Raw genomic sequence first — 138,392 nt, 5'->3', positions numbered from 1 at the left:
ATCACAACCGTTTGTGATTACAAGAAATATATTTTTAAATCGTCTTATATCGACCGATGGGGTAAATTTTAATGTTTAATGCTTTAATTTTTTTACATCAAAATCTTTGAAAATTAAATAATTAAATAATTTTTGGTTTTAGTGTGCAAAACAAGACCTGAGATTTGAATGCGTCTCAATGAAGCAATCGGTGATTTGGGCCTCGCTCCGAGCGCCCTTACATGAACACAGATGTTGTGTTTCCTCTATTACCACCCAGTGGGGCAGACCGCAACATATCCCGTAACGACAGTGACTCATGATATTACAGGAAACACATGTCATAGCAAATGTTTAATTATGTAATTATAGCTTTACCTTTCTGTAATTTGGCTTTAGAGGTAATTCCTCTAAAGTTTGTTTAATTCCTACGTAATATTATTATTACAATTGATGTATGTACGTGATTTTAAACACAATATGTATATAAGGTTCAAATAAACCCAAAATATATTAATGTTTTTTCTCCCCCAAAATAGTCTGAAAACACATTAATGCATGTAGGCTTGATGTTGTGACTTGAATAAATAAATATGTATAAGCCTATATATTCCTTGATGAAAAAAAAAAAATCACTTGCAAAGCACAACCACTAGAGGACAGATCACAGACACAAATTTCTCAAAAAGTATAGGCCTATCTTTGGTGTCTCCGTCAGTCATACAGTAACAAGCCTCTTACCCAGGGCCGGCTCTAGCCCTTTGGTTGCCCTAGGCAAGATTGAGTTTTTGCGCCCCCCCCCCCCCATCCCCATCCCCCCCGCTCTTTATAAGAAAATAAGAAATAAGAAAATTGATAAGTGTCAAGCCTTTATTTGTTATAATTTTGATGATTATGGCTTACAGCTTATGAAAACCCCAAATTCAAAATCACAGAAAATTAGAATTGATATGAATTTATATGTCATAAGCTGTAAGCCATAACAAAGTCTTGAAATATCTCACTTTGCATGTAATGAGTCTATATAATATATTAGTTTCACCTTATAAGTTGAATAATTGAAATAAATGAACTTTTGCAATATTCTAATTTTTCGAGTTTCACCTGTAGTCACTCCAACACTTCAACAAGCAAAATATTACTTAATGATACACTCTAATAAATTGCACATACAAAAATGCTACAAAGAATGTTCATTGATGAACAAACAAAAATGCTCTAATAGTCACTCCAACACTTCAACAAGCAAATTATGACTTGAAGAATCAACTGTAAATTGTTTATACACAAATTCTACAAAGAATGTTCAAGGATATTTACCAAATTGGATTAATTTAAGCAAATTATGACCATTAAACTGGTTTAACTATACCTTCTACAAACAAATGTGCTATTATGGATCATGTATGTACCACTACAAAATTAAAATATTTAAGTTCTTTTAGTTCTATCTCAAATAATAAAATATTAACAGTTGTTTCTGCCATTTCTATTCACCTTCAAAGTAACTATAGCTAGCAAACTATAGCTTAGTGACAGCAATGAAACGTCCAATATTAGGTGATGTAGGCTACAATACTAAGCAAATTTATTTCATTGGACACCTTAATAGCTAAGATGAGAAGACTTACTCTATACTGAGCTTTATTTTTTATATTCTTCCTTTCTCCGTTTTCGTCCCTGTGCACCAGAGGTTTAGACCGCTTCATTTTCGATCAACGCGCCAGCAGCTGAGCACTTCCCTAACGTAACGTAACGCAACCCTCCCGCCCCCCGCCAATCCAGAAATGGTCGACAAAAATCATAAATTCAATCTAATAATCAGGTTGACAAGTAATTAAACGTGTGGTTGAGGGGGCGCCCTTTGATCATGTTTAATAAAAATGTTTTATTTCGCGTTTCGTTCTAATTTTATGATTAATATGGGAAGTAGAAAGGGCGACACTAGAGTGCGTCCGCGCCCCCAACACATTTGTCGCCCTAGGCAACCGCCTAGTTCGCCTATAGCAATCGCCGGCCCTGCTCTTACCTCTCACACTAATTCACTATATACATTTATTTAGGCCTATTTATTTCTTGTTAGATTAGACAATTTTATATTTTATTTGGTCTCTTCTTGAAAAATTGCTCTGTTAAACAGAGGAAATTGTTTTCTGTTTGCTGGTTGATTGTTGAAGGATTTATATTTTGGCATTTAGTCTTTGAATGCTCATTTTATGAAGATGACCAAATTTAGAATAATAATAACTTGGGGCAGTGCATTGGCCAGTGCCAAAAAGCATACTCTGTGAATGATGTGAAAAGCAAGAATATTGTTTAGCCTGCTCTCCATACACCATGCCAGAGAAACAGTAAATCAAGACAAACGACAACAAAACAGATGGTTCCACTAAATTAAATGTCATGGAAAAATAAAAATGTTTTTCTTTATAATCTGGTGTGGCACTTTACTTGAAAAGTGAATATCAAGGGAGATATTAGCGTAAAAATGGCTGTCACACCCATTTGTAAAGAGTTGTACATTTTGTAGCAACATTTTTTTAATAAAAGTTGATGTAAATGCCTATGTCACATTGCTTCAGCTATGAATATTTAAGTAGCTATATGCTGTCAATAGATGCTTTTTATGTTTTTATTAAATGTCTCTTTTAGCTATAGTCTCTTTGCCAGAAGCTTGGATTTTTGTCCAATTTCCTAAATTGCAATAATTATCATGAAATTGCAGCTGGCGTTCACTGACTCATTAAATGTAGAATGTGTCATCATAGTTCACACAAAGTTTTGCAATCAGAGACAAGGCTGTTTAACAAGCTGTAAAAGACGAATGGTCCTTTTTGAAGAAGTCCATCATATGCACAAATCCTGCTGATGTCAAAGATATTATATTATAATGCATCATATTACGACAGATGGAAATTATCCTTTCAGAAAGCACAGTGAGTAATCTGCATTTTCCCAAGCTGAGGAATATTTGTGTGAGCTTTGGCACTGCGGTTCAGATCCTGTCACTAAGGTTTTAGTAGTTCTTTTATATTATTTTCTGACTGTATTGAATGGGGCCATCTGGCCAATCAGAGCAGAGTTTAGATCGCGGAAAGGAGGGATTAATTGAGAGACGAATTGACAAGTCGTTTGATAATCATTGAAAAATGTGGTGATGTGCAATGTACATTATGAGAAAATGAAAGAGTTTTTTGACCTTTGATGCATGCAAATCTGTTGTAGAAGGAGACCTCCAAAATAAAAGGAACCTTTAAAACAGCATAATGGGGCACTTTAAAGTCCCCCATTTTGAAAATCAAGCTGTTTTATGTCTATGTGGTGTTTTTAATATGCTTTAAGACAAACCATTAGTCAATACTATTGCTGAGTATTTTCTCTTTAAAACTGCAGTGAATCAAAGACAGTCTAAAAAACGCGAAATCGCTGGTGTTTCTGACGTCACAAATTACCTTGTAACCAATCAGGGCAATGTGTGCCGGGGCTAATTTGCATATTAATAGAACCGCGTGTATTAAATGAAGCAAGGGTGCAGTTACATTCAAGCTATTTTAAGGCATGAATACATTTTATTTCAAGGAAAAACGTTTAAATATGTAATTTTGGTGATCAAAGATGAGTTTTAAGGGATGCAATTATTGACTACAGGGGGACTTTAATATTTTACTCTTATATAATCACCTTTTTACAATTACATGTATGTAAAAAATTATAAAGCTTGAAGTCATTTTAAAAGTGAGAACAATTTGACAAGGAAGTATGGGTTTGTATCTACTCCACACTGATAAGTGATTTTGTAGTGAAGTAAATACTACAGAAAAAAACAATGTAATTTACATGAAGAAGTTAGTTCAGACAAGAATAAAGAAAACTAAGTAAATTCTATATTAGTACTCAATTCAAGCATGTAGAAATGAAAGCGTAAATATCAACATTATAAATTAAGTAAAATTACTCAACTTTTCTGATACTGGTGTTCCCATCATGCACTGGGCCTTGAATAAGTAATGAGGTTGGTTTTCCAGCTGGATGTACACTGTTTCATCATTGCTTTTGTTGTTAGGATTAGTAACTTGCCATTTTGTGACATTTGGAGTTCATTTTCCACACAAAATGACACATTCAAACACAAAAATGATCCATCAAATGTTACCTTCATTGTGTTTTATCTACCAAGTATTGAGGTCTCTGCATTCACATAAAAAGTAATTCTTTATATATATGTAGAATATCTATTGAGTTAAACACTTAGATGTTTGTAAGTAAAGCATATACTTAAAGGGGGGGTACAATGGTGTTTCATGTATTCAGAGTTGTTTACAGTGTTAAAGAGATGGATTCTCATGCTTAACATGGCCAAAGTTTTTTAAAAATATTTTGGACGAATAACGGAGAATTTCTGTGCCGAAAATCTTACTTCCGGGTTGGTACAAGTTTCGGCTGTTTTTTTTTTTTGACCGTGGATCTAATGACGTAGACCAGAGTGGAACTCCTTATATGAGCATTTCTCCCGGAAAAGCGGGACGCGCACCTCAACGCGCTTCAACAGGAAATCATCGGCAGCGCTGCATAGTGTCTCCAAAGTGTTTTTGGTGAGGAAAAGCTTACCAAAGAACCCAGCGTTAGGAACAGTGGATGCAGAAACGAGTTGTGTAGACTGTTTGTTCCCTGCATTTCGACGATGAATGTTTTATAAACAAAGCCCAGATCGACGGATTCTCTCTATGGCTCTGGCTTCGCCCACACGGCCCGCCTCCAGACGCTCGTTTTTTTCCGGAAAGACTCGGTACAGCCTATTTTCTCTCATAAATATAATAAAACTAAAAGACTTTTTGGAGATATGAAGGATGCAATACTACTCTATAGGTACTCAAGATTAACAGGAGATTGTGTGAAAATGAGCATTTCACCCCCCCTTTAAAGAGTGTGGTTTTATTCAATGTTACATTTGTGGAGTGAAATGAATTGCAAAGGAAACTTCAAGTAAATAGATATTTACAAGCCAAGTTGAAATGACTAATTTCCTTTGTTACTTTCATTTAACTTCGTTGAGTTTACTTAATTTCACATGTGAAATTTACATAAAAATATGCGTGTGAAATTTACTTAACAAATATTCTTGCAAAAACTTGCCAGAGAAAAAAATTCAGTGCAGGTAGGCATCCCTCTTACAGGTGTTTAAAATAAATGATCCCTTCAACATCACTTACCTTCCTCAGATAGTGGCAATTGCACATCCAAAAAACAGGCAGAGAGATGATATATTACAGAATTCCCGATTTGCTTGTCATGTGGTGTGTTATGGAGACTAGAGTTTTGGGAGTCTTTTCCCAGCTTGGCCTAGACCCTGTGTGCCTGACAGCGGGATTAAAATGACATTACATTCTCCACAGATGGGCAAAGACTTTCGAAACTGCAGCCTTGAGGATTTAGGAAATAAACCAGAGAAAGTGAAGCCTTTCATTGCCTCTTCTAAACGCCTATATGGAATCACATGATTTTAAGGTAAAATTTCAATCTTAATTGCTGTAACCAGCTAGCATTACTTTTAAATTTCAATACTTTTGACTACATTTACATTTATTCATTTAGCAGATGCTTATATCCAAAGAAACTTACAAATGAGGAGAGGAGAGCAATAGAAGCAATCAGACCAACAAGAGGGCAACAGTATATATAAGTGATGTAACAAGTCTCAGTCTTGCAGTACACATATGGTTACTTACTATACTATTATACTATTATACTTTACTATGCTATAAGTGACCACTATTTCAAATTTTTAAAGTTTATTTTTAGAAGACTGTACTTGCAGATAATATAGTTGGCATGAAAGCTTTTCTTCCCTATTGTGATATAGGGATACTTGAACGGTAGTGAAACGGCTTCACAAACAAGAAAAACATTTGTTGCGGTTTGCTATTGGTCAATCTGATGTGAGTGACAGATTGTCCTGTCCTTGCACCAGTATCACTTCATCAGAGAAGATATGAGGAAGGGGAAGATATTTTGAATAAAGAAAATAAAGTAAAAGCACTGATTGTCACGTGTATGCTCTGTTTTGTTTAGTGTCTGTGTTCCCGTGTTCCTATCACCCTCTGTGCATTTTAAACCCTCAGTTTCCTGTGTTTCATTCTGGTAGTTAAACGTGGTTGTTCATTATTTTCCTGCTATCTCCTGAGTTTTAGTTTGTGGATTAAATAAAGACTGTTTTGTTTTCTACTCCGTCTTGTGCATCATTACAACCACACCCTGACACTGATAAATCATTTATAATAAACACAGCAATATTACATATAAAAGTTTCAATTCATGGTGGCTTTAATGAAGTATGTACTTAAAGAGAGTACGCTATCATCACTGTGTTTAACACTTAAAGGAACACTCCACCGTTTTTTTCATATTAAACTATGTTATTCCCTTTACTAAGGCATTTAAATACAGTTACACGAGTAGTCGAAGTGCTCCCAAGTGCTATTCCGCATACATTTACCCGCTTAGAAAAGCGCCACGTTTTATTTCGTGTCACCATACTTGGTAGTGTAACTACTCGTGTAACTGTTTTTAAATAGGGAAAACGTGGAGGTGTTTGGTCGCTTCTAACTTCATCTCTGTTTGGTTCCTAATGAATGAACTGGGCTAAGCTAAGTGCTATCAAAGTGTCGCCGCGCGCCAGAGCGATTGAGTGCACGCACTGAGACGAGAGAGGTATGTATCAACTCGTCTTAGTTTAATACTGTATGAAAAAATGGTGGAGTGTTCCTTTAAGGAGACTTTTAAAAGTGATGATGTCAAATTAAAAGTTCCAATGTTTTAATAATCTTTCATCACGCTTTAAAGTACACTTATTTTGATGTTTTTATTAAACTAAAGCACATGTGAAGATTATAATTGTAACTGTATGTTATTTGATATTACGTTTAATGTTAATATATCTTAAATGTACTAAATTGCAATTTCATCATTACAAATGTGCATTTAAATGCATGACATACAAGATTGCATTCTACAAAGTACATTAAAATAAATAAATGTTTGTCAGTTGGCAGTACACTAATCATATTCAATTACATATAAAGAACTCAAATCTAAATTTAATCTATATTTAAACAATACATTTGCATTTAATGGCAACCATGCAATCAAATGTCCAAGGATATTACATTAATTTTGGATGTATAGTCTTTCAAAGTTACTTCCATAAGAACTATTTTTAAAAGTGTGGTATTTTTCACAAGCGTATGCATCTGCCTTTCAGGCAGAAGCAAACAGATTGACAGCTGAAATTGCTTCTGTATCTTAAGAAATGCTTCATGAAGAATTTTTCAGTTGCTAGCCAACAAAATGAAATGTGCCCCCAATAACTCACTCATCTTTACCCCTCTATTGCATTGATTGTAAATCCAGAATGCCAAATATAAGCAATTTAGCATGCTGCAGAAACCACTTTACAAATTCAAATGTCTCTGACACTGGACCAAGACTGCAGCATTTGCAGCGCTGTTTAACATTCATCTTTTTCTGCTTCATTGAGGAGTCTGAGTCGTTCATTTTCAGACTTGAAATATATACGATTTCATATCAGCTTCTCACTTCTGAGACGAGGCAATGAATGTTTTATTGTGCTGGTTCTTTAAATGACCTGACACATTAAGAATCCTATTTGTTCATGTCTGTTCTAAAATTAGCACGCAGAAGAAATAATTGCACTGATGAAAGAATCATTCATTTGTACTTAAAAGCATTTCAGTGGGAATAGAGCTCAGTATCTTTATGGGAATTCATTTCTTGGCTAATATACAGTAAACTTTGTGAATTTGTGAAGTATAAAATGAAGTGAAGTATTCAGGTCAAAGATAAAGCTAACTTGTAATATTCAGCAGGCAAATGCATAATAACCACTTTGAAACTGAATAAACATTGCACAAAATAATGATGCGCAATTATGTAAGTGTGCCTGATTTATACAATTAAATTCACATTTATATGCAAATCTACTCCTTTGTGTCATAAACCTCATTCTCCTGCTTCTGTGCAGCTCTTTGCAAATGATTCCAACTCAGTTATGGTTGATTAGCTCTCAGGTTAAGTTATTAAACTATGCACCTCTTATTTGACTATACTCTCAATTATCATGATTAGATACCATTTCCAATTGTGATTGTTGTAATAAAGCTATGCAATTATCCTGGAACGATCAAAAGGATAGATGATAGAATAGAGAAAATGTGACTTTGGGAAAAGTTTGTTCAGAGACAGAGCAATTTGCATTCTGTTAGTGAATACTGCTGTGGTATTGGAACAAATAAGCATTTGTTTGAAAACAAAAACCACCACGACATTTTTCGAAACACCTGTCTGTAACAATTAACTAACTAGATCCATGAAGTCACTGCATGCAAAATAAGAAGTTAAAGTTCCCATGTGGTCAATAATTGTATCCCTTAAAACTCATATTTGATCACAAACATATTTAAACGTTTTTTTCCTGTGATTTTGTTTTGATTTTTTAAAATAGCTTGAATGTAAATCTACACCCTTGCTTCATTTAGTATAAGCTGACCCATGAATATTCTAATTAGCCCCGCCTCCACTTACTCACCCAGGTCACAGATTAACTCTGCCAACTTACTGAGGTAAACGCTGCACAATAGTATCGCGCTTTACAACGTCGGACTCATAACGGTAATTAATATGATTAGCCTTTTGCTTGACTGTTATCAAACAGCTAATACTGTGTTGCTAATGTTACACAAACCATGTTCCCGTTCGCATCTCAGAGTCAGACCGCTGCCTTCTAACAATCATCAGAAGCGCTTTGAACAATTCAGAATGTCAGTGGAGAAAGACATATAGTTCATCGTAAGTTATAACATCGTAATATATATATCATAAACCCGCTATTTTGCTAAATCTACCCGATTTTTTATATCAACAGAAAATATATATGGATAACTTGGCTTCTCGCGACTCCCTTGCTAGTTCGTTGTTAAAGCCCGCCAGCACGGTGATGTGATTGGTTACAGGCTAGTTTGTGACGTCAGAAACACCAGCGATTTCAAACCGTGTTTTTGAGACTGTCTTTGGTTCACGCATTTTTGAAGACAAAATACTCAGCAACGGTGTTGACTGAATTTGCACATGGTTTGTCTTAAAGCATATTAAAAACACCACTTATTTTTCTCCATAGGGGGACTTTAACACACTGTAAAACATTTTCGTAATTTTAACAGTAAAAAACTGTAAAAAAGCAACGAAAAAAAAAAAGTTAATTCCTTAACAGTATGTACCCTTACTATATACAGTGAAAAACTGTAATAGCTCTCACGGGACATTTCATGTAATTTTACATTAATATACTGTTAAATGTACGGGTTTTGGAAGTACACTGAAAAAAAAAACTTACCGTTGCATTTACCGTACCTTACCGTAAAAAATACGGTAGCAAATGTTTACTAATTTTACACAGTTTTACATCATCGAACTAAAAATTACAGTGAAAAACTGGCAGCTGGTTGCCAGTACTTTACCGTAAAAAATACGGTATAAATATTTATGTTTTACGGCATTGAACTAAAGTTTACGGTAAAAAACTGGCAGCTGGTTGCAAGCTTTTTTTATCGTAAAAAATATGGTAGTAATATTTTAGGTTTTACGGCAGTGATCTAAATATTACGGAAAAAAACTGGCAGCTGTGGTTGCCAGTACTTTACCGTAAAAAATACGGTAGAATTTTTTTTGCTTTTACGGCATTGAACTAAAGTTTACAGTAAAAAACTAGCAGCTTGCAAGTGCTTTACCGTAAAAAATACGGTAGTAATATTTTAGGTTTTATGGCATTGAAGGAGTAACACCGCACTCACGAAAGACAAGGTGCCAGACAAACAAAACTGAAGATCTCAAAAGATAAATAAAACTGTCTGCACACTTGAATCCTTACAGCAAATTTAATAGCCAAGCTTTCGGTCAGACGACCATCCTCAGGGCATACAAACAATCAATGTAACAATCAACTTAACTGTGTTCAAACACATCAGGACAATTAACAGTGATTACCACACCTGTGGAAGCCAGGTAGGAGAGTTGTAGTCCAATGGTGGGAGTTGTAGTTTTTCTTTAACCTACCCAACATATTGAGTCATCTACATAATTTACACATTTACTCCCCATAGTGAAAATCCCCAATACAAGAAACAAACATAAGTACAAATATACAAAAATACAGAAATACAAGCACATATATACATACATGCTGTATAAGTACATGGAGACTGCAAAGACATCAGTAAAAACCTTCATAAACTGCAGTATTCAAGACTTATAAAAACAGTACAGCTGTGACTATAGCATGACACTCATGTCGAAATCCACATTTAAACCTTTGGGATATAAGGCATCCAAAGTATGAATCCAGTACAGTTCCCTTTGGCATAGCACTTTGTCAATGTTGCCACCTCTAGATAATTTAATCTGCTCAATTCCCTGAAAACGGAGAGAAGAGACTGAGTGAGCACACTCTGTAAAGTGACAGGCCACAGGGTAGTTAGGATCAGCACGTCTGATAGAGCTTTTATGCTCACTTATCCTCTGTTTTAAACTACGTGTGGTCTTTCCCACATACACCATGTCACAAGGACATCTTAAAATGTAAATAACATTCTTAGTTTTACATGTAATAATGCCCTTCACATTGTAGCTCTTACCGGATCTGGGATGTTTAAAGTTACAGGTCTTGTGTGTATTATTACATTGGGCACAATTGCCACAGGGATAGTTACCATCCCTAAGAGGTGCTAAGAGTGTTTGGGTAGGAGCTGATCTTATGCATGCTTTTATTAGCCTGTTGCGGAGGTTAGGGCCCCGTCTGGACACAAACAAAGGTGGATCCTTAAATTTATCCTGAAGAGAAGAATCATCAGATATTAGGTGCCAGTATTTCATAATGGTGTTTTTAATAATAAAGGATCTTGGAGTAAAAGTAGTTATGCAAGAGACAGAAAACTTTTTATCCTTTTTAACACTCTTTTTCAAAAGGTGTGGCCGTGGTGTGGAGAGGGCGATATTATATGCCTCTTCAATACTTTTAATGGGATACCCCCTGGCTAGAAATCTTTGCTTCATATCTATAGCATTCTCCTTGAACTCTTCAATTGAATGGCAAATCCGTCTAAGTCTATAGAATTGACTCTTAGGCAGGCCGTTTTTTAGGGCACTGGGATGCGAGCTGCTTGCCAAAAGGAACGAATTGCGATCCGTCTCTTTACGATAGAGGGTTGTGGTCAATCTACCATCTTCTAGTTTGATCCACATGTCTAGGAAATGCTTTGCTAGGTTTTATGGCATTGAACATTGAACTGAACTTTTATACATAAAAAAAAAAAAAAACCTGCCAGCTGTGATTTCCTGTAATCTAATTATTGAGAATTACCAGAGGTTCAGACGTTGATGTTTTATTGAAAATAATAAAGTTTGAAGTTACCATTATGGAGATGAGTGTTTGCTTTAGTTGGGCTCTTGACCCTTGACTTTTTAACTTTAGGTTTACTCTGACTGCCTTAACTATGTAGCCTGGCAAGCCAGACCTACATCAAGATGTTAGGTCTGGAAACTCACCATATTCACGGCTCAATCCGAGGGGCGGGATAAACGGCTGTCTTTCAAATTCCCTCTGCACGCAATAGGACAGCGCTTCAACCAACCAGAGCGTTTTCCCAACAGCGGAGCTTAGTTGATAGATTCAACTTTTGCCATATCTGGCCGGCAAAACGACGAACACATCTTCCTTTTTTTAAGAATGACTTAAGTGCCGTTCTTTGCTCTTTTCTTAAAGAAAAACTTAACTCCAAGTCCTCCAGAGTCGCGGCCAAAGCCGATTCGAAAGACCGTTGTTCTCCATCAGCAGCCACCATTCTTTGTTTTCAAGTAGCAGCAGCCAGGTAACCGTCGCAACTCTGTCGTGTATGTTAAGCCCGCCCCCGCCTACTCTATACACAACGTGATTGGCCTGACCCAATCTGGGTTTTTGCAGCGAGAAGGTTTATTGAGAGTTGCTAGACGTACCTGGCTGCGAAATACATTTTGCTGCCGCTAGGGTGCGTCTAGATTTCTAGGCTATTAACTATGTATTTATGTAACACAAATGTTATGGCATGAAAATCAGAGAGAAAATGTGACCAGGTGATGATGGCAGGTTAATGATGACATAATCGTCATATTGTGGCCTGATTCACTGATCTCATTAAGTGTCTTATCTCTCACTTTACGAGCAAAGTGATAATATTAATTATAATATTAAAAATAAATATTTCATATTTTTGAGTATAATATCTCTGTAAGCCAGCAGTGAGCAAAAGATAATCTGAATCTACACGGTGTAGAAAAAAGGTTTTGATCTACTGCTCGATTTAAACCAACACAGACATCAAGAATCAGCGTATGAATCTCAACAACGGTGACAATCAATACAATAATCAGATAAAACTCTGAACATCACAAAACAAGCTACTAAAAAGATGCAACAAAAACAACATCAAAAATAAAAGCAGATATAATAATAAAAGAAAATACTAAGGCAATTCAGCATAATGTATTCCTGCTGCAATGCATGCTGGGGGATACTGATGAGTTTTGATTGGAGGCTCCATCAAGTGCACTGCACTTTTATCATCACCATTGTTGAGATTCATGCGCTGACTCTCGATGTTTGTGTTTGTTTAACAGACACAGTAGTTCAAACCTTTATTGTACACAATGTTTTAAAAATTATTCTGATTATCACAACACTGATGGATCACATGTTGTAGAATCATAGGGCTACTACAATCAATAATGTAAAATTAATAACACATATAATCAAAGATAAGACTCTATAAGAGCTCAGAAAATCAAACAAGGTGATTGCCGTCACTGATACACAACCAACATCACATGATTCATTTTCTCTCTAATGTCCTAGCCATAATCAACATGTCTTATAAACTCTGAGTTACAGCAGGCAGAGAAAAACTAATGTCAGAAAGTCAAGGGTCAAGAGCCCAACTAAAGCAGTCACTGATCTCCATCATGGTGACTTCAAATGAAACAATAAATCATCAACATCTAAACCTCTGTTAATTCTCAAACAGAACTGTAGATGTATGACAGAAGTTAGTCTGGTTAGTAATAAGTGAAGCTGGTAATGCTGTTTGTGGAGTTGTTTAATCCACCTCTGCTGAGATCATCACAGATTTAATGTCTTCTTTTCTCTTCAGTTGATTTCATCTAAGAAGACTGTGGCTGAAGTCACTTGTAGTTCTTGTGTTTCTGCTCATCCTCTTTTTTTTCTGTTCCTGTTGTTTCTCTAAATGGACATTCCCAGAATTCCCTGTGTGACACTTCACATTTGATGCTATTTCATTTAAATAATTATGTTTCTTCTTGGTTTTTGTTATCAGTTTTATACATTTGGGGTTTATATTACATCATATATTGTTTAATGAATGTTTATGGCATTATTTGGAGTCATGTGTGTGTCACCATGATGGTGTTTTGTGTTTGTGTGTATGACACTGTGCACCTTCTTTATATTAACATGTGCCTCAGTTTGTGGAAAACTAATGGTATACTTAAAAGAGCATTCCACCCATAGAAACATTGTTTTTTATTGAAAGTGGGTCATATATGTAGTCGAAATGTAAAATAAATTTTGAATTTGGTGCCTTCGTGACCGAGGAAAGACAAAAAATAACTTCAGGACGCATTTGTATGAAAGACAAAAACTCCCACAATGCACCACATTGCACAGCTCCGCAAGCCACTCCCACTAAACCAGAACAGCGCATATCTGCCTATAAGAGAAATCACTCTTCCGTCTACAAGGCTAGCTACCACCAGAGCTTGAAATTCATTTCACACAAAATGTCTAGTTAGTTGGCGAACTCATTAGTGCATTACTCCTCGTTTGTATTTCTTTCGAAAAGGTGAATTATTGCATGGTACCGGGATGTTCAGTCAGAACATATGCGGTGCGAAACTAGGATAGTTCACAACACAAACGTCCGTATCCTCGTCTGATTCAGAGATTTCGTCCAGGAGAAATTGTCATTGTTGAAATTATTTGCCGCAGACGGACTCTATCTCTGTGTTCGTAGTTGCATCTTACAGTCTATGAGTTGCATAGTGAGATCACCGGCGCCACCAGTCCGCCCTAACTCGAGCCAGTCCGGGCCCCTCGTCCGCGGCAGGCAGGTCTTCTGCCTCGGCTGCTCTTCGCTATAATGCGGCTTGTAAAGGTAGCCACAAACACCTGATTCAAGGATCAGACTTCCGAAATCATCTTCTTCTATATCATATTGAGTACTCTCCTCCGCTATTGTCATTACTGTACATCTGTCTCCACAGCGTCTGTTAGCTTAGCTTCAAACATGATGGAGGATATTGCTTTCAGTTTCAGAGAGTAAAGTCCCACCCACTGATCTGTAATAGGTCTGTAGCGTGAGCGGGTCCCGCCCCCTGGGAAAGATGAGGAACTAGTGCTTGTAGTCTCCTGGTAGTCTCAACAGAAATCCCCCCCTCTTACACTTCCTCCGACAATGACGCAAAATGACGATTTTTGCGTCATTATGGGAGGAAGTGTAAGAGGTAAATAACGGATTTCTCCCGTCTCAGGGGAAAATGAGTGTTGCACGACCATTCAATAGTATGACTGGGTTTTTAACAATGCAAAGCTTAGTGCAAATGGGTGGAGTGTCCCTTTAAATCATCGTGTTTTTTTCTTTTTTACCACTTGTGTTATTATGATGGTTATCAGTATATTACAAAGATATAAAGCAGACTTTAATACTTTAGTGAAATTTAATGATAACATTTATCGGTTTATGTAATATAACGGTTGTCCCGTGAAAACTAAAAGGTTCCTACTGTATTTTTTTATGGTAAAGTACTGGGAACCACAGCTGATGTTTTTTACCACATATTTAAATCTTGCTGATGTTTTTTTTTTTTTTTTTTTTTCAAAGTAAGGTTGCTACCATATTTTTTACGGTAAAATACTGGCAACCAAGCTGACGTTTTTTTACCGTAAATTTCACAGGTTTTTTTTTTTACATTGTGTTTTTTTGCCCGTAAATTTAAATCCCGGCGTAAAACATAAAAGGTTGCTACCTTATTTTTTACGGTAAAATACTGGCAACCACAGCTGCCGGTTTTTTACCGTAAATTTCACAGTTTTTTTTTAACAGTGCAATTACTCATGTTTTTTGCTAAAAATCTGCTACAAATGGCAGATTTTTAGCTAATGAGAATCCCAGCAAATTCCATGGATATTTGAAGATGCAAGACTTGTTTAAGGTCATTAAATCAACAATTCATGATTCAGAAATTGTTAAATATGTGAAAGGATATTATTTAGAGTAAAAAGCCCATTGTTGTTGGGCTGTTAAAGGGCTGCTTATTTCTCTTCACAAAAATTGTTTTTGTCAGACAAATTTCAAAAAATAAAAATACATTTGATTGATTATTGACCTCGGGTATATCTTTTCCTAATGGTGTTTCCTTTAGAGTTGTTATACACTAATTAAGGATTTCTTAAATTGGGGTTCATGAGTTGAAAAAAAGGTAATAATCAATTTTATCCAACGTAAAATTAAAATACATAATTGGGGCTGCACGATAATTGCAATTTAGCTTAGTGGTATGTAATATGGACTGTGACACTATAAAAAGAGGTTTGTGTCCACTTTAAAGACCAGCTAAGTGAAAATAACACAATTTCTAATAACAGATTAATATATTTTATATATACTTTGTATCCCATGTTACTTTCAACCAGCATCAGAGAACCTTGAATATGCGAATGTGTCGTTAAAGTAATTCAAATATTAACTTAAAATTTTAGGGGATACTTTAAAGTAATTTGACATAGTTCGGCTGACAAAAAAGTTAGGGAATCCCTGCCCTACTACATATTAATAACATACCACATATTTATAAAAGTTGGCCTTCAGCTGGTCAGTAGCTATTATTCTTAAAGGTCCCATTCTATGCCCCTTTTCACAAGATGTAAAATAAGTCTCTGATGTCCCCAGAGTGTGTATGTGAAGTTTGAGCTCAAAATACCCAACAGATCATTTTTTACAGCATGTTTAAATTGACATTTTTTGGGGGCTCAGAAAAACGAGCCGTTTCAGTGTGTCCCCTTTAAATGCAAATGAGGTGCTGCTGGACGACACAGGGGGCGGAGCTTCATGAGCTCGTGCTCAGTCTGTCAGGAAAAATTCATCTCACGGAATGATGATAATATCAGAAACTCTCAGTAACGGCGTTCATTTCGAGTCGGACAATAATGCCTACAGAGTCAGATTGCTGTATAGAGATGAAACAGGTATGGTTTAGTAGTTTAATTACGGTTATTATAACGTATTTGTCATCTGCTTGTAGGCTATGTATCCATTATTTATTTATAGCCTACACGTCTGCTGTCTGAATGATGATCAAACATGTACTGATGAGTATAATAAAGTTTATTGTACATCACACAAAAGATGAAGCGTCAGTTTTACTTCAGAAAATCACCGTAAGAGCTGAGTAAACACAGTAGGCTAAGTTATAAGAAGTGCGCAAGTAGCCAGTAGAGTTGAGGGAGCATTCCTGTGGGCGGAGGTTAGTCTAAACACGGTTCTGGTGATGTCACTAATGCAGGATGTAGAGGGGTGTAGTCCAATCGAGCCGTTTTTTGTAGTCAACTTCTGTTAAATAAAATATCTCGCTTGGCATTGAACTTTGAGCTTTATAATTTTACAGATATTATTTATGCTCTAACAGAAACATTACACACTAACTAAAGTTTGAAACATGGAATCGCATGCAACGGGACCTTTAAATGACAGAAGAAATAATAAGGGTCAGTAGTTTCAAAGGACCTTTGAAAAGAACCCATTGTGTGGACTGACACATTAAATTAGACTCAGCAGCCGGTCTTAAAAGATACGAGGTAGGAAGACAATTTCTGGTTTCACAGATGGATAGCTTTAGATGTCAAGATGAGAGAGAGTGTGTGATTGCAGCAAAAGTCTGATGAGGAAGCAAACTATAATTTATTGAGTGTGCTCACAAGTGTCTCTTCCATCCTCAGAACGTGGCAGTAAAGAACAACCGCACTGAATAACAAAAAGACTCAGGATAATGCAGGACATTTCAGATCATTTAAAGACTGTAAAGAGTGTAAAGAGTAGCCTACCTGAAAACCATGCTTGAGAAAAACTACAGATACCTTACAGCGAAAATGACTCATGCCATTACGACTTCAGTAAAAATCTTAGAATATCAGAATTGAACAGTAGCCTACTTAAAGGCCCACTGAAGTGCCTTGGAATGGGCAGCATTATTCAATGTGTTTTGGCCATTTCCACTGAAACAGGAAGACAGGACAGGACATATCGAACAGCTCCTCCGCTTTTTCAAAATTGCCAATAGCGTTTAGCGTTAAGGCCACAGTACACTCCTAATCTATAACCGTTTCTCCTCCTAATATCCTCCATATTGCTTTAAAATATAGCATTCTGTGCAGAAGTCAAATGGGTCCGATACATTTTGTGGTCTGCTATCATGTCTCTGAACCGGAACAGATTGTGTGGGCATTGCAGCGGTTCGCGTCAAACCAGACTTCGTTCACCCCAATGGAAAGCATATTTACACTGTCTGAATCGTTCCCTACCCCCTATATAGTGCACTATGTGGCATTCACCATGTAGAAAACAGTAAATGTGTGAACAAGTGACCAATTTTACCTGCAGCTTCAGCGTCTAATATAGAGGGCGGTACGCTCTAGATTCTAAAGAGCATTTGATTGGACAGAAAATCTAATGAGAAGCTGAAGTGATCCAGAGTGATCCATATTGGCTAAATGAGATTTTTTTCATTGTTTTGGAGCATACTAGGTTATAGATAACAGCAAGCTATAACATACTTTACTAAAAGCCAAAAAAATCTGTTTTTGATTTCATGGGGACTTTAAGTAGCCTATTTTACTCATCCAGAATAGGCTTAAAGATGCACTAGTCCTGAACACCGAGATGCCAGTGAAAAGTCAAACAGTTGATTTGTGAGGAGAGCAATGCCATGTTTATTTTCTAAAAATAAAAAGGTCGAAACAACAGCCTTTTAAAGGTCAACAAACACTCAAGTCTCGGTTAAGTTCGAGAGCTCAAAAGGGGCAAAGCTAACCAATATCCATCAAAAACGTCTCTTCAAGAGTCTTCAATATAACGAATAATTAAAATAATGTTTAAGCTGCAGTCCGTAACCTTTTTGGGTTAAAATTATCCAAAATACATTTTTGAGAAAGTACATAACCAGCCAGTGTTCAAAACTATCTGCTTGCCTTAGCTCGATTCAAAACGGTAAGCTTGTAATAATGTTTTTAATAGAGAGCCTAAGTCCCGCCCCTCCGCTTCCGGCTCATGGGACCTTACTTCGGAAAAAATATGTATGGAAGTCAATGGCGAGAGATAACTTATCTTTTTATTCCGTCTGAACTGTGCCCTGAACTACACATATGATGTTTGTCAATTTAAAAGGTAATTATGAAAGTCAAGAAAGTCGCAGTTTGTCATAAAACAGAAGAGTAACGTTTAGTTTTATGTGAAAATCGCTCAATGAACTACATCTCTCGTCTCGCACTATGTACGTCACAAGATCCGTTGCTCGTATGTGTGTATTCTGGCTCAAAACACTCAGGCATGACGGCGTAACGTTACGATTATAATGTAAGACTATAGAAAAAAATGACAGACGTTAGCTTCAGTAAAGTTAGCTTCATTCATTGAGAGAAAAGGTATGACGTCGCATGTGCGCCTTCTGGGTTTGTAGTCTTTCTAATTACGTATTTTCACAGTCTTATACCTCAGCAGTTTTACATCAAGCTGCGACTTTCTTGACTTTAAAATGTATCTTTTAAATTGACAAACATCATATGTGTAAATCAGGGCACAATTCAAACGAGATCAAAATATTTGTTGTCTCTCGCCATTGACTACCATACAATATTTTTCCGAAATAAGGTCCCATGGTGGTCGACCGGAAGGGGAGGGACTAAGGCTCTCTATTCCAGTGGTACTGGTGGATTTCCGCGGGAAATTCGAGCATGCGTTATTACGTCACATCTGTACACATGAAGGAGTCTCGGCTAGTAGGCTATGTTGCGTGTGAGGATGTTGGAGGTGGAGATTTATAGCCTTTTCTCACAGCACTTGATATAATTAAACTTATCAATTTGATGGCGGATCCAGAAAGGTTCAAACGACAATCACCAGTGACAACTAAACTGGAGATTCACCCGTTGTAAAATGCAAAAGACTTCGGACTTCGGAGTGGCTACAGAAAAAAAGAGCCGGACCCATGTGATGTGAAAACAAGGGCATTAAATGTACTCACGCAATGCTGATGTTGTTAACATTAACAATTTGAAAACAAAGTATAATTTGAACGGTTTGAAGTGATATGATAAGCGAGTTGGTCAGAACAAAAGTGGATGTACACTTACTTGTTCAGATGACATTTTCCGGTGAAAATTCTTATGTTGGTCATACTTCCAAAAAGTAGAATTTGTGATTGCGAATGCCAGTATCCACACCGGCGCGGCGACTGACAGCCGCACATTCTCCTCAAAACATTGGATTCATCCGCGCTGTGCAGTGCCGAGGCACAACCCACGTAAAGTTGATAATTCCGCGAATAACTGCAATTGCAGATTTCGAACAGAGATGGCGACAAAGAGGAAACACTACGGACTGCAGTTTTAAAGGAACAAGCAGACTTTTCGGGACTTCAGAGTTAGATAAGTCCATACATACCCTTCTCATTTCCATGCGTGCATGCCGTAACTCTGTCTGACGCACCCACCCCTAGCCTAGCTTAGCACAAATACTGGAGGTAAACAGCTAGCATACTGCTCCCAACAAGAGATAAAATAACGCCAACATTTTCCTATTTACATGTTGTGATTTGTATAGTCACAGCGTGTACAAATAACAGTATCCACACAAGTCCCAAAAAGTCTGCATGTTCCTTTAAGTAAAATGAAATAGTCAAAGCCGACTTGCACTGGACGTGCTGGTTTCGGCTGCAGCCATGTCCTCATCTCGATATGTGAACACCTGCGATTCACAACTACCTAATGCACTTGCATTCGTATAAAGTAGACTTGTTGACAAGTTTGTGAGTTTGGGCAAAAACGCACAAGATATAGTACCTGCCTTCAATGCCCTGTAGATGGCGATATCGCTTCTTTCTTAGCAGAAATAAACTGCTGCAGAAAAAGTTAGATGCCATGCAAAATGTAATGACCAATTGCATTAGCCTACTCATCACAATTGTATTGGAGTAAAGAGTATAGTTATTCAAAAATATAGTCAAGTAAAGAGTAAAAGTGTCTAATATTTTTTATACTCAAATACTTATGTACAGTAACTAATTACATTTACTCCAATACTTTACAGCTCTGCTTCCTTGGATGTTTTATTCAAATGTGACTGCTTGCAATAATCTATAGGATAGTCTATAATTGTAGGTTTTGAAGGAAGCGGTTAATTAACCTAAACACAATTTTACAGTAACTGTGCCTGAAATGAAAAGGTCAAATTGCTACTTAACATATAGATTACTTTGAGGACAAATTGTCTTCCGGGCTTTGTTATATACGTTCATGAGGTGTGAATTATTAAGCTTCAGTAACCGACGTTCCTTTTGCTTTGAAACAGGTCTGGATTGTTGAAAGCACAAGCTCTTTGAGGTTATTAACAGAGGCACTACATCCATTATAGCACACGTTTATCTTGAATGACTGATGGGAGCCCATTTGTGCTAGACATTCAGTTTAAATCAATGTAATCATAGGACACTTTTGAGATCTTTTAGAGCAAAGTAGAGGTCTTAGTCCCTCTATTTCCATCGCCTATAAACGGTGAAAAATGTAAATAATGATAATGATTCAAGGCTATTCAGCACTCATGTAAGAGAAAAAAGCTGTAATATATTTGCAAAAACTGATCGGTTTTTTTTTCGTGCTGTGCTTCAAACAAGAAGATTTCAATTGCTTTATCAATCATGAAACAACACATTATTCAAATGCAATGTTTTTACATTTAAACAGAATTTTTCTATTTTGCAAGGCAGAGATATCAAGAGAGACTATTATATTTCTCCTATTGTTGATGTATGTGTATTTTAAGCTTAAAAGACCCAATATTATCCTGGCAACACCATCGTTTTACTGTTTAATTGGAAATTAAATGCTAAGTTTTGTCTCGAAAACAATAAAATGGGTTGAATGCAGAGCATTACAAGGTTTATTCGGGTATTTAAAACAGCATCAGCACCTAAAGTGATGCTTATGTCACATTTACAACAATCAGCACTCTGATGTATCGTGCTTGCATTCATTTAAGCAAATCATGCACAGTCAGTGTTCAGTTAATGATGCAAAACTGCCTTAATTATTATTTCTGAATATAGCAGCAGAAGATCACATCTTCATGCACAGAAAATCTGTTGCGCTTGAGGATAATCTTAAAATGCCATTGGTCCTGATTAATGCAAAATTAATTCAATTGCACTGAAAATTAAAGACATCTGTTTATCAAAATTACTGGGTTCTTATTCACTGTCTTTGCTCCATCTTAGTGGCAACAAATTATCATCTACTGTATATTAGTCACACGGAAAAGGGTAATTACCTAAATCCATTACTCTCCGACAGATTAATTTTTTCCCTAAAAATTTAGCATAATGATGGCAAACACTGGAACAACATCATTATGGTTCATTTTAGATTTCTAATTTGTCACTGATAAAGGTTCCAAAAGGGTTTTTCACAGCGATACCATAGAAGAATCATTTTTGGTTCCCCAAATAATCATTCAGTGCGCAGTTCCTATAAAAAGAATCATTTTTTATTCGATTTTAGAATATTTTAAAGAACATTTTTAACTACAACCCAGATAACAATTATTTTTTGCTGAGGTTCCCATTACGTTTGAACATTACTTTGAACGTTTTCTAAATGTTTGGGGAAAAAAATATACAAATGTTAAGGAAACATTACATTTAATCATTCTGCAAACATTATGGGAATGTTACTTTGAAATGTGATTTTTTTTTTTTGTGCTAACGTTATGAGAACATTATTAAACACCTGATAATTTTGAACGAACGTTCCAGTAATGTTACTGAAAAAAAGTGCCAAAGTTCTGAGAATGTTCTCTGTGGGACTGGAATGACGCCATGGATCTACAATAGATGCCAGTAAAGAACCTTTATTTTTAAGAGTGTTGAACTGTTCTGCCCACCAAATATAGGAGCTTCAGAAAGACTGTAAAAGTGGCGCAGTGATCAAAATGTATAACAGTAGGAATATTTATGTGATCTTTAGATTTCTGGTGGGGAGGAGCTGGTGGAATAACAGACAACCACACGTCAGGGCTAAAGCCCCTCAGCGGTACCATTAATCCTGCTTGAGCCACACATTCTGGGTTTGCAATTTTCCACTCGTATATTGACTATATTCAGAACAAATCTGGTATTCGTTTATTTAACAGAAAATAATTACAAAAGAAAACGACAAAACAGCCAAGATAGATATAGCCTATAATTCACAGTAACACTTTATAATAACTTTGATTAATAACTGTTATTAGGCTACTCATTTTTTTAGCTAGACTTTTAACTGAAATTGTAATGCTGAAAAGTATTTAAATAATGCAAATAATAAATAGTATGTTCACATATCAGACTTTTGTTCGCTATTCAGTTAGAAAAGCAAAGAAATTTAAAACATACTGAAATGTAGGCCAACATGAACTACTCTATTACGCGTCACGTGATGTTTGTTAATGATGTATCAATGAAAGTTATTATAAAGCATCACCCTTTTCACATTTCCATGATTGTTTCAAGTCTGTCTGTATTGGGCTATATAAATTCTCCTTCTCCCCCAGTTAAATACTCTCACACACAGTCGTTGCAGACACGCTTTTACTTCTGGTCAGTCTGAAAACAGTATAGCTCCTTGTCTCTGAAGAAAATCTCCCAGAAGAGCCAGAGTTGCGCTGCTGGATTTTAGAGGCAGAATTTCTTATTGAAGACCTATTGGTCAAACTCATGACAGATGAGATCTTCTCTCTGTAGCTCTCTCTGAACCTTTTGGCCGATCTGTACAAGTTTCCGATGAAGCAGTAGCAAAGAGGGTTGAGGGATGAGTTGGTGAGACCCAGCCATTGCGCAAAGGGTCTGCTCTGGAGAATCCAGTGATGTTCATCGCTGCTCATCTCGTCGTTTCGATCAGGGGAGCTGGGAATGTTGGAGTCGATCCAGATGTCCACGGCATAAAGCGGCAGCCAGGAGAAAGTGAACAGCAACACGAGCGCAAAGACCATTTTGGCGATCCTCTTGCGCGTTTTCAGGCGCGAACTCGAGGAGGTTTGCGCGAGCTGGTTGGGATCTGATATTGATGATGTGCCTCCTCTACTCAATTTCCAACCGGTCAAAAAGCAAATGACCAGGTTAAAGACCACAGGGAATCCATACAACGCGCAGAAGAGCAAAAAGTTGTAACCCTGGCGCAGTTTGATTTTAGACCAGCTCTCCACGCACACAGTCACTGTATGCAGTCCGTCTAGTAGGGAAAGCGTCTTAGTCGTGTTCATGAAAAACAACGGCAAACACAGTGCAGAAGATACGATCCACACCACAGCTATCATGCATATCATTCTGCTGGTCGTAAAGAAAGATCTGGCGTGCAGGGGACTGTGGACGCTGTAGTATCTGTTCAAACTAATCGCGGCCAGACTCAGAACACTGGCTGAGACTGATACCGCTTGAACGAACGGCACAGCTCGACACAGAAACTCTCCAAACACCCAGGCGTTGTACACCTGAAGTCCTAAGTTAACCGGCATGCAGACGCACACCACCATCATGTCGCACACCGCCAGGTTCACCAGGAGTCTCCTGGTGGCTGACGCTCCAGACAAGCGGTTCCTTCGGCGCGTCAGGACCCACAGAGCCATTATATTCCCCACCAGTCCGGTCACGAATGATAGCACATACATCACCATTAAAACTATAGTGTCCGGTTCATGTCCCGCAAAAAGAAAGTCGATGGAGAAAGGCGTCAAATCATGGGTAGTCCCGTTCTTCTGGAGATGGCCCCAAAGAGAAAAGTTGTTAGGAAATAAGCGTCCGAATGTGCTGTAAATGCTCGAGGAGTTCATGTTTCCTCTGTGTGCCATTTCATCTGACCATCCGCTTATTGAGGATCTCCATAACGCCCCCACCCCTCAGGAATATGATAAAAGAGCAATGATTCACCAGAGGAAATATCTATCTATCTATCTATCTATCTATCTATCTATCTATCTATCTATCTATCTATCTATCTATCTATCTATCTATCTATCTATCTATCTATCTATCTATCTATCTATCTATCTATCTATCTATCTATCATCTATCTATCTAACTGAATAGGCTATATACCTTATGCATACCTTAAATAGGCACATGCTATTGTCTAGATTTATATTTTAAAGTATAAATTACATATTAATATTAGAGAAGTGCAACTAACTGGGTCTGTCAGCAGTGTCATGTCTGTCTATCTAAATTCAATGAGATATGAAAATGAAAATGTTGAAAATGAAAATGTTTTTTATAATTCTAAATATGCCCAAAATATTATTTGTCGATAAGAGTTATTATATAGCAAGTATAAGTAGCATTGTATATAAAAACAATAAAAGTAAATGAAAAACCCTTATTTAGCTAATAGTAAATAAAACGTTTTTATGTGTGATGCTGTTTCACACATTTAAAGGCAAATAGCCGCCATACAGGAAGAATTATGGGAACACACACAAAAAAAATCTCTCTCGCTTTCTCTTTCTCACATCTGACAGTTACTAACCAAATGTAGAGATGTATGCAAGATCATGAAGATGTATGAACACATATCCCAGACATCATGTACCAATCCTGACTGAAATGTTTTCAGATTCACTCACTGAAACCAGTTCTATTTATATTTACTTAATGCTTTGTTAACAGACAATATCTAAATTACAGAATTGATATATAATTCTGTAATTTAGATAATATAATTCTGTAATTCTGTAATTAATTCAGTTCAATCAAATGCTTGTCACTTTTTACAGTGATTTTGCAGGCAGCACATTTATAATGTTAAAACATTATACAATTATTATTTCCGTCTATAATATCTGATTGCATTAGTCATGTTCGAAGCTGTTGCTATATACAGCCACATGTAGAGGCTAATGAGCTATTTCACTTGGCAGAAGAATCGTTCATTATGAATTAATGTAATTATCTTTTCAACATTTGTGTCTTATCTTATTGCTGTTGCCACCATTTATAAAAGCAATAAGCCACTCGAGGCCACCTTACATGTTTTCTTAAAGAAATGTGTTTCTATTGTGTTTTTATTACATTTTAGGATACTTTGAATTAACGATGAAATGAATGAACATTTGCCTTAATTGCCTTTGCTATGTTAATATTTATGAACAAAAAAGCATTATTTCTTCACACACCTCAAAACTAACACATTGTGTTCCAATCTACCAAGCAGCAGTGATGAACAGACTTACATAACAGGCCTGCTGTCAAAGTGTTTTTATTCACTTATTCACATCACTGACATGTCAGCTTCAGCCTACAACATGACTAATTTGAGAACTAATAATGATTTGTTCATTATATCAGACACTAAAAGACCATTTCTTGAGTAAGGTGGGAAGGCACATGATGTGATTTGAGCGTCACTGTCTGGCAAGCAGATTCATCTTACGATTTCCATCACATCTGATAGAGCAAATTGATTTCGCCCACATTTTTATTACTTTCCCATGCATCATAAAGCAATGCCCGCGCTAAATGCACTGTAGTGGTGTAGTTTGTCCTCCACTCAATAAACTCATTGCATTTAATGGTGACAATGATGATCTAAGTGTCATCCTTCATAAATAGTGTTTTTATCTCTCCTTTCCACTGCCTAAATGACATGTTAAATGTAAATTATTATGCAAATTTCGTATTTAACTGATGTTTTGCATTTTCCTGTCATTTATCCATTTTTGTTTTTAAAAGCAGCATTCACTACATGCAACATGAGGGAATAACATCAAATCTTATGACATTTTGTAAAGAAGCAGGTCTAGGCTCAAGAATTAAATGTATAACAATTTTTCTCAATCACTTTGGCATTGAGATATCAGACTCAAGAGAGAGAGAGAGAGAGAGAGAGAGAGAGAGAGAGATGGATGATTAACATCTCAAAGCTTTTATTGAACAGTGTCCAAAACAGGGTATAGACCACAAACAATGTGCAGTGCAGTATAATTCCAGGCTTTGTTTGCAGGAGATGAGAAAGGATGTTACTTCAATTGGTCAGTAAACCCTGGAGTTAAAAATAATTAAATGGTTTGAGTAAAGCCAACTCAAATTAAACAAATTAGTTCAATCAAATTAACTTTTTTGAGTATTTAGAACTTTCTTTTTCTTTTGCGTTCACAAAAAAAAAGAAAAAAGAAAAAAAAAGAATGACACATTTTAAGTAATCTGAATTGTTTTCAGCTTCATGAGCTTGTTTCTTTTAATTTAGACAAACTGAAATTTAACTGAAACTGGGCTGGGATTTCTATTTCCCAGCATGCTTTGCCACGACACTCTCAAAAGGGAGAGTAAATGTTAAAATAAAGTGTTATAGAATGCTTTTGGTGCAAGATTAATGATAAGTGTGAGATTTAGTGTTTAATGTTTTGTTATGTAAGTATAGAAGAGTTTCTGTAGGGTTAAAATCATGGTGACGAGTGGAGCATGAAGCATTGTGTTACCAATTAGCAAGCTAGCATTTATTGAATTAGCTAGTTAAAGCAAGCCAAGTTTCTACTACTAAAAATATTGAAATTGAGATTGCATGATCATTTTAAGTTAAATGCATGGATAAGTTTACTCAAGAACAATTAAAATATATGAGTGCAAAATAAAAAATCTGCAAGTTATGCTTACTTAAACTTTAAATTTCTTAACTTAAACATTTTGATGTAACTGATTACCTAAATTTTTTTGAGTTTTGCCAACTTATTCGGGTTTACAGTGTATCCAAATACACACATCTTTTGGTTGCCTTTAGATTGATAATGTCTTTGTCTTACAGGATAGCGGGAACGCTGGAGGGACGCTGCAGATGGAGAGCAGACAGGGGAACAAGGAATACAGGAACTTGGAGAAATCACAGAAGGTAAACATCTCGGGTGAGTACTGAGTAGACAGGTAAGTAATCCATAGTCCAAGTCACTGACCAGACCAATGGCAGAGGCTGAGGTCTCTTACTGTGGTTCAGGTGCAGAACATGCAAAACTGTCCCTCATCAAATAAGACATTTTTGTCATGCATCTTTACAATGTCAAGAACCTAATCATTTGTCAAGCAGTGTAAGAGTATCATTCATTTAATCCAATACTCTAGAGCAACACAATCGTCAGCAGTCAAAAGGGTCATGTGAAATTAAAATGCATCATTTGTTTAATAAGTCTTGAGTGCTCAGGTCTAATTTCCCAGGCTGACCTCAAACTATAAACTAACAACAGCACTTCAGTTCTTTCACCATCCACCGACAGTTTCGAGATTATTTGTGGCTTGGGAATGGCACCATCTCTATTTTTTATTCACCGCCTGCTTCTTTCACACATTAGTCTTCAAAGGATCCATTTGAAAGTGCCATAAGACATTTGGATTAGATTGGAGAGATGGCACTCTTTTTCACAAGGTAATGCCTTTAGTGGTGAGTCAGTTATTGTGTTTATCATCCTGGCAAGCTGTGCTCTGTACTGGGCTAGACATTATAGAGAACCATTGACATGAGTAATCTTCTGGCCTGAAACATCTGCATTCTTTAGATTAACACCAGAGTGCAAAATGAGAACAAATGAATAAATTAAATAAATTAAACGGTCCATCAACTTCTGTTGCACAGATGAACAGTTCAGTGATTTCCAGTAAATGTTTAATTCTGTAGAATTTGTTTGGAACTACATTATGTAACTCTAATCTACTGCTGTGTTTTCAGTTGCCAGTTAAGGAGTTATATAGACTTCATCTTATTAAAAAAAAAAAGAAAATAGCAATATATTTTATTTTTTAATAAAATATTAATTTTATTAATAAAAATGTCCTGAAAGAATGAATGAGGTGTTTAAACACCACTTCCTCTTTAAAAAAGGGGAGGAGACCGAAAGAAACTCTGGGTTTACTAAAGAAAACCTGCTCCCGACCAGGGGTGCGTTTCCCGAAAGCATCGTTGGCCAACTATGGTCGCAAGTTCCGTCGTTACCAATAGAGTTCAATGGACATTGCGATGAACTTGCGACCATAGTTGGCCATAGTTTGCGACCATAGTTGGCCAACGAGAAGGGTACGCCGAAGGGTACGCGCGCTACACACAGCCTACGACGTAGCTACGGCGTAAGTTCGACGCAGAAGTATAAATTGGGCTTTAGAATGAGAGGTTACCATGGTAACTGACTCTGAGTATTCACCTTATTTTTAACGGAAATACGGACGCAGCCAGTTGACGGTATTTTGTGCGAGACTTCCGGTCAGGCACTTCCGGTCACTGGCGCGCTGATCACTTTTCACCATATCGGTTAATTAAACAAGTGTTCCTAACAACTAACTCATCGTCATGGCTTCGGGGAAGACCGGGATTGTTTGTGCAGTTAGAGGTTGTCATAAACTGATACAAAAGAAAGGTTTACTTGGAGCAGGAGTGTTTTAATCATCGAAATCAATCATTGACATTTTAATCAGGCGCCCTACGACCAGAGACACACTGGCTGCGTGGCGTTTCTGTTGCGTGGCGTTTTACATGTCTTTGCACACCAGAAACGTGTCTGACGCGGCACTGCTAGGTGACATATGATCCTCATTCATTGGTGATTATATTCGACATAATGGGGAGAGAGTTGTGGAAGGCCTTAATGTTAAACATATATATAGCAGCAAAGACAACGTCGGCAGTATTGACGGCAAAACAGGCTACAGAATATTTCGTTCTGTACTGACAGGTGCAATATTAGAAAATCGATTTTTTTTTTTCATTGCATTTATATCTGCATTTGTCAAAACCTAAAATTTCAAACATCAAAATGTAATTTATTAATATGTATTCATGTAAAATTAAATACAAAGATCTTTTCCTATTCTATTTTGTCTGGAAACGCTTCCAAAACGCTTGCGTGTCGCGTGGAAAATAGGCGTCGATTCTATTTATAGCATGCACGCGTTTTCCGCGCCTGTGAGACGCGCATGTCACGCAGGCAGTGTGCACGTTCTAACCTGTTAACATGGGAGCCGAAATAAAAACGGACACACGCAGCCAGTGTGTCGCCGGCCTGAGGAATCCCTTCGCAGTGGCGCAAAAAGTGGGTATGCGCTATATGCGGCGCATAGGGGCGCGTAGCACCAGGGGGGCGCCAAAGCGATGGTAATTTTTTTTTTTTTTTTATCTCTATGTAGCTGCTGTTGTGCATTTCTAAATAATTTCTGCATTTCCTCAATGTTATATAACTTTTTGGAGGACTAACAGGCTAGAGTAGGATATCCATAAGATTCCATCATATAATTTTGACATAGAGAGGGGGGGATAATATCGCGAGCAGGCGGGGGCGCCGTGAGCGCTGAGCGAGCAGGTACGAGTCGAAAAAGATGGATATAGCAAAAAAGCTGTCGGGACTAAAAATAGAAAAAGAAAGAGGGAAAAGGATATAGCATGTCAACTGATGCGCCAGCAACTAAATAAGTGGATGGTCAAAGGCAACAGGTAGATTTAAAGTGTGACGTCGACACGCATGTAGGAGATTCCCGGTGGGCCGACGTGCTTTTTGAGCCGATACATCTAATAGGCTATTTTTTTTTTTTTTTTTTTTTTGTCTTTATCTTAACGGCCCATAAAACTCGTACATCGGCGGCCCATTCGTTTTGTTTTGTTTTGCTTAATTGGCGGTGCTGGGTTAGTGCCGTTGTAATGCATTGGTCAAAAAAAAAAAGTAATTTACATTTTTCATTAAAAACGTAGATCAGCGGCCCATTGGTTCTTTTCTTGATTGACACTGGGCTGGCCCAATCACATCTTTAATGTGAAGTATAGAAATTAGTACAAAACTAATTATGAAAGTTTCCTTTATTTTTCAGTGCATTTGTTTTATGGGATTAATATTATAAAGTTATTATTACGTAGTAATGTAATGTAGACAGACGCTGTTACTAAAAAAGGTTTGATTTTTTCTTTGTTTAATTTGCACACTGAATATGGGTTGGAGCTTTTAATTTTGAACTCTCAAAGTGCACCAGATCGATGAATTCAACATTAAAAAGCACAAAATTTTCTTACGGGGGAGCATGCCCCCGAACCCCCCTAGAGGGACAGAGGTCCACTCAGCAGTGGATTCATAACTGTGAAGTATAGTTACATTGTATTCATAAATGAAAATTTTGGACTTAGTTAATCCGTTACTCACTCATTAGGCTACATGGCGCAGTTATTTTTTTTTGGGGGGGGGGGGGGGGGGGGGGCGCCAAAATTGTTGCTGCATACCCCTCTGACACTGGGTAGTTGCGCCCCTGTCCCTTCGCCTGTGGTTAAAAGCTTTACATTTGAAGAAACCATCGAAACGACCGTATGTTTGTTCTTTTCATTTCGTGAGCACCTATAGAAGACCACCCGATACCAGAAAAGTGGCTGGGCTATGAAGTCTCAATAAAAAACTACATGATAAAAACTCCAAGGAGAAACAAAATCATTATAGTAACTGTATAAAATCTAGTGATCATGGCATAATGGCATGATCATGGCATTTATTTTGTATGATTTACAACTATTTATAGCCATCTACTTATCCATCCTATGCTTTGGTTGCATTCTTATGGCATTATTAATACATTTGACATGACAAAATACCTCCATATTAGTCCAGCGTTGGCTCGACTATGTTTAGGGCGGGGCTGAAGGCGCCGGTGAAGTTTTGGCACTCTGCCAGCTAGATGCATGAGTGTTTTCAACCAGGTCCGGTACCCTAACTGAGTGAGGCGGGGCTTTAGTTCTTTGTAGTATTCATCTGCTACGGCATGTGTAACATTTTTCTATCAACTCTGCATAATCCTTCGCGATCGATATGTTATTTAGCCCAGGGAAGCGAGGAAACGGAAGTGCCGCACAAAAACCGGATATTGGACCCATGTTTACTTCCGCGTTCGAAAATAAGGTGGATAAGCAGAGACAATAGGGTATATGTCGAACGCCGCATTACGAAACCGGAAAACAGAACGCATCGCTTCCGGTTCAGGTCTTTTGTATGTGCTTCATGCATTTTTTTACTGTTTTACTCAAGATAACTTAAAAGGAGCGAGCAAAGATGATCATAACCAATGTCCCTCGCATGTGAAGATCGATATTTAAAAGTAAAAAAAAAAAAAAATCTTCACACTAACGTTTAGATATTTAAATAGAATAAAAAGCCAATAACAAAGTGAGATAGGTAGGTTAGCTGATTACCTTAAAATTCCATAGATATCGGCATCAGTTCATACGGCTGTTAACACTTTCTATGACAAGCGGATGCGATGAGACCAGGTTTCCGGTTTCGTCATGCGACGTTCGACATATACCCTATTTATATGAGACATGCCACTTCCTCAATCCTCAATACAACCATAGACATAATATACATAGACGCCCTATTGGCCGCTGGATCGTACGTCAACGGCGCCGCCATACTGCGGAGGGCAACTTTCCCATACCTCTCATAACGAGAATTGAGAAAAATGCCTATTTCTTGTGCTGCTTGGGGCTTTACAAATCGCCACACAATTGAAAACAGGTCTCAGGGAATTACCTTTCTCAAGCAAAACTGAAAATTTGTTTCTGGTTGCATTTCATTTACTATTTTTATTATCAGAGGAGAAAGGCCACGAAATTTAAAAATACTACTGTTATTGTGTCACGAAATGTAGTTTTAAGAGTTTTTCAGTCGACAATGTAGTTGTTTAAAGCTCAAATCTGTGGTTTATTTATAAAGATAGCGCCTTTTTAAAAATGTTATCTGACGGTTTCGGAGTTGTGAGATCCAGCGATCCCCGCGGGCGTTCAGCGCTCATGTACCCCGCCGAGAACAGCCTTGCCTCGGCTATAGTGCATGTCGTACACCGCTTCTGAGTTCTGACGTTCGTCGCTGTCAGTCTAGTGAGAATAATTCGTCTTGTGTTTATCTAACGGGCGATCTTTGGTTTCATTAATCTATAATTTGTTCCTTGGCAGATTGTTTTGGCTGAGGGCAAAGTGAAGTTTCATAACTTAATATATTTAGGCTATTATAACAGTGTAGCCTGCTGTATGTTTGACTGGATCGTTTACTTTATTTCTTGATTTGTATAGCTTCTTATACCTTTTAAAAACTGAAATTTAACAAAAAGAGACAGGGTTGCGTCATTTTATTTTATATAGCCTATGTAATAATATTTTAAAATGTATAAATTTACATTATTTATTATTGTTATTATAATAATATACCACTTACAATTATCAATCTATTATAGTTATGCTGTCAAATTATTTTACTATTCATAGTAACTATTTAACCTATTATTTTTTATTGTCTATATTCTGTAATTGATATTTCATATTCTACTGCTATTATTATAGTATACATAAACTATATGCTATTATCAATATATTATTATTATTATTATTATATTAGTACTTATGATATTATATAATTATACTTTTCATTACTATTTTATTTACTGTATACTGTTTGTTTATTTTATTGACTAAACTATTTACTATTAGCCTACCTCTCACTTTATCTTATATTTACTATTTGCATTGCACTGTAGTTGTACCATATCATATTACCATAAATGATCCATCAGTTATCTTTGTTATTGCTAAAATCGGGTCAATGACAGAATATGCTTTTCCCACAATAAGAAAACTTTATTTAATTTAATGTGAAAATTAAATTATATCTCAGTATGGGGGTGTTCACAATTCTTATCCAAGAATGAAAAGCTAAATACATGACAAGCCAGAGCTTTCGCCATTCCTTATTAAAAAAATATATATATATATAAGTCTATCTATCGAGAGTTTAACTAACTACAGATGGAACTTTTTTTGTACACCACATACAAACCACCGAAATCGGTTGATAAATGTAATTTTTTTTGGTTTTTATACAGAAAAACCGCAGCTCAGCAGTTTACTTGCATTTGATTACAGCGCAGTCTTGCCCTCCACAAAATGGCGGACGCGTTGACGTATCGCAGCAACGTTCCAAAGCGGCCAATAGGGCGTCTATGTATATTATGTCTATGAATACAACTATAAGGAAAACCCGTAACGGCAAAGATGGCGGTTGTATGCACATGTCCCGCCCCTCCCGCTGGAAAGCCAATCATCTGCTTTTAACAGTCAGCAGCTGACCACTAAGGAGCGAATGTACAGTACGTGACATAACTGCCATATTCAACCTGTGCTTTCGTGCTGTGACTGGCGCTGAGCCAAAGACGGACGCGCTCAGCGCTTGTCATAGGATCTATCACAACTGTTCAGTGTTTTAACCACATAATGTTTATTTTAGGTTTCAGACATTTAAATACATATAATTGTTTAAGTGCTTGGCACAACACCGGCATTCTGGATAGAGACGTAAATGAAGTTTGTTGTCCTGAACGTGAACCCTTGCGCATGCGTAATAAAGGTATAACCTGTGGGGAAAAAGGCATTTTAAACCTTATTTTGGGGCAAAGTCATCAAACTTTTTAAGCGATTTTTATCATATTTTACTACTGTTTCTATACATGCAGTTTTTATGTCCCAGTGACCAGTGAAAGTGCAGTTCTGAGTCTCTGACTTTCTGCCCATTCATTTAGATAGGAGCCTGGTCTTGTTAGTCCGAAATAGCTGCCCGGAGGCGATATTTTTTTTCCCAGGATGGTAGGGGAAGACTCATGAATATTAATTAGGAAAGTCATCCCTGATTGGTCTTAACCCCAGTGACGGGTAGGTTTAGGGCGGGGCTAGGGGTAGATCGTCAGACCCCCAGTGGCGGGTAGGTTTAGGGGTGGGGTTAGGGGTAGGTCGTCGGACCAATCAGGGATGACTTTCCTAATTAATATTCATGAGTCTTCCCCTACCATCCTGGGAAAAAAAATATCGCTGCCCGGAGGCGTTGCCAAGATGGCGGCCGAGTGGCACGACTTGCCTAAAAGGACTTTGGTATAAGTTACCTCTCTTTCTGAAACGGGCTTGACTTACTCTGCTTTCTCAAGGCCCTTTCACACCGGATGCGTAACGAAAAAGCGAAACGAAAAAGCGAATAGTTCGTGTGCGAATAGTTCGCATCAAAACCATTCACATCAGCCGCGACGCGAATTTGCGACGTCTGTGACGTTCAGAGAGCTTCAACATTCCAAAACTTTCGCGCGAATCGCGCCGACAGCTGAGAAAACATGGACACTTCATCATCATCATCATCATCATCATCATCCAGTCATAGTCATAGCATCCAGTGAAGACGAGCTTTTCATTTTATTTAAAAGACAGAAAAGAAGGTTTTGGGTGCACCCAATCTTACAGAACAGAAAGTCTGAAGGGGAGTATGCTTATGTGCAGTTTTTTTTTTTTTTTGCGTCTTCAACAGTGCGTTTTGTAATGTAACTACACATTACATGTAACACACGAAGTAAGTTAAAAATCATTCGACTAGAAATATCACACAAAGAATGTATAGTATAGCCTACTAAAAGCAGCCCTAAATAGTCTCACTGCATTTTGTTACGTGTTCAAAGTAAACACGGTCTCTGTCTCTATCTTAATAGTGTTAGCTTTCTATCCCAAATGTAGTTTGGCCTGCTAGCCTACACAGCACAGGACTATCACACAACACACTCACAGTCGTGATAACCGGTTGGTTGGCAATGCTACGCCACACATTGTCTTTCAAATCGTTGTCCTTGTAGTATGTGAATTGGCTGAAGCCTATTCTGTCGCCGCAAAAGTAAAAAAAAAAAATCGACATCGAAGCGAAAAAAATAAAAGTCGTTTTTTCGCCTCAGCACATTCGCGTTCGGTGTGGAAGCGCTCATTACACAAACAGCTGATCAAAAAATAAACCCATCGCGCGAATTATTCGTGCGTCAAAATCGCGTCCAGTGTGAAAGGGCCTTCAGGTTTAACATACCTCCCATTCTGAAACAGAAAACTCAGAGTTTCCCTCATTTCAGGGTTAACATACTCAGAGTTTTCACTTAACCTCCTTTCTGAAACAGGCCCCAGGGTTTTACTCTAGCGCTCCTCCTCTCCATCTCTCGCTCATAGCAGACTAACGGTTTGAGGGGAGTGGTTAAGCGTTTCCCAAACCAGAGCCATAGAGAGAAAGAGTTGCGACACTCTTTGATGTCGCCGCTATGGCTGTCACGTGGTTCATGTAAGCCCCAATAGTTCTAAAACATACGCTGGCTGTCATGTTCTTCTATGGGACAGACAGCAGCGATTGCATTATTGAACGGTAAATATAAAATAAAACACACCCCAAGTACTTTTTCAGCTGTTATTGCATTTTGTTAATGTCAGTTTTGCATTTGGAGACAAGTTTTAGGCTATATTTTTGGAGGGAAAAGCTTAGTGTTCATGTTCGCATGTCTTTAGCGGCGCTAACTTAACTTTTCCATATCATTCATCTGATGATGGACGTCTCATGATATTTATTTTAGCACAACTGGGCTGTATTAGGCTATTGATTCCCGTGATTTTGCGTATAAATTTTGATTCAGCCATTAGCCTACCTTCGTGATCACGCAAAGAGGTCTGCCGTGGCGGTCCGTTCAGAGTTCGCTTAAGCTAGCTCACTTCTTCTGATGAAAGTGGCCACCCCAGGACCACAACGTGAAACATTATCATGTTAAGACTAAGAATATTATTTTAATATTTAATATTATTATCAAAACTATAACAGATTAAAAACGAATTTATAAGCATTGCTGATACAAATGAAGGTTTTCAAATAAACAATTTTTATTAAACAATGACAGACAACAAAAATGTGTGCTTGTGTGAACAAGAAAAGCAAAAACCAGGGGCAGGTGATCCATGAAACAGACAGGACTGGTGATGGCCATAACAATCCTAGAGGTCCAGCATTGTTCTCACAAGCCGCTTCACTCAAGACAATAAAACATAATGAAAAGTTAGTATATCCCCAAAAAAATAAATTAAATAAAAGTTGCTATAAAGGTGGCAGCGATTCATTACCGAACTCTTAACTGACGTTAGCTAAGTTAGCAGGCAGTGCTTGAAAATTGGTTGAAACAACTAACATAAAATATAAATAATTACGCTGTGCATGTACAAATGAAGACCAGTATAAGCATCGCAAAGGGCCTCTGATACAACATAGACAGTTGACAATTCAAAAGAGGTCGATATTTCAACAATTTAACTCTGGAACAACTCGACACGCAGTAATGTAAGTGAATGGGGTCCAACCATAGACAGTAAAAGAAATGGACACAGCGACCCCATTGGAACTCAATTGAGACAAGTGAAGCCCGTTTTCAGCGATTTCTTAGCACTTCCTTTCCTGACGCGCAGACTCAAACCGAGCAAAGCGTTACACGGACCACGTGAGCAACCCGTCTGTCTTCTAGTAGCTGTGCCAAGAGAAATCTGAATCATTCCCTTCCGAATCTTGCAGAGACGGAGAGTGTGATTAGGAGCTGTCCATGAGCTTGGAGCAGGAGAAACTTTTGCTAAGTATTCTGATTAATTATATTGTCATTTTGCCTCCACGTCTCCCCGATTGCCCGCGAGCTTCTCCTCCCGTCCATACGGTAATCTCTCTAGTGTGCGACAGAGAGTCGCGTGGTTATGACGCAATCGTTAGCCTACTTTTACAAAAACTGCTTCTACGGGGACATAACATAAGCTACAAGGTAATGGAGCATTTTATACATTGTCGTGTTTCTTTAGAAATAAAAAATGGACAAATGGAGTCTTCAAACGCCTCAGATGTAAAGTTATTCGCTGTCAAAGTGACGCCAAAATGAATGGAAGTCAATGGGATTGCTAACGCAAGTGAAGTTCTGCTACAAGATGGCGGCACCCGGTCGACTTCAACTTCCGGTCGACTTCCTTCCCGCTTGGGTCCAACGCCAAAATGACAGTGTTTAGAACTATTCCGCTCTTCAAATCCCGGAAGTGGGCGGTTAAAAGCCCCGCCATTGTTTACAACGGAGGTCTATGGGAGTGTCGCAACTCTTTCTCTCTATGGCTCTGTCCCAAACCAAGCCGTCAAACATACGTCATCAGGGAAGGTCCTCCAAAGCAGAGGGGAGGGGCATTTTCAGATTTTGATTAAAGATTACGAAGCCCAAAAATTTTTTTGTGTGGATTGACTTGCATGGATGAATTGTTCACCACAAAACGATCAATTTAGGCAAACAAAGTAAATATGGTCAATTTTGATTTCATGTGGACTTTAAATAATCCACAAAAGCAGCATTCCTAATAGATGCAGGTAATGAGTTCCATAATTTAGGCGGATTATATAGGCCGCTGTCAGTAGCCTAAAAGAGGCCTAGAAATAGGGTTTCGTTCCACCAAGTGGGGCACTACTTTTTCTTTTGCTCAATATGTTCAACGTTAATAAAAGGTATCCAAGCAAAAAGTTCTCCACGCATTTTCCTGCAGTTAATGAGAAAAGTGTATTTATTGGCGCACTATATTGATTGCGTATTGAGACGTCTAAAACGGTTGAGCTCGATTTTCAACCAATCAGCATCGAGAATGTAAGTAGGTCACAGCCGAAATCAAGCTAGTCACTACGCACATGTAAACAGAGGAGGACGTAAGCAGCGCATCTTCATCTGATAGCGGCGATCAAGCTCGATTAACACCCGTAAAGTGTATTCTTCATGTCGGAAAAGATGGTGGGAAAGGTCCGCAGCCCTTTACTGAAGTCCGATGGGAAAAAATCAAGCAATGTGCGTAGGAATGGCTCAAAACGTCGGACACTACGGAGCTAACGTTAGCTATTGCTAATAAACATGTTGCCCTCCTGGACAAACTGGTCTCTGATGTCCCAACAACTACGGGTTTCACCCGGCCTGATATCGGCGTTTTATAGGCTAGACAAAAAAAAACGCTTGACTTGTGTGTATGTGCGTGATGAGTAGGTTAAGGGGTCGGGCTAGTGTGTGTGTGTGTGTGTGTGTGTGTGTGTGTGAGAGTGAGAGAGAGATGGGTAGGTTTAGGGGTCAGGTTAGTGTGTGTGTGTGTGTGTGTGTGTGTGTGTGTGTGTGTGTGTGTGTGTGAGAGAGAGAGATGGGTAGGTTTAGGGGTTGGGTTAGTGTGTGTGTGTGTGTGTGTGTGTGTGTGTGTGTGTGAGAGATGGGTAGGTAAATAAATAAATCAAAATTAAATCTTGTTTACAATAATCATTCCTGTGAATATGTACATGTAGTGCAGTTACTGCTCGTGTATGCAAATTAACAATTCATCATTAAATGTGTTATTTTTAAAAGTGTTTTTCTTTGTATACTTTTGAGTTTAACTTGGAGTGAGATTTGGGGGGGGGGGTTGCAAAAAAAAAAAAACTTGCATCACAATAAGTGTATTGTGATTGTCAAAACATTTTAGTAACTAAACTGAATTTTGACAACATGTTACAATGTTTATATGGTACAATTTCTGGTAAGCTAAGTTTTTTTTTTTTTTTTTTTACAAATTTCTTAAAGAAATTTCACGATTTCAATTCAATTCTTGTGATTTGATTTAATGTTGACTCATTTGGATAAATATGAGGTACACAAGATAGGCGTTCATTTTTCTCAAGAAAAATAGGCTACACACAGACAGCCCTATCAGCTGGTAGTATTATTTAAGGTTAAAAATAACAAATTAAATATGTGTTTTTTATTATAATAACAACTTTATTTAATGATACAAGTACAAATATAATAAATATGTAATATAGTACACATATTTAGCAAAATACTCTCTATAGCTCTTTTTCTAGCCAACTAACGTGCCTATATTATGGTCATTAAATGGCTTTTCTGAGAATGGATGTGTGGTGTGAGAGCGTGTGAAGAGTCTCACGGTGAATGCGTGAGAGTTGGGAGTTCTGTTATTATATTTTGACTTAATTCTATTTGTTATTCAGATTTTACCTCAAATATTACCTTTGAATTGGAACAACATAATGAGAAGTAATAATTGGGATGTTAATGTTACAGTAGAAGTTTTCTTGATAATCTTATCATGTTTACTGTCCCTAGATAGCAACTTCAGGTATATCACACATTTCAAACTGTTTTAAAATTTCAAAATTTTGTTTTGTACTTCAAGTGGTAATTCGGCATTTTTGGGTTTATGTGATAACAGGTTTGAAAGTGCAAAATTCCCTGTTTTCCCTTTTTTTCAAAATGGGCACCTTTAGCATAATTTTTCTCAAAAACTGCAAGATTGTGTGTGGAGAACTTTTTCCTAAGGAATCACTATATATTTCTGATATTAAATATGTGGAACGAAACCCTATTTCTAGGCCTCTTTTAGGCTACTGACAGCGGCCTATCTCTCTCTCCTCACACACACTAACCTGACCCCTAAACCTATCCATCTCTCTCTCTCTCTCTCACACACACACACACTAACCCGACCCCTAAACCTACCCATCTCTCTCTCTCTCACACACACACACACACACACACACACACACACACACACACACACTAACCCGACCCCTTAACCTACTCATCACGCACATACACACAAGTCAAGCGTTTTTTTTTTTGTCTAGCCTATAAAACGCCGATATCAGGCCGGGTGAAACCCGTAGTTGTTGGGACATCAGAGACCAGTTTGTCCAGGAGGGCAACATGTTTATTAGCAATAGCTAACGTTAGCTCCGTAGTGTCCGACGTTTTGAGCCATTCCTACGCACATTGCTTGATTTTTTCCCATCGGACTTCAGTAAAGGGCTGCGGACCTTTCCCACCATCTTTTCCGACATGAAGAATACACTTTACGGGTGTTAATCGAGCTTGATCGCCGCTATCAGATGAAGATGCGCTGCTTACGTCCTCCTCTGTTTACATGTGCGTAGTGACATTGGCTTGATTTCGGCTGTGACCTACTTACATTCTCGATGCTGATTGGTTGAAAATCGAGCTCAACCGTTTTAGACGTCTCAATACGCAATCAATATAGTGCGCCAATAAATACACTTTTCGCATTAACTGCAGGAAAATGCGTGGAGAACTTTTTGCTTGGATACCTTTTATTAACGTTGAACATATTGAGCAAAAGAAAAAGTAGTGCCCCACTTGGTGGAACGAAACTGAACGATACAGCTCACGTACAGCGGCCTAATAGGAAAAGGCCACTCTCCCCATGGTTTTTAAAATATTAATAACATTTACATTTAACATATTATGTATTTTAAAATACATGCTATACTGATTGTAAAAATCTAACATTTGAAATATATACCTTTAAACAAAAACAAACAAAAAATATATTGTTTTATTTTATCAAGGCGGATAACAAGTAAAGGACCTTTATTTTGAAAAATAAAGTCTTTTGGCGGAATTTTACAAATTGACACAGCTTCCGCCTTCCTTCCTATTATTATGGTGTTGTCAGTTACGCTGCCGATTTATCAACAAATGCGTTACGCGTTGTTCAGAAGGACTAATTAGACAACTACTAGGTAAAATAACGAAGGGTATTTTTATTGGTAAACAAAACGTTTTGTTTATGAATGTATAGATTGCTAGCTGTAAATAAATACCATCAGCAAATTCGGTGATCTAGATCTAACGTTAGTGTTGTTTGGGTAACGTTAACGTTAACTGATGTATTCATTCATTGAGCTTGCTCTCTTTTCTCACGTGTGTCTTTTTCTAATTTCAGGTTCTGATTTCATCTGAAGTCATGAGTGAATTCAGAATTCATCATGATGTTAATGAACTTCTCGGACTCCTTAATGTCCGCGGAGGAGATGGTGCTGAGGTTTACATTGATTTACTGCAGAAGAACAGGACTGGATATGTGACCACTACAGTCTCTGCACACAGTGCTAAGGTGAACGTGTTTTATCTCCCGTTACACGTTTTCTGAATGCACTTCTAGACTAATTCACATTGTCTTACAGGTCAAAATGGCAGAACACTCCAAAACACCTGAAGACTTCTTGAGGAAACATGATGAACTGAAGTCAAAGAATGCACGCAACCTTGATCCACTGGTGTATCTGCTTTCCAAACTCACTGAGGATAAAGAGGTATGTTTAATGAAACTCATTATTAATTTCTAAATAAAAATATTTGAATCTTCCTAAAACTTGTCAAGAATATTCATAGCCTAGGTCACATAATTTCACCTCAAACACAAAATAAGAAATAATATTTTGCAAGATGAAGATGAAACCTATTTTAGGATCATTAAGATTCAATTACTATTTTTTTACAGTATTATATCAAAATTGGCATTACAGTAATGTTAATAAATGATGGTATGTTATTTTAATTAAGCATGATGGAATCTGTTGTACTGCCTTCAATCTATGCTTATTTAAACTAAAAATGGATTGTATTCAGTTTTACTGTAATAACCATATAATAACAGTATTACAGTAATAAAAAAACACATACTGGGCTTACAAAAATAAAACTTCAAAAGTAAAACATCCATAAACAATATGGAAATTAGAATTTGGAGGGAAAATGTACTTAAAGTCAGCATGAAACAGAAGTTACGATTGTCTTTTCTTCCCTATTGTGACGGATATCAAATTGAAACGGCTTCTCGAAGAACAAAAAATCTAGGGCGGGACCTGCTTTTGTTTATCAGGAGTTTTATCAAATCGTTGGATGGTTGTGGTTTGCTGAGATCTTGTGAGTGACAGGTTGTTCCGCCCTCATGCCAGTAAACACATCATCAGAGAAGAGATGATGCTGTAAGAGGAAGTGGAAGTTATTTTGTTCACAGATTACAAGGACACTTGATTTTTAAAAAGTAATGATGTGACTATGAATGAATAATTTATAGTAAATACTGCAAGATTCCATAAAAAAGCAAACAATAATTGTCCATTTTGATTTCATGGTGACTTTAATTGTCATGAAAATGTCGAAACAAAAAAAATCAGGGACCAGTTGCATAAACATAGCCATGTTAGACAGTGTCTTAAAGGGTTAGTTCACCCAAAAATAAAAATTCTGTCATTAATTACTCACCCTCATGTCGTTCCAAAACCATAAGACCTTTGTTCATCTTCGCAACAGAAATGAAGATCTTTTTGATAAAATCTGAGAGCTTTCTGTCCCTCCATAGACAGCTACACAACTGACACTTTGATGCTTCAAAAAGTTTATAAAGAGATTGTAGAACTAATCCATATGAATTGAGTGGTAAACAGAAGCTCAAGCATTTTTGCTTGATGTGCGAGAACCAATGAAGTTCATTCTCGTGTTACGCAGCACGTTTGAGCTTCCGCAAGAACCAATGAGGTTTGTTCTCGCGCGCCAAGCAGTTTCGGTTGAGCTTCTGTTTATGTTCACTGATCAATGTTTAAATGTGAATAAAAGCCTATATTAAACATCTTAATCATATAAATTGATGGAGTCTCTCCAGAAAATTTGGACTAAACCACTCAATTCATAAGGATTTTTTTTCTTTCTGAACATTTTTGAAGCATCAAAGTGGTAGTTGCGTTGCTCTCAACGGAGGGAAACGGATTAAAAATATCTTACGGGTTTGGAACGACATGAGGGTTAGGGTTAGGGTTAGAGTAATTAATGACAGAATTTAAATTTTTAGGTGAACTATCCCTTTAAGATGTAGTATGACCCATTAGTATGAACAGTCTTAAAGAAAAAAATTATGACTAACTTGTAAGACTAGTCTTAGAAAGTTAGAAACTAAAACCAGGCTTTTTTTTCTTCTGATGTTGGGGTATTGTGGAATTGTGATCTAGACATTTTTTCTAAGCCATGGCTGCTTCTACTCTTCAGACTTTGAAGTTCCTGCAGCAGAATGCCAAAGAAAGATCAGAAATGTCTGCAAATGCAGCATCCAGCACCACCACGTCGTACAGCATTCCTGCAACCAACAGCAAAATGTCCATGCAAGAACTGGAGGAATTGCGGAAAAAGCTGGGAAATGTCACAGCCAGCTCCAGTGTGCCGCAGGTATTATGACGAAACGCAAAGATGATATTAATGTCCATTAATTATGTACATTGCATCAATTAACGATGGTTTTGTTTTCCTGCACAGTCTTCTGAAGTAATCCGTAAAATGCTGAGAGACAGACACAATAAGAAGAACCCCACTCAGCCGAACCCTGTGTTTCCAAACTGGGTGTATGACCGGCCCGCACTGATTGGGGATTTCATCACTAGCCCCACCCCTGTGGGAGATCCCGTGGTGGCTGTTGGTATGTGACAGGCCTTTCCAAAATTAGAGCCCTAGATGAATAGGGAATTGTTACAGAAATTGATTAGAGATTATGGATAATATGGAAACTTTTGATTTCACTTAAACTTCAGTATCACAGAAGAAACAGTAGACACCAAATCTGGTTATAGACAGCATGATGAAACATAAGTTTCATTGTGATTATTTTTTTTATTCCCCTTTGTGATGATTATCCAAGTGAAACAGCTTCTTGAGCAAAAAGAATGAAGGGCAGGAATTGATTTTGTCAATCTGGAATTAATTGGATCGTTTTGGTTTGCTAATTGCTGTGATTTCTTTACTTTATTGTTCTTGAGGGCAATTTGCTTTGTAGACACTGTGTAAATCCATATACAGTGATATAACGCACACAATACCACACATTCAAAATCAGCCGTTGTAATCAACCATTTAAAATGTGATCGCTACCACCAGAGTAAAACACAGTAAATAAAACAAAGTTTCCAAGCAATGAAGAACCGTGCTAAAATCTACTGGGAAAAGTAAACACTCACAGACTGATGTTCTCTCCTGTTGTTCGACTGCTTCTTCTGTTAGAAGATTATATCTATATTATAGATTATATTACTTAATCAGTCCCTACTATCTTGCTGCATTTTGATTGTTCAATATGTTTACATAAATCCAAGATCAAAAAACACTTTAATTTTCTCGTAATATACATTTCAGCACCATTTTTTGTCTGAAATGGTTTGATCAAGGATTCGGTCTCTTTAAGCGCCTCCTTTCTGAGAGCCGACTCTGCTTTGATTGGTCAGATGGTCCAATATGTTGTGATTTGTCTACAGCTTATAGCGTGTGTTGGAAAAGAAACACCCATTATCATATCTGAATTTCAGCTCCGGAGGCTTCCTCAGCACTTGTATACACAGTGATACAAACAGTAAAGATGGCATAGCTTTTACCGTCAAGTAAAGTGGATTTGCATTCGCAATGCAGAAAACAGTATCTTCTCGACATGTCAACGACATAAACCAATCTCTTCCAGGCCTCAGCTACATATACAGTGTTTGAGGACTGGTCAAAGTAGATGTTGTTCGTAAGCAGCCAATAAAGACCATAGGCTGGCATTATGCAAATTTGTTACAAACATTCATAGGTTTGTGCAAGAAGTAGGAATGGAATTACTGATAACTCGTTTAAGGAAGTTAACTCCATTTATCAGGCACTTACATTCACAAACAGTTATATAACACACTAAATAGCATCTGGTAGTATATAGGTACATAATAGGGGCACTTTAAGACAGGTTCAATTTCAGGTATTAAACATGTTCACAGTTTCCTCAGAAAATGCACACATTAAAGGTTAACTCTCGCCCAATTGCAACCTAGGCTGTTTTTGTTAATCTACCCGAGTCAAACAATTGTGTAAAAGCATAATTAGAATGTAAACGCCACTTTTAAGATTGACCGTATTTTCATTTTCGGTCAAAATGCCTTTTGAATGGGAGTGTCGATAGAAGTCGAAAGTAGTCGATCTCTGAATGCAACGTAATGAACTGAGCTTTCCGTCTTTACTCTCCTCATGTTACGTTGCATTCGGAGATCGACTACTTTTGACGGACAAAATTCCAGCCACCGGAAACACTAACTGATAAAGTGAGTCGTACAAAACGTTTCTTTTTAGTAAACTTTTTGTTCACAAACAATGTTGTCAATGCTTAAGTTCATGTGTAGAGCCCCTGGTGATACTTCAAGCCTAGTTTCATGTTGTCGAGGCTCCTTAGTGTTTTAAAAATAGCGATTTTGATGCACTCCCATTCAAAAGGCATTTTGACCGAAAACAAAAATACGGTCAATCTTAAAAGTGGCGTTTCCATTCTAATTATGCTTTTACACGAATGTTTGACTTGGATAGATTAACAAAAATAGCCTAGGTTGCAATTTGGCGAGAGTTACCCTTTAAAGATATCAGTGTTTGCTTCAATTATATTTTTAGAGGTGAATAAAATTGTATTTCCTGTGAGTGACTTTGGAAAAGAGGGTTTATTGTCTCGCCTATGTTGCCTATGTTGTTGCATGAGGAGGGGAAATTAATGTTTTTGATTAAAAAGGCACATTAATAAAAATAAAAAAAGTAATAAAGATGTGCTCGAATCAATCATTTATAATAAACACTGTAATGTTATATAAAAAATAAGAATTGTCAAATTGAATTGATTTCATGGTGACTTTAACAAGTTTAATTTCAGGTACAATGCCGCTGGCTGCACAGGAACAAGCTCTGGTTGAGGACCTGCTTTTCGTGCTGATTGGTGTGGATGGGAGAGACATCACAGCTCAGCCTGTACTTGGCAGACAGAGCCGCTCCTTCATAGTAGATCCTTCCCTCGACATGTCCGTCAAAGAGTTGGTCAACCGAATATTGCCGGTCGCGTCTTGTTACTCCACTATCACACGGTCTGTGAACGATATTACGGTTAATAGATATATTAGTCATGTGTTTACACCAATATTAAACCAGATTTGTTAATGTCAGGGGATTTTATTGGCCCAGTGAAATTATTCTCTGAAAAGATATTTGATATTTCATGATCAAATTTTGCACTAATCATTTGCTTAATCCACGGCCAGCTTCACAGAGGAGAAGTCATCGTTTGAGTACGGTCAGGTGAATCACGCTCTGACTGCAGCCATGAGGACTCTGATGAAGGAATACCTCATCCTGGTGACGCAGCTGGAGCATCTCCACGGACAGGGCACGCTCTCCCTGCAGAAGCTCTGGTTCTACATACAGCCCACCATGCGCACCATGGAAATCCTGGCCTCCATTGGTAAAGCTTTCAACATGTGTGGTTACTGTTAAAAGAGCAGCGCTCAGCATTTTGGATGTGTCAACAGGAGTAATGAGTTCATTTGTAAATTGTCATAATATATTTTTCATGTTCATTCTTAATTCATTACCTTTTGCAACAGAATTCTGGTCAGGACAAACTTTGATGTTGGCTTGACAAAAGCCTTATCTGAAAAGTTTAAAATAAAGTTTTAAGTTGGATGGCTAGGCATACAAAAATCTAACATGATTTAGCATGGTGGTAGCATGTTTTAGGATGTTGCTAGTATGTTCCTACCATGTTTTAGAATATTGTTAGCATATTTCTAGTATGTTTTAACATTGTGCTAGCATGCTTTAACATGTTTCTAACATGTTTTTTTTAGCATGGTGGTAACTTGTTTTAGGGTGTTGCTAGAATGGTTTAACATTTTGCTCGCATGTTGATTGCACGTCTTAGCTTGTTGCTAGAATGTCTCAGTACATTGGATTAGCATGTTGTTAGCATGTCATTACAATATTGTTAGCAAATTGCTAGCATTATAAATATGCTTTACATAATACACTGTACAATTTTAGTACAATCAACTTGGCTGTATAAGTCATTTCAACTTAAATTAAACTGACGTAAAAAAAAAAATAGTATGAGTTGAGTGCACTGACTGACCATTCTGAAGGTGCTGGTTAGTAGATAGATAGATAGATAGATAGATAGATAGATAGATAGATAGATAGATAGATAACCAACATAAGTAAATAAATAGCATTGTTGACATGCTCATGCTAATGTGCTTTCTCCCTGGTCTATTTAATGCAGCCACCTCTGTTGACAAGGGTGAATGTATGGGTGGCTCGACCCTCAGCCTGCTTCACGATCGCACATTCAATTACACCGGAGACAGCCAGGCTCAAGAGCTCTGCCTCTATCTGACTAAAGCAGCCAGCGTCCCCTACTTTGAAATACTTGAGAAGTGGATCTATAGGGGCATCATTAAAGACCCATACAGGTACAGTGTGACCCCCTGACCAACAGGGCTTTGAGATGTTTAGAACTCTATTGAGAACACCTTTTAAATGACAGTTTCTGAATTTGAATTGAGGTTGCAAAGGATGCAGAATTCCAACTGCATTTTGAATTGAATGTGTTCTGCTGTAAGGGTGGTTGTTGTTAATGCATTTCACTTGTTAGTATGGCTTACCAATAAACATGTTATACACAATATGGACCTTTTTCACATTTCTGGGGTTCTCAGAAGCGGAAGTCATCATAGTTGGGTAGACTTTTTTTAGTGGTGAATAGAAACTACAACAAATATTATTTTGTTGCATTCCCATTTGCTTTAAAAGCAAAAGAAAAAAAATCCAATATAGTGTTTCTGTGATTTTGAGATGTCAAACTTGCTGTTAGTTCCTTTAGCCGTTAAAGAGTTAAATCAGTTAGAGTTAGAGTTAATTAGATTTCTGAAATTTAATGCTAAGGTAAAATAACACAAAGTATAGTGTTATAAATGTACATTACATTTATAAAAAATCTAAATATAAAAAAAAACTTTGCTATATTTTTCGATGTTAATAACTCGAAAACACATCATCACAGTCTGTGAAGTGTTTCACTCATAACTGAGTATTTCTAGAAACATTAGAGAACATTAGTAAGATATGTTATGAAATGCCACCTATTGAAATTTGTATTTAATTTATATTTCATATATCAGGTAATTTGAGAATACTCCAGTTTATATTATATTATGTTATATTATATATATTATTATAAAAATTAGTTTTGATGCTCCCTGTCATCCCATTTAAATTCCAATTCAGCATCCTGTAGATCTTGGGCAATTCAAATGAAATTCACACTCATGGCTTTAAAGGCAGCCAGTTCTTAAATTCAGAATTTTGCTGACCATGAAAAAACATTTGATTGGACCACATTGTACCACATTAAATTAAGTGAAATAAACTTCAACACATTCTGTGTTTTTTACTTTCATAGTGAATTCATGGTTGAGGAGCATGAGCTGCAAAAAGAGAAGATTCAGGAGGATTATAATGACAAATATTGGGATCAGAGATACACTATCGTCCAGCATAGGATCCCATCATTCCTTCAGAAAATGGCAGATAAGATATTAAACACAGGTGAGGCATTTTTATACAAAGCATTAGCTCAGTACCAAAATGTAGATTGTATACAGCATAAGATTTGTGTCTACTAGAAAGCAATTCTGGAACAATGGTATGAAAACATTCTAACAATTTCTAATGATTCAGTGCCCAGCTTGAAAAGTGACTAAATGCGTTTTTTTCATGAACAGTCCTAACTTCTTTCAAATTTCAGGCAAGTATCTGAATGTTGTGCGAGAGTGCGGCCGTGACGTTACCTGTCCAGATGCTAAAGAGGTTCTCTACACACTTAAAGAGAGAGCATATGTGGAGCAGATTGAAAAAGCATATTACTATGCCAGCAAGGTTCTGCTTGACTTCCTGATGGAGGAAAAGGAGCTTGTTTCACGCCTGAGGTAAAACTTAAGGTTTGAAATTGTTGTGGGTATTTTGTTGTTCACACAAATGTTGTCAGCGCTGGCATCGGTTGTTGTTGCCATCTCCAGTAGTTGGTTGTTGTTTGCTCTGCTTCTTTTGTGATTTTGAAACAAACTAATAAATGCAAAAAAAATTCAAGGTACACGTGCAAGCTACATACATACCACACAATTTCCCATGGTCATTGAGTGACTCAAATTTTTTAGGAATTTTAACCAATATTATTTATTTTTTGAAAAATGGTCGACACACGCACAAGTACACTTTACTTAATATGCAAAAAATAATCATTTGTAATAATATCACTAACACTGTTGAATACACTATTAAATAGCTGTCCCAAACTAGTTTTTGTTAATACAGTAAAGTTACTAAATTGGTTGCCACCACAGTCATCAAAAATAAAGAAAATAATACAAAGTAAAAATAAGGTGGAATTATGGGTTAAAGGAGAACTCCGGTCAATTTTAACATTGAGCTCATTTTTTTGTACATTTGGAGTGCTGTCAATACAGAGAACAACTACAAAAATCGGTGTTGCCTACACCGAGTTATTCTATTTTTAAAATTTGCACCCTGTTGACTTCAATGGGGCAAGTACTAAACCTGCTTTTAGGCTCTTAACATCCTTGATGTGTCATTACAAGTGCACAGAAAATGTGAGTGATTCCTTCTGAGTGAACACGAGTGGATCTGACTGCAGTAGATGTGAAAGATATGTATAAAAATGATGTTATTTAAGCCAGCGCAAATACCTGTGTTTACATCCTGTTTTTCGGTTGATGTCCAAAGTAGTCGATTGCCGGGTTCACGCGCATAGGTTTAGTTATCTATGATCACGCGCGTGAACTCGGCAATCGACTACTTTGGACTTCAACTGAAAAACAGGATGTAAACAGGTATTTGCGCTGGCTTAAATAACATAATTTTTATACATTTCTTTCACATCTACTGCAGTCAGATCCACTCGTGTTCACTCAGAAGGAATCACTCACATTTTCTGTGCACTTGTAATGACACATCAAGGATGTTAAGAGGCTAAAAGCAGGTTTAGTACTTGCCCCATTGAAGTCAACAGGGTGCAAATTTTAAAAAGAGGATAACACGGTGTAGGCAACACCGATTTTTGTAGTTGTTCTCTGTATTGACAGCACTCCAAATGTACAATAAAATGAGCTCAATGTTAAAATTGACCGGAGTTCTCCTTTAATGTTATGGAAACTACGGTTACCGTTGTAAATACACACTACTAACAGGAACAGTTAAAAAAAAAATTGACGAATCCGAATGAACATCATGCTGCTTGCAAATCCTTCCCAGCTAAGGCACGACATACTAGTTACTTAAATTATTGGTATTGTTTTTGGTAAGTTCACGACTTAGAAATTGACAGTGTAAATATGACGTTGTGCGCTCGTAATTTCTTTTGCTCTTTATAAATAGTGAATTGATATTCAGCACACACCTCTGCATTTGTGTGTAAAATTAAAGAATGTGTGCCGCAAACACAATGTATCTGACAGGACACGAAAGTTTGTTTTTCTAAGGTGAGACTTTTTATTTTACTTTGCAAGATGTTACAGCAATTTTTTTGTTTTTCTGTCTTTCAAAATAAAAGTCTCGCTTTTCGTAAAACATTAAGAATTAAGTTGTTGTTTTTTTTTACTACACACTCTGCGACCCACTCAAAACGGTCTTGCAACTCACTTTTGGGTCATGACCCACCAGTTGAGAAACATGTATACGTGCAAAAACAAAAATATTATTTGGTATTGTTTAATAGTTGTGTGCTGATTCTGAATATCTCAATATCACCTTATTTCTTCCATTTGTGGTGCAGGTCAATCAAGCATTACTTCTTAATGGATAAAGGAGACTTTTTCGTGCATTTTATGGACCTGACGGAGGAGGAACTGAAGAAGCAGGTTGATGACATCATTCCTCCACGGTTGGAGGCTCTGCTGGAGCTGGCCCTGAGGATGAGCACTGCCAACACAGACCCCTTCAAAGACGATTTAAAGGTTGAACGCTCATCCGTGTTCTCAACTATTTCTTCGAAATTAGCTTTTTGTAATACATATGTTGTCAGTTTGTGCATTCTACATAACATTGTAGATTTCAGGTGATGTGCGTCTTTGCTTTTGCAGTAGAAATCCAAATGAACAGCAAATTCTAGTTGTTTAATTTTTTACCTAAAGATGTGTTTGTTACTTTTTTTATTTTGTTTGTTTGTTTGTTTATGGTGATGACTAATGTGGCAGTTATCCTAAACAGATGTGATTCCAGCCACAAACTATTTGTCTTAAATTTGACTTAAACTGCAATTCCTCGACTGGCCGCTAGAGACAGGCTCCAAAGGGAGTCAATCCCTTAGACCCCCGTGTTAATATGCCCAACTTTACAGCAGAAGAAAATATGTTTACAGCCTGGTACAAAAAGTGGTTTTGGTCTATATAGCTAATTTTGCTCCGCCCACTTTGGGCTTCAAAAATGCTCTTCAGAAACCTACGGGTGACGTCACGGACACTACGTCCATATTTTTTTTACAGTCTATGGGCCCGACACAAGAAACTACAGCTGCATGATATCAAAATAAAACTGAAATCGTGATATAGCTTAGTGCAGGGTTCCTCAAATCCAGTCCTGAAGGGCCACTGCCCTGGGCTGCGTTTCCAGATTACAATGGATCTCAGAATTTACGAGCATTTTCTACAAGCGACTTTACGAACGTTCGTGTTCATTTCACTTAGCACGATCAGCCGATCGCACGCAGCTGTGCTTTAAGTGCTACTTAAGAGGCGCTGTCCGTATGTCAGTGCTGAAATGTCACCTTGTAGAATGGCTAGTAACTGTAGCACGTTTGTGTTTTGAAATGTTTAGCCTAATTGTTTTAATCTGATGTGCATTTTCTACGAGGCCAATAATCTATAAAAGCACAAACCTACGGGTGGAGACACCAACAAAATGGCTGAACCAAAAAAACTGAGAAAAGACATTTTTCAAAAAGAGGAGATTAATGTCATTTTAGTGGAGGTGGAGCTATACAAACATATTATTTTCAGCAGGTTTAAGGGCGGTCGTACAAGTAAACATAAAATGTAGATTTGTCTACAAAACTGACTGCAACTAGGGGCATTAAAAGATCAGGGAAGGAAGTCAGAAAGAAGTGGCAGGACTTTGCAACCTTGCTGAAAGGAAAAGAGCTCTGCAGAGGACAACATTTAATAAAACAGGTGGTGGGCCCAATGAATCCCCCCTTCTCACAGCGGAGGTAGAAAAGGTCTTGTCACTACTTGGCACAAGTGCTTCAGATGGCATTTGTGGTGGTATTGACATCCATGGAGGAGTAGGGGTTACACAACCTGACTCTGATCAGGTCCTTCATGCTCAGAGGAACTATCAGTTTCATCTGCCATCTCCCAGCACCCTAACATCTCATAGTCCTCCAAACAACCCTCCCAGGCCTCAGCCTCCATCTTCTGTTGTCCACACTGCAGCCACAACACCTCAGCAGTTTGAGAAGGTTTGTAGTTGTAGTCAGGACTTTTGAGAGTGTCCTTGCTTAACAGGGAGGAAGATGAAGAGGTGGAGGAGGAGAAGGACAAAGATGGCATGGGACCACATGATGGCCACCCAAGAAATGCCTAATACATGGCTGGTTTTCGTGCATGTCAGCAAGTCATTGTCAGATTTTTTTTTTTTAGTTCATCCCTATTTCTCCCAGTCTTTAAAGCATATTACATATTTTATTAAAAAATTTTGTTCATTCATTTCATTTAGATTAAAATGATTAGATTAAATTATAAAAAAAAACTGCCCTTTTTAATTATTTCATTTATACATTCATTTAAACAAAAAAACGAGCAATAAAGTGTACAATAAAGTACAATCAAAACCTTATATTATCACATTGCACTTGAATAAAGTTAATGGTGAATCTGCCGGTTGTCCTGCAGGTGACATCATAACTCTGTCTTCTTACGATGCACTTGGGGATTTACGATTATTCCAGAGCACTCGTACATCTACGATGATTTTCAAGTGCTACTTAAGTTACGATGCTTTTGGAAAACAGACCATAATATTAAGATCAGTCGTACGATCGTTTTTACGAACTTCTTAGGCTTACGATGCTTTTGGGAAACGCAGCCCTGCAGAGTTTATCTCAAACCCTGATCAAACTCCCCTACCTGTGATTTCTAGTGATCCCGAAGACCTTGATTAGTTTGCTCAGGTGTGTTTGTTCAGGGTTGGAGCTAAACTTTGCAGGGCATTGGCCCTCCAGGGCAAGATTTGAGGAACCCTGGCTTAGTGCAATTATCAAATTGCAAAGGCTGCCATTTAATTAAATAAATATATATGCTTTGTGTGTTTCAGAGTAAAGCGTGGCACTGCTTTCTTATACATGAGCAGCTCATTATCCGCGGGTGTTTTGATCATCTTAGGGCTCTGTACGGTTGTCCATCAAAATAAATGTTGATGATGATGTTTAATATTTGAAAATGAAGAAATTAAGACGGCCATAAATATTAGTTTAGCAATTTTACAGTTATGTCAAAATTATTATTATATTATTTTTCTTAAATACACTTTTTATTCTATTTTACTGTGAATTAAATGTTACAGTAGTAATATTTGTATTATTTTGTTTTTATTTATATTTTTACTTAGTGTTAATAAAAATCATAAATTTATCAGAAGTGTATCAGAAAATTTCACCACAAATCATGCTGCCCTATAAGAGAAAACACAGAAAAAAGTCCAAAGGAATAACATCTGCCAATTTAACACATTTCGTGTATGAAAGTGGCTATTTTCACCCATCTAAATGGTTGTATTATTTGGAGGGATGGTTGAGAATGGAAAATGACGTGCAAGTGGCCAAAAATAGGCAACAGGTCATTACGTAATTGTAATTGTTCTCTTCCAGATTGACCTGATGCCCCATGATGTAATCACCCAGCTGTTACGTGTCCTTGCTATAGATACCAAGCAAGAGAAAGCCATCATTAATGCAGAGCCCACAGAGGTGTCACTTAGCGGCCTGGAGGCTTTCTCCTTCGACTACATCGTAAAGTGGCCACTTTCTCTCATAATCAACAGGTACAGTTTTCCTATGTGGCTGTATAGCTTTCATTTCGAGCAGCTTCAGCTGTGGCCCTGTGCTTCTTAAAGGAACTGTTTTGTCATCATGTACCCTTCACATGTTGTTCCAAACATGTATTCCATGCAATTAAAGTGTGGTCACATTTACTGTTGTTTGGTGAATTTTCACTGGGGGAAATCCAGTCATTGTGATAAGAATCCATGGGATCAGAAATGTCGCACATTAGACACTACGCGATCGGAAATGTTTCAAATCGGAAACGCACATTCCCATGTACATTTAACCAGTGAGGGCAAATTATATCCCTACTTAGATGTTTCAGTAGGTTCAAGTAACTCACATGAATTTGCTGTTGACCAACAGAAAGCTGCTTGATTTGAAAGTGACTTCTGTGCGAGCTGTGCTTAATACATCACTATTTACAATAAAATATGGACTATTTGAATGAACTGCTCCTTAAAAACAATGCTCTGTTTTACAGGAAAGCCCTGACAAGATACCAGATGCTCTTCAGACACATGTTCTACTGCAAGCATGTGGAGAGGCTGCTCTGTAATGTGTGGATCAGCAATAAAACAGCTAAGCAATATTCACTTCACTCTGCTAAGTGGTGAGACTACATGCATTTCATTTTTGTCTTTGAGTTTTAGGTTTAGTCTGTGTATCTTCAAGTCAGCATCTTATTAAGTAGCTCTCGTTGATTGTAGGTTTGCTGCTGCCTTTGCATTAAGACAACGGATGCTCAACTTTGTTCAGAACATTCAGTACTACATGATGTTTGAGGTTATGGAGCCCACGTGGCACATCATGGAGAACAACTTGAAGTCTGTGAGTCAATGATTCAATCTGTCTGTCTAGATTTATATATGTTTAGAAAGAGATTTATAATATATAATGAATTAAAAATGCTTTTCTTTTTCAGGCCTCCAACATTGACGACGTGCTTTGTCATCACACCAGTTTCCTGGATAACTGTCTGAAGGACTGTATGCTCACCAATCCTGAGCTGCTTCGGATCTTCTCCAAGCTCATGTCTGTCTGTGTCATGTTTACCAACTGCATGCAGGTAAAAATACAGACATTTTGGAGAAAGAACTAAAAGTACTAAAAACCTGTTAGCAAATATACTGCCATTCAAAAGTTTGCTGTCAGTAAGATTTATTTAAATGTTTTTGAAAGTCTCTTATGCCTACCATGGCTGCATTTGATCAAAAGTACAGTAAATATTGTGAAATATTATTACAATTTAAAACAATTGGTTTTAATTTAAATACATTTTAAAATGTAATTTATTCCTGTGATGCAAAGCTGAATTTTCAGCATCATTACTCCAGTCTTCGGTGTCACACGATCTTTCAGATTCTTTTGGTGCTCAAAAACATTTACTAGCAATTTTTAAAATAATTGTACTGCTTAATATTTTTGTGGAAACCGTAATACATTTTTATATGCTGAATAGAAAGTTCAGATTTAGTTCAAGTAACATTTACTTATAGAAAAATATAAATCTTTTGTAATATTATAATTGTCTTTACGGTCACTTTTGATCATGCATTCTTGCTTAAAGCGATGTCACGCGTTTTTTAGGCCGAAACATTTTTTGTCACATACAGCAAACATCTCCTCACTATCCACTAGCTGCCTGTCCCCTGAACACACCGTAAAAAAAGCGGTCTCTGTAGACACTACAGGCTCCACAAACGGCAACAAAAACAAACTGGCCCAGCCTGGACCACGAAACATAACAAACAGTGTTCCAGCCAATAACCGACAAGAATGATTTGGGGGTGGGGGTTGGGGGGTTAGTGCGCGTGCACATGAAGGGGGGAGTGGAGGAGAGAGAAGTATGAAGAGGGAAGTTAGCTAGAGGAGAGATGTCCTAGACAACGACAACGGCTAACGTTAGAATTACTGTATATTCTCTTGAATTTTGATTTGGCCGACACATGACCAAAGAGACAACGTTCCGATGAACAAATAGCAAAGAAGAGGGAAAAGGAGAAGGAACACGCAAAGTCCCAATTTTACATCTGAAAAGCCTGTTTCAGGAAGCACGGAAGGGAGGGGGAGGGGACGGGATGAGGAGGAAGGAGGGTCGAGCTAGCCTCCGTTTTGTTTGACAATACTTCGAACGTCAACAAGAAGTGACATCACCCAACATCACTTAGAGCACCTTTAATAAAAAAAAGTATTCATTTATTTAAAATAATAATCTTACTGACCCCTAACTTTTGAATGGTAGTGTACATAATTAGAATATAAATCTTCTAGTATAACTTATTTTTGTTTTGTTTTAATGTTTAATTATATAGTTTATTCTTTAATGTCAGGATGATGTTCATGTTGATTTTTTTGCAGCGGTTCACTCAGAGCATGAGGATAGACAGCGAGATGAAGGCTGAACGGACGGACGAGGCAGAGAAAAAAAGACTGGCCACTAAAGTGAGTCACTGGCATTTAATCAGTTATTCTACAATACCCAAAATAAAAAAGCTTTTTAAAAACAGGCTGTGTCATCACTCACACCGTAATCTTCCAAAAGATAATAAACCACAAACAAATGAATCTTTTTTTATGTTATCTATTTGTCTTTATCTCAGTTCTTAGCTGAGTATGTGGATGCCCTCCAGTCTGACTCGGGGTTTGAGGGGACCATCAGCAAGTTTGACAGTAACTTCAGCACCTTATTGCTGGATCTTTTGGATAAGCTCAGCATTTACAGCACCAATGACTGTGAACACAGCATGATCAACATCATCTACAGGTGGGTTGTGGAAGGAACCTTTCAGTAAATCTGAAATAAAAAATAAAAATGTATTTACTGCTTCCTGATTTAACCTGGTCTTAAAGGGATAGTTTACCTAAAAATGAAAATTCTGTCATTAATTACTCAACCTCATGCCTTTCCAAACCCGTAAGATTTTCATTAATCTTCAGAAAACAAATGATCTTTTTGATCAAATTTCTGTTCCTCCATAGACAGCTTCACAACTGACAATTTGACACACACTTCAAAAGTTCATAAAGAGATCGTAATAAAGAGATCGTAAAACTAAACCATATGAATTGAGCGGTTTAGTCAAAATTTTCTACATGATGGATGAACAGATTTAATTTAGGCTCTTATTCACATTATTCAAGCATCAAAGTGATAGTTGTGTAGCTTTCAATGGAGGGCCAGAATGCTCTCAGATTTCATCAAAAAGATCTTCATTTGCATTCCAAAGATTAATGAAATCTTATGAGGATGAATAATTTATTACAAAATTTTCTTTTTTTGGGTGAACTATCCTTTTAATAGTGATAATAGAAATGTTTAGCACAAGCTTTTGAAATCTCTTACTATTGAAGAGCTTAGACAATCCTCATTTAAATTCAGTCTTGAAGGTGCTGTGAATAATGAGATATTTTTTATAGGCTGGACTTCAATGGCTTTTACACAGAGAGACTGGAGCGAATGGCCATTGAAAGGAGCCAGAAGACTGCTTCGTAGCATTGTCCATATTAAAATCTTCTGTGTTCAGTGTACTATTACATGGTGCTGTAACAAAGCACTTAAGAATTTCTCCTCACTATTAGAAATGTATTTAATGGTCTTATACAAATTCCACCTGACTGAAAACCCAATATAATAAAGTAAAAATGTAGCTTTGTCTTTTGTTCTTTATTTGTTTTTCTCCGCCTCTTATTCTAAACCCAGGTAACTTTCATAAACTTATTTTGACTAAGAAGAGAAGGTGTAGCCACAGTGTGCTCATAGTATTTACATGATGCTATACTTGAATGTGTCTCTGACAAGTATTGGATGGGATTGGATGATCCAGATTCAAACTTTTCCAGATTACCAAATCCAAATTACCAGTGCTCGAACTGGGAATACATATGACAATGTTGGTGACTGGCTATGTAAAGAACATCATAAATATTTTTGACAGCTGTTTGGGGGATTATTTTAATGGGACAAAATCTTTATTGTACTTAAAGGCTAAATAGCTTACTTCTACTTTATCTAATTTATCAATCTAACAGTTAAATCAAGTGTGAACTATAAATGTGTGTATATAGTGATACAAACGTTGCGTTATTTGACCAGTTTTCAGTTTTATAAATTTTGTTCCTGAAATCCACCCTTCTCTTGGGATTTTTGTATTATCATTATTTTTTAAGATCAAAGGTATCCTAATTCTACTACAATGTTTAGGACAACACGTGCTGAAGGTTTGATCCATATCAAAACCAAAACTGGATTATGGCATCTAATCAAATTTCAAAAATCATTAATTATCATAATTAAAATCCAATCCGATATCTGAAATTTGACCAAATTGTTTGAGTGGATTATTCGCGTTACAGGCGCAAGCGGAGTGATACACACATTAGAAGTGTTCCGCCCATATGGGACTCCGCTCGGCCAATCAAATTCGAGGACTGGAACTAAAAGTTCGGGTTTGAGGAGTGTGATGCCATCAAGCCGAAGCCGCACAAAAATCTACTCAAGTGTGCAGAATTTGAACCCAGGCTCTCTGAGAAGGTAGTAGAAGAATGAATGCTGTCCAATTACTTATCCCTCATAACATACAACACACCCAAATCCTTTACAATATGACAGTATGTTCGTTTGATGTGTACAACACGAAGTTGATCTATGTGATTTGTTCAATGCACCGCTAGGTGGCGCTTGTGTCTCATTTCTCAAACTTTAAATGACTGAGATTATAATTTTACGTGTATTTTGGCAAGCATGCAGGCAATATTCTTTGTTATATCAAAAATAATTTCATAAAGCCAATATTTGCGCATCACTTCTGCAAATATAAGTTAACTTGAACAGGTAGGCACTAGGCAGTCTGCCACATAGTGTCAGTGAAGTCCACACCCTTTAACAAACTCAAAAGGATAAAGGCACTGCATTGAGCCCACAGTCACACATACAGAGAGACATCGCTATGAAAGTGCATTGAATGAAAGCGTGTTGTCCTTTTTACTGTCATGTTGCGCGTGGCAGTGGAGTCTGCGGCGGGTTTGCCCAAGAAGAAACTGGGCAGCCCAGACCCCGTCGTATCTGTGGTGTTTAAAGGTAAGAAATCCTGTTTGGTTTCATGTATAGCCATTTAACTGCAAAATAGCGGCACCGACTGTTAGTTTTGACCTGTTGGCTTTCGTATAATTTTAGACGAAAAGAAGAAAACCAAGTCCATTAGCAATGAAGTGAACCCAGTGTGGAATGAGGTCTGTTGAGTTTTTGTTTTAAACACTTTAACGCTAATTGCAAATGAATGGGATTAAAGTTGCTGTGTATGACATAAAAACTGAATGCAAAGTATTTTTTATTTGATTGTTGTCTTTGTTTTCTTTAACTTTTTAAAATAATTTGTTTATGTGTTGTTTTTCATTTCATATTAACCTGAGCCTATGACTGCATGCATTTTAACCTTGTGCATGGCACAGTTTAACATTTCTCCAGTGGCTGTGTGAGTTTTTGAAGTTTTGAATGCTCTTTTTTCCCCTTTAGACACTTGAGTTTGATTTAAAAGGTGTTCCTCTTGATACTTCCTCCTATATTGATGTGCTTGTGAAAGACTACGAGACTCTTGGCAAGGACAAGTGAGTGTTTTTCAACTGCTCAATTGAGTCATACGCCAAACAGTGTGGTGTTGAACTCTTGCTCCCACCTTAATCAAATACAAGTTGTGTGACTAAAGAAGTATATAAGCTTATAGAATTCAAGAGTTTTGACCTCCTGGAATGGATTCAAAGTGACTTGCCATTCAGTAAAATGCAGAGTTCAACACACAGTTTTGCATCAGTTCTTTCTCTTGGTTAGATTCACGTCTATTCCCTGTCACTTCTGTATTGATGTCACAGTTTAAAGTAGTCGCTGCATTTCAGGGTAATAGTGAACCATGTTAATCTTGGTTTTCTCTGTCTGACACTGTAATACCATGCACCTCAAACACACCCTCACGGCTGTGTTCAGACCTGCTCTACAATGCCATGAGGGGTGGAACGGAGGCGTTTGGTTCGCAGTGCTGGATGAATAAATGATTGTTAGTTACTGAAATGCAGTTCTTGTATAAAGACATGACTGGAAGTAAATAGACATAAATAGAATGGTCTTACAGCTCTTTATCACCACGTTGGGCTATAAATTTCATGCATTTCCAGTTATTCTAGATTTTTATTTTTTTTTGTGAGAAAGGCATTGGAGAAAATCTAAAGGTGAACACAAAGAGGAACATAACTCCCACTGAAATTTACATTCATGCAAATTTGTCTTGCTGACGTCATGTGGGTCTTTCATTCATTGCATAACTTTTTCATTTTCATTTCCCTATGATTTTTGCAGAGATTCTTTCTTTGTCTTTTATGAAGGAGTTTTCTTCTAACCATTTTAAATCATTGTCATACTTTGTCAGTTTAATTTCCCAATATATGGGAATGAACTACAGTCCCTTAAAGAATCTGGAATGGCATACATTATAGTAGATTTTACCTCCAACCCCTGATCATTTCTGACTCCCATTATATAAATATGTTGTCAAATGCTGGCAATTATTAATCACCATCTTCAGTTTGTTGTGATATTACGATATACTGAGAAATTACATTAGAGTGACATTGAGATGCTTTCAAACCAAGTCAAAGGAACTGAGTTGTATTATAAGGATCTCTCTCTCCTTTTATTATTCTAACAACTATACCTTGATTACCAAAGTAAAAGAAGCATTATGTTGAAGATACAGGATGAAAAAGCAAATATTTTGGGCCTTGACATGTAGCTTATGTTACTGATCTCATAAGAACACCATTATGCTGATGTTTCTTTGTTGACCTGTTTCTGTGTTGAAAGAGCACTAGTTATGGCATTAATATAGGCTAATCAGAGTAAAACACAGTTATTGCTCAGTTTACCTCTTATATCAGTGGGATTAGGCTTAGGTTGTTTGTCTCTCAGACAGTGGCAATGTATTGTGTGTTTAATGACTATGAAAGGGCTGGACTAGCAGTTTTCTTTCCTGTGTTGATGTAATCCCTATCGCAAAAGGAATTAGGAGCAGCACGTATCTAATAGCCTTTAACTTATTACAAATCTAATAGACATGAACTACAAGCTCTAAAAACTTTTTTTAACTGATTTTGTTGGGCATTTTGCTGTAGGACATGTTCCTGGATCAACATCTTTGTTAGTTTTGGTACAATATTGTTATCAATTAATCAGATTTTAGAGATGGGGCAGGCTAATCAAATTATAATTTTGGACTGTCTGAGAATTTAGCTCCAGAATGTTGAAGAGATGTTGATCCAGCAACGTATTTGGCAACATTTTGTGGGCATTTTTCTCTGTGGAACAAAAGTAGCATTGTGGCATTCCAAATCAATTCTGTTTGAGAGTCTGGCAAATGAAGAACACCACGGCACTGATCTAGTCTGCTTCCCACAAGGCCAGAGTTTTAGTGAGCAGTGCACTTAGTTTAATTCCCAATGAAATACTTTCGTGTGTGTGCTAAAGTATAGGAAGTGTGTTTGATCATTGCTATTAAGAGGCTAGTAAATATTAATCATACTTGGAATCACCTCTGGTTAAGGATCTCAGAAATAACATTCCATAAAGGAAATGGAATGAGGCGAAATGTTGGAGGGTGTGGTTACCTTTGCTTTATATGTTTGCTTTGACATGTTTGTTTGAAACTTGAGATCATTAGGTTTTGATTATTAGGTTGTTTTAATTGTCATAAGATGTTGTGAGACTTTCCCTGAAAATTTTGTAAGAACTCATGTGCAAGAAACCCAAGCAGAGCTGGTATCAAATAGTTTGAAAACCAATTACATGAATGTTGCATAGAATTAAATACAATAAATGAAATACTTTATAAATATTATAAATTAAAGTTTCATAAGCAAAGATTTACTAGGCAAAATTTATTTGGGTTGTTGAACAATTAATAAATTGTTGATGAAACCATTCTTGAATAACTGTAAATTAATGCAAGACACTACATGCAAAAAAGTGCACTGACTTAATTACGTGCTTCAGATTAGTGGAAATAAATTTTATTTTATTGTGCCTTATCTGTTTGTGTCTGTAGATTTAAATTAAAATAATACATATCTTTAAAGGCCATTTTCTCAAAATTAGTTTAAGAAAAAATTAAAAAATTAGTTTTTTCTTCGACACCAGCCAGAAATCTCCACTCCAGTAGCATTTACATACACCAAACTTTACAGTTTTATCTATATTCTTAAAGGGATAGTTCCCCAAAAAATTTAAATTAACCCATGATTTACTCGCACTCAAGCCATCCTAGGGTGTATATGACTTTCTTCTTTCAGACTAATACAATTGGAGTTATATTAAAAAATGTCCTGGCTTTTCCAAGTTTTATAATGGCAGTGAATGGGAGTTGATATTTTGATGACATCGTAAAAGTAATCCATGCGATTTCAAAGGTAAAACTGCTTAATAGTTAAACTAAATTTGCTCATGTGTAATGGATTTAGGGTATATAAATCATATAAAATAATAATAAATAATGCTCGCTAAAAGCTAGACTGTCTGTTACTAAGGGGCTGTTTACACTAAACTATTTTCAACTAAAAACTGAGAACTTTTTATGCGTTTTGGCCATTCATTGACAGAACAACTGCATTTGGGGACCTGAAAAAAGTTTTTGAAAACAATACCATTATTGTCTCTGTGTAAACTGCAAAAAACAGGAATTTGTGCAAACAGTGACAACATGCGCATGCGTAAAGACGGAACATGTAATAGGTTTCTTTACAAAGTGAAATCGCCAACTACTGGCCTGACATGCATAATACAGCGTTTTTAATCTGTTTTTAATCCGTTTCGCGGATCCATGTGAACAGGGATAATTTTGACAGCGTTCTCGTCTGTACGTGACAAATGCAAAGGAAATAACGTGTCCGTTTTTAGTACATCGTTGTCGTGTATACGTACCCTAAAAAAATTATTTGTAGCGAGAGAAACTGGGGCGAGTGACTTTAGAAATACTTTCATGTGTGTGCTAAAGTACAGGAAGTGTGTTTGATCATTGCTATTAAGAGGCTAGTAAATATTAATCATACTTGGAATCACCTCAGGTTAAGGATCTCAGAAATAATATTCAGACATGTAACATCAGACATGTTACTTTGCTCACAGCTGGTCCAATTTCGATTAGAGATCTCTTTCCCAGAACATAACCTGCCCCGAAGCAGGTTAAGCCATGAAGAGAAAGTTACTATGGTGATGACCACCGCTAAAATCCAAATCACTTTTATGGTTCTCAGGGTTGGCACATACTAAACAGAAACATACCTGGCTAGCCACCTAAACTGGCTTCATGGCATTGGCCCCAGATCTAATGTCTGTGGACGCACCTTTGTTATTATTGTGAAAGGATACAACACCAGCCCACTAATCAAATGTGTAGAGGTAGCAGGTCAGTGTTTTCAGAAGGTAAATGCTGAATGTGCTGTTGTTTGTGGCTGAAAAATTAATAATCAAAGCGTTTTATTGCAAATGTTTCTCTTAGCCAGGGAAATGCTCAGATGGAAAATGGTCTTTGAGGGTGTTCCTGGATCCTGACCTACTAAGCGTCGCATTCACATTATTAATCTGGGTGGCATTATTTACTTTTGGAGGAGATCTCTCTTGTGACTTCAGAGTTAGAGCACACAAAGAATTTCTCTCCCATGTATAATATTTATTTACGCATTGTGTTGTGTGCCACGTCTGTTTATTATGTAGCATTTAATGGACTGACAGAAAATAATTAAAGTCCCCCTGTGGTGAAAATTTTAATGTTGTTTATGTCTATGTGATGAAATGGATGATCGAATGACGAAATGATGACTTTAAATGAGTAATTAAATTTAAATTTATATATCATGGAGGCGAAGGGTTGAGAAATAAGAGGAATTCATGATGTCAGCTGAAAAGTTGTTTCAGAGGTGGAGCAAGTTTGAATAATATTAACTGATGAATAATTCACAGTCAGACCAGGAACATGAATTATGAAAATAAGTTTTGATTTCATGGTGCACTGCACTTTGTTTTTCAAACGCAAATAAAGTCACACGATTCACACAGCAGTTTTTGAAACACTGTATGAGACAGATATTATGAGTCTACAGAAACAAGGGACATCAGTTGACTTGCTTGATTTTCCACAGGCCTTTTTTTTTAATTATCTTTGTTTGTTTGATTGTTTTAGGTTGATTGGATCTGCGAAAGTCTCTTTAAAAGACCTTGCCAGTAGCCAAGTTAAATCTCTCCCGGTGAAAAACTTGGCTCTAGTCGATGAAAATGGCAAGAACTTTGGAGTAAGTGTTTTTTCTAATTTTTATCTCCTAAATAAAATGACACACACATGTATATTTTTGTTATATTTTAAATACATTTTCTTATAAGTAGGTACTCATATAATCTGCACCCGCAGAACTAATTCCGTCATTCACACAGTCCCGTACATCCTCATCTTTTGCATTTTCTTTTATTAAAATACTTTCAGCTACCAAATAAGTATTATTGGGTCTCATTCACTAATAATTGCGTGGATAATTCGTATTTACATGCACAGGAGAACTTCTCACGAAAATTTTCGGCTAATTCACAACATGTGCGTACAACAAACCCAAACCATGTCCATACAAGGACTTTCCACACACCCTTACCTTTCGTCACTCTCAACAAACACAACGCTCTGTAAAGTCACATTCTAGCCTGAGAACGCGTGCAGCAAGATCCTCGAGCAATGCCAGTTGTGCCATCCTCAAAACCAGTTCAAACAAAACAAACCCCTTTAACAGACTTCTGATTGGCCTGCTGTATATACGTGTATTATAATATGTGTACATGATAAAATGTATTTAAGATCTATATCTAAGTGTTAAATTTCATCTTGGTCACCAAGTGTATGTGAATTTTGTGTACGAGTGGTTTAAATTTAGAATACATGTTACAATCAAAGTTATTGATGAATTATGATTTGTTCGTGAAAACATTCGTACGCAGATTTTAAGCACAAAGTTAGTGAATGAGACCCATTTGGTCCCATTTATTTACAACAAACTTTACTGGCTTAATTGACTAGTTAATTTGAATTAGGTCATCACCTGTATTAAACCTGAGAGGCATATTTAAACAGCCCTTAAAAAAATTAAAATCGAATGTAGTTTTGTGATGATAGCATCACTGTCAATATTTACACATTCGAGGCACTTTCAGTATTTATGTAGTCAATTTGACACATTATTATGAGATAATTAGCTGCATCCTTTTGTAGGGGACCATCAGCATGTTGATTGGCTATGAGCCACCTGCCGGTGCCATGACAAATCCACAAGATCAACAAGATGGCAGCATGGGCGGAAACACAGGTTAGCTGAGTGTGTGGCTCAGTGCTTTTCTGTTTGACCTTGTAATGGAGTGTTATACAGATGACATACTTGAGGGTGTGTGAAATTCTGTGTAAAAATGAAGTGTGAAATGCATTTTCAGATACTTTATTGTTAAATGTCGATTGCAGGAATGCGTGAAGATCATTTTGTGAAAGGCTTTAGCTTTGAATATGTGTATTGCATGTTTGCCATGTTGCATATGTTTGACTGACCCATGCCATGACGTGCTGCTTTATGTATTTTTTTCTTTGTGGATGCGCACTGATCAGCTGGGGATGAAGAGGGTGACGGCACTGATTCTGGGGTACCGGGTGCTGTCACATCCCCTGGTGAGCCTGGCCAGAAATTTCGGACTAGGACAAGGAAACGCCATAATTTGGCCAACAAACCTCAGGATTTTCAGGTGCGTCCTGTAGTCATATGTACAGATGTCTCTTCCAGTTTAAATGCTGACTGCTTTATTAGTCATGTTATTTTTGTCAAAGATCCGTGTGCGGGTGATTGAGGGACGTCAGTTGCCTGGAAATAACATCAAACCTGTGGTCAAAGTGCATGTGTGTGGAGATACACACAGGACTAGGATCAGGAAAGGAAATAACCCATACTTTGATGAGGTACACGATTGATAGTACAGAATTTTTGTATTATCATTTAATTTATTTATTTAAAACGGCAACAATTGTTTCTATTCTTTTCTATATAAACATTTTCTATTCTTAAGTACACAATTTTATTCATGTACTTTATTGTAATCTTGCTAATTGCTCATTTTCACCGGACGAAAAAATGTGACAAACTTTTTTTACAGTTATGGGTGAACTGTTCTTTAAGGCTACATTCACACTGCAAGCCTTAGTGCTCAATTCTGATTTGTTTCTCCGATATATATTTTTTTGTTTGGCTGTTCTCATTATTTTTTTAATGTGGTCACTATCAGATTCAAGTGTGAACTGATCACAGTCTCAAACTGACCCCAAAAGAACAATAACAAGACACTAGGTGCGTTTCCATTACAGATTTGCGCAAAACTTTTTTTTTTTTTTTTTTTTTTTAAATATCGACAAAAAACATTGCGAAATTACGGTGTTTCCATTAACCGATGTTATGCGACTAAAACTTCATTTTTTCCTCTCGCTAGAAGTCGTGGCAACGGACGTTGGTAGGTTTATGTACTATATACCACAATCCCAGCCACTGCACTGGCCATTATTATTAATCAAAGGAGATGTATGTGTGTTATCCAATCATTAATGATAAGGAAAGACCCTTATACTTGAGAGCGGCACATATGAGGTGTTTCTGGGTGTTTTCTGCATCGAAGTCTTTGATTGTGGCATTTATTTGAGGTTTAGAATCCAGTATTGCTGTAATTATTTTGTCTTTTATGAATTTAATAAAGAACTCTGTCTCGTATTCTGTCCAAACATACCGCGTCATCTATATCAGGTGACCTGTAAATGTGCAAAAACTGTTTCCATTGCAGTTTTGCAAAATATTTTTTTCGAATTGCCTGAAAAACCACCTCATGCGAGCGTAAAAACTTTTTTGCGATAAATGGGAGTTTTTGCGAAAATTACGTGTTTCTATTAAGCGTATTTTCAATTCGCAATTTCAATTTGCGCAATTTGAAGGGTAATGGAAACGCGGCTACTGTCATACGAACGTAAACATGTAGGACACTGAAATTAGTGATGTACCCCTGAAGCACGTGAATTCATGTGCAGGCGATGGGGAGGATGAAGACGAGGAGAAAGAAAGCATTTACTCAAAGATGAGTATTTCTAGGTATATTTATATAGGTTTATATAGGAAATTTTGCTTGTATAGAGCTTTCACCATGATGCAGTCCCTCCAGACTTCTGTCACGGCTGTCTTCCATATTAACCGAGTGACCAAAGAACTACAGTGAAATCTTTGGAGTGACTCCCGTCAGCGCAGAATTGTGACGAATGTCGATCTAGAGTGGCGTAAAAGACGCATGAATTCCGATATGACTGTTAAGACTGTGGTTGCATTGCAAAACATCTGAACTGTACCAGATTTAGTACCACATATAGAAGTGGTCTAAATCAGAATCAAATAAATCAGATTTTGTGAGTTTTGCTGTTCACATTAAAAACAGATAAGCATATAAGCGAAAACATCAGATTTGAGTCACTTTTGCCTGCAGTCTGAATGTAGCCTTAGACTCTATTCCTGATTATTTGAAAAGCCATAATTAGCACTAATTACTGTATGTGTCACTCTTTCCAGATATTCTTTTTCAATGTCAACATGTTGCCCTCTGAACTGTTTGATGAGGTCGTAAGCTTCCGGGTAAGAGGAGAACTTTTTTTTTTGACCAGTTTTCCTTTCTTTCTTTATTATCGGTGATGTTGTTTTTCTTCTTTTCTGCAGGTGTATAACTCTTCTTCATTTAGATCAGACTGTCTCATGGGTGAATTCAAGGTAATTCAGTAAAATCCAAAGTGTGCTTTTATTATACTAGACATGCAGTGTACTTCAAGATGATCTTATGAATTAATACCTCTTTTTGTAGCTTGATATAGGCTACATCTATGATGAACCAGGTAATTATCTGATACTCACAAAATATTGATGACATTTTATCTGTAGTTGAACAGATCATTAAAGGTTTGTTTTTAAACCCTAGCTCACTGTATCTTGAAGAAATGGGTTCTCCTGAGTGACCCAGATGACTCGAGCTCAGGATCGAAGGGTTATATCAAAGTCAGCATGTTTGTGGTGGGAACAGGAGATGATCCGCCGGTACGTCCCTTCAAGATCATTTATATTAGCATCTGTGCACCGTATATATACACTGTTGCAGAACCTGATTTCACCAAGTACAACATGTTCCTGGATCAACATCTTTGTTGCAAAAAGACTGCTTTCTATCTGTCATAAATTTTGGAGAGAAAAAAAACCTCCTAAAAATTTGTAAGCTTATCCTATACAAGCTGTATAAACTGGTCTTATTGGTTAATGTCCATTTGACAGGTGGAAAGGAAGGAGGAGGACAGTGATAAAGATGATGTGGAGAGTAACTTGCTGCTGCCCGCTGGCGTCGCTCTCCGATGGGTAACACTTAAACTCAAAGTGTTTCGGGCTGAGGACGTCCCCCAGAGTATGACATTTATTCCTTATGCATTTGTTCTCTGAAGTAGCACATCAGACAATCATCTTTGGTTGGATTCAATTGTTAGTCCAGGAAAGGGCCACATTGGGAATTCTTTATTTGTTGCGCTAGCACATTGAGTCACTTCCTTATCCCTCAAAGTGGTATCCTACTTGCTTACACAAAACCGTTCCCTGCCATTACTCTTGAGTTGCTGGGACTGTTAACACGTGCACAGAGTTCCCTGATTCTCAAATGTCTGTCAGTTAAGCTAATGACTGGGGAAAAAATCGGAGAAAGCTGATTATTTTATTTTGTTCATATTTTGTTCTTATGACCAATCATACAGAATGTTTTTGTGTTTAAAAATGGTTAAGTATGTAGCTTAAGTATACTAGTTAAGTGTGTGGCTTAACTAGTAGATAAACCCCCGTTTTCACAGACATTTTTAAATGAAAGCAACTTGCACTGACATATCTTAAAATATGTCAGTGCCATTGTTTTGTCTCAAGATGTACACCAGTAATGTTTTTTTCTACGGCACGTTAATAAAAGCTACTTAAATGTCCTAATTGAATTAAGGCCTGATCCTGGCTTAATATAAGCCCTGAACCGGGCGTTGAAAATATTTAGATAAGCTGTAGATACAATTAGTATTAGTATTTAGTAAGTTGTACAAAGTTGTTTTTCTTAGGCTGTGAAAGAATAAACTCCACTTTAAAGTGACAGAATCTCACTACTACTTATCAAAATACTTCAACCACATCTGCTAGCTAAGTTGTAAGTAAAATTTAACTTAGTTGTTCTAAGTAGTTTTTCTCAGACTGAAAGAATGAACTGCATTTTAAGCAGCAAAAGTTAGTTAACTTATTGTTAGATTAAGTAAATATAGTTGGAAGTATTTAGAATATTATTTGTACGTAAAATAAGTTGTAATAACTTTTATTCTTTTCTCAGACTGTGAAAGAATGAACCCCACTTTAAAGTGTAAGTAAGTTGTAACATTGAAGTGCTTTTTGTTTTCAGTGGATGACTCCATCACCCAGACTTTAAAAGCAGCATTTGGGGGTCAAGAAAACAAGAAAAATCTAGTGGATCCATTTATTGAGGCCTGGTTTGCTGGCAAAAAGGTACAGTCCACCCAGACATACTGTACAAGCATATTTCTTCTGCCTTTGTCTGAACTACAGTTCCATGTATTTCAGCTCTGTACACAAATAATTGAGAAGAATGCAAACCCAGAGTGGAACCAGCAGCTCAATCTGCAGGTCAAGGTAATTGGCTGGATTGTAAAAGATTTGTTTTTGCACTTTATTAATTTGTTAGTCCCCTGAAGTTTCTAATTGGAAACACTCTTGTTTTACAGTTCCCATCCATGTGTGAAAGAATCAAGCTGACTGTATTTGACTGGTGAGCATGGTGGTGGTAAAGTTGTGTGGCCACAGTGGATATGAACATTTTAAATCTGTGTTGAGAGAATCCCCTGTGTTAGTCTTGGAATGTGAGCTGGGAGTCAAAGTTTGGTCAGTGTTTTGAGCTGAGAGGACGCAGGCAGGCAGAATGAGTCATAGCAGGGGCTGTCCCACCCTCTCCCACAATGCATTCCTCCCCTTAAACCAGACTACAGCTGCTTGGGGAACAGTGGAAAAACTGAGAACTCTCCTAGCTGGACTGATTCAATGACACTCTGGAACATTTAAGCTGACTCCCCCTCTTTCTCAGGGATCGCCTCTCTGGAAATGATGCCATTGGCACCACGTATTTGGATCTGTCCAAAATAGCATCCTCTGGTGGTGAAGTTGAAGGTATAAAATACAGAATACACTCTTCATGTCAAACTTTTTCTTTTTTTCTTTTTTTTTTTTTTTAATTAAAGGGGTCATTTCCTGTATTTGTGAGTTGTGCACTATGAAATTCAAAACTTAAATATTATTTTATTCATTTTTATTTGTTTTCTTTGTGATAGAGGATTATCCAGGAGATGAATTTTCAGCAACTAAAGGTTGAAAATTTGCGCTGATTTCAGATCTGCAATCCCTTGTGTCCAAACACATAATTTAGGCCTTCTAGTTATTCTATAAATTCTAGTTAACATGCAGTTATTTTAAGTTTTATTAAACAAGTTATTCTCTCAAACCAACTATTTTTATTCGTATTGTCTGAAAGGATATGGTACCCAAGGGGTTGCAGTTAATTTGCAAATTATAAATGCCTGTGCATGCTTTCGAATTAGCATTAGCACAGAGCGCTTATGCTATTTTTGTCATGTTATGCAACATGACAAAAAAGTTGAACAATGCAATTTAATATAACCTTAATCACCTAAATAAAATAAAATGGCATAATTAAGCATCTGACTTGCATAAGTTTGGAATAATTACATTTTGTTTTTGTCTTGTGCTTACCAAGGCTGCATTTATTTGATCCAAAAATGCTCAAGAAATGTTCTTCTCATCAATGTTGAAAACTGTTTTGATGCTTTTTTTTGTGCAAACTGTTATAAACTACCATTCAAAGGTTAATATACAGTAGTCAACATTTGAAGTGGATCCAAAAAGTGAATCAAAGTTGTCCTAAGACAAGAATGGGTATTGTTCAAAATTCATGTATAACTTTGATGAAAGGTTTTGAACCACTTGAAATGTTCACTACTGTATTTTTGTTCAGCAAGGATTCAGCTTATCTATCACAGGAATAAATTACATTTTGAAATATATTAGAAATTGAAAAACAAAAAAAAGTAATATCTGACAATACTACTACTTTTACTCTATTATTTTTATTTATTTAAAAAATGCAGCCTTTGTAAGAGATGCTTATTTATTCCAAACTTGACCAGTAGTGTACAATCATCACTAACATTGTTTATCCATGTAGTTGAAATCACAGCATGAATTTAATAAATTATTATAATAATAATTTCATAAATTGTTTCTGTACATTTAAAATGGTTCGTTATAATTCATGACACTAATTTAAAGAGCTCTGCTTTTGAGATGCTTTAACAACTACTAATCTAACTACTAACTAATATCATGCCACTGGAAACTTTTAATTGAATGTGTTTTTCCACAGGAGAGACTGGGGAATCTGAGATGGGCTTCCTGCCTACTTTTGGGCCTTGCTATATATGTCTGTATGGCAGTCCGAGAGAGTTCTCAGGCTTACCTGACCCATATGACGACCTGAATTTAGGAAAGGCAAGTGCAGATGATTAATTTTATGTTTACATTCCCAAGTAATTAGAATTTGCAGCAAAAATGTTTTCAGTTAAAAATGCTTTTCAAATACGCTAAAGGATTTGTGAATATTCGCAGGGTGAAGGGGCGGCTTATCGAGGGAGAGTTCTTGTTGAACTCTCTACTAAACTTGATGGAAAGCCTGACAAGTCCGTGGAAGAAATATCAAGCGATGATATCTTGGTTGTTCAGGTGTGGCCCTTTGAGTTTCCTTTCAGAGTAGTTTTTCACTTGAAGCCTATATTTACAGCTTTGTGTTTTTTTTTCTTTGCATAGAAATACCAGCGCAGAAGGAAGTATTGTCTGTGTGCAGTGTTTCATAGTGCGACCATGATCCAAGAACCGGGGGAGCCCATTCAGTTTGAAGTTAGCATCGGGAACTATGGCAACAAGATGGACCAAACGTGCAAACCTCTGGCTTCGACCACACAGTACAGCTGTGCTGTTTTTGATGGTGATGCACAGTTGGAAGTATTTGGTGTTTGTAAAAATAGGATGTGAGGTATTGAATAAATTTTTTTTTTTTTTTTTTCGTTTTTTTTTTTTCTTCCAGGTAATAATTACTACTACCTGCCATGGGGCGACACTAAGCCTGTGATTTCCATCACATCCTTTTGGGAGGATATCAGTCACCGGCTAGACTCACTGAACATCATTGTGTATATATCTAACCGTTTGGTAAGTGAATGTTTTGTATGACATTGAATTTAGGAGTGTGCGATTTTATAACGATGATTATAACTTGAACGTTTAAAATGTCTCAAATCTGCTTTTGAGAGAGATCGTAGTATCTTGCTTCAGTGCACATTCTATTCTCAGTTGCAGTTACAACGCGACATACCTTCACATCATATTAAGCAACGCAGCAATAGGGACATTGCAGTTCTTCGCAATAACTAAAGTTTATTATTTGCATGCATTTTAAAGCCTTGCCAGGTAAACATTTTATTCGCACACTGTTCTGACCAAGCGACAACCTTCCTGTCTCTCTCTTGATACCAATACGTAAGTGACTTAAACTGCAATTCATCGACTGGCCACTAGAGACAGGCTCCAAAAGAGTCAATCTCATATATCCCCCATGTTATAATGCCTAACTTTACAGCAACAAGTGGTTTTGGTCTATGTAGCTAATTTTGCCCTTCATGACAACTGTGAGGGGGGTGAATTTTTTTATAACTCATCCGTTTAAATTATATTAAGCCTTAAAGTTCTGCATAATTAAGGGTGTGGCCACTTGAGTGACAGGTGGATTGCCAGTCTCCTAGCCGTCATGTCACCTCAGCTAATCCCGCCTCTTTGCCCATTTTCGTTTATCCGGGAGTGACGCGCAATGGCTCGGTGCTACCAAGATGTAGATGGCCAGCCCCGCCCACTTTGGGCTTCAAAAATGCTCTTCAGAAACTTACGGGTGGCATCATGGACACAACGTCCATTATTTTTTTTTAAAGTCTATGGTTCTTACATGCACTTGTCAGAGCATAAGAGGCTTCTTGCCGACCGCAAACTTTAAGTGTGTGTGAGTGAGAATGTGTGTGAGTGAGAAAGAGTATAATTATTTCTTTGAGCATCAAACTTTTTTTTTAATACTTTTGCAGCAAACAAACCTCAGTGTGTTAAAGTCTGCAGTACTGTCCAAAGCTACAGATGCAAGACTAGTAGAAATCTGGCTGAAGCTCATCAATCAGTTAATGGAAGATATCTCCAGGTAATGTCCACTTTAGATCTTATTTAGATCCACAGTCATCAAGATGTAACTACATGCATTGTTGAATGTTGTCAGTTGAAATATGGGAGATGTTCTTGTATGTAGGTCAGAGAGAAAGTGTTTTATTTGGGTCATGCATGTTTTAACTGATACAAACTACTGTGTGCTCAGTTTAAAAATTCCTGACCTGGAGGGGAAGCCCAATCTCACAACCCTGGATATTCAGATAAAGAAGTTGCGGGACAGTGCTCTGGAGAGCATCATGGAAGGGGCCAAAAGCTTGTTTGAGGAGGCCACAGATGTTACTAAGTGCTTGAGCATCATTGAAACCTGGCTCGACAAAATCCAGCAACTTGCTGAGGAGGTGTGGTTTTATTTTGTGTAGGAATGGAGTTACAATTAGAAATACAAATTCTTTTGCCATTTGCTGTAATCTCACTTAGATGATGAGATCTCATCTTTAGACACCTAATAAATCATTTAGCTGTTTATGCTGTACATTAATGTTTTGGCTAAATGCACTTGTAGCATTTAAAATGATGTATTTTATTTATTTGTTTAGACCAATTAGTATAGAATTTTATGAATCTGCTATTTTTCAGAATAAATTAATATGAAAATAATTAGCGGCTTGTTATCGAACATAATTTTAATATTGATGCATCCCTAAATAACAAAAAAGAAATCACCCCATTGCTCTTAATTATACTTTACTTCACCAGTTCTTGGTTAGCCTCTCATAGCCAAACTTTACACTTAAGAACTAAGAAACCTGACCAAGACTGACAATATTAGACCAGTGAAAAGAAAATGCACAAATAATTGCATAGCAGTATCTGGCTATGAGTAGAATGTGACTTTCTGTCCATCTAAAATGTGCTGATTATTTCACAGATAGAACATTTTGTTTGTGTATATCAAGTTAATATGCTCTTATGAGACACAAACAAAACTTTTACAATTTTAAAGATGCTACAAACCTGAAAAACATTTTCTACTAGTAAATGCAACTCCAGGCAAACTGGTGCGCTTCCAGGAAGTTGTGTGGAGCTGGTTTTCTGCCAATGCTTGTATTTTATTTGTACAGTATACTTTAGACGTTAGGGACTAGTGCTAGATTGTAATTTAGGTGCTAATTCTCGTTAATCAGACTAATAGAATCTAACTTAATTGAAATCACATTTAAACATAATTTGTATCAACATCTTTTACCAAAGCCTCAGAACAGCATGCCTGATGTGATTATCTGGATGTTGAGAGGAGAGAAGAGGGTAGCGTACACCCGCATCCCAGCCTATCAAGTGCTGCATTCATCCTACTGTGAGCAAGCATGTGGCCAATACTGCGGGAAGACTCAGACTGTCTTTATGCAGGTATTGAGTGATTGTACTATGTTGCTGTTCAAACGTAAGGCATAAAACATGTTTAAGCTTTGCTCTATGAAATGTTCTGTACCTCATGATTACTGTTTCCTTACAGTATCCCATGGACAACAAAAAAGGTTTGAAGATTCCCGTCCAGATACGTGTGAACATGTGGCTTGGGCTGGCAACAGAAGAAAAGAAGTTCAATAATTATGCAGAGGGGATGTTCAATGTATTTGCAGAACTGGTAAAGATTGTTTTGTGTTTTTCTTTGAGGTCTGGACAGATGCAGTCATTAGTTTTGAGCTAATGATTTCAATTGTTTCATTTACAGTATGAGAACCAGGCTCAGGTTTTGGGAAAATGGGGCACTACCGGTCTGCTAAATCGCAGCAAGTTCTCTGATGTCACAGGCAAAGTTAAGCTGAAGCAGGAGTACTTCATGCCCCCTGTTGGCTGGGAGTGGGAAGGTGATTGGCATGTTGAACCAGAGAAAACGTAAGTTGTCCTCCATGTAAAGTGCTTTGTGTGCAATAGTATCTGGAGTAAACATTGTATTTATGCTTTTCCATAAGTGCCACCTACTGTCCAGAGAGGGAATTTAAATGTTCATTCAGCCCATCTGGCCATTTTTTTACACATCGTCCTGAACAAATGCGAAAATCAGTGAAAATCATGCCAAATGTTTGTGTTGGTGTGAACAAGACTTAAGTCCCAAACATTTACTGTATAGCCTAATAGCAATGCCTGGGTAAGCCCCCACAACACCTAGTATCATAGTGTCAAGTTTTGCATGGACAGCCACCACTCATATATCCTTCAGAAACAGTTTAGTGATTAAATTGTATTTTCCTTGGGTGGATGGATAGTCTGATGACTGAGGCTGATGCTGGACACACAGAGTTCGTAGATGAGGTCTATGAGAATGAGACTCGATTCCCAGGAGGAGAATGGAAGCTTGCAGCGGAGCCTTACACTGATGTGGTAAAAGAGTCTAACTTTAGCTTCATATCAGATGTCTAATCAAGAAATTTGTAGATTTTGTTGAACAGTGTAGTTTCTATTTGAACTGAATCTACCGCACATACAGAAAAGTTTGTAATATCCCTCAAAAATCTTTCTATTCCTCATTCTTATCCTTTTGGTATTTACAGAATGGAGAAAAAGTTCAGAGCCCTACAGAGATTGAATGCCCTCCTGGCTGGAAGTGGGAGGATAACTGGACTTTTGATGGTAATCGGGCCGTAGATGAAAAAGGTAAGCTTGTCCTTGCTTTTTGTTTAGAAATATTGAATTTTGTTTCCTGCCCAATGAACCACCTTTAAAAGAATTTCCTTTTAGAAATTCCATTTAGAATTAAGAATTAAAGAATTAAAATTCTGTAATTTACTCAACCGCATGTCAAACCTGTATGACTGAATTTCTTATGTGTAACACAAAATGAGAAGTTAAGCTAAATTTTTACTGCTGTTTTCCTTTCATTCCTTTCTCATGTCTCTAAAATGAAAAAAAAAAAAAAAACTTTTTAAAAAGCACAAATTAGACCTTTAATTAGACCATTATGATTTGTACATTATATTTCAAGTCTTTTCAAGTCATTGCTTTAAGAAACAGACCGGAACTTAATTTTCTAGTCTCTTAAAACCCTGCCTTCCTCTATAGCTAACTTCTGCCTCTGCTGATTCTGCAGACAATGAGATTGTTTGCTCAACATCTAAATAGTCTGGCACAGTGTTTGTTGTAAACTGGTTTTGCAGCGCAGAAGAGTTCCTCTGAAATCCTCCAGCTCCACCTGCCTAGATCTTCTATAGGATTTATATATACCTATTCATGTCACTGCAGGATATCTTACATTCTTACAGCAGTTAGTTAATTATAATAAAAAATATTATAAAAATGTATGTACATGCATGTATGTATGCGTAAATATACACTGTGACAGATTTGACATTAACGGCATTGGTTTGCACAAAGCATCTTCCTGGCAAACATAAATGATATATGAAAGCTTCATCAGAAGGGAAGATTATCAGTACACAATGAAAAATGTCAGTATGTTCATCACACATAGCACTCGTATGGCTTCAGAAGACTTCAGAAGGAATTTAGTGCTCAAATTAAATTGACTACTTTTAAGGTGCCTTTTTTGGTATGCTTTGCCTTTTTCTGGAGCCTGGCAGCTCCTGTTTTTCTTTCATTGTGAAAAATGTGCTGCATCAAACATGCCATCCACAATAGAAAGTCATAGGTTTTAAATGACAGTGACATTTCATTTTGATGACCTGAGAATAAAAATTCTAAGGCAGTTATTTGATGTGTATTTGTGAGTTTAGGTTGGGAATATGGTGTCACCATTCCACCTGATGATAAGCCCAAATCTTGGGTGGCAGCTGAGAAGATGTATCATGTTCATCGTCGCAGAAGAATGATCCGTCCTCGCAAAAGGATTCCTGGTGTCAAAACAGCCACTGATGCAAGTGTATATTGTGCATTTTAAAAGATTTTTTTTTTAGATTGTGCCTTTTATAAAATGTATTTTCTAATTGTCTGACATGCAGAAGAAGGATACAGGAGATGCAGAAGGATGGGAGTACTCCTCGCTCATTGGCTGGAAGTTCCACAGGCAGCAGCGATCCTCTGACACGTTCCGCCGGCGGCGCTGGAGAAGGAAGATGGCACCCTCTGGTCGAGTTGGAGCCTCTGCCATTTTCAAACTGGAGGGGGCTCTGGTTAGCATCTAAGTTTCCCAATTCTCATCCTAATACTATCCTACTTTTTATTGCCCACATAATGAGCTTTTCACTGTTGATTTGCCTGACAGGGAGTCGACATGGAATCTAAAGTTGAAGAAAAAGGCACTAAAGCAGAAGCTTCAGTTCAGCAGTTTGGTGCAAACAGGCCAACTGTATCATGCACATTTGACGGTGAGTTCATTGAGGACCGAGATTACAGAAATACCTTCTTTTTTTTTTTTTTTTTAGAATATCCATTTTATTAACGTTAAGCCTGATTTTCTTTCAGGACCCAATGCATACCACTTGAGAGTCTATGTTTACCAGGCCAGAAACCTTTCTGCTCTGGACAATGACAGCTTCTCAGGTCCCATAGCAGTTTTTATATTGCTGATTTGTCTTAAACTTAGAATAATCTGGAAAAGTGACCTGGCTTTTATTATAACTAAAATCGTATTGGTTTAAATTACAGATCCATACGTCCATGTGTCGTTCTTGCATCACAGCCAAACAACAGAGACAATCCAAAGCACCTTGAACCCGACATGGGATCAGACTCTTATATTTAAAAATGTGGAAATCTATGGTGATCCCCAGTCTCTCGCCCTGAATCCACCCAGAGTGGTTATGGAAATCTTTGACCGTGATCAAGTGGTTAGTCTGATATATTTATACTCTGTTTACTCCACTCAGTTGACAATATCGGCTTCTCAAGGTGTCTCAGGATGCCTATTAAATTTTCAAAAATAGTTCACTATTTACAACACAAAAGATCTTTTTTTTATATAATAAAAAAATGCATCACATATAAACAGAATTTGTTGTTTGCTGGTAAACCTTAGGAATATTAGCTATTCTATTTCTTGCCTTTTAGAATGCAAGTGCACTCATAGTGTGAATGATTTGCAATTTGTTCATCCTGTTAGGGTAAAGATGAAATGCTTGGCAGAAGTACATGTGTACCTTTGGTGAAATTGACTTCAGGTGTGGATGGATCACCTAAACTCCTCTGGGAGCCTGTAATGCACAAAAATGCTCCTGCTGGGGAGGTTTTAGTGGCTGCAGAGCTCATTTTGAAGACCAAGGTATGGAATTTGGGTCATTTTAACCATATTAAAGGGATAGATCACCTAAAAATTATGTACTTTACTCACCCTCAACTTGTCCCAAACCTGTATGAGTTTCATTCTTCTGCTGAACACAAAAGAATATATTTTTAAGAATGTTGGTTACCAGAAAGTTGACAGTAGCTATTTTTTTTACTGTGGAAGTCAAAGTCTACCATCAACTTTCTGGTGTACAACATTTTTCAAAATATCTTCTTTTGTGTTCAACAGAAGAAAAGAAACAACGTAAGGGTGAGTAAATGATGACAAAATTAATGGCTGCTCTGTGGTTCAAATAATATTCTGCTTGATAATTCATATGTTGTCTACTCTAGGGAAATGACACTGAACTTCCCCTTGCTCCTGCTAAACGAGGAGAGAAGCTTTATATGGTTCCTCAAGGGGTACGACCGGTGGTGCAGCTCACTGCCATAGAGGTCAGATTTATCTCCATGTGTTATGTCCTTTTTGGGAGTTGTTTAAAAGGGGTCATATCATGCCAAATCTATTTCCTTAATCTGTCGAGATAATGTACTATTAAAGCTTCCTCTCCAGTCCAAAAAAGATCATTTATTGAATTAAAACATGCACACAAACACCAATTTTTACACAATGATGTTTGATATTTGCAGGTTCTAGCATGGGGATTGCGTAACATGAAGACGTATCAGCTGGCTCCTGTTACTTCACCCAGTCTGGTGGTCGAGTGCGGAGGAGAGAGAGTTCTGACAGCGGTCATCAAGAACATGAAGAAGTGCCCTAATTTCCAAGGAAATGTCCTCTTTTTAAAAGTGGTGAGCATCCATCTCTACCTGTTGAGAAAAGGCATAGTAATTCTTTCAAATAAATGCTCCTTGCTTTGCATTAGACTGCAAAATATCTATGACATTCAATAACATTTAAATGTGGTTTAATTTCCCATATGCTTTTTTGAGGCCATAGACCATATGCGATCAGCGTCTTGTTTTGTATCTTTAGCTTCTACCCAAAGAAGAGATGTATGCTCCCCCTATAGTGCTGAAAGTCATCGACCACAGACCCTTTGGAAGGAAACCTGTGGTGGGTCAGTGCACGATAAGTTCCCTGGAAGAGTTTCGATGTGACCCTTATGCCATAGTAGCTGATGTTGCCATGTCTTCAAAAAGTACGTCCCCTTCACACCTTTCTGTTTACTGATTTATCTTCTTAAGGAAGAGGTAATTACATTGTATAAGGTGACATTGTATTGGTATTCTTAAAACATTCTGTGAGTTAGTTCACCTTTTTAACAGTAACTATTAAACTTTGGCAATTAATTCAGTCCAAACTTCATTCAAACATTGAGTTCTCTAAGAAACTCTAAGAAAAAATTCTTAGGCAGGTATCTTCTGCCTTAGGTGTGTGTGTGTGTGTGTGTGTGTGTGTGTGTGTGTGTGTGTGTGTGTGTGTGTGTGTGTGTGTGTGGTGAAGTTAATGTTTTTGTAATTTCATGCTGATGTGTGATTTGAATGCCTTGTTTTTATTCTATTTGCATACTGATTTGTAATAGATTTTATGTCTCTTCAAAAGTCGCCTTAGCACTGCTGATTTTTGTGTACAGCCTTCAGGAAATTTGAAAGAATATTTATCAGCATTCTACTTTTTTCTTTTCTTTTTTTGTCTCCTTTTTTTCTCCTCTTTTCCTGCAGTGTCTTTGATGGCAGCTGGTCCAAGAGACCTCCATGTAAACATTGATGACGGCAGACAGCATCTTCTAGAAGCTCAGGTACTGGTACCAAGTCACTTGGTTTAGTAGGTTTAAGAACTGAAAGGGTTAGTTCATCCAAAAAGAAAAATTCTGTCATTAATTACTCACCCTTGTGTCGTTCCAAACCCAACTTTCTTTCATCTTCAGAACACAAATGAGGATCTTTTTAATGGAATCTGAGAGCTGTCTGTCCTTCCATTGGCAGCTATGCAACGACGACAGTAACGTTCATAAAGATAAAACTAATCCATATGAATTAAGTGGTTTAGTCCAAATTTTCGAAAGAGACACAATTGATTTATATGCTGAACAGATTTAATTTAGGCTTTTATTCACACGAACATTCATCAACTTACACATCCGTTGTGGTTAACGGAAGTTCAAGGATGTTCACTTGACATGCTGCGCGAGAACCAATTAGATTCATTCTCATGTGTCACGCGCCACGTTTGAGCTTCTGCAAAAACCAATGAGGTTTGTTCTCATGCGTCAAAACAAGTATGGTCGAGCTTCTGTTTGTTCGCTGATCAATGTTTATATGGGAATAAAAGGGAATATCTGTTTATCATATAAACCGCTCAATTCATATGGATTAGTTTTACATCTCTTTATGAATTTCTTGAAGCGTCAAAATGGTAGCTGCGTGGACTGGTATTTTATTTTTTATTTTCATAAACTGTTTTAATTATTCTTATTTCTTTTTATTATTTTAATTTCTTTTATGTAAAGCACTTTGAATTGCCATTGTGTATGAAATGTGCTATATAAATAAACTTGCCTTGCCATCAATGGAGGGTAAGAAAGCTCTCCCATTTCACAAAAAGGTTGTTTTATTTGTGTTCCGAAGTTGAAAGAAAGTCTGACGGGTCTGGAACCACTTTAGGATAGGTAAATACTGATGTAATTTTCATTCATAGGTGAATTATCCCTTTTAGTCTCACCTTGTGAGAGAAAAACTATGTACCGTATTGTTCTGAATATAAGTCAATGTTTTTTTTTTCTTAGAAATACATCTGAAAAAACAGGGTTGTCTTATATTCATGGCGTAGACCGGGGTGCCGAACATCGGTCCTGGAGGGGCCACTGTCCTGCAGAGCTTTTCTCCAACCTTGATAAAACTCACCTGCCTGTAGCTTTCTAGTAACCCTTAAGACCTTGATGGTCACCTGACCTTCAGGTGTATTTGATTAGGGTTGGAGCAAAACTCTGCAGGACTGACTGTGGCTCTCCAGGACCGACGTTCGCCACCCCTGGTATAGACTTCTACATGTCAATAATACACCTGCAACAATAGGTGGCGGCAAATACATGTAAAACGAGTGTGCCAGCATACGGTGTATCAGAGTGAAATGTTAGAAGGCCGCGAGTGCAAAAAGACCATCTTTATAAAAACAGAGTCAAAGAAAAGCTTAGTCTCCTGACTGTCATGTTTGCGTGCCTCGCTGATGGGACCAAAATTCCATCGTATGTGACTTTAAAATGTAATACGGTACCCCTGATTTCAACATTAATACAATAAAATTTCACTTCTACTGTTAATGAAATTTTGGTAGGCTACAGTATATGGTTTTCACTATGAGATGGATAGCCTAATTGTTATATAATTCAGATGAGCTACAGGTTATTTTTATGGTATGCCGAAAAGTGTTTATTTTTAAATGTGATTGTTGGTACATTTTACCAGCATTTACCATACTTTCAATACAACAATTAAAATATGAGAAAAAAATCAGAATGAAAATTTTCAAATAAAAGCTTTTTTTTTTTAATCAAAAATATTTATTTTTTCCAAAAAGTACATCTTGAAAAAGGGGGGTATTTTCGGAACATAACGGTAATGGTGGTACACGCATCTGTATGAATCTATTTTTAACTTTGTGAATTTCAGTATATGTATGGCATCTCAGCTGCTGTTGACAAAATGGGCACTGCTAGTCAACTTCAAGTATGTATAGTAATAAGGCACTTCAATCAAAATGCCTGAATTTTGTAATTAAATGTAATTCCGAGTGTGTGTGAAGTGTGTAATTTCGGCATTAGCACTAACGGTACCAAACCGATGCCATTGTGGTTGAATCAGTGATGTTATGCCTGGCCTGGTCAGGCTGATCACAGAACAGATTGCTATTCTGTTTGGTGCCACTAGAGGCACTGAAATTGCATTCTTCAACACCAACACTTAAAGTCCCCTTGTAGTCAATTTTATCCCTTAAAACTAATTTTGGATCACTAAAATGACATAATTAAATGTTTTTTCCTTGAAGAAAAAAATTCTTCATGCCATAAAATAGCCTGAATGTAACTATAACCTTGCTTCATTTAGTTTATGTGGTTCTATGAGTTCTATGAATATGCAAATTGGCCCCGTCTTCACTCACTCACATCAGCTCATTGATGATCACACATTAATGTGATTGGTTACAACATGTTTGTGGCATAGAGAACAAGTGATTTCAAACTGTTTTTGAGTCTTTGGTTCACTGCAGTTTTGAGGAGAAAATACTCAGCAACTGTGTTGACTGATGAATTTGCACATGGTTTGTCTTATTAAAAACATAGCATTTTCAACACAGGGGGACTTTAAGTTTGCCTCCCGCTCAGGCTGATTGTGTGAATCTTCTGTAGTTAGAAATGGGTTAAATTGAGGGAATCTCTAATCAATATGTTGTGCTCAGAATGATCAATCTCATTTCCCGTTCAGGTGATTTTGTACAGCTGACCTTCTATACATGAAATCCTGCTAAATTACATTGAAGTGTGCTGTTTTTCACATTCAGTTTCTCTACTGCCTTTCTGAATTCAACATTTAATTTTTTGTCTGCAGTCATATTTGCTTGTCTGCATTCAATTAACCAACTTTATCTTATTAATTTAAAATTAACTCCCTTGTGTGTACTAAAGGTGTTTAATAATGAAGGAAAGTATTAAATAAACTTGATCAGTGTATACATTTGTTAATTTGTTTTTTAAATTATTAAATTTACATTCAGCACTTGAAATGCTAGTATACATTTTATGTTCCTTTTTACTTCTATTTGAGAGAAAAACATTTCTTTTGAATCTTGTTACACTGATAAAGTTGCAATTAGACTGAAACCTTACATATATGTAAAAGGTTTTCCAAGCCTATTAATATTCCATCTTAACAATTTTTTTTTCTGTGTGTGTGTGTGTGTCTCTCTGCGCATTTCCTGGTGTTTCAACAGCGTGAGAAGGTGAGTTCTGTGACAAGTTTACACACTTTAAAATTAACGTAAGTTTAATAAGTTGGTGATAATTTATCATCATATCTCTGTTACCTCTATCATGAAAATGAAACTGTCCATTTTATTAACCTTACAGGAGAAAGAGACTGTTGATTGGTGGAGTAAGTTTTATGCTTCTGTTGGAGAGAGTGAGAAATGCCGCCCATACCTTGACAAAGGTTATGACACATTAGAAGTGAGTTCTGTCTAGCTAAACAATTTAGATATTAATATTTATTTAATGTTACATTTAATAAATTACTAAATATCTTTCTAGATTTAAGGTATGTTATTGCATAGACTAAGGCTTTGAAAGCACCACGGAAGTTGTGCTATTCTTCTCAAGCCGTACATTTGATGTGTGAGGAACAGATTTTTGTTAATATTTGGTCAGTTCATTCGATTTTCAAAGGCGTTATTCACTGGAGATCATAACGTCCGCCCTTGCTTTCCTTAGTGCATTCATGAATGCTCATGAGAAGTACAGATGTCTGATTTGTGAACCAAATTTTTCTTTTGAATCTGATCTTTTGAATGAATGAGTTGGTCCAGTTCTCTCAACCTGGACTAATTAAGTTCACTGATTTAGTGATCTGGATGAACGGTTAACAACTCATTGGAGAAAAAGATTTTCTGTGAATAACAACTGTTCCTTACACAAAGCTATTGAATGACTTTAGAATACTTAGATCAACAAAGGTTAATTTTTTCTGGAGTTCTTGTATTGTTTGGTACTTGTAACCATGTTCTTGTTTTGTTGGCTTTCATAGGTGTATGACTGTGAGCTTGAAAGTGTAAATGAATTCATGGGTCTTACCGATTTCTGCAAAACATTCAAATTGCAACGTGGGAAAAAAGAAAGTGACGATGATGATCCCGCTGTAGTTGGAGAATTCAAGGCAAGATATTTTATTAATTTGGTCTACAAATGAATGGATTTGGTACTATAACATGCTACAATGTTTTTTTGTTTTTTTTTTGGAATATTCTGTATCAATTGGAAATGTCACATTATAGAATTAAAATGGTTTGAAAACAGCATTTCATGTTCTTAGTTGTGTGAAATGTTATTAATCTTCAGTGTCACATTATCCTTCATAAGTCATTCTAATATGCTGAGGCTAATTCTAATAATTCCAATTGATTGTTTTCAGGGCTCCTTTAAGGTCTACCCATTGCCAGATGATCCAGGGGTGGCTCCTCCGCCACGTCAGTTCAGAGAGCTGCCCGACAGCGTCTCTCAGGAGTGTGTGGTCAGAATCTACGTGGTTCAAGCCATCGACCTGCAACCCAAAGACAACAATGGCAAAGTACTTTTTATCGTTTAGCATTTTAGAAATCTAACTTTGAGTGTCAGTTACTCAATTTGTTGAATTCCTTCTAAATAAAAAGAAAAAGCAACGTTCCTTTTCTTTTTCAGTGTGACCCATACATCAAAATCTCTTTGGGGAAAAAGTCTGTTGATGACAGAGACAACTATGTGCCGTATTCACTCAACCCCGTGTTTGGCAGGTAATGAATGCCATAGATTTATTGAGAGTTTATCGTGCATTCAGATGAGGACTGACCTATAACCATTTTCTGTTCTCTCAACAGAATGTTTGAAATGACATGCTTCCTCCCACAAGACAAAGACCTGAAAATTGCCGTCTATGACTATGATTTGCTCACCCGTGATGAGAAAGTTGGGGAGACAGTGATTGACTTAGAAAACCGCTTCCTTTCTCTCTTCGGTTCCTACTGTGGTTTACCCCAGACATACTGCATGTGAGACCCATACAATTTATTTAATGCAAACTTAGTTTTTTTCATTGAGGACAACAGTAAAGACATTAGTTAACTAATGTATTATTCATTAAATAGTTCTGGATCAAACCAGTGGCGCGATCAGCTCAAACCATCTCAGATTCTTGAACATCATGCACGTTTGAAAGGATTGAGTCGACCCAGGAGTGAAGACAATGGAAACACTTTATCCTTTGGTGGCCGATTGTATTGCCTCTCTGACTTTGGTGATTTTAAGAGCTATTTGTTCTTTTGAACACCATTATGATGGCTTGACAAACTGTTAATGTATTATATTATAAAAGCTGTTTGAAAGTTCTAGTCAGTGCTTTGTCAAGCCAACATTCAAAGCTGTCTAGTTATACCTTATATGTATGCATTTCAGAAGCGAACAAGAAAATTCACGAACACTTGGGTCCGCCAAGTGAACGGATCGCCCTGCACGTCCTCAGAACTCAAGGCCTTGTTCCGGAGCATGTTGAAACCAGAACTCTTTTAAGTAGCTTCCAACCGACTCTCCCGCAGGTGTGAGGCTGCTTACTAGCTGGTTGTTCCTGTGATATACTTTATAGACCCCTTTTTGTTTGAAAGCAAGCTCAAAACACTGCTTTATCTGTTTTTTAGGGAAAACTCCAGATGTGGGTTGACATTTTCCCCAAAGGCCTTGGGCCTCCTGGACCTCCTTTTGACATATCTCCACGCAAGGCAAAAAAGTGAGAAGAAATTGGTACTTTCAGTTCTACTTTTATGTTTATCGACGATAGACTGATGTTGAATCTTTTTACCAGATACTTTCTGCGAGTCATCGTTTGGAACACGTCTGACGTCGTTTTGGATGAAACCAGCATTACTGGTGAAAATATGAGTGACGTCTATGTAAAGGGGTATGTAAAAAATCTTTGCTGTCTCTTAAGGCAAGACACTACAGACAAAACCATTGTTTTGTTTTTGAGATTTTGCTTTCATAAGATGTTATTTCAGACTAGTGGAAAGAAAACACCCAAAATACACATTTAAGTGTGCTGTATTTTTTATTTTTTTTTGTACACTTTATTCAAAAAAAGACACATATATTTTTTTTAAAGTCTTTGTCTGTAGATTTCAATAACAGTACATGTCTTTAAAGTACATGTTTTTCTCATACAATGAGCCAGAAATCTCCACTTTTACCTATCAATATACTAAAGGTTTTTTCAGAGGGGTTTGTTCATGTCATTCCCCTGATTTATTTAACATTTATTTCCTAAAAACATGTTGTTGTTTTTTTTTTTTTTTTGGCTGTTGACAGTATTTTCTGATTTATGGAATGATAAAAAAGAGATATTAGTTAAGGTTTTTAGGTAGGGGATTTTGTCAACAAAATGAAACAAACATTTTGAACCTGGCTTTATCTTCTGTTATGGAAATGTATGAGAATGAGTTCATATTTATAGTCTCATTTGCATATTCAAACACAATGTTTCAGAAAACTTTGACAGAACAATTGTCTTTTTGTACTATGATTAATAGATATATCACCATATTTCCCTGATTGATAGGTTAAATTTCTAGCCTTATTCACTAGACTTATGTCTTGCTTTGAAGTGCCCCTATTATGCTATTTTAAAGATTCCTCAAAAAACACTTTCATTTTCTCAATATACATTGCAGCATCACCTCTTTTCTCACAGTGCCTGAAATGGTTTGATCAAGGTTTCTGTCTCTCTAAACCCCTCCAATCCAAGAGCATACTCTGCTCTGATTGGTCAGATGGCCTAGTCTTTTGTGATTGGTCTGTCTTGTGTCAGAAACGAAACGCCAATTGCCATATCTGAATTTCAGCTCCAGAGGCTTCCTCAGCACTTGAAACACAGTGATACGGAAACGATGGCGTTGGATTTACAATATCAATTCGAACCAGAGACCTCATCCTTCGCAAGTGGATTTCCTTTCGTAGCGTAGAACAGTGTCTTCTCAACATGAAACAAACTCTTCCAGGCCTCAGCTACAACTACAGTGTTTGAGGGCGAGTCAAAGTAGACGTTGTTCGCGGCCAGCTAATGAGGACCTTAGGATGGCATAATGCAAATTTGTGACAAGCCTGAAACCTGCGTAGGTTTGAGCAGGATGTAAGACTGGAATTGCTAATTACTTGTTTCAGGCAGTTCAGAACCGATTCTGTCTTTTTGGAGACAAGAACTATCTACTCTTTGATATTTTGCAAAACCTTTTACATTAATAAACCGCTATATTATTCACTACATGAAAGGTAATCTCCAAAAAAGCATAATGGGGCACTTTAATGTGTTATACGAAATACATTTCGTATTTTTCAATACGTTCATACATTTGTGTCTTTGATTAGTTGGATGCCAGGTATGGAAGAAGAAAAGCAAAAAACAGACGTCCATTATCGCTCCTTGGATGGCGATGGAAATTTCAACTGGAGATTTGTCTTTGGATTCGAATACCTGCCTGCGGAGCAGCTATGTCTTGTATCTAAAAAGGTAATTTAGATTCTCTGTTTAATATGTGTTATGAAAAGCACAGCGACGTATTAAAATATTCTCTTTCTTTTACAATAAAAAGGAGCATTTCTGGAACCTTGACAAATCAGAGTTTAGAATCCCACCCAAGCTGATTGTTCAAATATGGGATAATGACAAATTTTCACTGGATGATTACCTAGGTGAGACGTCTTTTCTGAGCTTTTGGGAATTTTATTTTTCTTTACATTTTTGGGTCCTCTTGTGTATTATCTCTCTTGTGTTACAGGTGCTATTGAACTTGATCTGCACCACCTCATCAACCCTTCCAAAACACCAGAGAAATGTAACCTTAGCATGTTGCCGGATGGAACTACGCTTCCAAAATCAGACCAGTTCAAGTCTCTTTTTGACCAGAAGACAGTTAGAGGATGGTGGCCATGCTACATGGATAAAGATGGGAAGAGGGAGCTTGGTGTAAGTACAGCTAATGCAAATAGTATTGTCTTTTTGTGTGTGTGTGTGTGTGTGTGTGTGTGTGTGTGTGTGTGTGTGTGTGTTCCTGTATGGTGCAGTATGACAGATTTTTCATGATCCAGTCAATTCTCAATGGATATTAAATCCTCTTCCATATGTATGTTCACCAATTTTCAACCCACTTTGTATTGTTCCAATGTTGGTAGTATATAAATGAACAATGTTTACTTTTCGTGTTATCTGGTCTGAGAAATTCTCGTTTATTTGTAAGCAGATTTTTTACTTTGGACAACTCCAGGGCTTTCGTGAAAACTTCAGATTGTATTTAAGCATTATTGTATCCCCGCCCACGGACAGATGGTTCGTAAGATGGGTGTTAACAAAAGTTATTGTAAGAATAGGTTCATCACTAAAAATGTTATCACACTTTGTCTACTCTTTACACAGCATTATGGTAAAATGGAACAATATGTCAACAGATTTTTGTTTTTGTTTCGGGGGGTTGGGCAGAAGCTGCTCCCTGCTCCTTTTCTTCCAAATCAACTGACAGAACAACCATTTCTTTCAGTTTTTCCCCCTTCATTTGACCTAAAACACTTTGTTCAGAGTCATCCTGTTTGATTTTGAGACTACAAGCACGTATGTCAGATTTTCCGTTGTGGCCTTTAATGCTCTGGATCCTTTACTGGAAACCAAAAATAACTCGCACCCGTTAAACATTTACTTTGGATACTTGCACCTTGCAACATTACAAGTCAACACCATTGTGACTATAAGTTTGTTAAAAAGTATTCCCTACTCAAGCAAGGCGGTATTTGACTCCTGTTCAATAGAAGCAGACCCATTGACTTCCATAGTATTTTTTTTCCTACTATGGAAGTCAATGGGGTCCATCAACTGTATTCTTTTAATTGGGCCTTGTTTATATGTTGTTTCAGGGAAAGGTGGAGTTGACTTTGGAGATTGTGAATGAGAAGGAAGCGGATGAGACACCTGCTGGGAAAGGCAGAGATGAGCCCAATATGAATCCGAAACTGGATCCTCCAAAGTAATTGAGTTCTCGCTTTATATACAGTATGTTCATTGTTCTGTGTGTTAACAGAAGATGACCTCAAGATTTGTTTCTCTTTTAAACCTCTCAGGCGACCCGAAACCTCATTCTTTTGGTTCTCAAGTCCATGCAAGACGTGCAAGTTCATAGTGTGGCGAAAATTTAAGTGGATGTTCATTGGCCTGATTGTACTAATCTTGGTGCTATTATTCATTGGGATCTTGTTGTATTCATTACCAGTAAGGACTCACTTCATCAATCCTTTCACAAAGGTTATGTTCAGACTTTTCACTTAAGATGTACAATGCTAATTAATTCTTATTTGTTTTTATTTTTTCAGAACTACATCTCCATGAAAATCGTCAAACCCTTCAATTGAGTGCAGGAGGAGTTCAACTTTGTTGTTTTATCCATGTAATGTATTTGGCATGATCAGGGTTTCACACAGTGAAAGCAGTTAACAGAAATGGTTCATACAGACCATCAATACAGTGTTTTTTGTGGTTGTTCATTTTTCATGTGGTTGTTTAGGTATTTTCCATTAATCACTCTTTTGCACCATTTATTACATTTCATCATGAATTCACTTTTTTGTTCAGGTTTCACTGATGTTTGGAAACATTTGTACACAAACCAAGAAGTGTTTTCTATTGTGAAAATCTTTTATTGTATTATATTCTCAGATCATTTTAAAGTTTATTGGTTAAAGTTATTAAATTGTTAAATAAAGACACAATATGTTTGTTTAAATTGTGTCCATTTGTTTTTGTGTAAATTTAAATTGTCCAAATGTTTCAAGTGTAAGTCTATTGGTCCTGATACATGTATTCTGGGATTGCGATATGAAGCTTACTGGAAAGAAATTCATTGTCGGGAGTAGCTGATTTACACCTTGACCATGGCCTAGAATGTGTGTTGCATTTTGTACCTATTTGACGAGGAAAAAATGTATACTTTTGCTGTGGTCCACTCCTCATGTCCCTTCTGTTAATATTTGGCTGTCAAGTTGCATCCCTTTTACCATTTGAAAACTAACTTATGTTTTACACCAGAAGTCTAATAATTTCTGGCATATTTGGTCTCCTCTTTAAAATTTTCTTTGGATTGTATGTTGAATGCCTTTTATCTCTTGATTTCTGTTCATTCTGGTCCTACTGCCCTTTACTATACCTACCTATACAATATATTATTTGTGCTTTGTACTTTCTATTATTTTGCAAAATAGGGATTGGATCACCCTGATCCAGATGCACACTTTTTCAGATTACCAAATCCGGATTATTAGCGCTCTAAAAAAGATCAAATATCACTTTGTAGACTACTAGCTATAGTAGCTAGCTAAAAAATATATTAGCTATGTAAAAGATAAAATAAAAAGTATAATAGTCAATGTGGGGTCACTTTAACTGTTTTTATTTAAAGAAATAATAAAACAATACAAACATCCCCTTCCTTTTTCACTTTAATTTTACACAAATCCATTGGAACGTGACTTAAATCATAAAGGATAAAAGGCCAATAGTTAACAAAATAATGTTTAGAGCTCTTCGTTTGAAGAGAGTCCAGGGTTCTGAAGCTCTGCTTTTAGGAGTTGAATCTCAAGTCTTGCTTTGGTTTGCAGTAGTTGGGTAAGAGTGATTTGTTCCTCTGCCAGATGAATCTGCATTTCTGCTCTTTCGGGTTCTTGTTTAACAAGTGATTTAGGCATCATCATCTTTGCTTGGGAAAGAACACTTCTGGCTTCTTTTCGGAGCTCCTGTGGCAATAAATACTGGATCTACCAGTGAGGATCCACCTGGTTCCTCAACAGGACTGAGATCCAGAATAAATGCTCCTGCAATAGGAACTGTCACTTTCTTTTTCAGTCGTGGACTCACCATCCCCAACAACACCTTAAATCCATGCAGAGATTGCGAGTTTCTATCTCCAATGATGTCAAGAACCACATCTGTGTAATCACCTCTCCTTTAGGGCCTTTTGGTGCATTTTGCTTCAGCATGATCCGTTGTTGCCCTGGCCTTCTTATCTTTCCATATATATTTCACTTGCTCTGTAGTTCTCTTCTGGCCACACACCATGGCATTCACTTTGGGTGATCTCATCTCAAATATATTTTTGTTAGGTACTTCTCCACCCTTAGTAGAATTAAACTTCCAACTATTGAGGCATAACACCCTCCAGCAAGGCGTGGGTTTCTGCAACTGGGAAATTTGGTCCTTTTGAGACCATGCGACCATATCTTTGGTGTGGTGAATGTAGAGTTTATTGGCCTTGGTCATGATTGAGTGAAGTCAACACAAGCCAAAGCACATCAGCTAAGTGATGTTTTCTGGGTGTGTTTGAAAAGACCAATCACACAGTCGTCTTATTCAGCCTTCCTCAGAGGACTTACATGAGGGGCATTGACATGGCAGGCATTGTCCATCGCCACCACCAGTTTGGAAGGAATGAATTTCATCAAAGAGTGTATGTTGAGCGTACAAAACCACTGGAGAAGTACACATCAGAGGAACTGTGTGCTCACTTTTGCTTTGGGAATGCTGATACTAAGAACATTGCAGACCTTATTAGGCCAAAACTTCAACCTAGAACCCGAAGGAGTCTGTGGAAGAACAGGTCCTCATTGCTCTGTGCTTCTATGCAAACATGGGACTTTCTACCAAGTTGTTGGTGACAATTTAGGAGTGAATAAATCAACTGTCAGTGATGTGATCAATCGCATTGGTGAGCGAAGTCAATCAATTTGTTTAATTTCCAAAGGATGACCAGACTGCCCAGAGCAACAACATGCTTTTTCTTATAGAAACATCCCCAATACTATTAGGGTTATTGAGCACTGATGTGCACATACAAGTGATTGGGATTGATCTTTGATGATTGAACTTGTTTCTCAGATGAACACAACTTTTATGAACTTTTAAGCTTAAATGCAGTCGTCAGAAGTAAAAAGCTAAAGGTGGGCAATAAACGAACTACACCACGGTCCCACGACTTCAACGTCATCAGCACTAATATTCCGACAACTCTTTCAGTTTTTAACTAAACATTTTCCAAGAAAGTTTGAGTTAGAATAGTTTATAAGAGCACAATTATAAGCATTACCAGGCTGTAAAAGCAGATTGAGCTGACGTTCGGCATGATGACGTTTAATCTCCCCGACAGACTCTGTAGTCTAAATTAAGCCAATTGTTAGCATTAGCAACCGCCTTTTTCCAGACACGGTACAACTTGTAAAAATCACAAGTGGGGTAATACTGATGTATCATATAATAAAATGTTAAAGTATCTTGATCTTATGTTCACCACCACAGACCTTATTTCAGCCATTTAACCACAATCCCATAAAAAAAAAAAAAAAAAAAACATTGATTTTGGGACGATGGAACCGGAAGTGCTAAAATGCTAACTCGCTTCCGCGTTTTGGCCTATAAAGTGACGTCATACCTGTACCACTCTATTGGTAGCCCATTGTGTACTTTATACTTAAGCACTATAAAGGTTAAACTAATCAAGAGGAAAATAAAAAGTATATTTTCAACTAATTTTAAAGTTTTATTACATTACATATTACATTACTTATTTTTGTTGTTGAAATCCATGCTTTGCTGGGATCAGTATAATCCAGATTTTTTTTTTTAATTTGTATTTTTTTGATCAAAGGTCTCCCAATCTTGCTACAAACACACACACACACACACACACACACACACACACACACACACACACACACACACACACACACACACACACACACACACAAAAACACAAACTGGCCATACAATCCAGATCAAAACTAAGATTGGATTTTGTGATCTATTCCGATTTCAGAATCCTTTTTTTCGATCCTTTTTTGAACAACCTATGTTCAAGATTTGATCCAATCCGATAGCCATAATCCAGTCAGATTAGTTTTGAACAACTGGCCCCAGGTGCATCAGAGCAGGTTTCTCTTAATTTTGATATTTACTTATTTTGTAATTAAATAAAAACTTTAACAGTAAAAAAAAATAACAGTACAAGCCCTCCAGAATGCGGGGAAAAGATACAAGTGGGTGTTAATATCTCATTATAAAATATGCTACAATTATGACCAAAGTATAGTAAAATGAAAATAAATTCCATAAATCAAAAATAATGGATATGTCATAATATAGGCTATGAAATTAAAAATAAAGGCGCTGTATAAATAAAACTTTATATTAAATATATTACAATAAACATTATTATTAATTACAAATAAATTAAAAAAGTAAAACAAGGTAATAATGCTTGGCGGATATGACGTCGTTTCTAAAGGTCAAGTGCGTGACGTAATATTTAAATAGCCACCTGAGGCGTGATTAGAGAAACGACTCGATAGTTAACGCCGTGACATCATACTATAATGTGAAGCGAAGAGGATCTAGCGCACGAACGTTCAGTGCTTTACTACAGTTCAGTTATTGTAGCTCTGAGAGAAAAATAACGACGTTTGAGCAGGTAAATTACTTTAAGTTCTGTTTGAGCTGCTAACTGGCTAGTCAACTCCGACAGGTGCTGTTGATTCAATATTAACGTTACCCAAAAATAGTTTTCCCTTTTCCGTTATAGGAAAGTAACTGTTATACATTTTCTCCGTGGCGTTTGGTACGTTTATTGTGCGGTTTAATGAATCATCAGTGTGTGAAATGCTGTGTTTTATTTAATGTTGGATGCTCTATTGTTTGTCGTGTTTGTATTTCGCGGCGGTAGGCCGATGCTCTTCTCATTGGTTCGTTCAGCCGCTTTCCCTTGATGATGCGATATTTGAGCTGCTCCGGCTCAGGCTGCCACAAATGGATTATAATGGCATAACGGTGAAACTGGTGCTTTTTCGTCTGTTGAATGCTGGGATTTTTGAGGTTGGAGGACTCAAGACCCGTCCGAGTAAGTCTCTGTTTCTCCATAGATGAGGCGAAGACGCTGCATTTGTATGAGACCGCGTATTATCATGAAACCTGCTTTGGGAATAATACAACACACTGCTGGGCGATTGACTGCACATTTGCTTAAAATATTTAGCGTTGTTTTATATATATATATATATATATATATATATATATATATATATATATATATATATATATATATATATATATATATATATATATATATATATATATATATATATATATATATATTTATATTTTTCATATTTGTATAGCTTAAATGTATCCACACTGCATCCACAAAACAGTATGCTTTTTTTTTTTTTAGCAATTTCACTGTAGTACATGAGAGATTGTGTCTCGTTGTACACACACCCTCCTTTCGTTCACAAGCTAAGACTTCAACTTGTGTTGGATTTTTTTTTTTGGAGAGAGATGTGGTGTTTTTATAATATAAATTATAAATAGCTTGTCTTTAATTCTTGTGTTATGAAAATCAGACACTCATTTATAGGTTAGACCTGTCTGTCATTGCTTGTCCTGTTTGTCTCTTTATCTAAAGACTTGACTTCACTATTATTATTATTATTATTAGAAGAACATTGTATTTCTGCTCTAATTAGTTGGACCAAGTCTATCTGTACTTGCTTTAGATAATTATAATAAAAGAACATCGGCCTGTATTCTGTTTGTATTTTGAATGCATTAGTACACTACATTGCAATTAGTTTGATGCATGAGAGTCCAAGATTTACTGTTTTCTTGGTGTAATTGTTGTTCCAAAAAGGGCCAGTGTGCTCTCTGGTGTGTGTGAAACCTAATGCGTCACTAAAAGGACAAGTTTGCCAATTTTTAACCAGCTTTGTATTGTTACAGTGTCTGTAGTAAATGAACAATAAGCATTGTTTCTCCATGTTACCTGCATGCAGATGTTTATTGTCAGCAAAAGTGATATACATTTGAATTTTTTTTTTTTTTTACACACACACACACACACACACACACACACACACACACACACACACACACACACACACACACACACACACACACACACACACACACACAGTATAGTGATAAGTAGTAAATAATTATATGTGATCAGGATTATGTAATCAGATTCTTAAAATTAAATACTTGTAATTGGATTATATTACTTTTAAAATAGGCCTACTCCTAATCAGACTAGCCTACCTTTTTTTTCCCCCATTGATTACATGATTGTTATATTCACAAAATGGCTGTCAATTATTCATAATTCAATGATTCTCCCTAATTCTCCTAATTTTATCTTAAATTTAACTTTCTAAAAAAGCCTATTGCTTATATATTTTCGGGAAGTCTTCCAGTTTTGTTTTCAGTGTCATTTCAGTGCAGGAATGCTTAGTCATAGATGCTCATTCCACTCTCTCTGTCTGTGTAAGAGTGTGTGGGAGTCAGACGCTGAAACATCGTTCTGGATGTTTGTTTTACATTGTGGTTGAAATGGATGTTATCCAACACGTAAAAACAAGGTGTGTGTTAAGCCTTACACTGTATGATTGCTGTTGTATGAGCTTGCAGGCTTTTTTTTTTTTAAGGGCCCAAGCCCTAAGTAGCAAACCCCCCCCCCCCCCCCCCAACACACACACACACACACACACTTCTGAAACCTTGCACATACGTAGGAAGGGTGCTGTAACTTCTGCATACATTGATTTTGATGAAACTTCTGCTGTGTGTTCGTTGTAGGAGGCCGATCACAAAGACATTGTGAGTTAAAAAAAATTTGGATAACTCAAATCAACCACTTTGCTTGCCAGAGTAGATGGTATTCCTCACCGCTTATGCTGGTCCCCCTCCCGAGTGTGAGCACTCCGACCTGTCCATACAGCATAAGCGGCGAGGAATACCATCTACTCTGGCAAGCATACTAGTATGTGGTTATCATGGGACTTATACTTGTGTGTGGATCATGTGACTCTATTAGGTGTACATTGTATTGCCAGAGTTGCTTCCTGTTTACAACTGAAGATTGTGTTTGGATGAACACCAAAATGTCTTGTTAATTTGTTTTTATCTAGTCCAGTGACTTTTAATAAATTTGTTTTAGCATTTTATTACCTGGATGTTTTAGACGTCATTAATCTACATAGACTATTGTGAGTCAAAGTCATGGCGCCACCAACTGGCTGCACGAAGTGTCACTTTAAAAATGCTTTGAAATCGGCCTCTTATTTTTACCCGCTTTGCTTCAAACTTCATCAGAATAATGTCAAGACAGCGCAGATGTACACCTGTGAAAGGATTCTTAATATCTTGAATGCTATTGCCATGGCAATATGTCAAACTTTAATGTTCTTTTTAGTTGTTTTTGAGACTCTTAGCATGCTTCAAATTGCATGAATCTTGCCAGTAGCAGAGTATGTGAGCATATGATATCGCTCACTGATATCAGAAACCCCGCTCAGAGGAAATTGCGAATAAAGTATTAAGTATGCTTTGAAATCTCGCAAAAGTTCTGCTCATAATATATATGCATATTAAATCCAAAAAATAAACAATACTAGGAGAATAGTTTGTGGTTTATTGGATAGTGTGCAAACTTTTCCTTTGACATGCTAAACTTATTACATGGTTATCAGCATTAAAAGTTAAATCCTTGCCTTTTTTTGCAGTGCACATTTTGTTTTGTTTTCATCAGTTATTTACGGGTCGCTACATTTCTTACAGATTTCTGCTCATTCGAAATCAAATACAGTCAGCACTGTAAGATTACATTTGTTTGATTGCAGTTTTTTAGTGAGAGAGCATTTTGCGTGTGAATAAGTGTTACCTGTTTAAAATGTCCTTTCACCCGATCTCATAAAAGACCGTATCTATAGCACGAAATTTATTTCTTGTACCATTTTTTTTTTCGGCAAAAATATTTTTTTGCGTGCATATGATAGCCTATGCAGTTTGCGCATGCATATGATACGCACTTTATGGCGTGTAATACGCACGGACTCCACACCCCTAATTCTACCCAAGGGGTTTAGTGCTTATCATTTGCACGAAAAAACAGTTTTCGGCATATAAATGGCACAAGAAATAAAATGTGCTATATATGAGCACTTTCGTGAGATCGACTTACAGCATCATATTCAGTAGGCTTGAGAACTATAACCTATCGCAGCCACTCATGTCCATCGGCGTCATCATAACCTTCTAATTTTTTTTCTGATTTGAGTGATCCATCTGTATCATGCTAGCTAAATGTGTTTAACGTGTGAATCCTTACTAAAAATGCAGTTCTATAATGGGCCGTTGGCATGAATTGTACTCGTGATGGAGCAGTAGTGGAGCGCTCTCCTTTTAAAAATCCGCTCGCTCCGCACTCCATTCAAAATCACACCACTCCGCTCCCACTCCTCTCCGCTCACATACTCTGGCCAATAGACATGGGCAAAGCCTTAGAAATGGGTGCGGTGGAGGGGCTCAGTAGTGCCATCTTTTGACTAAAGTGGGGGGTTAGTTTTACCTCCAGTCACTTGTGTACATATATGATCTCTTGGTGGTTTAGAGCAGAGGTCTTCAATCCTGCTCCTGGAGGGCCACTGTCCTGCAAAGTTTAGTTCCAACCCTAATCAAACACACCTGAATCAGCTCATCAAGCTCTTCAGAATTGCTTGATTATTCAAAGGAAGGTGTGCTGAAGCAGGTTGGAACTAAACTCTGCAGGACAGTGGCCCTCCAGGAGCAGGATTGAAGACCTCTGCTTTAGAGTTTAACCCTATCATTGCTGTGTAGTTTTTGCCTGCATTACAGGATAATAAATATCTTAGGACTCCGTTTCGATCAGTTTTAATGGCAGAATAAACGCATAGCCTAGAATCAGTTTATTTTTGGTGCACTGACAACATGGTTTAATAAGGTTTTAAAATAAAGAAATACTTACAGACTTATAAAATTGAGCTGCAAATAACTTCACACTCATCTGAAAGTGACCTAATAGCCTATGACATGAAATTCATCAATTTAAATGATCTTATGGATGTGGCTGCTGTGGTTCATCATAGTGGCACCAGCTAATGTGGTATATTCAAATTACTTTGTAGTCATTATATATATATATATATATATACACACAACAAATGTAAATGTAAATGTGTAAATGCTTATTGCACATGGCTGCCCAGTTGTCATAAATGTATATATAGTTTTTTTTGAGAAATTGTGTGGAAATCGTTGATGCTCTTATGGTCGCGACTCTTGTTGTATGAGAGGAATTACAAGCTGAGTAGAGTATGTTATGAGCCCCTCTCGACCTCCCGATAAATTTTAAAGCTGTTATAGGCTGTCCCCTATTTCCAAATCAAACACAACTACGTCACATATGCTAGATCAATAAATATTAAAGCCCAGTAGCTGTCACACTCAATAAACTCTCATTGTTATTGTTGAAAGGAATTGCTGTGCTGTTCTCTGCTTTTCACCAAATAATTTGCGCACTTTTTTTCTATTTTTTTTTCTATGCTAAGCTATAGAGTAACACGCTCCAGTCTTCGTGTTTAGCACGAAAGCTCGTCTAGCCGTACACTACAGTTCTGCAGTGTACCAGCTGCTTTGACAATTATCAGGTTAACTGACTCGTAACGTGTGCGATGGTGCACAACCTCCCAAATGTTTGAACACCGTGTACACCCGCCTTTAAGGTCTTTGCAATTTGTTTCCTATGATTGGTCAGGGTTTTTTTTTCTCTCTAACGACTGGTGTAACTTATTGACCACATAGACTCATTGAATGATTTCTTTTCTCAGATTGTATATCCAAAAAAAGTCACCCTAGTTTCAAACCACTTCAATTGAGGAAACATTTTTATTTAAAAAAAAAAAAAAAAAGAGAGAAAAAGAAATCGGTCAAATTGCAAAAGTAAATCTAACGTGCTGTAATCATATTTGCTTCCATTTTTCCAAACTTGGCTAAAATTGCATTTTGCAAGTAGGAGATCACTGAAAATTCCCAGGCTACAAATTGAGTTCTTCGCAGATGTGAAAATGCTTTTTACAAGTTAGAATCTTGCAATTACGGTAATTCCAACATAGCATGAACACACCTCTAGGATCTGGTGGAAGGAGCTGCGCATACCTGCATATGTGTGCTTAAGGTTTTTGAGAGATGACTGGTGATTTATTGGCAAAAATCTGACTCTTTTGATTTGGAAGGAAAAATCGATTAAAACGAAAGATGATCCATAAGAGAAAGTGGCATTAGTCAGCTTGATTGTAACTAGTTGTCAAATGTTACATTAGATGATTTGATATTGAAGTTGTCAATGCCATGTGACCACAAGCATTTGTTGTGTAGACACTGACATCAACATGCAGGTGACAGAGCACATCTAAAGTTCAGTTAAAATGCAAACTTTATCCCGTTTGTTTTATTTATTTATTTATTTTTATTAATGTGTATATATTGTTAGGGGGTAACAGTTTAGGACACAAGGAGCAGATGTTTGAAAGACGACCCAGAGTCAGAATTATAATAAATTGAAGAAAAGTTTTACTGAAGATAGTTTGCAGTTTCATCAGCAGAAGTTCAGCTTCAAGACTCACACAGGAGTTCGTAGGCCGCCCCGCTTACAGTTACAAACATCACAGCAGTTATACCATTTCCAAGGTCTAAGCTGCGTCCTTGCTTCAGGTTGAATGATTCTCATTGACTAAGGAAAGATAAACAGTAATTTTCCACACATATACAGATAGACTGAATCATATCTCCATCGATTAGGCAGCTGACACTCGGACCCTGAAGTTAGGCACGTCGTGACCTTCCAGGTCGCCGATCTGGGTTGCTGGGCATCAGCATGTCCCGAACAACTCAGTCAGTCTCCAATAATGCCAGTGGTTCCTTAACCTGTAACAAAGAAGACTAACACACACAACGACACACAGCTTCCTCAAGGTTGGATTTGGCCAGGCTCTAACTATAAACAGGAGAGTCTTCTCTAAACATCAAGATAATACGTTCTTTCTTTTAAGGATAGGACACTTTAGTCTAACTGGAAAGTAAGGCTTTAACAAAGAAATGGTCCCTTAAACTATAGACTTCAATGACCCCTGTGACTTATAGTCGTCAGGGTATCCTAGAAAAACTGATGTAGCCTATGTTAAAGACCTTTCTCAAACAAAACATCTTTCCATATTTCATTTCTGGAAGCTAAATAAGCAAGCACTTTTACTGCATTTATATCAAATACAGATATTAAAGAATACATGAAAGGAATATTTCAGTAATCACACTGGTAACTTCTATAACTAAGTAAAATCCTAGAGAAGTCATTCAACTCATGTGATATTTAGAAGGAAAAATATTAATACCTTGATTATAATCACTCATTACATACATTGAAGCAGCAGTGGATTCCAAAATCCACACCCTTCAATAAAATTATTTTCCCTCTAATAAATAGCTTAAGTTATATCTTGACTTTACAGCTAAAAGTTAAGTCCGAGACACTTTGTCATAGAATGTAAAACAGTGATTGGTTTAAAAATGTTTAAGCATTCTTGCCAATGCATCAAAATTGTCACAATCATTCTGGCAATTAAAAAAATTCAACAAAATTCACAACAATAGTTTAAACATTCAGAAAACCTGCATTAGCATAAATAAGGCATAAGAGCACAACTAGCCAATGAATAACAGATCTGTTAACTAACCTGAAATGCACTCGCACTGACCCTGGATCCGCAGAACATCATCATTGCTCAGTCCTGCACATTACTGCGCGGTGTAAACCGTAATGTGTCTCGGCTGATCACATGATTGGATCACCAGAGATTAATAGCAGGTGTAAACTGGGTCTGACTCTGGATTTCCTCCTTTTTTAGCAGTTGCAGATGCAATTCATCCCACGTCCAAAGTACAGCGATGCACTTTTAAAATGGATAGATGGCGACAGAGGTAATGAGGGAGGGACAGGGAATGTTTAGTGGCTCACATGTCACGTATACAGGAGATAAACACAGGAAGTAGAGCAAGCCTTTTTAATTCGCTTGATCCCTCCAGAGCTCCTTGTGCCTGAGTGTGTGCAGATTTTTTCCATGGGATGACCAGTGACGACTCGTGGGATCTGGAGAGCTGGGGCTGGACTGTACTGTGTGTTCTTTTTTCTTTTTTCTGTGTTTGAATATATATGATAAAGCATTAGCCAGAATCCTAGCAAAGTGCTGTTTTTTTACAGTTAATTTAAGGCTGGAACTGGTAAGCTGAAGTTAATTCTACATTGTCAGGTTACTGTTTAGCATGTTTTGCTCAGCAGCTGCTGTCTGAATGGCCTTTGTCACACTGTCAGACCTCAAGCAAGCAGAACTGCTCCAAAGTTCACAGACTTGAATGCTGGGATTGTTCCTAGAGAGATTGCAGTTGCTTCTGCCCATGAACCATTGGCACTGTCTTCATTGGAAACATTGAGCTTAGAATTGATGACTGCGCACAGCTAGTGAAAAATGACCAGACCATTGTGTATTTAATTTTAAGTGTATTGCTTTGATTCCTTGTTAAGTGCATTGTTTACAGGTTTCATTTTCTCTGTCTTCAGCTTTTTTATGGTGTTCATCAGCTGGTCTGTTTTGCCCAATCAGAATAGAAGTTTTAACCTATGGAGTCTAAGGGGGTTTTATGGGCCCTGGAGATGTTTTGACATGTCCTGACATTTATGCTTAATTCTAACATTTTCATGACTAAAGTCTGATTACACTGTTCAGCATGAACTCTATGCAAATATATTTCACATTATTGTAGCATTCTTCACTCTATAAATTAACCATACACTGATTCTTGATAAATATATTAAATGCAATCACAAATTCAGTTTTCTTTCAAGGATTGTTTCATTTGAGTGGTTATATGTCAACAATTTTTTTACATTTCCCCACAAAGACAAATGCGTTTCGTATATATCTCTCTGTGCTTTGACACAAGGACAGAGACCATCTCTTGTCTAATATTTTAGTTTTCACCTGATGTTAAGCAACTTGTTGTAAAAGGTCTGAAGAGCAAATATCTTCCACAGGTGCAAGACATTTAGGATATATTTGTTGCGCTGCCAGTAAAGTGAAACTAAATTACCGGCATGTGGGAAGTGCGCTTTACAAATAAACTTGACGTGCCTTACCAAGTCTAATAACAAGCAAAAACTGTGTTAAATAGAATTTGATGTGCAAGTAAAAAAAGAATCTGGCTTACAGTGTTTCTACTTTACTAGAGACACCTTTTCATATATGTTTGCTTAGTGAATTTATGATTCTTTTGCTGTCATAGGTGATATGCAATTGTAATGCAGGTGACAGACCTGGAACTATTTCATAGCTGTGTTTACTAAAATAATAATTGCACACCTTAGAATATTTGTCCACCATTCATAATCGAGCATTAAACGTATACCAGTATATAATGCATACCAGATTTCATTGTATAATTGCTACTGTTCTGTAGTAGCTGATGTTAGTCAACATCCTTTTTTTTCCTTTACCTTTTTTCTCTCTCAGTTCCAGCTACTCCTCTTCAGTGCTAGACTTTGAGAGCGAGCTCAGGATTGGGCCCGTCTACGAGTCACCCAGGATGTCCAGACGCAGTCTCCGTCTGCACACCACCACAAGTCAATATGGAGACGACAGTTTGCTTGACTCGGCACTCCACCACAGCGCTGCCTACAGCCGGGATAAGTGAGTACAGTTTGCACATGAAAATCAGCAGTGTATTAATAAGCAAGAGGATTTAATTTTTAATGTTGACAAAAGTTTAGAGGAAAAGACATCAATGATCAACTAAAATTGGAGAAGATGCAGAGAAAAGCTACAATTTAAATTACATTAAGTTTTTCTAGTTGCATTGCAAATCTGAACAGATTTTTAAAGGGGTTATGAATTGAGAAATCAATTTCCTTGATCTTTTGACATGTAAGTTCATTTTACTGTTAAAAACATTCTGTAAGTCCTAAAACGGCTTTTATTGAAACCAAGCTCAGAAAACCAGCTTGTTTGGAATTGTCACGTTAACGTAATAGTCTGACAGAAGAGTCTGCAGAATCAAATCAACGCCGCCTTCATCTTTGCGTCTTTGGCCCTGCCCACTGGCACACTCTGTTTACTGAGTGCGCACAGAGCCACGCAGACAGTGTAAACTCTGAATCATCCTAGGATGTTTGATTCTTTACAAAAAGAGCTATTCATCTGGTGAATTTTTCATTTTGCAGAAAAACAAAATATCGCAATGTTTTTTCCAATATTATGCAGCTCTACTAGGCAATGTATGCATCATACTCTTGACAATTTTGTAAGTTGATACTGAGGAAAAACTCAGCATCATACGCTAAGCGACTGAGTGTCACACACTAATGTCTCCAATCCACACATAAAAATCTCAAGCGACTGATTGCTAGGAGATGCATGACCGATGAAAATAAACATGTAGGCTATGTACAGGAGCTGAATGGAGTTGTGTTGTATTGAGTCATGAAAAAAAACAAGCCAAGTGCATTTGGGTACGGTCTTGATTAGAATGGCCTGTACAGATTGCAACAGGAGTTAAATCTCATTAAGTTAAGAAAGGTGTGTGTGTGTGTCATAGACTTTGATACGCGTTCTAAAATTGGCTCAAAATATAATATTTGTTATTCCCTATTCGGATGAAATCATTGTCTGAAGCTTAAAAAAAAATCTCAGTCTGTGCCCATCATACGCTACAAAATACGCAGACTTTTATTTTGACTGTGCTTTGAGCACATCAGAATTATGAGTGACTAAAGTATTATATAGCGTTTAAATGGTGTAATATATATTGCACATTAGCTTTATATCAACCATCAAAAAAAACATATCAATTCATTAATATAAAGACATATTTCGGTTCTGTGAGCATATGAAAATTGTACAGTTATTTCAAGCTCCCATTTATCTATATTTTTGCTTCTCTAATTCTGTCTCTTTCTATTGTAGGACTCTGAGCAGAAGAGCTTATCACACTGTTTCAGGGTCAACACAGATTGTTCAAACACCAAGGTCTGCCTCAACGTCAATCCTCCAAGCCCATTACAGCACCATCAACAGCTGTGCGCCCAGTGATGCCTCTCTGCTGTCCTCTCTGCTAGATGAGTCCTCTATACAGGAACGCACTGTAGTTGACAGCTTCTGGGGTCAGTGCCAGCTGACCTTCATGATCACCCCAATGTTATACTCTGAGTTTAAATGAACTGAGATTGATGGACAGCTGAAGCATTGATTTGTGAATTATTTTTTGTTTAATATTAGGTTTGGACGAAGACCGTGACATCGAGGGTAAGTGTGTGCTCCAGCTGAACGCATACTCTTAGATCAGAGTAACAGTTAAAGTCTTTTTCTCTTTTCTTTTGAGAAGTAGGTTAACATTAGCCTATCAACATAAAGACAGACCACAAGCTAATATAATGTTTTTAGTAATGTGCTTCTATTGAAGTGATGGATTGATGGATTGATGGATGGGTGAAAGATGGAAAAATAGAGGGATGGATTGTAAATGGAAAGATAGAGGGGTGGATGGAAAGAGAGGGATGGATGTAGGGATGGATTGTGAATGGAAAGATAGAGGGGTGGATGGATGGTGAATTAAGAGATGGATGATGGTAAGATAGAGGGGTGGATGGGAAGATGGAGGGATGGAAAGAGGATTGGATGGTAGAGGAATGGATAGTAGATGAATAGAAAGATGGAGGGATGGTAGATGGAATGAAAGAGATGGATGGAAAGAGAAGGATGGGTGGAGGGAGGGATAAAAGGATGGAGAGAGGAATAGATCTTGGAATTAGTAGTTCATTGATCAATATAGCTTTTTTTTCTTCAAAACGTAGTTTAATGTTGTGATTTTTATCTTGTGGTTGGTTTTGGTTGAACTATTTTTGGATTTTTATTTCAGACCAAACTATCATTGCGCACCACAGCACAGTGGAGGCCAAAACACAGACTTCTACAGCACAGAACGGCTACTTCTGCAAAGACTGCCCCATCACCTCTCCCTCCAAGAACAACAGTTTCCTTCATGATGCTCCTGGTCATCAGGCGTCGTTGACAGAGTCACCCAGCACAGCTTCCTTTCCAAACACTACATTGTACTGCAGGGACAATAATCGCAGACACAAGCCAGGTGAGTGTTTGAAAATCCGCTATAAAGTAATCTTTTACATGCCTGCAGTGTAAGAGTATTTCTGTCCCCCTTTTTTTTTGGTCATTTCAAGCACATTACATTGTGGGTATACAGTATTCATGTGTTCCTAATGTAGTGCAAACTCAACTGTCTGTCACATCCATGTCGTCAGGTTTTTCCTGGTGTCTGAAAACGCGCCTCACGAGTCTGTCCTTTCTTTGGTTGCTTCTTTGATAAGATGTCTGTTATAACTAATTCTGAAGGAAACGAGCAGGCTTGACTTCATTGTGTCCACAGGGGTACTGGGGATGTTGTCTGAGATGTGCCTTCATAGCAGCAGGCGAATTGCTGCATTTGTGGTGTACATATGCACACTGCTGATGCAGATGGCTCTACTCAAAGGTATCAGCCTTTTAGTCTGGTGTTCACCTCTGTAGTTTGTGGTGTTTCTCACTGGATGGTTTATGCCTTTTTGGGAATCTTTCACCTGTTTGCAAACATGTTTCACTGTCAGGACATAAAACTAACTGAATACTTAAAAGGTGCACCGAATACTTTCAGTGTGCACAACCACCTTAGGCCAGAAACGTTTAATGCAAGTACATGTGCTCAAGTCTGCAAAATTGCAAACGTGTTTGTACTGATTGTACATGCTTTAATGTAGTGACAATATCAGTGCTCAAGGGGGCGAAAATAAAAAAAAGTGAGTTTTTCGCAAAAATGTATTGTAAAACTCAAGGGGGCGATAGTTACCTTCAAATGTCTGTCTAGAATCCTTTTGTGTTCATGTACTTGCATAGTTTGTTTTGGGACTTGGACATGTACTAGGCTATATACTGTACTGAGCTTAGGGACATGCAGAGAGTTCCACAGGGGCTCAAATGTAAAAAAGGGTGGGTGGGTGGGGTGGTTCAAAAGTTTGGACGCATTACTCTTTTTAATGTTTTTAAAAGTCTCTTATGCTCATCAAGCCTGCATTTATTTGGTCAAAATACAGAAAAAACAGTAATATGAAATATTACTGCAATTTAAAATAATGGTTTTCTATTTTAATATACCCTATTTTTTTCAGGATTCTTTGAATAAAAAGTTTTGTACCAATATACACTACCGTTCAAAAGTTTTGTTATTTTCTTTCTTTTTTTGAAAGAAATTAATACTTTTATTCAGTAAGGATGTGCTAATTGTCGTTGTTTGAGAGGGGCACTTTTGATTAATTTTGAAAAGGGGCTTGAGCAACCACAGCACAACCCAATCCCAACCCCCCCGACTGCGCTACTCTCTGTATGCATGCAAAGCAACCTATTGGGGAGAGATGTTCTCCACAACCACTGTCACTTGCTCTCTGTTCGGTCATTGTGTTTTTGCTGTGTTAGAGATATACCTTGATTTTAATATCTTTTGTTGATCTGGAACGACGTTCCTGTCCAAAAACAGTCATGACCCCTATCCCTAAACCTAACCCTACCCATTACTTATCCCTAAAATTAGAGGTGAATAAGATAATGATAGGTGAATAAGAATGGTGTTGGAGCCCCTAACCCTTGTTGTAAGCCTAAACTTCACATAAACTGTAAAACTATCCATCAAATCTGATTGGTTGATAGTAATGTTGTTCCAGGATCAACAAGGATGTTGATTCAAGAACATGTTTTACTTGGTGAAATCACATTCACAATCTCGGTCCACAGTCTCTCCAGACAAGCTCCATCAGTTTGACCATCAAACCTTATATGTTGGTTTAATATCAGTCTATATTTCTCCAGGCCTGCTGTTATCAGTGTTTCACTGGTTTGTGCGGGTGTGTAATGGAGTTGTTCGCTCCACAGCCACTGTGCTAAAGAAGACACTGCAGTCTGTTCAGCAGAAGAGAGCTACAAATGGCTGTACTAACAGAGGTATTGATTTTTCAGACCCTCTGGTGACTGGATCATGTTCACTTAACCTAAATATTGTGCACACTGTACAAGCAACCAGAACCGTCATCTTAAAGAACTCGCACTCTTAAAGGTGTAACACATTTTGCTCTTGATATCGCACCAATTAATTTCAAGAGAAAATGATTCATTTAGGGAATTTTGAGGTGCTTTTTTCTGGGTTTCATAGAAATGTTAGATCATTGGTGCAGCAAAAGATTACCATGAACTGCTGGACCGGGGCTTGTTTGAGACTAGGAAAATACTCTGTAAAATATTTGTCCACCTTTGTCCTCAAATCTGGAAAATATCCTCAGACAAATACCTAATAAATGTATATTTAAATATAAAAAAATTTAAGATGGACAAATCTGGTCCTCAAAGCAAAATGCAATTGAGGAGCCCTGATGTAAATGGCCCCTTTCTGGTATCCTTGCAGGCATCATGCAAAGGTTACCGGCTTTTCGTCGTCTTGAAATTGAAGTTGCGATAATGGATATAACCGTGCGTAACCCAGGTTAGTAAGTGGTTTTTATCACCGTGTTGAAGTCACCCTAAAGGTGAAGTGTATCTTTGTCACTTGTGGCATTGAATAGAACTTAAATGTTTTCAAACATACCGAACACCACAGAGGCCATTTTGTTATTTAATGGCACAACACCAGTGTTCGCATTAGTACCCTTAGTAAAAATGACCATCACTTTTTCATTTTTTTTTTACCTGTTCTTAGGAAGTGTAATATATAGCACTTTCCACAAATCGAGTTAATACGTTTATCCAAAACTTGTCAAGATCTCTACAAAAAAAAGTGCTTTGTGTACCCTTTTCTTAGTGCAATGACATCAATATAACTTATTTTATATATGCCTAGAGCGCAGTTATTTTATTTTTTGTAAAGCTTACATAAGTGATGGTAAAGCCAATGTAATGCTGCTAATCTAGTAGCATCTAACTTTTTGATCGTTACTTACAACCATCTGGGCTGTAACTCGTTTTTCCGCATCTTTTCCGAGTTAAAAATCCCTGAACACTTGCTTTAAATCGGTTTCTGGTTGAGGAATCCATGTGACAATCACTTTTAGGTTTTACCCATCAGCAATCCCATGGTGCCTTGGGTTATGCTGAGCAGCCGTTTCCTGATAAACCTTTCTCACCCTCTCTCACTCCTTTAACAGGCCGCTTTAGTCTCCACATCTCTTCCATGGTGTTTGACCGCCTACATCCACTATAACCTTAAACTTTTCTTTCCCTTCAGATGTTCTGCGTAGCATGATTACATTGGGCGTAAACAAATGCGCCTCTCCACTGAGCACTGCCTTGGTTACATGCAAATCTCTGGAGGGATGGAGAGAGACTGGTACAGAACTCTTGGTTTTATCTAATGTTTGTTTGTTCTCTTTCTGATCCGTCATAGGCAATGAGAAATACTACAGCAGTATGAGTGTTAAAGAGGTAGTGCTGCAAAAGGAGCAGCCAAAGTTCAGCGGCATACTGTGTAAGTACACATTCTTTTCTTTCAGATATTTTTCCATTTAAGTTGCTACTATAGGAAAAATTAACTGAAATCTTTTCCAGTTTTTTCCAAATTTTTTTGAAAAATTTTTCCATTAACTGTGCTAATTGATTATGCTGCCTGTTTAGATGCCTTTCCTTTGGGCAAACTATAAGGCAATATCACACTGAGTTGGACAAAGCGATAGAAATTTTGATTTACAATTCAAAATGAATCAAAAACATAATTGTAATCAGTGCATCAAAATGTATATGTTTTTCACATGATTTTTTTGACACAATCAGCCGCTTATGTGATTCCAATTCAATTACAGTTGGAGATTGAGTAATATACTGCCATGCAAATTGGATCCCTTACCCTGGCAAATAAATCAGTGTAGATATAATATAGTTTAATCGGCCCTCAGAAAGCCACGCTTACTGTGCATCCACATTGGTAACTGGAAAAACTGATTGCTTAAATGCTACCTTAGAAGGTAGATGCCTAGACAGGCTCACTAGGTTGTGTAGAAAAGCCAGTTGTATACCCTCATGTATAATGGTAGAGTGATGCAATAATGTAGATATCACAGGCTCAGTGTTTGCACACTAAACACTGTTACAGCCTCTTTTTAAAATGCTTACATTGGTGGATATCATTGGATGAAGACCGCAGCAAAAGTAGAACTTAAGCCTACATATTATTCATTTTCAACCGTACGCTGATCCTAACAGGTGATGACTGCAAAAGGAAGCAGAATTTTGCAACGGACTCTCAGTCTTCCCAGGAACAGAAGCCTGTAGGGACTTTATGGTGGCTCATAGTTTTTACAGGTTATATGCTCATCACTTCTTACCCCTCAATCTTGGTCCTTCCGAGAGCTTCTGGTTTGGAAATGGTGGGCAAGCCAGTTAATGCTGCTGTGAACTCCTTCCCCGCATTAATGTCTTTCAGGTTGTGGTCGGCAGTTTGTTCCCTAGCAGTTGTGGGTTTGTCCTGGTGAAGAGCTTTCAGACGTCCTTGCATGGCTATTTTTGCTTTCTTTCTTTCTTTCTTTCTTTCTTTCTTTCTTTCTTTCTTTCTTTCTTTCTTTCTTTCTTTCTTTCTTTCTTTCTTTCTTTCTTTCTTTCTTTCTTTCTTTCTTTCTTTCTTTCTTTCTTTCTTTCTTTCTTTCTTTCTTTCTTTCTTTCTTTCTTTCTTTCTTTCTTTCTTTCTTTCTTTCTTTCTTTCTTTCTTTCTTTCTTTCTTTCTTTCTTTCTTTCTTTCTTTCTTTCTTTCTTTCTTTCTTTCTTTCTTTCTTTCTTTCTTTCTTTCTTTCTTTCTTTCTTTCTTTCTTTCTTTCTTTCTTTCTTTCTTTCTTTCTTTCTTTCTTTCTTTCTTTCTTTCTTTCTTTCTTTCTTTCTTTCTTTCTTTCTTTCTTTCTTTCTTTCTTTCTTTCTTTCTTTCTTTCTTTCTTTCTTTCTTTCTTTCTTTCTTTCTTTCTTTCTTTCTTTCTTTCTTTCTTTCTTTCTTTCTTTCTTTCTTTCTTTCTTTCTGTGGCTCTATTGCTCTGATTCCAGTTGGGACTCACCTGCTTGTTGACTCGGTGTAGTTAGAACTTTCCTTTTCAGTTTTGCTCTCAGGACCATATTAATTTATTTGAGGGATTTACTTGTGCTTTTACCCCCTTCAACCCCTTTGCTGTTTTTAGGTGGAGTGTCTTTCTTGACATGCACCTCATGTTGTTGTTTTTTTTCAGCCTTATTCAATACTACATATGCCAAAGATTTATATGCAATAGAGATTTTATTTACAGATACAATGGGGTCCAAAATCTGACATGACAAACGAACCCCCTCCAGTTTAAAGCTGGAAATATTTTATTTATTTATATTTAAAACATGCGATAAAATGAGATTCAACATGCTGTTGAAGTCAGTACTCAAATGTAAGCAAATTAGTGATATTGAGCTAATGATTTTTTTTTAAAACAGATGGACTAAATGGATTATCTTCAATTGAAGCACAAGATACTCTTTGCCGTTTTCTCACATTTATAATATTTTTTTTAACGCGTGTTTGTCACATGGCAATTTTTCATCTTGTCTGTCCTTAATTGTAAACTGGCCCTTTTTTGCTGTTGTGCCTTTAAGACATTTATGTAAACATCCCTTTTGCATGTGAAATTCTGCACTTGCAGTGAGTTTGGTTTCATTTTGAACTGCCCCATCCCTTAATTTCAGCCTCTGTTTCAGAGCAAGATTTTTAATGAATGGATAGGGGCGGATGTTTTGAAGTTTAAGTATTTTCATAGTACAGTGAACTCTTGTAATAAAATCAAGGTTGTGTGGGTGTAAATGTGTTTGTCACTTTTCCCTCAGGCTACATTGACTTTGTCTTACCTTGTTTATTTAGGAAAATGCAAAATGGAAGTGTTTTCAATAGTCTCAAATATCTGGACCTTACAGTATATACAGCAGTATTACATTGTTTCATGTACTCTAATTTTAGGAGGCCTGTCTTTTTACAGGATGAGTACTATTAAGTGCATAATCTGTGCAGTTTGTCAGCTTTTTTTCCAATCTCTTGTAAATGAGCATGACTTCCCGCTGTGCACCCTAACCCCAATCTGTGCTCTGGATTATTGTACACACTTCACAGTCAGTCTTTACTCATGTTTTACTCTGTGTGTCTGTTTCCAGGGAGGATAACATCAGGAAGCTTCTTGTGGCTTGTCAATTTCTTTGCAAAGTAAGATTTGTTTGGTTTTCCCAAACCAAATTTCTATTACTGTCAGTAGCAAATTTAAGTGATGCACAACTAGAATATCGCAAAAAAAAAAAAACCATAAAGCACCGTTTCCATCCCATGTGTTCAAGAGAACAAAACCACTTTCTGGGAAATTGGTGCAAAATATCTGTGATAAAATTGGAAGTTGCAATTGAGATATAAATTTATATTTATAAATATAAATATACATTTTTTTTTAAAGCAATTTTTTTTTATTTAGGCGGATCTTGCCATTTTCAATCCACCTTTTTTTAGTAAATAATATCCCAAAATGTGCATGAAAATAGGTGTCTAATGCATGTCCAGTCAGTGTGGTTATATAATGGTCATTCATCATTTGATTTATTGTTAATGTAAAGCTTATTGTTAATTTAATAATTTCATATTTTGAGCAGTGGCCAAAACACTGCCAGTGTGTTGAAGTACAACGGGACTAACAAAATGTAACCTGTCACCATCTTCTCTTCCAGGTCTCTCCCTATGCTTTCAAAAGTCCTATTTCTTGTACCTTTCCTTCTGTTCTTCGGTGAGCATACCATACTCTTTGTGACTGGCTATTGGTCTAAATGGAAATGAAATCCTGCGTCCTCATCTTTCCATGTGTTTCTTCTGTGCTGTTCCTGATAGCTCTGTGCTACTGGGGGCCTTCTGGACTGGTGGCCATGCTGCCTGCTGCTAATGTGATGGAGTGGAGGGACTCATCCCATCTCACCCCTCCGATCATGGGCGACTCCGAGAAGGGACAAAATCCCACTGACACGGACTCTCAGGTAGTATTTAGCTTTCAAGGTATTACTTGTGTATTGTAGCTAGTTAAATAGACTTTACAAATAACAATATATTATTACTACACCCTTGCATTTAGTATACGCAGACCCATAAATATGCAAATTGGTCCCTGCCGCCATTTAATCACACAAGCTCTAACTATCCACTCACTCTTCTTTACTGTAGTAAACGCTGCACAATGGCAAGTGGAAATAGGGTTGCCAACTTATGGAAAGGAAAATAAGGGACAATCGTGGTTCTTTATAGGAAAATAAGGGACAGAATAAGGAACACCCAAAATATTTGTACTGTACCACACAGTGAATATCATTTCAGCATCTACAGTTAAATATGTGTACAAAAGATGTATAAAGGTTCTCAGACAAACACATTTGGGTCATTTCGGGAAAAATCAACCAAATTTCAGAAACTTTCCCGGGTCATATTTTTGATTTTGTGAAAAGAAAAATATTCTGAAGAAAGACAAACGTAAATGAAGAAGAAAGCCAAAATATTAGGCTACATGTGATGGATGTCTATTTACTGAGTAATTTACAGTTTTGTAAAATGGGTCAAAATGACAATTTTCACCTGAGATTTGGAGTCAGATTACAGGGGGGTTAAAATGACTTTAAAACTGCAGCATTATTTTACTTTTACACAGAGATTGTTAGGTCTATTGGTTGACTTTAGCCATCTTTGTTTCATTATAGCTATGCCAACGGTGACATTTTAAAAATGGGAAAAAGCACTACTTTTGTTTTTTTGCCCAAAGTTTGCATGCCTGCAACTCATATTAAAAATATCTTAATATCCTTTTAGATTCTAATTCTTAAACTTTTATTTTGGTTTCTTAATTAAGGCTGAATATGGTTAAAGGGTTACTTCAGGATTTAGCATTAAGCTTTGTATTAGTAGAAAACCTGTAGTATTTTCGAATTACCATGCTTTCCCCCCTCATATCCCCCTGAGAGGAGAGATTTATGTATTTTTTGTCTGGAAAAAATCCTCCGATGACGCAAAATTCGTCATTTTGCGTCATCGGAGGATTTTCTGTCCAGAGGCTAAAGACTACAGCCAGTAGATGGCGTTGTTCCGCATGTTTTCAACCCGCCCATACAGGGTGGGATCTCACTCACAGAATGTACACAGTATCAGCCGTCTTTCTTTGGAAGCTAAGCTAGCATGCTCTTGTTCTGTGGAGAAAGCTGAATAATAGGAGAAAGCTGAGTAAGTAGGGGTTACCATCTTCCTTTTCCCGGACTTGTCCGGCGGGCGAGACTGTTAAAAATGTCCGGGATTCGGCTTTTGCGTTCTGCGGTCGCCATTCATTGTTTACATGCACACCTCTCGTTTCAATCTAACTGAATTAATTCCGATCGGTGAATCTGACTGTAGTGTTTACATGAACGCTAAACATGTGATCGGTTGATGTGCGTTTTAACATTGCTAAGAAAATTCCCGCTCCTCCGTGAGAGATGCGAGACCCGGCGCGTCTCAGTAATGAAGCCACCGGCCTCGCGCCGTTCTCCCGCGGCCGTCAGCCTCGTCCTGCTCGCCACAGTAAACATGATGAATGGCGACTGTAGAACGCAAAAGCCGAATCCTGGACATTTTGGGTCTCTAAATCCCTGGCAAACTCATCACTTACATAGGCTAGCCTTGTTGTTTTCAACTGTGCTCTCTAACCGGTAGGCGTGGCCTTCTAAGGCAGCGAAGCAAGTGCATTCTGGGAGTTGTTGTCTTTCATCCACATAAGCCAAAAATACATTTTCTGGCTTTTCTCAGTCTAGAAAGCTCCAAATTCAAAAATTTCTCCACATTTCTTCTACTTAAATGACCTATTTTAAATACACATTCATCTTCCCAGAGGTGAAGTATCCCTTTAAAGTCCCAATATAGGGATGTTAATGTGGCTCCATGAGTAAATTAGTTTACATTTTCAATGGTCGCACATTTTCTGAAGAACAAATAATGTTGAAACTAGAAATGTATCTTGTTTTTTTTCCTATCAACACAATTGAACATTTCTGAGTGCCATAAATAGTATTTTTCCAAAGTTCGTGTGCCTGTAACTCTAAAAGTAACAAAGATATCTTAATATCCTTCTATATTCTCATTCTTAATAAACTTTTCTTTTGTAATCTTCATTTTAAAGGCCCTATATGGTTCAGTCCCATAAAAATAATGTGGCTCCATGTTCAAATTATTGAATTTTACCCATTTTCAATATATAGGTATACCAACGAATATCACTGTATCATCAACCTCTATTCAAAATGATAAACAAAGTTTTTTTCTTTTTTTTTTTTTTGGTCAGGAAGATGCATAGATGGCATAAAATTTAAAAGCACAATAATTAAACGTCTTTTAAAAAAAAGCATTTAAACAATTAGTATGGGCTCCTTTTGGTGCTTGAGATTTTATTGGTTATTTTGTTTCAATAACGAGGTCCAAAGTAGTGAGAGATTTTTGATAGTCTTCCCTCAGGTAGACTGCATGTTTTCTTGCGTTGCTGAATGTTGGACTCATGAACAGTAATCACGTTGCTTGTAGTCGCCCAAACTGATTAGCCAGAATCAAAACGCGGACAGTGGATTTGCCGTTAGCGCGAGTCCCGATGGCTGTGAAGCGGGAGCAACAGCCCGGAGAGGATTCTGCTGGGTCTTAAAGTCTTCCGCAAAAGGCTATGTTTGCAAATCAAACAGATTTGTCTCAAAGAAATGGTTAATTCTTCATTTAGATCGTACGCCAGGACAAACTGCGTTCCGTATGGCTTTCATACCGGATGCTTCATTGATGCCTTAAATACGGGACGATTCCGTATTATACGGAACGGTTGGCAACCCTAAGTGGAAATACTGGTTTAAAGGGTAACTCTCGCCAAAATGCAACCTAGGGTCTTTTTGTTAATCTACTCGAGGCAAACTTTCGATTAAAAGCATAATCAGAATGGAAACGCCACTTTTAAGTTTGACCGTATTTTCGTTTTGGGTTAAATGCCTTGTGAATGGGGCACTTTTATTATAGCATCAAAAATCGCTATTTTTAAAACACTAAGAAGGTTCGACACAACATGAAACTTTGCTCGAAGTATCACCAGGGGCTCTACACATGAACTCGGGCATTGAGTACATTGTTTGTGTACAAAGTTTACTAATAGTCTATCTCTGTAACAGGAAGGAGAGTAAAGATGGAAAGCTCCTAAAGCTTAGTTCAATATAAATTCACGGATAATTTTTTGTTTTCTCGTTAATGAAAATCAATATTGACCTTGTATTTGAAAAAGGATCCTCATAAGAAACAATACTAAAATTCAGAGTCAGTTCATTCGCATTCGGAAATCGACTATTTTTGACTGTCAAAATGCCGGCGGACAGCTACAGTGATTTGTTCAAAATCTTTCTTTTTAGTAAACTCTGTGTACACAATGTTCTCAATGCTCGAGTTCATGTGTAGAGCCCCTGGTGATACTTTGAGCAAAGTTTCATGTTGTGTCGAACCTTCTTTTTGATGCTATCATAAAAGTGCCCCATTCACAAGGCATTTAACCCAAAACGAAAATACGGTCAAACTTAAAAGTGGCGTTTCCATTCTGATTATGCTTTTAATCGAAAGTTTGCCTCGAGTAGATTAACAAAAAGACCCTAGGTTGCATTTTGGCGAGAGTTACCCTTTAAACCAGTATTTCCACTTAGGGTTGCCAACCGTTCCGTATAATACGGAATCGTCCCGTATTTAAGGCATCAATGAAGCATCCGGTATGAAAGCCATACGGAACGCAGTTTGTCCTGGCGTACGATCTAAATGAAGAATTAACCATTTCTTTGAGACAAATCTGTTTGATTTGCAAACATAGCCTTTTGCGGAAGACTTTAAGACCCAGCAGAATCCTCTCCGGGCTGTTGCTCCCGCTTCACAGCCATCGGGACTCGCGCTAACGGCAAATCCACTGTCCGCGTTTTGATTCTGGCTAATCAGTTTGGGCGACTACAAGCAACGTGATTACTGTTCATGAGTCCAACATTCAGCAACGCAAGAAAACATGCAGTCTACCTGAGGGAAGACTATCAAAAATCTCTCACTACTTTGGACCTCGTTATTGAAACAAAATAACCAATAAAATCTCAAGCACCAAAAGGAGCCCATACTAATTGTTTAAATGCTTTTTTTTTAAAGACGTTTAATTATTGTGCTTTTAAATTTTATGCCATCTATGCATCTTCCTGACCAAAAAAAAAAAAGAAAAAAACTTTGTTTATCATTTTGAATAGAGGTTGATGATACAGTGATATTCGTTGGTATACCTATATATTGAAAATGGGTAAAATTCAATAATTTGAACATGGAGCCACATTATTTTTATGGGACTGAACCATATAGGGCCTTTAAAATGAAGATTACAAAAGAAAAGTTTATTAAGAATGAGAATATAGAAGTATATTAAGATATCTTTGTTACTTTTAGAGTTACAGGCACACGAACTTTGGAAAAATACTATTTATGGTATACCTTAATACCTTAGTGTTTTAAAAATAGTGATTTTTGATGCTATCATAAGTGCACCATTCACTCCCATTCACAAGGCATTTTAACCTAAAACGAAAATACAGTCAAACTTAAGTGGCGTTTCCATTCCAATTATGCTTTTAAATGAAAGTTTGCCTCAGGTAGATTAACAAATGAGCCTAGGTTGCATTTTGGCGAGAGTTACCCTTTAATTCAGAAACTGATTCAGAAGAAAGAGGAAGAGTGAATTAAACAGGTTCGTTTACAATTTGATGTATCAGAATTTTAACACATTTTATGTATCACTCTCTACAACGTCGGACACATAATGGTAATTGATATGATTAGCCTTTTGCTTGACTGTTATCAAACAGTTAATAATGTTACACAAACCATGTTCCCATTTGCCATCTAACTAAAAATTAGTATTCTTAGAAGCGCATTGAACAACTCGGAACGTTAGTGGAGAAAGACCTAGTTCATCATAACATCGTAATATACATCATATACATAATTCACCCACTATATTGCTAAATCTACCTGATTTTTCATAACAGAAAAATATACTGGGATAATCTTGCTTCTTGAGACTCCCCGCTTCGCAGCATAGTAATATGCTAAAGCCCGCCTGCATTTGAGATGTGATTGGTTACAACATGTTTGTGAAGTTGAGCGTGCGATTTCAAACCGTGTTTTTGAGACTGTCTTTGGTAAATTGCAGTTTTAAGGAGAAAATACTCAGCAATGGTGTTGACTGATGAATTTGCACATGGTTTGTCTTAAAGCATATTTAGAAAAACACCACATAGGCATATAATCAACATTAAAAACATGATATCCACCACAGGGGCTCTTGAACATTTAATGACACGTTAAAAAAAATATATAAATAAGAATATCAAAAGTGTAAAAGTTGAGCCGGGGGGTCTTCTTGCCTCAGGTAGGGGTCCATCTCATCACAGGAGTAGGGCAATATGACCAGTTTTAGTAATTTTGTTGGCAAGTAAACGAGCAAATGTTTTTAATTTATTTCATTTAATGTTCTGGTTGATGCTAAACCTAGATCTAAATATGTTACCGTGTAAAAGTGTAAGCACATTGTTCTTAAGGTGGGCATCTTACCTTATCATGTCTCGCTCCTCCCAGAGGCCCTCTGTGCTGTCAGTGGAGGCAGAGAGGCTGATGCATTTGGAGGAGAGCTTGTCTCAGCTGTGGGATCGAGTGGCAGGGGGTTTGCTCAGGCAGGAAGAGCAGCACACTGAAGTGCTCAGTCTCTATAACACGTTGCGGTCAGAGCTTCACAGACACACAGACAGAGAGAGCCTGGGCCAGTGGATAGGAGACCTGCTGGAGGAGAGATTCAGCCTGCTGAAGGGAGAAGAGCAGAAAGAGGCCAAGAACACGCAACAGGTGACGACATGCTTAATCCCATAAAGCCTATTGCATCATGTTTATGCACATTTCTATCAGCATGATCAATACGTTGATGAAAAACCTGTTAAAACCTTTCATCTGATTAATAGTTCATACTTTTTTTAGCCAGCAAAAGGCCTTATTATAATTGTAAAAAATGTCCTCCTTTTCTTTTTGTGGTGAAATCTTTACGGATATTCAAGTAGATGTAAGAATAGCTTTTATATTGTTAGATATATTTCAAGATTAGCGCTTAGTGGAGTGAAGCAACTTAGGTTTCCTTTTAATACATAATTTTTAGAAAAATCATGTTCAAATGATACATCAGGCTTATGATTATGATCTCTCAATCATCATTGCATTACATTGCATCTGTAGTTTGTATTGAGGGTAACGAGTTTTGATCACAACTAAGGATTTAAATATCATAATACACAGTATTGGGAGATATAGTGACAACTGATATTTTAATGCACGTAGCCTGCTATACTGTTAGTCACAGAAGCCATTAGAATACACATTTGTCCACATTGAGTTGGCAGTTTGAACATTCTATGATAAAGATCGTTTCAGTAACTCAATTTGTGTTTTTAATATTAAAATGCTGTAATATTTATGAATTTGATTATGTACTTTGTTGCGAGTGCAGTGTGCTTGCATAGAGCCTGCCCACACACTCTTCTGATTGGCTTCTTTTCGTCTCGTAGTTGCAGAGAAATTACTTGTCACTGGAATCTTATCAAATTGCATCTGGTTAGGACATGGTATAAGACTTCAAGAACGTAATTTTTTTTAAAAAATCTGACCCCAAACTTGTGAACTGTAGTGTATATTACCCGGATATCTCAACAATTTTTATGAAGTTCCCGTTAAAAGAGTAACTTGGGTGAGCTAAACTCACTCCCAGCTGTGTAGAGCACAGAGATGACTAGAGATTAACATCCTGACACAACTTTAACATTTTACTTAGTTTAACACCATTCTTAACGTGTTTATTTTCAGTTATGTTATGTAATACCTTTTTTTGTGATTAAATTCAGTTAACTGAAAAATGCTTAACTCCTTGTTTAGCATATCAATTAGATCCTGGTTTGATCTCTTTTGCTTCTGTCTGCAGCGTCAGGAAAAGCATGCAGAAGAGCAACAGTCAGAGAATACTCGACTCGCCGAAGCTGAGGCTCTGCTCCAGACATTGGCACGCAAAACTGAGGTGTGACATTCAAATTGTACCAGGAACACACAAGGTGGTTTATATGAGCAGGCTGCAGGATTTAGTTTTGGTTGTGGAAGGCTCTAAACCACTGGCCCAAAGTTACTCTGAACTTTCACATCACAGTACCCATGCTTATTGAGTGTGATATAATGACCTCTGATTCAATAAACAACATTCAACAGATTCAGCAAAACTGGTGATTCAATTTAATGTGTTCAATTTAGGAGCTGCAGAGAAAACAAGAGCCCACATTGCAAAAGATTCCTGAGGCTGAGGCGCCCACCCCTGATCCTCACAGGTTATTATCTTTAAACGGTCAACAGTGATGTCTTTCAAACATTAAACCAGATTGAAGTAATATTCCAGCTACTTCATGTAAATGGATGTTGTAATGTAAAGCATGTCTGTTTCTCTTCAGCGAGGAAGATGATAGCGGCTCCAGTGAGGCTTTGCTGGCAGAGGTGAGGAGGCTAGAGGAGGCTTTGGAGCGCATCAGAGATGATGTGCAGGGGCTGGTGGGATGCAGAGACAAATGTGAGCAGCTGGCATCCTTTTCAAGCTCAGTAAGTGCTCTGTGTCATCTGTTATCTTATAAGTGTTTGCAGTGCCTAGTTTTTATACCTGACACTAACACTCTTATTGTTTAGCCCTTATAATGCAAGAAATGTTAAACTTTTCTAAAAACCACCTAGTTTTTAGTATGCAAACCAAACTTTGAAAATGTGGCGACCGTTAGAATACACAATTATTATTATTTTTTAAAGATAACCAGTTTTGTCCTGAATATCAACTGTTTTTGTGAATAAATGAATTGCCAAAAAGCATACGTTTTCTGATTTTAGTTTTAAAAAAAGTGTGTTAACGCCCCCTTCAGATAAGAGACAGGAAATGTGCTGAGTCCCCAAGACTAGGATTGAAAACCACTGCCTTCAGGACCGAATTTTGTTGATAAATATGCATACACAAACACATTTTTACAGACGACAATAGCACTACAAACAGACAACAAATTTAGCCGACATTTCATAAATCTGAACTTTTGCTCTACACCCCTTTAGGCTGTAGTTCATATGATACAGATCCTAAAGTGTCTACATTTGAATGTAGGAAAGTAGGTCTGAAATAGGAGAAATTCACTTATTGATGAACAATTGCAGCTTCTTTTTCATAAAAAGTCAAGCATATTTTCAAACAAAATATTTGAGTAATATTTGTTTTGTTAATATGTAGGTTTCATAAATTTGGACAGTTTTTGAGCAGTCACTAGTTAAATTCCATTGATTGAATTAATCTGGGGTTAATATGGGTAATTGTCCTATTATATGGTCTTATAAATTACATATAACAATATATACAAATAAAATGTATTGCATCATGTTTGCTTTGCAGTAGTTAAAAGCATTATTTGAAGTTTCAAAGAATATTTTTTTTTTTTTTTTTTTTTGACAACTAAAAATGAGATGACAACTAAAGAGTCTAATATACCAAAAGGCAGATCAGTCTTAAATGGTGTCCTAACTCCTGGATCTGTTCTCTTGCAGGTGTCCGAGCAGGTGGAAAGGGAAATCAAGTCTCTGTTTTACGGCAGTGACCGAGCAGCAGAGCTGGAGCTTCCTGAATCTCTCCTGCAGTGGCTCTCTGATCACTTTGTGAGCACCACTGAACTGCAGGCTTCACTCAGCGTGCTGGAGAGCAGCATTCTGGGTAACCTGTCCCTTCAGGTAGAGGAGGGCAAGTCAAGGCCTTCTAAAGAGACAATCACTCAGACTGTACTACAAGCCACAGGGGAGGCAGGCCTCTCTGAGGAAGTAAGCTTTTGAGAACTTGTCTTTGAGAATGCTAATTAATAAGTTAACCCAATTATTGTCAGATATGTAATGCTGCTTTTGTGTTTTGTTGATCTCTCTCTCTCTCTCTCTCTCTCTCTCTCTCTCTCCTCAGCATGTACAGTTGATTGTCAACAATGCAATGAAGCTCTACTCTGAAGACCGCACTGGTCTGGTGGACTATGCATTGGAATCTGGAGGTATTGTAATGATGTTAACTATGGATGGATTTTAAATTGTTTTTAAAAGTTTTTCGCTTATTGTAGAACTGTACAACACGGAATTAGAGATTGGGAAACCTACCTATTATGTAATCGCCATGGGCCAATGGTAGTACAAAGGTGTTTAATAGTCGAAGCGAACTTTTCTGGAAAGTTTGCTTTGGCAAGCTCTTTTGAACTCCCAAAACTAACTCCAAATGAAGTTCGTTTTGCTCTGATTTTGTTCGAAATGGCATATCAGTTCGATCTTCAGACTGACGGCTCCATTGCAGCTTTCATTGGCCAAGGACAACCCAAGAGGACATTGACAAGTATTGGTTGCTTCAGTCGCAGTTCGTTTCTTCAGCGTCATGTTTAGTGGCTTGAAAATGTAAAGTCAATGTTCCCACAATAACAGATCAGTGTGAAATTCATTCTAGAACGTTGTGCAAGTTTATTTAAACTGGTGCATACTTTTGAAAATCCAGTGTTTAGTTCAGTGGTTCTCAAACTTTGGTCGCGCCCCCCTTTAAACCTTTTAAAAAAAATCTGGTGCCCCCCCCTTAAACAAATCTCGCTCCAACCACACATACCTCTGACTACCAAATCATTTCACGAAAAATTATAAAAACTGAAAGATTTTTTAAATTGAAAAACGTGCAGTGAAAAACACCTTCAATAGTTTCACTTTGTAATGTCATTGAATCATGTAACAGTAAGAGAAGGATAGATCAGAACTTAACTTTTAATTTAAATAAACAAAAACATTTAAATATTTAGTGATGCTTTGGATGAACAATATATATAAAAGTGCTAATATATAACAGTTTTTCTTCTCACCGGAACACACACACACACAGCGGCGGAGTGGCGCGTTCACAATAGCAGCTTGTGATTCGTTCCTCTGAAGAGGTGCTTTTTTATGGCGAGCAACTTCTATGTTCGGCTTGTTTCAAAGGTGACAAGTCAACGGTCTGAACAACGGTTCGGTGTGATTGCTGTTCGATGCCGCTTTATAAATGCAGAGCACTAACCGCTATTCACTCTGTTGCAACGGCTGTTTTCCTTTTTTCTGCTGATCTCCCAATGAATTACTTGATCCTGCTAAGCACTCATTGTCACAGCTGTGAACACAACTTTTCTTATTCCATGAGGGGGTTTGGCGTCAGAATGACTTTGTTTCCAGACGCGATACACGTCTCCTTGAAATCCTGTAGAATTCAACCAATCACATGACGACTTTGAATCTCGTGTTTATTTCGAAAGTGTTTCCCATTTTGTGTGCAAACGTCTAATGCATGATACTAGCCTAAATATGACAAGATCTGCATTTCTTTGTGTCTGTAGGAGGCAGCATCATAAGCACTCGTTGCTCAGAGTCCTTCAACACCAAAACGGCACTGATGAGTCTGTTTGGCCTCCCGCTGTGGTACTTCTCTCAGTCACCACGTGTAGTCATACAGGTCTGACACCTTTGAGAATTCTCATTTCACGTGTAGCTTTGATTTCCAATGGTCTCTTTCTCTTCTGTCTATATCACTGTTTCTCTTCATCCATTTGTCCCTACAGCCAGACGTGCATCCTGGGAACTGCTGGGCATTTAAAGGTTCATATGGTTATCTGGTGATTGGCTTGTCCATGAAGATTGTGCCTACAGCCTTTTCTCTGGATCATACGCCCAAATCCCTGTCGCCCACCGGCAACATTAGCAGTGCCCCACGAGACTTCAATGTATATGTAAGAACACATAGAATTCAAATAATATCAGGGTTTCTACTTCTCTCCAATGAATATACTAATGAATAAGATTTGTTTTAAAAAAAAATTAAGCAATTTACAGCAAATAACATATTGTAGAGTAAAACTAGAATATACACTACCAGTCATTTGTTTGGAATAATTGATTTTGGTTTTTGAATGTATCTTTTGTTCAGCAAGGCTGCATTTATTTGATTGAATTGACCAGTAGTGTGTATCCACTGTAGAAATGTCATTAATATCCATAATTTCCCAAACCTAGAAGTCAACCTTTTTATTTTATTTTATAAAGTTTCCTGGTTTTCAAATGTCTACAGTGCTGGGTAGATTGCAAATTGTCCATTACTGAATACAAATTACATTACCTAAAATGTGTCATGTAATAGATTACATCACTAGCTACAATTTTTATAGTGTAATCTGACTATTTCGATTAAAAAAAAAAGATTACAACTAAAAAAAAAAGATTAATATTTTATGCTGTGCTCTCAATTTACCATGAATTTATAGTCGCCTAGCCTGACTAGTGGCTGATCTAGATTAAACGAGATAAAAATTAGGTAGAATCAATGATTACGTTAAGTAAAGAATTCAATAAAAAAAGTAACTATTCTTACATAATTACAAGTATTTAAATTTTGGAATCGGATTACGTAATCCAGGTGACATATAATCGGTTACTACCCAGCACTGACTAACTTCTTTTTACATATTAGACAAAGGATGACTTATCTTGGTCAAAGTAAAAAAAAGAAGTCTCTGTTCTGTTAAAGGGTCTTGATGACGAGCAGCAGGAAGAGGGGCAGTTGCTCGGACAGTTTGTCTATGAAGAAGATGGAGATGCTCTTCAGACCTTCTTGGTCTCTGTAAGTATTGTGATTTTGTTATTTCAGTCATTTAATCAGCCTGTCGCTACATAAATATTAAATCTAGGTGTAACTGATTGGCTGATGGACTGTCTTTAAAGGATTTGTTTACCCAGAAATGAAAATATCCCACAATTTACTCGCCCTCAGCCATCCTAGGTGTATATGACTTTCTTTGCTCAGCCAAACGCAATCGGAGTTATGTAAAAATATATCGTGGCTCTTCCCAGTTTTGTAATGGCATTGAATGGCGCCAGAGTCTTTGAAGTTCCAAAAAGCGCATCCATCCATCATAAAATTAATCCATACGGCCATTACAAAACTGGAAAGAGCCAGGATATTATTTAATATGACGATTGTGTTCGGCTGAAAGAAGAAATTCATAAACTCCTAGAATGACTTGAGGGCGAGTAAATTATGGGACCATTTTTTGGGGGGGTGAACTATTCCTAAGTCACCATGAAATCAATTCTATTTATTATAAAGGATTTATCCATGCACTACTTTTTTCTTTTTTTCACACACCATCATATTCTTTAATCTTTAGTTTAGCCACCTCTGGTGTTGAGACGGTGTTTATTTGTTATCTTTATTGGATTTTGATGACTCTTGCCTAAACTTGTAATTCTGTATCTCTGTCTTCAAGGAGGAGGTGACGAGAGCTTTTCAGATCATTGAGATGAGAGTGCTGTCTAACTGGGGTCATCCTGAATACACTTGTGTGTACCGTTTCCGGGTGCATGGGAAGCTTGTTGATGAATGACTTGCAAGCACTTGGAACATTATGAACTCCTGACAATTCGTCACTCATGCACTGGAAAAAAGAGGAATAGTCACTCTTAAGAAACAAATAATGTGCCATAGAGCTACAGTTAATATACGATTGCATGCTGGTACATGTACTGTTAGGCCTCAAGGTCAGACTCAGCACTTGCACTCGTCTCATTCTGATGCATCACACTGTTTCCAATTTTGTCAGTCATCAGGGTTATGCTTTTTTCATTATTATTATTATTATTATTATTATTATTATTATTATTATTATCTGTTAGAATTCACCACACAATTCTACAAACAAAACAGTGAAGAATGTATTTTAGACTAAATGTAAATTTAGTTAATAAGTTCTTCAATTTTGTGCTTTTTGTTTTCATTTGTTTTTTGCCAGCTGATATGTGCCCTATTTATAAATGGCTAGAGAAATATAACTATTTATTTTTTTGTATTTAAGTTGATATGGTGAGTTTGGATTTTCATGATCTTTATGCAAAGGATTTTGTAATTGCCATGTGATCTTTATAGGTTGGCTTTTCAAATAAAATTCTATTTTTTATTATTTTAAAAAGGATTGTGTGTGTTTATTATTGTGGATAAGGTGGTGCAGTAATTTTTGACACAGGAAAAATAGAGTACAGCCTACTTAGTGCTGATAAAGCAAGTCTGTTTCTACTTAGCAGCCTACCTTTTTTTTGTGGCAAACTTCACTGCCGTCTGATCAACAAAAGAAAATTAGTTATGATTAATTATGTCTAGTATCTGTATTTAACCAATCTTTAGTTTAAAAAGGTCAAGTTCTCTAAACAGTAGACAGACATGCATTAAGAGTTATGCACTAGACTGAGACTTTCTAATATGATGTTCCACGTCATAAATTAAACCTTAAAATCGTCCTTCAACTCGCTTCATCCTCCACTGAATTTATTCCCAAAATGCTGGAAAAAGTATAATTTATTAATGTTACTTTAATAAATTATAATTACTTTAATACTTTAAGTTAACCCTATAAAATCTATTGCATCATATTTGATATCAGAATATCTGAAGGCCTCTGAATCGTCAGCATGATCAACTTAGCTGGAAAACCTGTTGATTACAATCTACTAAATGCGTTCTGTTGTCTTTTTTTATAAGGAAGTAAAAGGCCTTTTATAATTATTGTAAAGATGTCAATCTTTATGTTGTGGCTTTTTGCAGTGAAATCTTTTTTTTTTTTCTTTTTTTTTTTTTTTACTGACTTTTATAAAGAAAATAAATACATTTGATATTTCAAGATGGAGATGAACCGGATTGAAGCAACTATGGTTTACTTAATTAACATTTTTTTTTTTTTCAAATTGATTCTCTTCATATTACACACGTTTTATGTTTTCATAGTCAGGAGGAGACATGGATCTTTAATTTTAGTTTGCAATCTTTTTTATTTACACAGGTTAAAGGTGAGGAGGGACGATGATCCGCATTAGGAGGAGTTGTAGTTGCGGTTGTGCTTGTTGATCCACAAGTGCTTCAGTCTCGGATCGTTCGTGTAGCGCTCAAGCAGCAACTCTTTTTCTCTTCGCTCCTCCTCTTTGATTATTTTCTTCTCCTCCTGTTTCTTGGCCTTCTCCTCTGCCCAGGTGAACAGAAAAAGTGGAACTTTCTTTTTGCACATTTTCTGGACGTTCGCCTTGTGCTGGGTCTCAGTCTTGGGGCCGTCAGGAGAGGCTACACAGAAGAGCTTCATCATGTGCTCATCGATCTGAGACGCCTCATCCGAATGGCCTTGCATGGCCTTGGAGTCTCCCATTTCCCTGGGGTCACCTTCCTCTTCCTCAAATCCCAGGATCTCCTCCACTTCGCTCGCCCACGCTTCCTCCTGCACCTCGCTGTCCTTCTCCAACCAAGCAAACATCTTTCTCACTCTCATTTCAGACTCCGGCGTTTGGGAGCGTTCAGTCTCGAGTAAGTCACTGGCCTGGATGGTCTTCCCTCTGTACTCCACATACTCGTTCTCCTCATCCTCGATGTCAACCAGCATGAGTTGTGGAAGTGGCTCAAACGGGGAAGTGAACGGCTGAGGCTTCCGGGTGGGAGGACGTCGCAGAGCAACGACTTCATCAGGTGCAGGAGTGGGGCTCGGAGGAAGTCCTTTGGGAGGAGGCACTTGGGATGAAGAGAACCGGATAGAAAACAGTTCATCAGGTGCTGGAGTGGGACGTGGAGGAACCGCCAATGGAACCATCTGTGGTTTCGTAGGACGCATTTGGGATGAAGAGCGTCGGATGGAAAACAGTGCATCAGGTGCTGGCGTGGGACGCGGAGGAACCGCCAATGGATGCATCTGGGATGAAGAGCGTCGGAAGGAAACAACTTCATCTGGACATGAAGGAGCCGCCGACGGTTTGGGAGGATCCACTTGAAGCGGAGAAGATGGCAGGGATAACACATCCTCAGGTGCTGGAACTGGTTGAGGACGCACGGCTGGTTTTGTCACTGGCGGCAGGGGTTTGAGGCGAGCGCCTGGTAGAGCGAGGTGTCCAGAGACACTTGGAAGCTTTGGGAGTTCTCCCTCTATTGGCTTTAAGAAGGAAGATCTTACTGTAGAATGTAGAGGTTTGACCTCCACAAGTGGCGTTGGCCCTGTGATCTTCTGTTTCCTCCGTTTTCTCACCTTCCTTTTCTTTTCTCCAGCTTCTCTGGATCCAGCCGCTGATTCTTGCGCTGCACACTGCTGTGCTCTCTGAGGTGTCTCCCTTCTGTGCAAAAACGGAGCAAAACACCCAAACAATTTACTAAATATACTGCTAAACAGCGCCATTATGGACACTGAATGCTGCAAAAGAATTCAATATCTGCAGAAAGTCTCAAATCTTTCGATCGATTTACTTCTAACACACCAACATTAGACCAGAGTCAGAGTTGTCGTTTAGAGTTGCCATGACGCATTCTCCATATGATGTCACCACAGTTAGAGCTCTGCTGCATCTGGAGCTGCTCAGTTCAAACACAAACATTCACAATACTGGCATCAGATGAAATACTGACTGTTTCCCACACACTCCTTCCCCTCACTGAATATTAAACTGAGATAGTGGAAATAAATGTTCCCTGGTTTAAGCCTATTATTTCATTTTTTTTCATTTCTACATTAAAACTGTTATATTTAAAACATTAATCTCCTAACATAATTTATGCACTGTGTTGGGTACATCTCTCTCTAAAAAAAAGAATGTAATTACTAACTACTAATTACATCTTCAACAGTGTAATTTAGCCTACTACTACTAATTTCTCTCTCTCTCTCTCTCTCTCTCTCTCTCTCTCTCTAGTATCCTATTCCATTACTTGTTACTAATTATTTTCTAAATCCCATATCAACCTCGACCAGTTGAACAATACAACATGAAACTGCTCTTTTAATTCTTTCAAATAAATGATATAAAATTGCAAAAAAAATTTTTGAACTGACCAAAGTATTTAAAGGGAGAAGGTTACATAACATTATAACATAAGATGTAAATCTTTTGTTAAATATATTGTTATATAGCCTATAGATGTCTATACAGCATTTCATGGAATTGAATCAGGCATTAATTTAATTACTGTTAGGCCTATACTTCCGATCATGCAAGGCATGAACGTTTTGATAATATTTATAATCGACCTAGGACTGTTCTTGGTTAGATGCCTGTGAGACGTAGATCTGCTCCAGTCCATCAAGACGCAGCAGAGAGTGTGTTTATTGTCTTATCCTGAGTTTCCTAAAGGGACAGTTCAGCCAGAATGAACATTATTGTCATTATTTTCATTGTTTCCCCATTGAATAATCTGTTTTATTCATAAATATGTCAGATATGACATTTGTAGTGTCTCTTAAGTATATGCTATTAACTTTCATTCAGGTTTGATAATTATTCTGCCAATGTTATGGTCGATGGAAAGCCGGTGAACTTGGGACTGTGGGATACAGCAGGACAGGAGGATTACGACAGACTTCGACCGCTTTCCTACCCTCAGACGGTACTGTCATAATAATAGAGCTAAAACAGATGCATCACAATATTGTTCCTAAATAATTAGATGTTTATTTGAGGTTTTATCAGTGGACCCATTATTTTGATAATTGTTTTACAGCAAAAAGCCATAGGATAACATTTTTGAGAATTTTGACTCTTTACCTTTGGCTTGATCACCCAAAAATGAAAATTCTGTCATTAGTTACTCACCCTCATGTCGTTTCAAACCTGTAAGCCTTTCGTTCATCTTCAGAACACAAATGAAGATCTTTTTGATGAAATCTGAGAGCTTTCTGTCCCTCCATTGGTAGTCTACACAACAAACACTGACACTTCAAAAAGTTCAGAGATTGTAAAACTAATCCATATGAATTGAGCGGTTCAGTCCAAATGTTCTGAAGAGACTCCATCGCATATGCTTTTATTTATTCACATATGAGCATTGATGAACAAACAGCTCACCCGAAACTGCTTGACACGCGAGAACAAACCTCATTGGTTCTTTCTGAAGCTCAAACGTTGTGCGTAACACGAGAATGAATCTAATTGGTTCTCGCACGTCAAGCGAACATGCTTGAGCTTCTGTTTACCACAACTGATGTGTGAGTTGATGAATGTTTATATGTGAATAAAAGCCTAACTTCAACCAGTTCATCATGAATTGAGCGGTTTAGTCTGAGTTTTCTGAAGAGACACGATCACTTTCTATGAATTAGTTTTATGATCTCTTTACGAACTTTTTGAAGCATCAAAGTGCGTAGCGTACCAAAGTAGTTTCGCCTTAATTTAAAACGCACTTGCTGCAGCAAGCAGACCTAAGCGAGACGGCTTTGCGCTTATTGGCTGCTCTGCGGCAACTGCTGCAACCTATGGAGAGGCAGCTGTGACGTACGAACCAATGAGGGCACTTCGCGCCCTTCGTGCGTCACAGCCCGCCAAAATGGGAGTGGCTATGGCTATATAAACCGCGCCGTCCATAGTTGCCTTGGTTTCATCGACTGAAGCGATACTGTATCGGAGCACAAGCACAGCAAGGTAACGCAACACTCGTTCCCTCATCTCAGGGAACCGAGGTTACGTTAGTAACCGAGACGTTCCCTTTCGAGAGTACTCTCGTGTTGCGTAAGCCTTAGCTTATGCTACGGGAACCCCGTGTAAAACGCAGTGTGTGCTCAAAAAACTTCCTCAGTCAGCGTCCCAGGGCAAGTGCCCGGGGCTCATAAGACGAGTAAGCTAACATGAATGAATAATGCTTGATACATTATAGTACAGTTATGCCAGATCTAAGTCAGGCAAGTAACTGCAGCAGCATGGTTAAACTGATAACAGTCTAGCCTGTAAAGCGGGAACTTCTAGGTTGTAAAACCTGATAAATGTAGACGGAGAGGCCCAGCCTGCCGCCATACAGATATCCTGAAGTGAAATCCCACTGGACCAAGCCCAGGACGAGGCCATGCCTCTAGTAGAGTGAGCCCTGACGCCCAGGGGGCAACAGAGGCATTTGGATGCGTAAGCCAATGAAATAGCATCGACTATCCAACGTGAAAGGCTCTGTTAAGTGGCAGCCAACCCTTTAGTGCGGCCACCAAAGGATACAAAGAGCTGTTCTGATTGTCTGAAAACAGCAGAATGCTCCACATAAATCCTAAGAGCCCTAACAGGGCAGAGAACATTTGCGTCCCTCTCGTCATCAGATATAGGGAGAGCAGACAGGGAAATAACTTGCGCTCTGAATGGAGTGGCAAGTATCTTAGAATCATAACCGTGTCTTGGTTTGAGGATGACCTTAGAATCATTAGGCCCAAACTCAAGACAGATAGCGCTCACGGAGGCGCTCACCTACACGCTTGACTGAGGCGAGAGCCATCGGGAAGACGGTATAGTGTTTAACACTCCCTCTGGGAGGTTAACAGGTACCCGTTGAGGGCCCATACATGCAGGGCCCACAGCTCGGGGTGGGGATTCCAGAGCGTCCTTTTGGCCCTGAGAGAGGAGGTCTCTCCTCACTGGGATCGGCCACGGGGCTGTTCCCGGTAGCTGCATCAGCTCCGGGAACCACACTTGGTTCCTCCAAAGCGGAGCTACTAGGAGCACAGCGCACTTGCTCTCCCTGATTCGTTTGATAACCTGTGGTAACAACAAGATCGGTGGGAACGCATAGAGCGGACGATGGGGCCAGTGCGTCCCTGCTCTTCGTGAAGTAAATTTGGCAATGAGCGTTGTCTTCTGAGGCGAAGAGGTCGACCTCTGCCCTGCCAAAAATGCTCTATACCAACTGAACCACTGGGGGTGAAGGGACCATTCCCCTGGGGGAACGTTGTCCCTGGATAGCATGTCTGGACCCAGGTTCAGAGTGCCTGGTACGTGCGCCGCTCTCAGCGAGTGCAGATTGTGCTGAGTCCACACGAGAAGGCGTTTGGCCCTGGTGTACAGGCTCCGAGATCTGATGCCGCCTTGGCGGTTTATGTAGGACACCACCGACATGTTGTCCGATCGGACTAAGACGTGGTGACCCCTCAAGTATGGGAGAAAAAACCCCAGAGCTAACTCGACCGCTCTCATCTCTAGACAGTTTATGTGTAGGCATTTCTCCGGGCCTGACCAGAGGCCGGAAGTTGGCCTGCCCCCGTACAGGGCACCCCAACCGAGGTTGGAAGCATCTGTCGAGACTACTTTTAGCTTTGAGACCGTCCCCATGTCGACACCTGACTTGTACCAGAGGGCTGTCTTCCAAGGTTCTAGGGCTTCGATACAGCCCTGGGTTACCCTGAGACGAAAGTGACCCGATGTCCACGCACGAGACAGGACTCGGGACGGGACTTTAGCCAGTACTGGAGGGGGCGCATTTGTAGCAGACCCAGCTGAAGTACTGCTGAAGCCGATGCCATGCGGCCCAGAATCCTCTGAAACATTTTGAGAGGAGTGACGTTGCCAACTTTGAATGACGCCGCTAGGCGCTAGATGGAGAGCGCGCGCTGTGACGTAAGCCGTGCTTTCATTGACACAGAGTCTATTTCTGTTCCCAGAAAAGTACAAGAAGTACATTCTAAGGAGGATGAAATACAAGTACAACAAGGAACATATATAAAAAATCTGCAACCCATCCCAGTGGACTCCACCAGAGCAACACAACGTGAAGCGTCATTGACATACGTTGAGATGGACATGCTAAAATCAAAGATTGGACAAATATTGTGGGTTGCCAGGCAAAGCCGGTCTGACATAATATATGACATATCTGTTGGTATCTAACACAAAGCATGCTACTGTTCATCTTGAGGTTCCAGTACTTATGGGAAAACAGTTCTGTTAAATTGGCGATGTACAGTGATTCCTCAATAGGAAATCTTACGGACGGTGGCACACAGGGTGGACATTTCATCATGCTTATGGGGGAAAATGGAAAATTTTCACCAATATCTTGGCATTCAAAACGGATCAGGAGAGATGTACGGAGTACCTTAGCTGGAGAGACTTTGGCACTTGCCGATGGAGTTGACTGCAGTTTTCCTCGCTACACTATACTCTGAGATTACCACTGGTGGCTGCTCATGCATCAATGTGCCTATTGTGTGTGTAATAGACAATCATTCCCTTCTCGATGCTCTCAAACCTACAAAATCTGTAACCGAAAAGAGACTGCGCCTAGAAATCAGCAGTATGAAGATACACTCTGGAACTACTCAGCAGATCTTGTGGTCAGCCACTAAAGAGCAGATAGCTAACTGCTTGACAAAAAAGGGCGCATCTGCACTTGGCCTTCTGAAAGCTCTCAGCACAGGTGTTTGCTATCTTAAGCACTGAACGGATTTGACAATGAATTGCTTATGTTTTGTCAATGTCTTGTCATTTAAACTGAAGCACTTAAGTTAACCAGTTATCCTGTTATAATAATAACAAATGCTTATGTTCTAAAACTTTAACAGTATTTTTTTTTTTTAAGAAAAAAAGGGAGATCAAGTTATGTTTCTTTTACTGCACGTGCGAAGAGCAGCCTTTATGGGTTAGCGCGTTTTTCTTTTTTGGTTGTTCGGTCTGGCGTCCTATGAGAGGAAGACCGGCTATGTTGAACGTGATGGAACAATAAAGAGTTTATTATCAGTTAACAGTTGTAGTTATTGAGTCAACACCACTGACTACCAAATCATTTCACAAAAAAATTATAAAAACTGAAAGATTTTTTAAATTGAAAAACGTTAAAATTGAAAATAGTTGATCCTGATAAGTGCTCATTGTCACAGCTGTGAAATCAACTTTTCTTATTTCATGAGGGGGTTTGGCATCACAACGACTTTGTTTCCAGACGGACACGCGATACACGTCTCCTTGAAATCCTGTAGAATTCAACCAATCACATGACGACTTCAAAGCGTTTCCCATTTTGTGTGCCCTTGCCTCAGACGTCTAATGCATGGTACTAGCCTAAATATGACAAGATCTGCATTTCTTTGTGTCTGTAGGAGGCAGCATCATAAGCACTCGTTGCTCAGAGTCCTTCAACACCAAAACGGCACTGATGAGTCTGTTTGGCCTCCCGCTGTGGTACTTCTCTCAGTCACCACGTGTAGTCATACAGGTCTGACACCTTTGAGAATTCTCATTTCACGTGTAGCTCTGATTTCCAATGGTCTCTTTCTCTTCTGTCTATATCACTGTTTCTCTTCATCCGTTTGTCCCTACAGCCAGACGTGCATCCTGGGAACTGCTGGGCATTTAAAGGTTCATATGGTTATCTGGTGATCGGCTTGTCCATGAAGATTGTGCCTACAGCCTTTTCTCTGGATCATACGCCCAAATCCCTGTCGCCCACCGGCAACATTAGCAGTGCCCCACGAGACTTCAATGTATATGTAAGAACACATAGAATTCAAATAATATCAGGGTTTCTACTTCTCTCCAATGAATATACTAATGAATAAGATTTGTTTTTACATTTTTTTTTTTTTTTGCAATTTCCAGCAAATAACATATTGTAGAGTAAAACTAGAATATACACTACCAGTCATTTGTTTGGAATAATTGATTTTGGTTTTTGAAAGTATCTTTTGTTCAGCAAGGCTGCATTTATTTGATTGAATTGACCAGTAGTGTGTGTCCACTGTAGAAATGTTATTAATATCCATAATTTCCCAAACCTAGAAGTCAACCTTTTTATTTTATTTGATAAAGTTTCCTGGTTTTCAAATGTCTACAGTGCTGGGTAGATTGCAAATTGTCCATTACTGAATACAAATTGCAATACCTAAAATGTGTCATGTAATAGATTACATCACTAGCTACAATTTTTATAGTGTAATCTGACTACTTTTTGATTACTTTTGACCTGACTTGTTTATAACACTGATTTGAATATAATAGAATGTGTTTTTTCACTAACTAAATTTTTTTTATATTTTATGCTGTGCTCTCAATTTACCATGTATTTATAGTCGCCTGGCCTGACTAGTGGCTGATCTGTGTGTGCAATTCCACAAAACTTTTGAGAAGGGAAAATTGAAACAATATAAAAATTAGGAAGAATCAATGATTACGTTAAGTAAAGAATTCAATAAAAAAAGTAACTGTTCTTACATAATTACAAGTATTTAAATTTTGGAATCGGATTACGTAATCCAGGTGACATATAATCAGTTACTACCCAGCACTGACTAACTTCTTTTTACATATTAGACAAAGGATGACTTATCTTGGTCAAAGTAAAAAAAAGAAGTCTCTGTTCTGTTAAAGGGTCTTGATGACGAGCAGCAGGAAGAGGGGCAGTTGCTCGGACAGTTTGTCTATGAAGAAGATGGAGATGCTCTTCAGACCTTCTTGGTCTCTGTAAGTATTGTGATTTTGTTATTTCAGTCATTTAATCAGCCTGTCGCTACATAAATATTAAATCTAGGTGTAACTGATTGGCTGATGGACTGTCTTTAAAGGATTTGTTTACCCAGAAATGAAAATATCCCACAATTTACTCGCCCTCAGCCATCCTAGGTGTATATGACTTTCTTTGCTCAGCCAAACGCAATCGGAGTTATGTAAAAATATATCGTGGCTCTTCCCAGTTTTGTAATGGCATTGAATGGCGCCAGTGTTTTGGAAATTCCAAAAAGCGCATCCATCCATCATAAAATTAATCCATACGGCCATTACAAAACTGGGAAGAGTCAGGATATTATTTAATATGACGATTGTGTTCGGCTGAAAGAAGAAATTCATAAACTCCTAGAATGACTTGAGGGCGAGGAAATTATGGGACCATTTTTTGGGGGGTGAACTATTCCTCTAAGTCACCATGAAATCAATCAATTCCATTTATTATAAAGGATTTATCCATGCACTTTTTTTTTTTATTCACACACCCTCATATTCTTTAATCTTTAGTTTAGCCACCTCTGGTGTTGAGACGGTGTTTATTTGTTATCTTTATTGGATTTTGATGACTCTTGCCTAAACTTGTAATTCTGTATCTCTGTCTTCAAGGAGGAGGTGACGAGAGCTTTTCAGATCATTGAGATGAGAGTGCTGTCTAACTGGGGTCATCCTGAATACACTTGTGTGTACCGTTTCCGGGTGCATGGGAAGCTTGTTGATGAATGACTTTCAAGCACTTGGAACATTATGAACTCCTGACAATTTGTCACTCATGCACTGGAAAAAAGAGTCAGACTCAGCACTTGCACTCGTCTCATTCTGATGCATCACACTGTTTCCAATTTTGTCAGTCATCAGGGTTATGCTTTTTTCATTTATTATTATTATTATTATTATTATTATTATTATTATTCACCACAAAATTCTACAAACAAAACAGTGAAGAATGTATTTTAGACTAAATGTAAGTTTTGTTAAGTTCTTCAATTTTGTGCTTTTTTGTTTTCATTTGTTTTTTTGCCAGCTGATATGTGCCCTATTTATTAATGGCTAGAGAAATATAACTATTTTTTTGTATTTAAGTTGATATGGTGAGTTTGGATTTTCATGATCTTTATGCAAAGGATTTTGTAATTGCCATGTGATCTTTATAGGTTGGCTTTTCAAATAAAATTCTATTTTTTATTATTTTAAAAAGGATTTTGTGCGTTTATTATTGTGGATAAGGTGGTGCAGTAATTTTTGACACAGGAAAAAATAGAGTACAGCCTACTTAGTGCTGATAAAGCAAGTCTTTCTGCTTTGTGGCAAACTTCACTGCCGTCTGATCAACAAAATAAATAATTAGTTATGATTAATTATGTCTAGTATCTGTATTATTTTTAACCAATCTTTAGTTTAAAAAGGTCAAGTTCTCTAGACTAGGGATGTCACGATACCAAAATTTCAGTAGTCGATACCAATACCATCAATTTTACGGTTATCGGTACCAATTTCGGTATCACAGCAAAATCTGATGGAACTATTTTTCTATTTTATTTAACTACTTGAAAAAAATATTCAATTCAATTCAATGACTTTATTTATGATGGTAATCATAATAATACATATAGCATTAAAGGCTACATGCTGTTTAAACGTAAATATTGCTTATAAAAGAATCCCATGGAGACATAGCTAAATCTACTGCACATATTATTTATTTCTGTAAATTTTTTCAAGTTAAACCGACCTTTTATTTTGACGGGTTGTCGTGAAGACCTTGAAGACCAGGTTGTCGTGAGTTTCTGTGTGTGTATAATATGACGAAAGTTTTTTTCTCAAATTAAACGGTAAAATGCTCATGAAGTGACTCTAAGAGTGGCTCTGGAGATGAATTTCATCATGTCATCATATCGTGAGGCAGCAGAGACTGAAAAAAGCGCGAGCGTCACTCGTGCTTCAGTGTGTGTGTTTGTGTGTGTGTGTGAGGTAAATGAAACCGCGCGTCTGCGCCATTCATTCGCACAGAGACAAGCAGAACATGCAGGGTTAATATTTAAATATTCTTTTTGCAGTTTAATATACACAGAAACTAAATATATCTTGGTATATAACGGATACAGACAGTGCATGCTCCAAGTCAAAAAGTTAGTCTGGAGCCCGCGCTTAGAGAAAAACACGGAAGCGACTTAAAGCAGCTGTAGTGGGTACCGAATATACCCGGTGCGGTACTAACGTTACATAAATGTTGGAATCGTCACATTTTCAATACCGAAGTACCGGTACTTTGCCAACACTAGACTGAGACTTTCTAATATGATGTTCCACGTCATAAATGAAACCTTAAAATCGTCCTTCAACTCCCTTCATTCTCCACTGAATTTATTCCCAAAATGGTGGCAAAAATATAATTTATATTTAATTTGTTAGTTAACCCTATAAAGTCTATTGCATCATATTTGATATCAGAATATCTGAAGGCCTCTGAATCGTCAGCATGATCAACTTAGCTGGAAAACCTGTTGATTACAATCTACTAAATGCCTTCTGTTGTCTTTTTTTATAAGGAAGTAAAAGGCCTTTTAGAATTATTGTAAAGATGTCTATCTTATGTTGTGGCTCTTTGCAGTGAAATATGTTTTTTTACTTACTTTTATAAAGTAAATATAAGAATACATTTGATATTATTTCAAGATGGAGATAAACTGGATTGAAGCAACTATGGTTTACTTGATTAACAAATATTTTCTTTTCTCAAATTAGTTCAAATTGATTCACTTCATATTACACATGTTTTATGTTTTCATAGTCAGGAGGAGTCATGGATCTTTAAAATTTTAGTTTGCAAACTTTTTTATTTACACAGGTTAAAGGTGAGGATGGACGATGATCCGCATTAGGAGGAGTTGTAGTTGCGGTTGTGCTTGTTGATCCACAAGTGCTTCAGTCTCGGATCGTTCGTGTAGCGCTCAAGCAGCAACTCTTTTTCTCTTCGCTCCTCCTCTTTGATTATTTTCTTCTCCTCCTGTTTCTTGGCCTTCTCCTCTGCCCAGGTGAACAGAAAAAGTGGAACTTTCTTTTTGCACATTTTCTGGACGTTGGCCTTGTGCTGGGTCTCAGTCTTGGGGCCGTCAGGAGAGGCTACACAGAAGAGCCTCATCATGTGCTCATCGATCTGAGACGCCTCATCCGAATGGCCTTGCATGGCCTTGGAGTCTCCCATTTCCCTGGGGTCACCTTCCTCTTCCTCAAATCCCAGGATCTCCTCCACTTCGCTCGCCCACGCTTCCTCCTGCACCTCGCTGTCCTTCTCCAACCAAGCAAACATCTTTCTCACTCTCATTTCAGCCTCCGGCGTTTGGGAGCGTTCAGTCTCGAGTAAGTCACTGGCCTGGATGGTCTTCCCTCTGTACTCCACATACTCGTTCTCCTCATCCTCGATGTCAACCAGCATGAGTTGTGGAAGTGGCTCAAATGGGGAAGTGAACGGCTGAGGCTTCCGGGTGGGAGGACGTCGCAGAGCAACGACTTCATCAGGTGCAGGAGTGGGGCTCGGAGGAAGTCCTTTGGGAGGACGCACTTG

General features: G+C 37.5%; 5 protein-coding genes across 9 annotated transcripts; 4 read left to right on the top strand and 1 right to left on the bottom strand.

The window, feature by feature from the left end:
• Positions 1 to 22,949: 22,949 nt before the first annotated feature.
• On the bottom strand, positions 22,950 to 24,242 carry LOC308706365 (galanin receptor 2a; the record flags this gene model as incomplete). The annotated part of the gene is made up of 1 exon (XM_081391959.1): positions 22,950 to 24,242. The coding sequence occupies one exon, from the start codon at positions 24,240 to 24,242 to the stop codon at positions 22,950 to 22,952; it is 1,293 nt and encodes a 430-aa protein (XP_081248085.1).
• Positions 24,243 to 40,685: 16,443 nt separating this feature from the next.
• Positions 40,686 to 57,661, top strand: tubgcp2 (tubulin gamma complex component 2). Its single transcript, XM_081393719.1, has 18 exons — positions 40,686 to 40,799; positions 41,003 to 41,173; positions 41,244 to 41,372; positions 43,105 to 43,281; positions 43,369 to 43,528; positions 45,764 to 45,971; positions 46,146 to 46,345; positions 47,162 to 47,351; positions 48,341 to 48,486; positions 48,686 to 48,866; positions 50,729 to 50,909; positions 53,819 to 53,991; positions 54,477 to 54,605; positions 54,703 to 54,823; positions 54,918 to 55,061; positions 56,354 to 56,437; positions 56,596 to 56,759; positions 57,413 to 57,661. The coding sequence occupies exons 2-18, from the start codon at positions 41,024 to 41,026 to the stop codon at positions 57,486 to 57,488; spliced, it is 2,613 nt and encodes an 870-aa protein (XP_081249845.1). The 5' UTR covers positions 40,686 to 40,799; positions 41,003 to 41,023; the 3' UTR covers positions 57,489 to 57,661.
• Positions 57,662 to 58,439: 778 nt separating this feature from the next.
• On the top strand, positions 58,440 to 90,528 carry myof (myoferlin). 4 transcript variants are annotated; one of them, XM_081392988.1, is made up of 53 exons: positions 58,440 to 58,526; positions 59,001 to 59,072; positions 59,169 to 59,224; positions 59,508 to 59,599; positions 64,213 to 64,321; positions 65,284 to 65,377; positions 65,668 to 65,801; positions 65,884 to 66,012; positions 67,652 to 67,714; positions 67,796 to 67,846; positions 67,938 to 67,968; positions 68,052 to 68,167; positions 68,399 to 68,525; positions 69,543 to 69,646; positions 69,722 to 69,790; positions 69,883 to 69,926; positions 70,239 to 70,321; positions 71,592 to 71,716; positions 71,834 to 71,947; positions 72,032 to 72,209; positions 72,309 to 72,433; positions 73,354 to 73,463; positions 73,635 to 73,827; positions 74,681 to 74,836; positions 74,943 to 75,074; positions 75,162 to 75,325; positions 75,697 to 75,811; positions 75,982 to 76,084; positions 77,161 to 77,300; positions 77,386 to 77,556; positions 77,649 to 77,751; positions 77,849 to 77,926; positions 78,032 to 78,213; positions 78,486 to 78,644; positions 79,001 to 79,102; positions 79,298 to 79,459; positions 79,644 to 79,809; positions 80,333 to 80,415; positions 83,734 to 83,832; positions 84,407 to 84,535; positions 84,791 to 84,946; positions 85,057 to 85,148; positions 85,233 to 85,403; positions 85,500 to 85,648; positions 85,807 to 85,946; positions 86,046 to 86,134; positions 86,210 to 86,305; positions 87,766 to 87,907; positions 87,990 to 88,089; positions 88,176 to 88,363; positions 89,302 to 89,411; positions 89,506 to 89,653; positions 89,755 to 90,528. In XM_081392988.1, the coding sequence occupies exons 6-53, from the start codon at positions 65,296 to 65,298 to the stop codon at positions 89,791 to 89,793; spliced, it is 5,742 nt and encodes a 1,913-aa protein (XP_081249114.1). In that variant the 5' UTR covers positions 58,440 to 58,526; positions 59,001 to 59,072; positions 59,169 to 59,224; positions 59,508 to 59,599; positions 64,213 to 64,321; positions 65,284 to 65,295; the 3' UTR covers positions 89,794 to 90,528. The 4 variants fall into 4 exon arrangements, with proteins under 4 accessions (XP_081249114.1, XP_081249112.1, XP_081249113.1 ...); XM_081392986.1 differs by lacking the exon at positions 58,440 to 58,526 and adding an exon at positions 70,483 to 70,518 and having other exon boundaries at positions 58,889 to 59,072; XM_081392987.1 differs by lacking the exon at positions 58,440 to 58,526 and having other exon boundaries at positions 58,922 to 59,072.
• Positions 90,529 to 93,802: 3,274 nt separating this feature from the next.
• Positions 93,803 to 125,533, top strand: LOC308706975 (SUN domain-containing protein 1-like). 2 transcript variants are annotated; one of them, XM_081392928.1, is made up of 21 exons: positions 93,803 to 93,893; positions 102,835 to 103,011; positions 104,284 to 104,480; positions 104,596 to 104,622; positions 105,236 to 105,463; positions 105,761 to 105,865; positions 107,230 to 107,361; positions 108,794 to 108,874; positions 111,553 to 111,601; positions 112,111 to 112,166; positions 112,268 to 112,410; positions 118,064 to 118,327; positions 119,448 to 119,540; positions 119,768 to 119,841; positions 119,962 to 120,106; positions 121,085 to 121,351; positions 121,485 to 121,569; positions 122,917 to 123,032; positions 123,139 to 123,306; positions 124,101 to 124,193; positions 124,840 to 125,533. In XM_081392928.1, the coding sequence occupies exons 2-21, from the start codon at positions 102,908 to 102,910 to the stop codon at positions 124,954 to 124,956; spliced, it is 2,544 nt and encodes an 847-aa protein (XP_081249054.1). In that variant the 5' UTR covers positions 93,803 to 93,893; positions 102,835 to 102,907; the 3' UTR covers positions 124,957 to 125,533. The 2 variants fall into 2 exon arrangements, with proteins under 2 accessions (XP_081249054.1, XP_081249055.1); XM_081392929.1 differs by lacking the exons at positions 93,803 to 93,893; positions 118,064 to 118,327 and adding an exon at positions 94,194 to 94,319.
• A 5,957-nt stretch (positions 125,534 to 131,490) lies between these two features.
• Positions 131,491 to 135,553, top strand: LOC308706364 (SUN domain-containing protein 1-like; the record flags this gene model as incomplete). The annotated part of the gene is made up of 5 exons (XM_081391958.1): positions 131,491 to 131,617; positions 133,429 to 133,544; positions 133,651 to 133,818; positions 134,696 to 134,788; positions 135,437 to 135,553. 5 exons carry the CDS (start codon positions 131,491 to 131,493, stop codon positions 135,551 to 135,553), a joined length of 621 nt encoding a protein of 206 aa, XP_081248084.1.
• Positions 135,554 to 138,392: the final 2,839 nt, after the last annotated feature.

Source organism: Scardinius erythrophthalmus (assembly GCF_964197995.2).
Source record: "Scardinius erythrophthalmus genome assembly, chromosome: 18".
NCBI classification, from domain to species: Eukaryota; Metazoa; Chordata; class Actinopteri; order Cypriniformes; family Leuciscidae; genus Scardinius; species Scardinius erythrophthalmus.
The sequence above is the reverse complement of the archived record's forward strand: the minus strand, read 5'-3'. Positions and strand labels throughout refer to the sequence as shown.

What these genes read in the sequence shown, in the direction of transcription:
- tubgcp2 (XM_081393719.1), top strand. Translation starts at nt 41,024, where the DNA reads ATGAGTGAATTCAGAATTCATCATGATGTTAATGAACTTCTCGGACTC. An exon ending in AACTCACTGAGGATAAAGAG is followed by an intron (nt 41,373 to 43,104) that starts GTATGTTTAATG and finishes TCTACTCTTCAG; the next exon opens with ACTTTGAAGTTCCTGCAGCA. An exon ending in GGAAATCCTGGCCTCCATTG is followed by an intron (nt 46,346 to 47,161) that starts GTAAAGCTTTCA and finishes TATTTAATGCAG; the next exon opens with CCACCTCTGTTGACAAGGGT.
- myof (XM_081392986.1), top strand. Translation starts at nt 58,985, where the DNA reads ATGTTGCGCGTGGCAGTGGAGTCTGCGGCGGGTTTGCCCAAGAAGAAA. An exon ending in CCAAAGACAACAATGGCAAA is followed by an intron (nt 84,947 to 85,056) that starts GTACTTTTTATC and finishes TTTCTTTTTCAG; the next exon opens with TGTGACCCATACATCAAAAT. An exon ending in TCTTGTTGTATTCATTACCA is followed by an intron (nt 89,654 to 89,754) that starts GTAAGGACTCAC and finishes TTATTTTTTCAG; the next exon opens with AACTACATCTCCATGAAAAT.
- LOC308706975 (XM_081392928.1), top strand. Translation starts at nt 102,908, where the DNA reads ATGTCCAGACGCAGTCTCCGTCTGCACACCACCACAAGTCAATATGGA. An exon ending in CGAAGACCGTGACATCGAGG is followed by an intron (nt 104,623 to 105,235) that starts GTAAGTGTGTGC and finishes TTTTTATTTCAG; the next exon opens with ACCAAACTATCATTGCGCAC. An exon ending in CACCACGTGTAGTCATACAG is followed by an intron (nt 123,033 to 123,138) that starts GTCTGACACCTT and finishes TTGTCCCTACAG; the next exon opens with CCAGACGTGCATCCTGGGAA.